Here is a 142,458-nt window from a genome sequence, read left to right as displayed (position 1 = left end):
AAAAGAGAGAATAAAGGACTACAACCAAACGACCAACCATGATGCAGCCCCATGTCTTTACATAGATGGTGCCCAGTTTCCAGAATCTAATCCCTCTTCATTTCTGTCTCACTGAATCCCTAGTTTCTTTTTAGCACAGTGACACAGATGAGGTAGCCGAGTGACTCAGTAAGTAGAGCTCTGGGCTGAAAGTCAGGAGCAGTTGAGTTCAAACATGGCCTCAGATACTAATTGTGGAAATGTGGGCAGGTCAATAAATCTCTGTCCCTCACCTATAAAGTGAGAGGAGTGAAGGGGATACAAAGTCTTCAGTTAACACTCACTGATATGACTTTGTATCTCTTATGTATTTGTTCCCCTGAATACATGTATCTCCCAGTAGAACATCCTTGTCTGTTGTAGAGGGCCAGAATTCTGGAGAAGTATACTTGAAACAAGGATACTTACAACAAGGTGTTAACTCAGTGGAATTGATGAGATGATGGTTCTCTAGTTCACATATACTTAGTACTTAGCATGGTGATGTAATGGTTCTACAGTTGGCACATGCTCAGTATGCTGTAATGATATAATCATACTGAAGTATTTAAGGGCTGAGGGGACTGGAAATGAGACATTCCATCTTGGACCATCTTCCTGGTGGCTCTCCTACCTCCTGCACTTCTCCACTAAGATCACAGCTGGTCCCAAGATCCTCCAGAGAGCTAGTCCAGACATTACAGACTGTGATCTCTAGTACCCAGAAGTGTCTTGCACACAGTAGGCAATTAATAAGTACTTGTTGAATGGAATAGAAAGGCCTCAAGCCCCAGAGGAGAAGTTCTGCCCATGTCACCAAATAGCTGTGAGGGCTTAGTATTCAGTTTCCTGCTCAGCAAAATGCAGGGAGAGCTCTGGGCTAGAAGTGAGGAAAATCTGGGTTTGAACATGGCTTCAGACACTCGCTAACTATGGGAACCTGGGCAGGTCACTAAATCTCTGTCTTCCTCACTGTTGGGAAGATCAAATGAATTCAAATTATTCTGTGATCATCTGTGCAAAGCCAAGGGGTTATTATGATCATAAAACATTTGGCACTTGTCAGCTTCTAAGAAAAGGATCTCTAGGCAAGCTGGTGGGAACAAATTCTCCCTGCCAAGTAACAGTTCAGTGAAGGCCCTTGAGGCACATAGAGTGAGCACCTCATTCTCAGTTAGTTCTTTATGTCCCAGACTGAGAACATAGAGCTCATCCAGATGAACACTTTGCCTGGATGGTCCAGAGTTACACAAATGCCCTTAGGAGTTGGGGGACAAAGGGGTAAGGAGAATTCTTATCTGCTTCTCTCTGCACTTCCCTACCTCATCCAACCTATCTGTAGCCAAAGCTAGGATCCCCTCCTTTCCTTCCAGACAACCCTGTACCATGCAGTCCCATTACTATGTGCTCCTCTTCATCATACTCCTTGCCCTCTGCTGGGAGTTCCCTGTTTTGTCCCGGATGTCATACTGGAGAGGTAGGTGACTCTGTTCTTCTCTATCCAGGTGACTTTAAGCAAGCCATTTAAACTTCTTGTGGTCTCAGTTTCCTCATCTATAAAATGGAAGCATCGAGAGGTACCCTGAAATAAAAGACTGAGAGGAGGTTTAAGGTTGAAAGTGAGAGATCAAATTCCTGTCTGCTGTTTAGCTGCTCAGAGGCAGCTGGGTAGCTCAGCAGGGAGAGCTCTGGGCTCTATCAATTCAATGATCCCTAGAACCACAAAATCTTACATCATTTCAATGATTCAGTGTATTTTGAAAGCCTTTAGAACTCTTTAAAATGCAACAAGTAGTCATGAGTTCAGAAGGCTGAAGATAAATATATCACTTTCCTCCTGGCACAGAAGTGATGGGTTTAAAGGAGGAGAAGAGGGAGAAGAAGGAAGAAGGGTAGATGGAGACAATGAGGGGGGGAGAGCTAGACAGAAGGAGAGAAAGAAGAGAGAGGAGGAAGAGAGGGAAGAAGGAAAGAGGGAGAGGAATAGAGAAGGAAGGAGGGAGGGAAGAGAAAGAGACAGAGAGAGACAGATATAGAGAAAAGAGACAGACACACACAGAGATAGAAAGAGAAGAAAAAGAGACAGAGAAATAGACATACAGAGACAAATTACAGAGAGAAAGATAGATACAGAGTGACAGAAAGGCAGAAAGAGAGAGACAGAGAGAGAGGCTAAGAGATAGAGAGAAAAGGAGAGAGACAGAGAAAAAATAGAGACAGAGAAATAGACACACAGAGACAAATGACAGAGAGAAAGAAAGATACAGAGTGACAGAAAGGCAGAGTGAGAGAGAGACAGAGAGAGAGGCTGAGAGATAGACAGAAAAGGAGAGAGACCGAGAGACAGAGACAGATATACACAGAGAGAGACAAAGAGGAGAGAAAGAGAATGAGAGAATGCTAGAGACACATACAGAGAGAGACAGAGACAGAGATTTTCATAGTGAACCCCATACCCCTCTCTGATACCTGGGCTGATACCCTGCTTCTCTCCATGGGAAGGCCCAAAGCAGCCAAGAAGTTGGGTTCATCCCCTCTTATGATTTGGGAGCAAATATAGTCTTTAGATTCCTCCTGTCCAAGATGAAACATTTGTATGAGATGCTTCCTGAAGGTGATATTTGTGCTGCAGAAAAACCTGGAAAATGTCCAAACGATAAAGTCCACTGTGTGACGTGGAAATTGCATCGCTGTGCAGAAGATAGAGAGTGCAAAGGAACACTGAAGTGTTGCCTATTTGACTGTGGATTTATATGCTTGGATCCAAAACAAGGTAATTATTGGGCATGTGGGCATATGAGGCAGGTAGGGAAGGTGCTAATCCAGGAGATTGAGAAAATGATTTAAGAGATCCTGGAAAGGCCCACCTGCCCATAAACAATCCCTTCTTTGGCTTCTTTTGTGTCTGAAGGGGGGGAGGGTGGAGAAGAGGTCTAGATAACCCAAAAGATATGGGCCCTCTCCTTGGAACAAGTAGGGAATATGCTTTCTGTCTCAAACCCACCAGAGTGGAGACTTCTCCTTCTTACTAGAGTTGTGTTACTAAATGCTTAACAAAAGGATCTGGGGAGAGGGGTGAACTATATTGCTCCCTATACACTTTCCTGTTTAATCTGAATTATTAAGACTTCCTCTACCACATTCTAGAGTCAATCAACAGAATAATAAATCAAGCCCTCATTTGTAGTTTGCTGATTTCTAAGGTGTAAAGGCTCACACTAAAAATTAATCCAGCCTTTCTCCCCTTTCCAGGAAAGCACTAGAGTATTGGACTTCAGACTTTGGGATTAGGTCCTGCATTCAACCAATCCACAAGCATGTAGTAAGCACCTATAATATGATAGAGTGAAAGTCAGATTTAGATTAGGAATCAAAAACCCCTGTCAAATTACTTATACTTTAGCCCCAATTCCTCCAAGATCATTTCTCTATCCACTGTATTACTTAGCGGTTCTACACATTTAATAACCAGCTTTCTCAAAACAATGGAGCTGACTCCAATATACTCTTGCTTCAACTATCTCAACTACCTCAACTACTATGTATTCAGAATACACAGAACGAGGATACCGATAGTAGTATCTGACACATAGTAGGTGTTTAATAAATGTTTATTGGCTAATTTTTAATGTGAGCAATTTAGATCTTGGAAACGGGCAAATCAGCAATTGCTATGAACCAAAGCTTCCTCCTATATAAAGGGACAAGGAAAGGCTTTATTTAGGGAAGTTCCTCCCCTTCCTATTACATAAGCATTTATTAAGAACTTTTATTATGTCAGAAAATGTGCTAAGTGCTAGGAAGACAAATACATATGCTATGGGAGATATCTCCACTTTGAGTTAACATGGTAACTACTGCCAAAATAAATCTACCACAATGCAGAAGTTACAAAGAAAAACATCTAGATTTCATTATGTTTAATCACAGGTTCAGGAGATTTAAAAAATTAAGTAACTGTGAACAAAGATTAGGATTTTAATGATACTCTTTATAGGCAACATTATGTCAAAGACAGAAATAAATACTTTTTATATACTCTTTTAAGCCACAGAAGCTTAAAAAACAGATTCTTAATCTATACTTCCTTCAATATCATAAAAATTGAAGCTATTTAAACAGTACTATAGTCTCATATATCCCTAAGGAAACAAACCTAGTCAAGCAGACTATAAACAAACTAATTCAGGTTACAGATTAAATTACATTTAAAGAGTTCACAATAGGTAAGTTTACATGCAATGGGAAAATTCTTCTACAAATAATTAATTCCCTTTGAAAAGGCCCAACTTCCCTTTGGATTTTTATCTGAGAAATGTCAAAAAAAATCTTCTTTTAGTTCTATCATTCCATGACTCAAGTTTTAGACAGGCGAAGTTAATATTTACAGGAAACAGTTCGGCAAATATCTATGAGAAGGATCTAATAAAATGTAATAAAAGAAAAAGAAAATGAAACATTTCTACCACATAAGCTGTCAAGGATTCAAGGATACTTCATCTCCCCAACCCTTAGTTTACTCTTCTTTAAGCTGAAGGGATTGGACTAAATGATCCTAAAATGTTGAGAACTCATCAGTATGTGATTTTCAGCCTTGTGAGGGCTACATTGACTCCAATAATCTAAGATTTCAGTGGCAGAGTCCTCTCTCGCTACATCTGGACTCTAATATCCATGACTTTAGTGGATGATTTTAGGAGCTGTTGAAGATGTTTTGTGGTTTTTGAAGAGATGGTTGTATTGATAGTGATGATAAAAATATCAAGGGATGCTGGATGCAATGCATTCTGGGTCCAGCTTTAAATCCTTGCCATCTTGGAAGAACACGGTAGGGTTCAGATTCCAAAAGAATCTTTTAGAATTCTATTTCTAACTCTTCTAACCCCATAACTGCCATCATTTGTCAATAGGAAATCATGGCTTCATGGAACTTACATAAAAACTAGGCTTATTATAAGAGAAATTAACATTTATGTGGAGATTTGCGATATTTATGACAGCACAAGAAAAGGAAGAGGAGAAAACATAAATCCCTACTTAAAGGGGCATAATACAGGAAGGGGAAAGACACAATGAAGGAGGGAAAAGCAAAAATATCCTCCCAAAGGGGAGGAGCAAGGCGATGGCAAAAGCGGTATTCTTGTCTCTTGCTAGATTATAAAGATAGGGTGGTCTCCTTATCTGCATGAATCCCAGACGCACAGTTTTTCAACCTAATGCAGATCAGCTGGTACCTGTCCTGACTCCCAAGGATACAGGGAGTCCAGTGTGGAAGAAACAATGAATTATGTCAGCTCAAGGTTGCTTCATCCTTGACACATTCACTGGTTTCCTACATACTCTGGATCTGGTGTTTCTAGGAAAAATGGCAACTCAGAAAAACAACTTCAGGAAACCCTTTAATGTTCCTTAAACAACAGTTCTTTCAATCCATCCACCCAATCTTATTTTTTAAAGTTTTATTGTTGTATTTTGTTCTTATGCATATATTTACAGATCATTCCCATTTGTAAAAACTAACATCATGTCTGAAGATTTCATATAATATTTTGCATCAATAAAAAAACACCTACATCTCTAATTTTTTTAGATCAACAAATCTATTTTCTAGTTTTTTACATTTTCTTTACTGTGAAAAAAAGAATTTTCCTGGTGGACCAGATCCCACTTGCCACTTCTGTCAAAACTGTCTTCCTCATTGGCATTTGAACACAGCCTCAGAAGTATTCATGAATTCTGCTCAGAAAATTATCCTGAGGCAGCCACTCTCTTTATTGGGCACCCTAATCTAATAATTAACCTATGTAATAATCTACCTAATGGATATCTAATAATAATTATCTACTCTTACTAGATCTACAAATTATCATTAGCTGACCTTTTTCTAAAGTTGTTTCATACTTACTTAATCCTTTTTCTCTAAAACTCACAAGTTTCTTCACAATTTTGCCTCCTCGTCTCCTCTCCACCCCCACTGCCAATACCCTCAGAGTTTCTGTCTCCCAGCCTGGATCTTCACATATTTGTTTTCTCAAAAAGCTCATCTACAGAACCAATTTTGTTTCTGAGCATCAATATCTAAATGATTTTTTAACATAAGCAAAAACCAATTCTATTTTGATCTATGTCCTTGTTGTCCCCCCTCCCCCAATCACTATTCTCACTAGAATAATGATAATAGCATTTATGTAATTTGAAGGTTTGTTTAACAAGACATTATTCCGCCACAACTCTGGGAAATAGGTACTTCCCATTTTATAGCTGAAGAAACAGAGGTTTGGAATGATTATCTCAATGTTACACTGACTGATTCCAAGACTAGTTTTTCTCCACAGATCCTCCTCACTGTCACCCCCTTTTACATTTTCACTAGAAAGTAAGCAGTTTGACAATAGAGTCAACTTTGTTTTTGCAATAGTTGGCAATTAATAAAAATCCATTGATTCATTGATTAACAGAGCTACTTTCAGATCCCGTAGGATTTTTTGTGGGCTGGAGGTACAGGTTAAGGTTCATTTTTCAAGGTTTGTCAGGTTTAGTGACTTTCCCTTGTCACATTTTCTGATGTGTTTACTCTCTCTTGGTGGTGGGGCTCCCTCACAGATATCTGCCTCCTACCTGTTAATAAGGGCAAGTGCAAGAAAAGCATCCAGCGGTTTTATTACAACCATGAAACAAATCAATGTTCAGCCTTCGCCTATTACAGTTGTGGGGGCAACGCCAACAACTTTTTTACCATGGTGGGTTGCCAGCAGAACTGTGTAAAGGTAAGGCGGAATCTGTAGCCTGAAAACTGCAGGGGGATTGCTAGAATAGTGGTGGATGTAACCAGGGACTCGAGCTATTTAAATAAGACTTTCCTCATTGGTAGAGGAGCACCTGACGGCGGAAATTACAATACAGGAGGTTCTGTCCCTAGTGGGAAGGGAGGAGGGACAGTATGCAGCAATAGGTAAAGTGGGAAAGATTTTTAAGTAGTTTTAAGAAAAGGGGCAAAGAAACTTACTAAGCAGATGGAAGTTGTTAAGGCGGCAGGTGGGCCAGAAGAGACCCTGGAGGTTCCCACTGTGGATCACACCTCCAAGTCTTACTGGCCAGGTGGCAACTAGCAACTGACCCGTCCTCTGCGAGCCTTAGTTTCCTAATTGGTGATGTCTAGATTAGATGATTTTGCCTCCTATGACTGGAACTACTGTGTGTTCTGGAAGAGCTCATGGGCCTGTTGTATCTTCTAGGACAACCATAACAAAACAAGTAACGAGACCTAGTGAGTGCTACCAGCAAATCCCGCATCCCCAAAGGCTGTGGTTCTCAGTTGGACTCCAGGCTAACCTTCTCTACTGCATCCACTGACTCTGCCTGCCCCACAGTATTGGGATTTCAGAGGGTTTCACCTACAGGCTGTGTTAACTATGCCCCAACTCCTGAAATAAAATACTCTGTTTATGATTGTGATTGACTGAGTTGTGGGTCTGCAGCAGCCTGAACCGATTATCAGTTCCCATAGTTTGATAGAGCCATGTTGGTCCACAAACCCATAACTCCCTTCTTCTGCCTCAGATTCCAAGGAAAGAGGCTGGGATCCAGCTCCATCCTCAGTATTTATTGTGCCCCACTTCACAAATTACGACTAGGTGAGCCCAGGGACTAATCCTTTGGGTGACCTTGGGCAAATGACTTTATTTACACAGAAGAACTCAAATATACAGAAAGGACATTGAAGGTCATTGAATCTGACACTTAGATCAAATAGTCATTTGATCCTCGAAGGAGGAGTTTCTCAGTTTATATATAAATGCCTTTTGCATGCTGCTTTTCACTTAGCACAATGCCTGGCCCATAGGAGGGACTTAATACATGTTTATTCATTTACTAACTAAGGACAGGAAGTTCACTACCTCCACAGAAAGTGTCAGTTTCTATGTCAATGGTAGCAATGACAAGCGACCCATGCGCCATCCCTTGCTCTCAACACATGAACAAACCCATCACTGACTGTACGCCGCTAAATGGAATTGGGGAACAAGAGAGCCACAGTCCTGCACTTGGAGGGAACAGCATCAGTGGTATTTTCAGAGAGCCTTGATATCTCCAAATCTCTTCAAGTATTAAAGAATACTGAGAGTGACTGAAATGTATTGTACATGTCCCTAAGGCAAAGGGACTGAGGTAACTAGGGTTACATTTAATATACACACATGTGTATATAACACAACTACCTCGGGCCCCACTGTCCGAAAACCAGGTAGGTTAGATTCCCTCTGCCCCCAGGCTTCTGCAGTATCCTTAAAATCATAGAGAGATGTGAAGGCTTTCTGCAAATGGCTTGAGCCCCAACCAGTGGTGTTCCTCTTATTGGAGGGCATGGTCCTCTACACTCTTGTTCCATTCAGATTTGCTTTCATTAACTTTTTAAAACTTTTTTATTTCAAGAGATAAAATCACAAATATATAAGTTTCTTTCCTCAATATGAGGGAGGCATAAACCTTCTGTACTCCTAAACCACTTCAGTTTCTGGGAAGGGGAAGGAAATTAAGTTTATCATTTATCACGATCCCAGTTCCAGTTCCAAGACCAAAAGCTTCCTCGGGCACTAGTCTCAGAGCTTGTGGCTTCCTAAGGATTCCACATCAATTTGAATGGCTGTACTACCCGATCTGCAATCCTGGCTCCAAGGTATCATGACTCAAATCCTGGGTCCTATGAGGATCATGTCCAGCACCTGAAACTGAAGACGGGCAACAAAGAACAGAAACACACTTCTCTAGGTTCATTTCTTGGAGCTGGGTAAAAGATTTATGGCACCCATTTATGAATGAATGAATATGAAGATATGATCTTCACTCTCTGGACACACACACAAAAAAAGAGATCATAGTAGAAAAAGATAAATGTTCAATTTTAATGGTTTTAAGATGGAGAGAGCCCATCAACAGAGCTATGCCCATCCCTGTGGTAAGGGTATAGCTGGCTCTATATTGGGCAAACTGGCCACATTCCAATAAGTACGATATAATATAATATCATATCTTTTGATATAAAACAATATAATCTTATAATATAATGCAATACAATAAGATATGATATGACACAACATGACATGATGTGGTATGATATGATCTAGCTCCTCAAACGTTGCCTCATTTCCCATCTGACTACTCTTTTTTGGATTTTTCTGATTTCTCTACCATGCCCCCATGGAAGGTACCTTCCTATTTTTCCATGATCATCTTTAGATTTTCCTTTGTGTGGCAAGGTCCCTGAAGGAATTTCTTTTTTGATATTTATATCCTCCATGTTTAGCACAATACTGGGCACATAGTAGTAGACATTTAATCACTGTTCATATACTTTTGTTATGTATATTGTATCTTATAACACAATATAATCTTATAATATAATGCAACATGATAAGATATGATATCTTGTATGTATATGTAAATATATATTTACATATATTCCCATATATAGAAAATGAAGGCTAGAAAACATATCTTTCTTCTCCTTTACTCTCTCTTTTATTTCTCTTTATTGTTCCAGGAGGGGTAATTTTGGAAATCTATTTTCTGGTCTTCTTCCATTTTGTCCCCATCGTACCTCTCTCAGTTTTGTTTTTTTTCCAGAGCGCTCTCATTTTATTTTTCTGAGGTCTAAATGACTCTAAATGTTTCTTGCTTTTCTGCCTAAATAGGAGTTCAAACAGCAAAAATAATCCAAGAGGATTAAGAGAAGAACAACCTGATTTTTTGCCCCATTGTAGCCAAGCTTTGCCAAGATTTTTCAGCAGTGATTATGGTGAAAGAAGAGTGAGGCTCCAGTAAACTAGGATATATATGTAGAGCATACATTTCCAAAAGTCCTGCATTTTCTATTTTCCTTTCCTTCTTAGAAAGCCAAGAGTTTTCTTGGGCTTAGGATAGAAGATATGTTTATTCAAATTCAGTTTGGGAGTTTTTCCTTCTGAGAAGCTGGGAGTTATTGCATACTCCCAGAGTATGGGAGCAACATACTCTCCAGAGCAACAAAATAGGAATGGGCCGGAGCGTCATTCCAGGAGCCCTGTGAGGTCCACAAATGGGGAGCACATGTCCATAGATTGGGATCCACAGTACTCAAAAATAATTGGGTGAACAAAGATGCCAAGCCAGGAATCATAGCTATCCTGGGAGGTACAATATTGCTATGAGGGCGCTAGATCGAAACCTCAAAAATAGATAAATGAAGTAACTCAGGCTTTGATTTAGTGTTTTGTTGATTGTTTAAGAAAGTGATGAAGAAACATGTAAAGGATTGTTTGCCATCTGGGGGAGGGGGTGGAGGGAGGGAGGGGAAAAATCAGAACAGAAGTGAATGCAAGGGATAATGCTGTAAAAAATACCCTGGCATAAATTCTATCAATAAAAAGTTATTTTTAAAAAAGTGATGAAGACAATCTAAATAATGCAAATTAAACTTAAAAGGATGTCTTGTCTCTCTCTCCCCCCACAAAGAGCCAATTATTAAATATTCATCAACATATCCCTGAGTGGTAGCTAACTCCAGTGCTTTTTGTACCCCAACTTTTGTTTTTCTTGTTCATCTTTTATTCTTTTTTTTTTTTTTTTTTTTTGCTGAGGCAATTGGGGTTAAGTGATTTGCCCAGGGTCACACAGCCAGGAAGTGTTAAGTGTCTGAGGTCGGATTTAAACTCAGATCCTCCTCACTTCAGGGCCGTTGCTCTATCCACTGCATCACCTAGCCACCCTTCATCTTTTATTCTTAAAGAGGATAGAAAGATCAGCAAGTTCATGTCTTATAAGTGAATTGGATTTAAGTGAAGCAAAGTAATCAGCCCCATTGTCTCCTCCAGAAACATTTGAGTACATTGACTGGGAGGAGGAGTGGAGGGAAAGGGGAATCATTCCAAATGGGACTGATCTCAGAACTTGTTTTGTGAAATCTTATAAGTCCTATGGCTATTTAAAGAGGGAATTGTGATCTTATGACAGCAAAAACTGAAAGAAATTGAAAAAGTTACTCAGAATGACTGAATAAATCATGATTTTTTTTTTAAGTTTAATGGAGTATTTGTACAAGAGAAAGGACAAATGTTAAGAATTCCAGGAAACTGGGGCAGCTAGTTGGCACAGTGGATAGAGCACCAGCCCTGAACTCAGAAGGACCTGAGTTCAAATGTGACCTCAGACACTTAACACTTCCTGGCTGTGTGACCCTGGGCAAGTCACTTAACCCCAATTGCCTCAGCAAAAAAAAAAAGAAAAGAAAAGAAAAGAAAAGAATTCCAGGAAACTGAATGAAGAGGGAGGGAGAAAAAAAGAATCCAATCTTCTCTAAAGAGCAAAAATAAGAAGAGTTTCCTGCTGTTGTTTTTTAAGCTGAAGCATATGGGATATGTTCTAAACCATACTTCTACACTTCCCCACAACTTAGGAGAGGACAAAGTTGGCTCAGGAGTTCTAAGCTATTCATAGGGAGTTTGAGCACCATCTGCTGGCCAGATCATACACTATATCCTCTAAACTGACTAACTGATCATGCTTCTCCATAAATATAGAAAAGGAGGGGAATGAGCAAGATGTATATTTATGTAACTCTGGCAATGCTATTACAGGCAACATGTTATATTTGTATGTTTTTAAAAGGTAACTGAGAACCTTTCAGTGATATTTAGTATAATTTGCTTGCACATTAATCAACTGACCAGCAATAGTTAAGCACTTGCTGCATACCAGCCACTGTATTAGACCCTGGGCATACAAATACGAAAAAATTAAACAAACCTTTTGTCAAGGAGCTTGCATTGAGCCGGAGGAGACAACATAGAATCAGATGCTTTATGTACAAAAAAATAATATATGCAAAATAAGTGACAGGTGGGGGGGAAGCTTTAGCAACTGAGGGAGGAGGCCAGAAAGGGCTTTGCGGAGGAGTTAGTCTTTGAGGCGAGCTCTGAAGGCAACTAAAGATTCTAAGAGATCCTGAGATCTCTGGCACCCCCTACCCAAGAGTCACACAATCTTCCCCGAGAGAACTCCTTTCCCTGTAATTTGCCAGTTCTATTTCCATACTCAATATGATTGTATGAATACATGTTTGTGCACATTCATATATGTATGGGTGTATACATGTTAATATTGTCCACACATGGATGTTTGAGTGTGGATGTGTGTGTCCATGTACATGTGAATGCATTATGCATGTATATGTGTGTGTAAATGGAAGAATGGACATATGTCTTCACACAATCACAAGTATTAGCCCTGTTTATCTTCCTTTCTTCTCTGCCAGATTGTGGTATGCATGATCCATTATCTCAGGTTCTAATTGCACTGATTTCCTAATTCAAAGGAAGCACTCTTCTAAAATGGAAGCAATTTGAGAATAAAGAATACATTTTGCTTGATTGTGTTTACATAATACAGGACAGGTTAAGCTAGAGGGTTAAAAAGGATTCATGAGATTTTTAGTGTGAACATTATACCTCAGAAATTAGCAAATGATAAAAATTGTGATTGATTTATTGCTTTTTTGATTGCCTAGATGAGAAAATGATGGAGAAAATATAAAAAATATTATTTAAAAAACAGTCCTTAATGAAGTGGAGGAAGCTTTTGGTAGAGGTAGAAGTCCAAGGCAGCAGGGTCATCCAAAAGAAAAATACAGAGTTTGAGCCAGGTATCCTGCATCTTGACCAAGACAGTCCATTTCAGCTGAATGCCTCAAAGACTACAGGGGATTTAGTTTCTTTAGTTTCTTTAAGGATACTGATGTAATGGTCATACCTTCTGGGTCTGAAAGATAAGTTGCTATTACTGACTTTAAGGTAATCTGTATTGAGGGGAAAAAAAGGAAACACTCGGTGGAATTTGTTTGAATGTTGACTATATTCCTTCTAAGGCTTCTATGAATAACTCATATTTTTATCACTTGGCTCATAAAGATTTTGCCTCTAGAGGAATCGAAACTGAAGAAATTCACTTAAATTTAGAGAAGACAATGGAGCAAAAGAATACTGCAATTGTGGTGTTCTTCTTCTTTAATATAATGGTTCTCTGGGAGCAGGTTTCTTGGGGAGGTTTTCTGGAGGCAGCCTTAGTTTTGGTTCAGAGTAATAATCATTCCAAATGCAGCCAGGTGTTAAAAGTTCAGATCTTTTATTGCTTCCTCCAAAATAACCCGGTTAGTTTTCTTGGTGGCCTATCTCTCTACTTGGTTCCAAGAGCTCCCTCTGAATGGCTCCAAATCCAAAGGTTTGTCCTTCAGCCTCCAGCCAGCACAAAGGTGGAAAATGGAATGAATCTGACTCCACCTCCGAGAATGGGCTTGTGGGCTTCCTCCCAGAGTGCTTCTGTGCTCCCCTCTCTGTCAATCTTCCGAACTAACTAACCTGAAGCTCTAAGAGTTTCTTTATATATGATCTCTCAAAGGTTGACTCCTCTGAGGGAGGGATTAAAGGAGATGTGAATTCACAAAGTTACAAAGTTAACTTTGTGAATCTCCCATACTTCTGAACTCCAATGAGTACTTAAATACATTTAGTGAGTTGCTAAGTACCATGCTAAATTAGGCAACTGACTTATCACCTTGTAAGGATTTACTCTAATGTGTGAACCAATAAGCATTGTATCTATTCCATTGAGTTAATGCTAGGATTCTAACATCTTCCTTGAGTTATCACCTTGTTTCAAGTTCTGGTTCATAACATACAATAAAGTCTTTAACTGGTGAAATCGCTCACGTATTTATTTATTTTGCTGAGGCAATTGGGGTTAAGTGACTTGCCCAGGGTCACACAGCTAGGAAGTGTTAAGTTTAGTCTGCAGCCATATTTGAACTCAGATCCTCCTGATTTCAAGGTTGGTGCTCTATCCACTGAATCAACTAACTGCCCCAATTGCTCACTTATTTGAGCAAAGTAAAGTTACTCATGTGGATGGACATAGAAAGAGAACAGGCAAAAATCAGGTCACAGAAGAAATCTAATGGCAGCTCTCAGGTTATCAATACAAAAAACATTTTCATAGCCACACGTTCAGAAGTTACTCTATTCTTTGGAATCACAATTGATGAGAAACAATTGTCTCATCTATAGGTGTTTTATGCTTTAAAAAATTCTAAATAAGATGGATGTCATTGGTGTAGGAGTTAAAGGTGTAAAACTGGGTTCAGTGTGGCAAGGACTTGGTGCAGATGTGACAACAAGAGTTCTTAGGTCATGTTGATAGTATGGGAAATGACATGGAGATTTCTAAAAATTTTCATCAAGTCCTTCAAAACAGAGATTTATGTTTAAATTAAATACCAAAGTTACTGGAGATACCAAGAAACCAGCTGAAATTGATGTAGTAAATGCAGTTGCCTTTAGTGGAAAATCTAAAGTTCTCACTTGTGATGTATTCTTAATTTATGTTGACCAATGACTCTTCACCAAAAATTTGGGACAGAAAGAATTTGAAATTGAGCTGGATCGGAAAGGTAGATTCCCAGTCAATAGCAGATTCCAAGCCAAAATTCCAAATATCTTTGCTATTGGAGATGTAATTGCTGGTCTCTTGTTAGCTCACTAAGCTGAAAATGAAGTGATCCATACACATTCTGCAGTTGTATGGGTTGGTAAATCAGAAGTGCCATTGAAGAAAGAGAACACAGTACAAAATTGGAACTTTCCTTTTGTCACTAACAGATCTAAGATTAATGCTGATACAGATGGCGTAGTAAAGATCCTTGATCAGAAAGCCAGAGATAGAATATGGGAGTACAGATGCCAGGAGTAGGTGTTGGAGAAATAATAAATGAAGCTGTCCTTGCCTTGGAGTATTGGAGCATCCTGTGAAGATATTGCAAGAGTTTCTCATGCTCATCTAACTATATCAGAAGCTTTCAGGAAAGCAAACCTAGCTTCATCTTTTGGCAAAGCAATCAACTTTTAAAATGAAATCAAATATACTTTTCTTCTGAAATACCTGAGAGATTTTAGTGGAGGGCATCTATTATGGAAATATAGCTCTAAGGCTCTTTAAGACTTAAGTAGCAATTTTGTTCATACAGCAAATATTTAATAAATAGGTCTTAGTGAAACCAAATGATCCAGCAACTGTAAATTAAAGAAATTTAATAATCATTCATTTTCTGTGCATTGAGTATTGCAGAAGTAAAACTTAAAAGATAGCACATAACTACAAATTCGATAAAAATCACATAAGCTTTTTGTAGCATTACATGAATTGCTTAACTGTTATACTTAATAGTTTTCACACCAAAGCACTTGTTTCTTCCTTAGATTCAGTCAAGTTTACATTGGTGTGGCATGTTATGTTTAAAGATAGGTGGGTCTAGTTTTTTATTCTTGAGTTTCACATTGGAAACAAGTAATTAAAATGGACAAAAAGTTCAAATGTGTATAATAAAGTAGTATAAATATAGGAAATAAATATTAATCATTTAATTTCATTAGACTATTAAATTTTTACAATGCAGAAATAAAAAATGTTTGGAAATAAATGGAATTTCCAAGTAAGTACATTCCAAGTAAGTACATTCAAGTGACCCTGCTACATCCTAATATGCTTTTGGGACTTAGGAGTAGTTAACTAATTAAAGACACAAATGTATTAGGGCAGAAGTGGATAGGAACATATGATAAGGTTACATAATAATTATGATAATAAAATTATGAAAATAAAATTTGCTCTTCACTAAAATGTATTATGACTATCTCTGGAACACAATTTTTATAAGGTAATAGACTTTCCAGTTTAGTCTTGAAAAAGAACAATTTTCTCTTTTTTATGGTTTTTTTTATTAAAGCTTTTTATTTACAAAACATATGCATGGATAATTTTTCAACATTGAACCTTGCAAAGCCTTCTGTTGCAAATTATCCCCTCCTTCCTCTCACCCCTCCCCTAGATGGCAGGTAGTCCAATACATGTTAAATATGTTAAAATATATGTTAAATTCAATATATGTATACATATTTATAGTTATCTTGCTGCACAAGAAAAATCAGCTCAAGAAGGAAAAATAATATCTGATAAAGAAAACAAAATGCAAGCAAACAACAACAGAAAGAGTGAGAATGCTATGTTGTGATCCACACTCAGTTCCCTTCATCCTCTTTCTGGGTGTAGATGACTCCCTTCAGCACTGAACAATTGGAATTTGTTTGAATCATCTCATTATTGAAGAGAGACACTTCCATCAGAATTGATCTATAGTTTTCTTGTTGCCATGTACAATGATCTCCTGGTTCTGCTCATTTCAATTAGTTCATGTAAGTCTCTCTGTATTCATCCTGCTGGTCATTTCTTACAGAATAATAATATTCCATAACATTCATATACCATACTTGTTCAGCCATTCTCAGTTTCCTGTTTCTTGCCACTACAAAAAGGGCTGCCACAAACAGTTTTGCACATAAGGGTCCCTTTCCTTCCTTTAAGATTCTCTTTGGGATACAAGCCCAGTAGAAACACTGGTGACTCAAAGGATATGCACAGCCTGATAAGAAAAAAGAACAATTTTCAAATCAAACTGTCTATGCTAATGCTATATCTTCAGTATTTTCTAAATTATGAGAAAATGGCAACCATTCAGGGGGCAGAGCCAAGATGGCAGAGATGACACACGTTTCTTTCTGAGCTCCCCTACTACACTCACATTAATTACAAAATTTAGCCTCTGAAATAGTGCTTGACTAGCAGAATCCACAAATATTGGGAGTGCAGCAAATTACTAGCCGAAGATAATCTGGAAGATAACCAGAAAAGGTCTGTTTTGATCAGGTGCAAGCATGGGAGGAGGTCAGTCACAGGCAGGGAGGCAGAGCACAGAAGCCAGCACACACTGAGCAGACATAGGGCAGGGTGCAATCTCCATGGGGCCCAGAGTCTATGGGAAGAATTCTGCCACAGTGTTGGCTACTCTACCCTGGATGCAAACCAATAGATCAGCAGAGAAGTTATAAAACATCCAACACAAATGCAAAAGATAAAGAGTATACCCCAAAGCCCCGGAGTCTCATGGGACCTAGACACACCCACCCAATACCAGGAGTGACTCAACATGATCTCAGCGCAGCTGCTGCCACTTCCTAGTCTGTAGAGGAAGCTTGGAACCTGCTTGCCCTAAAAGCAGATACCAACTTTTTTTTTTTTTTAACAAATGAATAAAAAGGCAAAGTGAGCTCTAACTATAGAGAGCTTCTATAGTGAAAGAGAAGAACAGATTTAAAACCCTGAGAAGACTCAGGGTTTGTCTCCAGATGAAGCCCCAAAGGGTGATATAAGCTGATCCCCATCACACAAGGTTTGCCTAGAAAAAATTTTAAAAGGATCTCAAAAAAGAGCTAGAGGAAAAATGGGGAAAGTAAAGGAAAGCTTTGCAAAAGGGTTTGGAAAAGGAATGTAACTCATTAAAAGAAAAATTTGATAAAGTGAAAAAAGAAAATAACTCCTGAAATGTGAAATGGAAAAGGTAATGAACTCCCAGGAAAACAAAATTTGTGAACTGGAAAAAGAAAATAATTCTTTTTAAAAAATTATGAAATGGAAAAAAATCCATAGAACAAAACAACTCATTTAAAAACTCAATTGGACAAATACAAAAAAAAAAGTTTTAAAAAAGTAAATGAAAAAAAATTAAAAATCAGAATGGAACAAATGGAAATGAATGACTTGATGAGACATGAAGAATCAATCAAGCAAAACCAAAAAAAATGAAAAAATAAAAAAACTTAAATATCTACTTGGGAAAACAACAGACCTGGAAAACAGATCTAGGAGCGATCACCTAAGGGTTACTGGACTCCCTGAAAATCATGTATCTGAAGGAAAGAAGGCAGGGGACAAACATTGTGTGAATCTTACTCTCATTAGATTTGGCTCACCTCATTGAAAAGTAGGAGGTGAAAAGCAGAAAAAGGAAGGGGCAGGCTAAATAGAAGGGAATTCAGAAATAGTAGAGGAAAGGTATAAGAAAGGAGGAGGGACTCTAAGGGGGAGGGATTCTAAAGGAGGAGAGCTACTTCAGGCAAGTGGTGCTGCTAAGGTAAATACTGGGGAAGGGGATAAGGGGGAAAGGAAAGAGAAAAGTATAATCTGGGGATAATAAGATGGCAGGAAATACAGAATTAGTAGTTTTAACCATATATGTGAATGGGGTGAACTCTCCCATAAAGTGGATGCAGATAGCAGACTGAATTAAAGGCCAGAATCCTACAATATGTTGTTTACAGGAAACACACTTAAAGCAGGGTGATACATACAGAGTAAAGATAAAGATAAAAGGCTGAAGCAGAATCCATTATGCTTCAGGTGAAGTAAAAAAAAAAAAAAGCAGGGGTAGCCATCCTGATCTCAGATCAAGCAAAAGCAAAAATTGATCTAATTAAAAGAGATAAGGAAGAAAAGTATATCTTGCTAAAGGGTACCATAGATAATAAAGCAATATCAATACTAAACATATATTCACCAAGTGGTATAGCATCTAAATTCCTAAAGGAGAAGTTAAGAAAGCTGCAAGAAGAAATAGATGGCAAAACTATAACAGTGGGAAATCTCAACCTTGCCCTCTCAAAATTAGATAAATCTAACCACAAAATAAATAAGAAAGAAGTTAAAGAGGTAAATAGAATACTAGAAAAGTTAGGATAGATCTTTGGAAAAAACTAAATAGAGACAGAAAGGAGTACACTTTCTTCTCAGCAGTTCATGGAACCTATACAAAAAAATTGCTATATTTTAGGACATAAAGGCCTCAAAATCAAATGCAGAAAGGCATAAATAGTAAATGCATTCTTTTCAAATCACAATGCAATAAAAACTACATTCAACAAAAAGCCAGGAAAAAATAGACCAAAAAGTAATGGGAAACTAAATAATCTCATCCTAAAAAATTAATGGGTGAAACAGCAAATCATAGACACAATAATTTCTCCAAGAGAATAATAGTAATGAGACAACATACCAAAATTTGTGGGATGCAGCCAAAGCAGTAATAAGGGGAAATTTTATATCTGTAGAGGCTTACTTGCATAAAATAGAGAAAGAGAAGATCAATGAATGGGCTTGCAGCTTAAAAAGCTAGAAAAAGAGCAAATTAAAACCCCCCAATCAAATACTAAACTTGAAATTCTAAAAATAAAAGGAGAGATTAATAAAATAAAATAAAATAAAACAACTATTGAATTAATAAATAAAACTAAGAATTGGTTCTATGAAAAAATCTAAAAATAAATAAATCTTTGGCAAATTTGATTAGAAAAAGGAAAGAGGAAAATCAAATTGTTAGTCTTAAAAATGAAAAGGGAGAACTTTCCACTAATGAAGAGGAAATAGGAGCAATAATTAAGGGTTACTTTGTCCAGCTTTATGCCAATAAATTCAGTGGAATAGGTTAGGTTCACAGGACAAAATAGCTAATAACTATAGCAATCTAGTGTTTGATGAACCCAAAGACCCCAGCTTTTGGGATAAGAATTCATTATCTGAGAAAACTGCTGGGAAAATTGGAAACTAGTATGGCAGAAACTAGGCATTGACTCACACTTAATACCATAAACCAAGATAAGGTCAAAATGGGTTCATGATCTAGATATAAAAAATGAGATTATAGATAAATTAGAAGAACATAGGATAGCTTACCTCTCAGACCTGTGGAGGAGGAAGGAATTTGTGACCAAAGAAGAACTAGAGATCATTACAGATTACAAAATAGAAAATTTTGATTATATTAAGTTAGAAAGTTTTTGTAACTAAACAAACTGATGCACACATGATTAGAAGGGAAGCAATAAACTGGGAAAACTTTTTTTCATTTTATTTTATTTTATAATTTTTAAAAATAACTTTTTATTGACAGAACCCATGCCAGGGTAATTTTTTACAACATTATCCCTTGCACTTACTTCTGTTCCAATTTTTCCCCTCTCTACCTCCACCCCCTCCCCAGATGGCAAGCAGTCCTATACATGTTAAATATGTCACAGTATAGATACAATATATGTGTGCAGAACCGAATTTTCTTATTGCACAGGGAGAATTAGATTCAGAAGGTATAAATAATCCGGAAAGACAAACAAAAATGCAAACAGTTTACATTCATTCCCCAGTGTTCTTTCTTTGGGTGTAGATGCTTCTGTCCATCATTGATCAATTGAAACTGAGTTAGATCTCTTTGTCGAAGAGATCCACTTCCATCAGAATACATCCTCATACAGTATCATTGTTGAAGTATATAATGATCTTCTGGTTCTGCTCATTTCACTTACTATCAGTTCATGTAAGTCTCTCCAAGCCTCTCTGTATTCCCTGCTGGTCATTTCTTACAGAACAATAATATTCCATAACATTCACATACTACAATTTACCCAACCATTCTCCAATTGATGGGCATCCATTCATTTTCCACTTTCTAGCCACTACAAACAGGGCTGTCACAAACATTTTTTCCCTTTCCCTTCTTTAGTATCTCTTTGGGGTATAAGCCCAGTAGTAGCACTGCTGGATCAAAGGGTATGCACAGTTTGATAACTTTTTAGGCATAATTCCAGATTGCTCTCCAGAATGGTTGGATTCTTTCACAACTCCGCCATCAATGCATCAGTGTTCCAGTTTTCCGGCATCCCCTCCAAAATTCATCATTATTTTTTCCTATCATCTTAGCCAATTTAATAGGTGTGTAGTGGTATCTCAGAGTTGTCTTAATTTGCATTTCTCTGATCAATAGAGATTTGGAACACTCTTTCATATGAGTGGAAATAGTTTCAATTTGATCATCTGAAAAATGTCTGTTCATATCCTTTGACTATTTATCAATTGGAGAGTGGCTTTTATAAATTAGAGTCAATTCTCTATATATTTTGGAAATGAGACCTTTATCAGAACATTTAATGTGAAGATGTTTTCCCAGTTTGTTGCTTCCCTTCTAATCTTGTTTGCATTAATTTTGTTTGTACAAAGGCTTTTTAATTTAATGTAATCAAAATTTTCTATTTTGTGATCAATAATAGTCTCTAGTTCATCTTTGGTCACAAATTTCTTCCTCCTCCACTAGTCTGAGAGATAAACTATCCTATGTTTCTCTAATTTATTTATAATCTCATTCTTTATGCCTAAGTCATGGACCCATTTTGATCTTATCTTGGTATATGGTGTTAAGTGTGGGTCCATGCCTAATTTCTGCCATATTAATTTCCAGTTATCCCAGCAGTTTTTGTCAAATAATGAATTCTTATCCCAAAAGTTAGGATCTTTCGGTTTGTCAAACATTAGATTACTATAGTTGACTATTTTGTCTTGTGAACCTAACCTATTCCAGTGATCAACTAATCTATTTCTTAGCCAATACCAAATGGTTTTGGTGACTGCTGCTTTATAATATAGTTTTAGATCAGGTACAGCTAAGCCACCTTCATTTGATTTTTTTTTATTAATTCCCTTGAGATTCTCAATCTTTTGTTCTTCCATATGAATTTTGTTGTTATTTTTTCTAGATCATTAAAATGTTTTTTGGAAGTCTGATTGGTATAGCACTAAATAAATAGATTAGTTTAGGGAGTATTGTCATCTTTATTATATTTGCTCGGCCTATCCAAGAGCACTTAATATTTTTCCAATTATTTAAGTCTGACTTGATTTGTATGGAAAGTTTTTTGTAATTTTGCTTGTATAATTCCTGACTTTCCTTTGGTAGATAGATTCCCAAATGTTTTATGCTGTTGACAGTTATTTTGAATGGAATTTCTCTTTGTATCTCTTGCTGTTGGATTTTGTTGGTGATGTATGGAAAACATTTTTACACTCAAAGGTTCGGATAAAGGCCTCATTTCCAAAACATATAGAAAATTGACTCAAATTTATGAGAAATCAAGCCATTCTTGAATTGATAAATGGTAAAAGGCTATGAACAGACAATTTTCAGATGAAGAAATTTAAACTACTTTTAGTCATATGAAAAAGTGCTCCAAATCATTATTAATCACAGAAAAGCAAATTAAGACAACTCTGAGATACCACTACACGTCTGTCAGATTGGCTAAGATGACAGGAAGAGGCAAGGACAAATATTGGAGGGAATGTGGGAAAACTGGGATACTGATGCATTTTTGGTGGAATTATGAACAAATCTAACCATTCTGGAGAGCAATTTAGAACTATGCTCAAAAAGTTATCAAACTGTGCATACCCTTTGATCCAGCAATGTTTCTACTGGCCTTCTATCCCAAAGAGATCTTAAAGAAGGGAAAGGGCCCCACATGTGCAAAATTGTTTGTGGCAGTGCTCTTTGTAGTGGCCAGAAACTGAAAAGTGAATGGATGCCCATCAATTGGAGAATGGCTGAATAAATTGTGGTAGAGGAATGTTATGGAATATTATTATTCTGTAAGAAATGACCAGCAGGATGATTTCAGAGATGCCTGGAAAGTCTTATATGAGTTGATGCTAAGTGAAATAAACAGAACCAGGAGATCATTATACACAGCAACAGCAAGATTATATGATCATCAATTCTGATGGACATGGCTCTCTTTAACAATGAGAGCATTCAAATCAGTTCCAATTGTTCAGTAAAGAAGAGAATCAGCTACATCCAGAGAGAAAACTATGGGAAATGAGTGTGGACCACAAAATAACATTTCCACTCTTTCTGTTATTGTTTGCTTGCATTTTGGTTTTCCTTCTCAGGTTTTTTCTTTCTTCCGAGACTGATTTTTCTTGTACGGCAAGAAAATTGTATAAATATGTATACATATATTGGGTTTAACATATACTTTAACATATTTAACATATATTGGACTACCTGCCATCTAGAGGAGAGAAGGGGGGGAGGAGGAGGGGAAAAGTTGGAATGGAAGGCTTTGCAAGAGTCAATGTTGAAAAATTACCCATGCATATGTTTTGTAAATAAAAAGTTATAATAATAGATTTTAAAACATAATTAATTAATTAATTAAAAAGAAAATGACAACCATTCAAAAGACCATTTTAGATACATGGGTATATGGTCTATGAATAGATCTGAGAGTACAAAATGCATTGGAGAAAACCATGACTTTAGCAAAACTCTGAACTTCTCTTTCTCTTTTCTTATTTAGTTATTTCATTCATTCATTCATATATAAATATGTATTACAGTGGAAAGTAGAGATGAGAATATGGTAATAAAATTAGTTTTAAGCATTTATTTGCTATTCACCAAAACAGTTTATTACTATCTCTGGATATCTCTGGTGTATCCAGAAAATAGATAAAATGAGAGTTTTTTTAATTCTTCGTGAATTGTTTCTAAAAATGACATAAAATAATATTTATTAATGAAAACAGAATGACCATTTTCCTCTTAATAGTTACTCTTAAAATTATGCATTGTCAAATAGTACCAATTACATATTGAATACTAAAAGAAAACTAGATCTGTACCTCATGCAATAATATAAATTACTGCTGGCTCTAGGATGGTTTAGTAGGCATTTGTAAACTTTGAGGTATATTCAATCAAAAAAAACCTAGTAACTCCAAAGGGACAGAATAGGGTGGGATGAAATCACTCTCCATATAAAAACAGATTAGAAAGACTTCAAGAAAGGTCAGTCTCACTGAATTGAAAGGGGTGTTTAGCCAAGCACAGACAGCATTTGAGAAAGCCAGTAAAAGGTCTTAATCACAGCAGTCTCTCTAGCTTGGCTCAGTAGCAAAACATACCAGTGGGACAGCCTCCAGTCTTAGCACAGAAGGCAAATTACCAGCCCTGGAAACCAAATTATTGCCTGGAGAGGGCAGGTAGGGCTACCCCCTTCTATGAGCAAGGCACCAAACACAAGGGGCCATTGTGCTCAATGTCAAGGCTCAGAGTTATACAAGAAGCTTAGGACAGTGACCCCTGAATTCCAGGAGCAGAGCTCAATCATAATAGTCATAAAATAGGAAAAAAGAAAGTAAATTAGGAAACTTGGGGTCTAAAATGGATTGAAATTATATTGGGAAATGTTTAATAAAACAAATAAAAATAAATCTATAATCTAAATATATATACAATAAAAATACAACTTTTAAAAATGCTGAAAAATTAAATTCAAAAACTACTTGGAATTGTACATCTTTTACTTTTTTTTTTTTTGGCTGAGGCAGTTGGGGTTAAGTGACTTGTCTAGGGTCACACAGCTAGGAAGTGTTAAGTGTCTGAGGTCAGATTTGAACTCAGATCCTCCTGACTTCAGGACTGATGCTCTATCTATTGTGCCATCTAGCTATCCCCTTTTTACATTTATTTTTTAAATTGTACATTTTTTAGAAAACCAATCATTAAACATATACTTATACACTCTTGAATATAGGAATTTAATATCATTTTCTTTTTTCCTTTTTCTCTCTTCCTCCTTCCTTTTTTTCTTTGTTTCTTCTGTTCTAGTTTCCTTTCTAGTGAGTAGGAAGACATGGGGAGGAAAATGAAAGTTTGATAATTGAAAATATATATTTTTAAAAGAAAGGAAAACTTTTTTTATTCTTTGGTATTTGTATCTCCAGCTCCTGGCACAAAATAAATCTTTAATAAATATCTGTTTATGGATTGATTGAAAATAGTTTTCCAGTGGAACCAATTCTCTCATTTTGATGATCAATGATTTTCACACTCACTTGTGAGCTAGCACCCTCTCTTCCAGGGTATGATAAGCTGGATTCCTCTTGACTACTGGCTCCTGCCCCAACAGTTTCTTTTCAGAGTCACCTTGGGGCATGTGCAATCATTGGTTGTCCAATGGCATGGCTCCCTTCAGATTCAAGGGATTTATTTGAACTTCAAAAAAGCATCACCTTAAATGGCTGAGTTTTTGCAGTTGGTTGAAAGTGTCATTACCTGAAACTTTTCTGCCATTAGGTCCTGGCTTTCCAGAACTTTATCAGCTCCTTTACAATAGATAGAGAAGAAAGGCTAGTCATGTAGCAAAGGTGAGCGATGACTGTGAAGTACAGGAGATATAAAGAAGGGAAGGGAATAAGCATTTATATAGCATCTACTATGTGCCAGGCACTGCAATAAGGATTTTTATAAATATGATTTCCTTGGATCCTTAAGTAGGTACTATTATTATCCTAATTTTACAGTTAAGGAAACTGAGGCAAATAAAGAATATGAAGAAAAACAAATGACCATGTCTATTCTCTTTCTTTGCTGAGGCAATTGGGGTTAAGTGACTTGCCCAGGATCACACATCTAGGAAGTGTTAAGTGTCTGAGACTAGATTTGAACTCAGGTCCTCCTGAATTCAGGGCTGGTGCTCTATTCTCTGCACCACTTAGCTGCCCCAACAATGTCTATTCTCAAGGAACTCCCACTCTAAAGGAGAAGATTCAGTTCTATATTTTAAGTTGTTCCATCCAGTTTGACCTTAGAGAGCAGAATTAGGGGCAATTCTGAAAGACAGAGTTTAGATCTAAATAAGGAAAAGCTTCCTAACAATTGTAGCTCCCCAAAATGAAATGGATTTCCTGGAAAGGTAGTGAGTTCCCCATCACTGGATGAAGGTTTTCTAGCAGGCTCTGAATGACTATGGTCAGGGCTGTTGTAGATGGGCACCAGCCAAAGCTGCTGAAAATCTCTGAGTGAATTCCCTCCTGGCTTCTGAGATATCAAAGATCTCTCTCTGATCTTCCAGCACCTGCCCCCCTCTAAACCTTGGTCAGGAAGGCTGTCTCCCACAGTGTCTGGACCAGAGGCCTCAGGGCTCTGGCTCTCATTCCTGGTGTTCCTGGCTCCCTTTTAATTTGTTCCACTTACTCCCCAGGCCAAGAACACCCAGCCCACGATCCTACCTGGTGGGTGACCATGGGGCACCAGTTGGGCAGGTAAGCAACAGTCATCCCAGAAGGTCAAGAGCTCTAAGAGGACTGATTGGCCCTTCCCTGGCCTCTCCTTCCACCCTACCTGGCTGGCTGACTGGCTACATAAGAAATCCCTCCTGCTGGGGATTACGCACTGCTGAGTGAGCATGGCTCAAAGGGTCCTTGCTGCTCTCTTACTCTTCCCTCTCATCCTCCCCTACTTGGACCTGCTACTTGTATCAGCAAAGCAGAAAAATAAAAGTAAGTACCAAAAAGATTTTTCCTAGGGAGGGGAGGGACTGGGAAAGGAAGGGACAAGGGAGAAGAAAATATGGAGGCAGTATGAAGGGGAGACAGGGGCAGAACTCTAAGTACATTCCAGCATTTCAGTTTGATTCATAGCTAAGGGAGTGATAATCTTAGAATCAGAAAGACCTGAGTTCAAGTTTACCCTCTGACTTTAGGGACTCTAAGATCCTTAGCTCTTTTGCGATGATCTTAGCTCTGGAAAATACCTCAGAGGTCATGAAAGAAAACCCTATGGCCAACAACTTACCCAGGATCACAAAAAAGAAGAGAGACAGAGACAGACAGACAGACAAGAAGGCAGAGACAAAGACAGGGGAAGAGAGAGAGATAAAAAGACAAAAAGAAACAGAGACATACAGAGAGAGACAAAGAGAGATGATAGAATGAGAGAGACAAAGACAGAGATACAGAGACAGAGATGAGAGAGAGAGAGAGACAGCCAGACAGAAAGACAGAAACAATGGGAGACAGAAATAAAGAGAAAGACAGAAACAGAAACAGAGAGAGGCAGAGAGAGAGGCAGAGACGGGGAAACAGACAGAGATGGGGAAGAGAAAAAGAGACAATGACAGAGAAAGAAAGAGGGGAGAGACAAAGACAGACAGACAGGGAGCAAGGGAAACAAACAAAAAAGAAGAGACAGAAAAGGAGAGGATGAAGAGACAGAGAGAGACAGAGACACAGAGAGAGACAGAAAAATAAAGAGAAAGACAGAGAGACAGAGAGATAGAGAAAGAGACCCACAGACAAATAGAGAGACAGAAGAGGAGGAGGAGAAGGAGGAGGAAGATAAAGAGAAGAAGGAGAAGGAAGAGGAGGAGTACGAGGAGAAAGAGGAGGAGAAGGAGGAGGAGGAGGAGGAGAAGGAAAGGATGGACAAAAACATAGAGAGACAGAAAGACAGAGACAGAGATGTGGGAGGGAGGCAGAGGCAGAGACATGGGAGGGAAACACAGAAAAAGACAGAAGAGAGACACAGAGAGACGCAGAGAAAGAGGCAAAGAGCGAGATAGAGTCAGAGAGACAGGCAAAGAGAAAGAGAGGGTGTCAGAAGAAACAGAGATAAAGAAAAAGAGACAGAAAAAAGCATACACAGAGAGAAAGATAGAAAGAAAAAGAGAGGGATAGAGACAGACAGAGAGAAAGAGAGGGGGAAGGAGAGACAGAGACAGAAAGGAAGGGAGGAAGACAGAAGGAGGGAGAGAGACAGAAAAAGAGTGAGAGATAGAGAAGGGGGAGGGAGAGATAGAAAAACAGAGACAGACAGAGAGAAAGAGACAGAAACAGAAGCAGAGAAAAACAGACATAGACAATCTAACTCCTCTCATTGAAAGATTCAGTGCTTTCAACACTATTTTTGGCAGGAACTATATCCCTTAGTTCCCTAAAAGTAAAAATTTTGTTTTTCTTTGTATTCCTATTTCATAGGACAGGACCATGTACATAGTAGGTGTTTTGTGGATGTTTATTGGCTGGCTAAATTAATGAATAATAATAATAATAATAGCTTCAATTTATATAGATTTTTATGGTTTTCAAAAAACTTTATATATGTTATATTATGTTATGTTATGTTATATTATGTTATGTTATGATACAACAACCTTTCAAAGTCAGTAGTGGAATCATTATTATCCCCATTTTATTAATGAGGACCCTGAAGTAATTTGTCCAGGGACATCCAGCTTAAAAATATAAGAACAAGAATTCAGACCCAATTCTTCCTAACTCTAGTTCCAAGACTTTTCCCACTATACCACAGTTGAGTGAATAAATGAATGTAAAAGGGAAAAGTCTTCTTCCACCAACCAACATGTATTTATTAAGTGCCTACTATGTGCTACACTGTGGTTTACTCTGGGAATATGAGTTCAAAGAATGAAGCAATCCCTTCTTGTAATTGTAATGTTCTTTGTTGTGTTTTCTGGATGGATCTAACTGGGGCTCCCAGCTTATATGCTCTATATTGAGTATAAACAATCATTATATCATTAGGAAACCATTATTTGTTGTAAGATTAAATCAATCATACTGAACTAGAGAACTATTAATCACCAAATTAAACTAGATAACTATTGTCTCATCAATTCCACTGAATTAGCATCTTGTAAGAATCCTTGTTTCAGATTCAGAGTTCTGGCCCATAACATCTCCTGCTTTCTTTTGTTTTAGAAGATAAGGTGGTTACTCTCCCTGACTTCTCAAGGAGGTGAGAACCCTCAAAAAAGAGGTGATCATGCCTTCCCTGACTCCTCAAAAAAGGGGTGAAAACACCATAAAAGAAGGTGATCATGCCCTCCCTGATGTCTCAGGAAGGGAGATAAAAACACCAAAGGGAAATGGGTAATCAAACCAGATTAGTGGGTTTCTGAAGGGTCTCACTTGAAACAGGTATACATAATATCAACATGGGAGGTATTACACATAATTACATAAATTACATAAGCACATAGTAACACAGGCTAGTAGTGAGGTAACAAATAACATGAATCAACATGAGGTATTATACATATCCATAAGTCCTAGAAATAGTCCAAAACCAACATATTATCCATTACTTCATGTGCCAGAAATCCAATAATTCCTGCCAGTTTTGAAGTTCTGCAATATTCTCATTATGTGTAAGAGAATCTAATGAATCCTGCAGATTTTGAAGTTCCGTAACAGTCTTATCAACAATTTTTCATCTCAGGGAATTGAATGATTCCTGAAGGTCTTGAAGTTTTGCAATAGTCTTATCAACAATTATTTATCTCAGGAAATCAAATGATTCCTGCTGGGTTTGAAGTTTGGTAACAGTCTCATTATCAGCCATGCTCTTTCAGTGTCAGATGTTTCTTAGGTCTTCTCCTTTGTTTCAAGGTTATTCACTGTTTTCTCTCTCTCTCTCTCCATGGACAAGGCGAATATGGCTTGTTAGCACCATCTGATTCCTTCTTCATCTGTAGAGATACAAGCAAACTCTTTCTCCCAAGCAATTAATCTATCTAGTCCCTTCTTTTTACCACTTTCTCTCCACATCACCTGGCAATTACACTGGAGCTGCTTCCACTGGACACTGCCCTTCTGTTGGGTTAAAAAGCCTGTATTCTCCCCAATTGTAATCCCTTTCTTCCATCTGGTTGCTTTTTGGCTGATTGATCATATCAGAATCCTGAACTTCTACAGACTCTCTGGGTATAACCTCGGCTACCATCATGCTCCACCTGTTTATGTTTGAGATTTTGGAGCTGGGCCTGCCTCTCATTTCTCTGGGTCAATCTATATTCTGAGGCCCAGTGGAAACCCCATTTGCATTTTGGACATAGGGTTTTAGGTCTTCTCTCACCCTGTCCTCTCACTCTATCTCTATGTCTACATTGGGCTGCCAGATGCCCTATTTTTCCACATTGAAAGAATCTCTCTGGAAGTCCATTGCCAAAAGGCAAACAAGCACTTAGCACAGCACCTGATACATAGAAGAAACCTAATAAATATTCTTTCTCTTTTGACACCCTCTTCTCACTTCTAATGTTTTCCTGAGCTGTGCCTATTTTTTCCACTGATGCTGTATGTATTTGTGCAAGAATATACTCCAGGTATATAGAGAATGAGAGAAGGAATGTTTTGTAGCTACTATTCTCATTGTATTATTTAATAAATGCCTTTGCTTTGAACTAATTATATCTAGTAGCCATTATATAATATACAATATTAAATAATATATTTATAAAATATAATATATGGTAGCTGCCTTCTGGTGTGGAATTGGGAAGATAGCCCCAGAGGAGATGCTCCATAATTATTATCTAAGGTCCATTCCAGCTTGGACATTATTGCATTCTAAGTCACATGGTATCATGAGAATGGAGATGGTAAGACTAAGCCCACTTGTTGCAACTCATGAGCTATAGTTTTAGGAGTCTAGATTCACAGAACACTATTGAACCTGGGATAATAGATGCCCCCTCTAAGAATTTAACCTGGTGCTTAATACATTTTGATTGACTGACTGGTTAACCTTTGAACCTGTGAGTGCTCAATTAGGAAAATAGATTTATATGAAATGTACCCATTTGTAGAGACCCAATGGTAAGATTTTTTCATCCAGAAGTATTTCAGAGATTCCCTGAAGAAAAAAATAGCTTCTTTTATTTTATTTTAAATCCTACTTGGACAGTTTTTTGATATGGTTCATTTTTCAAGTCAGACCAGTTTCTTTGAGATAACTTTTTATATGGTTAACACTTTAAATATTGTTATTGTATTATTCTGTACTATATTGTATTACAAAGAGAAAAGGTGAAAATAGATGTTGTCTCCATAGGATATCAATATCCAACAATTTCTTTAAATCACACTGTCGGAACACATCTATGTTCTTTTTTTTTTAAAAACTTTTGAGCACATCTAAACTAATCGCTTACTGTGACATGAATCCAGTTTGTCCGAGATCATTATGGAATTCAGATCCATTAGTCAAGATTGGCCTAAAGAGTTAGATGTTCTGGTTAATGAACTTCAAATACCAAATTCCTTTTTGAGAGCCTCATACTTTGGGAGAATCTTTCTGAATTGTCTTTCCTTTTCTGGAGCACAATAAATTTGGAGTTCCATCTGGAATGTCCCATGTGTTGCAGGAATCCCATGAGAAATTTTGGGCACCCAGAAAAATTTGGTTTCTTTGGTGAATTTCAGTCAACAGCAGGTCACTAATCCCAATTAGAAAACTTTGATTTTCTTTTAACTCATTCTTATCTTTATTATCTTTGGGTTGGGACAGGTCTTTCGAGTCTTATCTGAGGGATGATTCAAAGGAATTTTGTAGAATGATGTCTACTGAATTGTAAAACCATAAATTTGAGGAGTGAGAGCAACTTCTAGACCCATGAACTATAATAAATATGGACCCTCATGAAAGAATATTAATTTCTGGATTATTTGAGAATTCAAATGGGTTTTGCTGAGACTTTTCAGTATAAGGCACTGAAGAACACTCAAAAGAAGAATGTTTTGCTCCTCCTCCAATCATTAGAGAATTATCTAGAACTGGTAATATGAATAAATGTGCCCAAAACACCCCATACCCATTTGTTGAAGACTGTAAATGTTTAACTAGAGGTGGGGGGAGAACATAGTGAAGGAGACTGGGTTTACATGCAACCTAACCCAGTTGATGTAATCACATAAAGTAAAGGCAAGGTAACAGAAGGAACAGGTGCTATTCAAAAAGTTCAAAGACAGATCTAGGACTTTATTTCCTTTACAAAAGATGGAAATTTTCCCCTGGTGTGATAGGAAGGGCACATTTTTGTTGTCTGGTCAAAGTTTGGCCATATACCTGGTGGTCTTTCTAGTTAGGGACAGTCAAAGAAGGTTAGACAAAAAGTCATTTTGTTGAGTGTGAACCCTGGGTCTTTACCCGGAAGGGAACACATTTCTTTTTCCCCTCCTCAATCAGTCATGACATTTTCCAGTGATGTTGCTCCCTAGATAAGAAATATTGCATTCACCAGGGACACTGCCCAAAAGGGAACATCACGGGGATACCAAGAAAAGAAAAAGGACATGGGAGTCCTGCAGTCTACAAAAGTGTGTTGCTTTGATTGCGTTATTGCCTATATGTGCATCTCACTACCAATGAACTCTAAGTTTGTGCCCATTAATGCTGTGTGTGTGTTTGGGGGAAAAACATACTCCAAATTCATGTGGGGGAAGAGGGAAATGTTTTGTTGCTACTTTTGTAACTATGCTATCTTAATAAATGCCTTCATTTTGAGGTAATTATATCTACTGTTTGACTGCTAAAGGTAAGTTCACCCTTGGGGATTCATGAGCTATAGTTTTTAGAGTGTAGACCTATAGATGACTTTGAATCTGAAGGTATTAGCTGCCTTCTGGTGTTGAATTGGGAAGGTAACCCCAGAGGAGATGCTCCATAATTATGGAACTCCATAATTATGCTCCATAATGTCTAAGGTCCATTCTAGCTTGAACATTGTTGCATTCTAAGTCACTTGGTATCATGAGAATGAAGATGATAAGACTCAAAATTTGCTAGATTGACCTAAGCTGGTTCCATTAAACATTGAGCAAAATGATCCACCAGGCTGTAATTTTCTATTGACAAAAGAGCTTCCCACCGAGAAGCCCTGAGACTTTGAAGACTTTGAGGCAAAGTTTTCTATCAATGTTTTCTGCTGAGGCACACACACACACACACAAAACAGCCTAATGTTAATGGTTACCTGTGATTCTGAGTAGTGGGTACTGGAAATATTGGATGCATATTGCATTTTCTATATTCATTCATTTCTGAACACCCCATCAAGCTCCTCACTTACCTTATCTTTGAAATTCTGCTATCTGAATTTGTAACTCCTCATTTTCTCCCATATTCCCTTGGAATTTTCTGGCCTCCATATGATTTAAAACCTGCCTCCTCTTAATCAACTTTAGATACAAGTTGAATGTTTCAATAGGGTCTTTAGAAACCAAAGAAGGGAAAAAATTTAAGGAAAGAAAGCTCACTGGTCTCAGATTATCAACCACTTTTTATATGGAAACCTTCCAAGATTTCTCTTTGGTTGGGGGTAAGGAGAACAGACCATTCTAGATATCAATCAGGGTAGAACAAATGAGAGAATTTCCTTTGGATCCCAACAACAGACACAGATAACAATATTCAGAAGTTTAGATGACAACAGATAGATTCAGGACTGGTTAAGATCCAGTAGCTCTCCATCCTCTGGTCCAGGGTTCAAGATTGCTCTTTCTGCATCCATTTTATTAGCTCTTCCAAATATCTGCCACTTGCCTCGGGAGGAAGGAGAATGTCTAGCCTATATGCCCAAGTGGTACTACAACCCCAAGAGTGGAACATGTGAGCTGTTTATCTATGGAGGCTGCAGAGGCAATGAGAATAGATTTGACACCCGAAAGCATTGCCGAAAAATCTGTGCTGGACCAGGTAGGATTAAAAGGCACTGAGTGGGGGGGGGGGGAGAGAGGGAAGAAGAGGGGGGTCTTAGATACTGTTGATTCTATGGATATTGGAGGGGATCCAAAGCAAGGAGGGCAAAATGAGGGTAGTACCATCACTCTAAGACTTTTCAAAATATGGATTTTGTTAATGTCTTATTTATTGGACTCCTAAGTGAGGGAGGTTGTACTATCAGTATCTATTAATTAAAAAAAAATTTCAGTCTAGGAATCTGTGATTTATCAATGTAGGTACTCCCTTCAATTGTTCTGATTATGATCCCTTCTCATGTGATTCTAGCCTTGGTTGCTCCAAAATGCTTCAAATGGAGCCCATGCAATATCCAACTTGAAGTTGTTCTACTCCACCTCTTGATGTTATGGTTATAACAATGAAACACAAATGCTGTCCTTTCTTTATTCTATTTCTTTTGCTAGATGAGAAAATATATAATGACACAGTGACAATGTTTGAGGGCATGGCGGCTTCTTGTCATAATAGGGAGATCTCTATGGAAAATATAATTCACAAGTTGGCAACCACTGGACCACATGGAACTGGTTCAGGGCCTCAGAGATTGGAAAGTTAGTGCTTACTTGATATCTTGAATGACTTCTAGATACTCAATCTCTTCCTTCTTAGAGATTATTGAAGAGACTCACAGAGACCTATTCACCATCTGTGATGCTTATCTATTGGCTTTTAGACTCAGAGCTATAAGATTCTAAGCCCCATTGAGTTGGAGGCAATGGAGGGTCTCTCAAACCTCAGAGATCCTAATCAAACTTGACCAAAATCATAGGACTCCAAAGTGTCAGTGGTACTAATGGGTTTATGTTAATGAAGACTGAAATTGAGAATTAAGTGCTTTTCCCTATGAAGGATGTCTTCTGCTTCACACCTCCCCATCCCTTTGATTCTAAGTCAGTCCAGCCTTGGAGTCTTAAGATTCAGGTACCCAGACAAAAATACCCAACACCTTCATTTGCTACCACCCTTCTCCTCAGCCAGGTTCTTATGTTTGGAGGGATCAGTCATGGATGTTGATGCCAGAGCCACCCATTGAAATTTTGGTGGCCCCACCAAATTGCAAATTCCCCGGGGGGGGGGGGGGGGGGGACTTGAATATCCTATTCCCTTTATCCTTATAATTCAAAGTGTCTTTTTACTGAGGCAAAAATCTCTTCCCCATGATAGCTTTGCTGGTGGTCTCATTACTATCACTTCAGTCTTGCCTTCTCTGGCAATTTCACTTGTGCCTCTTCTCATCTTCTGCCAATAAGAGAAACCTGGCTTCCTATAGAAAATTTAGGATCTCTGGTCAGTCTCTCCATGGCTAGATGCTTCTTTCCCAATGCTCCCAAACATGCTGGATTTAGAGGAGGAATTGAGATATTCCTTGTTCTTCACTGCCATTTCCATACCATTTCTCTACCACCATCTCTCACTTCCATCATTTCCTTTAAGGCTCATTCCATCCATCTACATCACCACTTATCAGACCATTACCAGATCTGTGGACCCCATCTATCTAGATCCTTATTGCAGTCATCTATCAGCCCCTAGATCATTCTTTTTTCTTAAGGAGTTCATCACCTGAATTCTAATCTTTCTATCAATCTCAATCCTTAGAAGCCTTTAAAGTCAACAAATTCAATAAACACACTAATATACCTTTGAATAGTTTGGTCTCCAACTTCATCAACCTCCCATGACCCACACCTTGATTCTACCTCAGCAACCCAGAGCAATGGTCAAATCTTGGATAACAATATCACTCATAACTGTATTCTATGACTTTAGACTTTGAAATTCTTCTCCTGGATTAAAGTCTCCTATCTCTCCCTCTAATTCACTACTCTTCAATACACTCTTCAGTCTCACCATGCCCTTAAGAACCTCCACTTTTTTTATTCTCCAGATTTATCCTCTCCACTTTATCCACACTTTGCTCCATTTAATTTTGATCCTATGTTTGAACAGTTTTACCATTTCTTGCATCCTTTACTTTCTTGTCCTATATCTGCCCATACATTACTAACCCCAACTCTGGATTATTTTTACTATGAGTCTTTGCCACTACAACACATGCACTTCTGAATGCTGTTGGATAAAACTGTGAAATTTTTCTAATTCCACTACAAATTTCATGTTATCTGATCTTGACAGAGCCCTCACTATCGCATGGCAATCTTTCATTCTTACCTGGTTCACTATCTCACCCTCCCCACATCAAAACCCATAATAAACAAAAACAACAACAAAGCCAATCATATTGAAATATAATTATACAATTTTTTCCTAAAAATAAGTTTGCAAACTCCAGATTCAGAAGCCTTGTCCTAAACCTTTTTGTCGGGGTGTCTTTTTTTCTTTATTATAGTTTACCTTTTATCAAAAGTGAAATTTGTGTGCATAAATATTACCAGACTCTAATCTCTATAAAGGCAGGAACTATATCTTAAAAAAAAAAAAACAAATGAACAAAAGTTTGGGTTCCCTGTGCTCAACATAGTGACTTGTCGATAGTAGGCATTTAATGAATATTTGTTGAATTGACCTGACTCAAGCTCTTCCCTCAGATCTGTGCAAATTCCCTCTCAAAGTGGGATCCTGTGCCACCCCGCAGGAGAGATGGTTCTATGACTGGACTGTCAAAAAATGCAAGAAGTTCTTCTACTCAGGCTGTGATGGGAACCTTAACAACTTCAGAGATGAGAGACAGTGTGAGATAAACTGTATCTGGGGTAAGGTTCAAAAAGCACTGGATAGAGCTAGGGGCCTGTAGCATCACTGATTCAGAGGGCACGGGGGGACCTGTCTTCCATTCCATTCAGCCAGCATTGGTTTTAAAAGTACATACTGTGTATAGAGCCTGAATATAAGAGTTGGGAAGGGTATAAGCATTAGATGGGATAGGGTCATTCCCCCAGGAAGCTTCCTCTCTAATCGAGGGATAAAACCAAAAATAGATAGCTTTTACAGATAGATACATAAATACATAAATAGCTACATTAAGATGTATAGATAGATATATGTGTATATTATATATATATGCAATGTATATATAATATACATATATTTATATATATTGTGTTATGTATATATGTATATGTTATATATTACAATATATGTAAATATATATGTGTGTGTGTGCATATATATATATATATACACACACACTATATATATACAATGCATGTGTGAATCATCATTTACTAGCTTAAGGTTCTAGACAGCTTTCTAAGACTGTTAAGTTAGAAAGAAGAGGCTAACCTGCATTGGTAAGAAGGAATTTCCTCATCTAAGAGTTCTAGTTATTAATGATATCACAGGTCCAGTTCTTATCTCATTATATGCAATATGACATGATTATTCAAATCAATTTAACAAACATAAATTAAGTGCCCAGTCCTCGGGGCTGTACAAAATAAATAATCTATAATCCATGCCCTCCTCAAACTTCTAGTCAAATAAGTAGATAAGATGCAAGCACAAATAACTATAATATACAATATTATATTATAAGGGCATTAAATAGGAGAAACCACATGAGGTCCAAGAATGGAGTAATAGTTGTTGCTGACAGAGTGAATCAGGAAAAGCCTCCTGGAAGAAGCAGCATTTGAGTTGAACTTTTAAAGGGTAGGATTTCAGAGAGACAACTAAATTGTGCAGTAGGTAGAGGGCTGGATTTGGCATATTCTGCCTTAGACACTTTTGAGCTGTGTGACCCTAAACTAGTCACTTAATGTATGTTAACCTCAGTTTCCTCATCTGTAAAAGGGGGATAATAAAAGCACCTTGTTCTTGTTGTTGTTATTTGTCCTTCGTTCTCAAACATCAGAGAAGTGATGCTGTATCATGCAAGTGAATTGGATTGAAGTGAGGGAGGGTTGTGCAAAGTCGCCAGCTTCACTTTCCCCTCCAGAGCTATATGGGTCCAGAGGCCAGATATAGATAAAGGAAACTAGAGATGGCCTTGGATACAGTGGAAGACCTTGGCCTTTTCAATCTCAGATCTTTAACAAGTCTCAGTTTGAGAAAAGGACTAATTAGAGATTAAGCCTAGATAAGAAACAACACTTAGGATTGTTGTGAGAAATAAAAGGGTGTTTTTTTGTTTTGTTTTGTTTTAGTTTTAGTTTTAGTTTTTTGTTTTTTGTTTTTTGTTTTTGTTTTTTGTTTTTTGTTTTTTTTGTTTTTTTGCTGAGGAAACTGGGGTTAAGTGACTTGCCCAGAGTCACACAGCTAGGAAGTGTTAAGTGTCTGAGGCCAGATTTGAATACTGGACAGGTAAAAGGATGAAGGGCCAGATATAAGAAAATACATGAACAAAGGCACAGAATCAGAAAAACACAAGACATATTTAGGACAAGGAAAAAGGAGTATCATAGAATAAAGTTAGAAAGCTGTATTGTGGAAGGTCTTGAACTCTGCAAGAAGTTTGAAATTTACTCAGTAAGAAATAGGGACTCACTGAAGACTTAAGAGCAGAAGTGATTACCAGTGATGGTGCAAAAGGAAAATGATTGAGGCAGCAGAATCAAGGGTGTGGATAATCCTGGACAGTGTGAAATGACCTCCATCCTCCTCAATTCTATCCAACTCCAAGATCTCCCCCTGAATGTGGCTGTTCCTCAAAGCTATCACTGCAAGAATAACCAAGGCAGAGAGGAGAAAGGAAAGGAAGGTGGAGGACTGGACTTGAACTTAGTACTCCTCACTTGATGAACCCTTTAGAATATGATGGCTCCAGAGGGGGCCAACACACTTCAGTGCCACATAGAGTGATATAACAAGACTGAGTGGATGAGCTAAAGAGATAAAAGGCAGATGTTATAAGTCCTCTTTGAGATCTGCCAGATTCTAAGCTGTCTTTAGAGAATCTATTATAATTCACACTCCTCTTTTTTGTATTTCAGAATAATGTTGTGTCTCCAACCAGGCCAGCTCTCTCCTCTCCTTAAAAGGCCTTCACCATCTCCATTTCTCCATCTCCTCCATCTGACTCCATCTTCCTAGCCTCTGAACTTGGTTCCTACTATTGAAATAAAATGTCTTGTTTCAAAGTCTGATCACTTGGTCAATTTTCATTAAGCCACTCCTGGACCCTGAACTCACGCCAGGTACCAGGGCCAGAGCTTTATGGATGTTAGGGACTTGAACTCAGTCCTCCTCATGAGATGGACCCTCTGGAATATGATGGCTCCAGAAGGGTCCAATACACCTCAGGGCCACAAAGAGTGATAAAGCAAGATTGGGAGGGTGAGCCAGAGAGTGTAACAAAAGACTGGGAGTTCTAAGTCCTCTTTGAGATCTGCCAGATCTCTTGCCTTCCTTCTCTCTCCACTCCACCTACTGCCTTCCCGGGGCCATATTGGAAGAGTAGCACTAGAACTGGGTTATCATCTCCAGGTGGAGGCACCCTCATCTCAAAAATGAGAATGTCGGCTTGGATGATCTCTTCCGTTAGTCTGAAATTCATTCTTGGAATCCCCTATTTCCTACTCCAGCCTCCTTTAAAAGGCCATTTCCCTTTGGAAAGTTCTATGGAATATGAATCTCTATCAGGGGCAAGACCTAGAGGGTACATCAAAAGGCAATTTTAGGTGCCCGAGTCTAGAGATATAGACTTGAGATTCAGTTAGAAATGTGAGAAGAATAAGAACAAGAACAAGGACAAGAGGAGGAGAACAAGAACAAGAAGATGAAAAAGAAAGAAGCAGAAGAAGAACAAAAGAAAAATTAGAAGAAGTAGCAGAAGAACAAGAAGAAGGAGGAGAATTAGAAGAACAAGAACAAGAAGAATAACAAGAATTATCCTCGATACCAAGGGTTCACTCAGCCTCTGTTCAAATATTCCCAAGGACAAATAATTCCAAGACTTATGTCTCCATCTCTTTTGTTGGACAATGAGTCATCAACAAGCATCTATTCAGTGTTTTTCACAAACATGCTGAGTATGAAGTGAGACAGAAAACATAGGCCCTAACCCCAAAGGGCTCTCATTGTAATAGGAGAGGCAAAAACAAAAATAACTGTGCACAGACAAGATGTACCTTGTGAATTTTAGGGCCTAAATGTGAGAAATTCTCCCTTGAGGATTTATGAGAAAGCCTAGGCAGAAATCAAATAAACTGCTATGTGAAGGGTCTGGCACCTTATATTAATGAAGGAAACATGCTGGCGAGGAGATCTCAAATTCATCAAAAAACAAAACACAACCTGCCTTTTTTTTCTTTCTGAGGGACCTGGTCCCCCCTGCCCTTTTCACTGGATCCAAGTACCCTTCTTTTAGTTCCACTGACCAATGACCTCCATGGTCATCTGGGCTCTAAAGTGCCTCAGGTTCTCATTCCCTGAGTAAACATGCTTAATTTAATCTCTCTGGGTCTCAGTTCCCGCATCTATAAAATGGGGGCAATTTTATATATACCAGGAATATATATCTTACATGGAAAAAATAATATTTCCTTGTATGATTACTGTTCAGACTCTCTTATAAATCTCCTATACATTATCTATCCAGTAGACTTGTAGGCCTCAGGACTAAACTGTGAGGTAATGGGAAAAGTACTGACCTTTGAGTCTAGTGGACCTGGATTCAAATTCAGCCTCGGAACAGCTTAGACTCATATTTTCACACTTCAAGTATGTAGAATTTCTTGGTATAGAAGTATGTTTGTTCCCTACCCCACCTCCCTCCCGTTGTTAACCCTCGATACCTTGGGAATTTAATATGGCTAAAATATCCATTGTCTCACAGCCAACCCAAACATGAGCCTCTGTGAGCTGAAATAGACCTCAGAAGCCATTGAATCTGAAGCCCTCTTCTTACAGATGAAGAAACTGGAGCAAGTATGTTTTGACTAAGAAAAATAATAATAAAAATAAAATTTTTAAAAATAAAAGAAATAAAAGAAACTGGGGCATACGCAAAGCTTCTCTTATATAATATATGTTATATTGTTCTGCTGCACATGACCTTCTCCAAGTCTTCAATTAGCTTCAGCTCCCAGAGCTATAATTAGAGTGGGACAAGAAGGGATTTGCCCCAGGCGTGATCATATTTAAAGAATATGAAATAGACATTATGAGCACGATGGGGGTGAGTGGGAAGAGAGCAGCTATACTGGGGAAGAGGGAAGATCACCATCCTTTGGGGATCCTTCAACAAACTTCGTTTGTCCATCACAGTCTAGGGAGGGAGAACCCAGATGGTGCATCAGGATTCTAGCATTATAGGTATCTTGCATCCAACTCAGATCAGATAGTGGGGAGCGTTGGTATAGAGATTAGGATGGCAAATCCCAATCTTTAAATGTTTGTGCCAGGGACAAGCTAGGCACAGGGGAGGGACAGGTCCCAAAGCCCTTCTGCCAAGTCACAGGCAGAGAGGGACTCACAGTCTCACAGTAAGCACTGGCCAGGACAAAAGGACCGGGGAGCAGCAGCACCGGTGTTAAGTGTAAGACCAGAAAATTCATCTACCTTCCTTTTCTGATAGATTTATCAGCTTTAGAAACACACCCTCTCTTACTCCACCCCTGTGATTGTGTATACACAAATTCAGGAGAAGATAGGATCCAGGACCATGTATAGGCACATCAGAAAAGAAGAAAGACTTGCAGAAAGGAAAATCATATTCAAATAACTATAAAATGCACTCTCAATTCACAGTTAAAACTTATATAAATTTACTTCCAAACACTTCTTAAAGAAATCAAGAATGACAAATGACTGGAAGGAAATTCACCATTCATTGTTGGGACTTGTATTAAAATTAAGATGCCATCATATTAAAATGATTTTCAGATTCAATTATACTAATCAAATTAATACTTTGGATAGTTCAATCATTTTCTATATTGAGATACTTATTATTATGTCACTATGTGACCCTTGGCAAGTCACTTGGGCTCTTTTTGTCTCATTTTCCTCTTCTCTAAAATAAGGAGTTTGGACTTTCTATTCTCCAACTCTCTTCCTGTTCTAAATCTTTGATCCTATAATTATTTATGCTTATGGGGGGAGAGGCAGTTTCCATTAGATCAGTAAGATCATATAATATAAGAGAAAAGAAGAACCTAGGCTGGGAAATGATTGGATCTAGATGAAGGTTTCCAGAAAAAATGGATTTCTATGTGGGGCTCATCAAAAGTGGATCAATCTAGGCTCTGAAACTGAGCTATATGCTCAAACCCCCTCATCCACAGATGCTGCCATGTTCCATGAAATGGAATACAGCTCTAACCTAAATTATTCTCTCCCCTTCTCTCTCTCTCTCTCTCTCTCTCTCTCTCTCTCTCTCTCTCTCTCTCTCTCTCTCTCCTGAAACTGTTCTACCCCAAGTTACAAAGAATTCCTTAACTGATAAATCCAGTAGCCTTTTCTTAGTCCTCGTTCTCCTTGATCTCATTGCACCTTTAATACTGAGCCATCTCCTTCCTTCATTACTCTTTCTTCCATAATCTTTCATGAATCTGCTGTCTCCAGTACAATATGCTTCTCAAATCTCATTTCCTAAATCACCATCTGACTCCCAGCACCTAACCACAGGAATGTCCCGAAACTCTGGTCCTGAGATCTCACTTCCCCTCTCTCTACACTATCTCTTTTGATAATCTCATCAGCTCCAATTATTTCCTGGTAGATGACTCACAGTTCTGTATCGAATTTCATTTCAGTCCTTTATTTCCAACAGTCTAATAGTCATCTCCACAGGATGTCTCAAAGGCATCTGAAACTCTATAAAGTCCAAACTGAACTTATTATCTCTAGTCACCCCCTACCCTGCAAAACCATATTCCTGGCTCTGTAAAACCATATTCCTGGCTCTGTTCAGTCACTGTTTTACAATGTAGAAATTATCTTGGACCTCAGCTCCCATATCCAGTCCAAAGAGGGGATAAGGATTGTGCTAAATATTTTTAAGATATCATTTCATTTGATTGGTCAGTTGCATAGTATTTTGGATTCTGCCACTATATCTCACATTTTTTTCTATTCCTTTCTATTCACCAATTCATGTCCCAAGACTATTTCAATAAGCTCTCAATTGTTTATGGTGTGACTCCATTGCATAACCACTTTGAGCTTATTATGGTATAGTGTATAAGATGCTAGGCTACAACTAATTTCTAAAAAACTGCCTTCTAGTTTTCCTCATAGTTCTTATCAAATAGGGAGTTCTTCTCCCAAGAAATTTAGATTTCCAGGTTTATCAAACATCATTATTGGAAATGATTCTTGTTCCTAATGTTTTCTTATCTACTCTGTCTAAATTCATGCCAAACATCACTTCATCACTACTTTATACTATATGTTGAAATAAGAAAATAATACTTTATGTCTATGTTTGTGTCATTATTTCCCATGAGATTCTAGAACTTCTGTCTTTCAAAATGAATGATTGAACTTTCTTTCTTCTTTTTCTTTTCTTTCTTTTTCCCTACACCCCTTCTGATCTTCCTTTTATGTGTTATCTTCCCTTCTTTAAGAATATAAATTCCTTTAGGATTGAAATAGGCTTTCTGCTCATATATGTATTTCTAGCACTTAGCAGAAGGCCTGCCACATAGTAATCATTAAATAAATCCCTAGTGAATTACTGATGTTCCACCTGAGATTCCAAGATTCTATGGAGTGGAGAAAAACTAGATCCAGGTGCAGACCCAGCAAAAAATTAAGGATAAGAAGAAGAAGAAGGGATCAGGGACATGAGGGAAGTTCTTCTATATCTATATATGGGATATAACTAGACCTGGAGTCAGAAGGACCTTAATTCAAACATAGTCTCAGACATCTATTGGCTGTATGAACCCAGACAAGTCACTCAATCCCTGTCTGCCTCAGTTTCCTCAACTGTAAAATGGTGATAATAATAGCAACGACCTTATAAGGCTATTGTAAAGATTAAATTTTTAATGTTATTTTCTGACTTTCTGCTCTACTCCATCACATAAATTCTATTCCACTTTCTCCTTTATTCCACAAGAACATATTGAGCATCTTCCAGTACTGTGTCAAGTACATTGGGCTATAGATGAGTGCTCAGCCTTCCATTTGTTATGAACCAAAGACTTCATGAAGGAGGTCAGGAAATCCTATACCTAACAATTGAACATAAAGACCTTGGGAATAAGTAGGAATCTCTTCCCCTATCAACCGCTATTGATACTGGTAAAGGTAATCAAGGTGAGAAATGCTTTTTCTTTCCCTCATTTCTCCCATCCCCATTCCTCAATTATTTCTAAAAGGAAATGATTAGTCAACTGAGCCTAGAGAAGAATGAGACAGAGAATTCTATGAAGTGATCGATGCTCCATTGTTCAATCATTTTCAGTTGTGTCCAACTCTTTGTGACCCAATTCGGGATTTTCTAGGCAAAGATATTGGAGTGGCTTACTCTTTGGGGCTCACTTTACAGATAAGGAAATTCGGATGTACAGGATTAAGTTACTTTTCCAAGATCATACAACTAGTAAGTGTCTGAGGCCAGATTTGATGAGTCCAGGAAGAGAAGTCCTCCTGACTCCAGCCAGACACTCTCTCCACTGTGCCACTTAGTTGTCCCCAATACTCCATATGGAAAGACAAATTTTTCTGGGAATCTAACCTATAGGCTCAAGCAGGCCCCTCCCCATGACTGAAATTCTCCTCAGCCTCCAGTTCCCTACAGACCTACCCAGTTTTGTCGTAGTAACCTTCAGTCTGGAGCAGTAGATAAACAACATTAACAAAAAGGTAAAGGAAACTCAGAGTATCATTGCGCTTCTCAGTTGAAGAGGTTAGCCTGGAGAAGGTTCTCTCAAACCCGTGAGAAATCTGATTGCCAACTAGAAGATTTAGGATAGCTTTAGAATAAGAAAAGACAGAGAAAGGGATTTGTATCATTAACATGTAATTTTCCTTCTTGGCAAGGGCCCCTATTCCCCTACTGCTTCCTAAAGAACAAGACCTGCCTCCCCCCAACCCAGGAGTGCATGAAAGAGAACACATAGTCCCTTGGAATAGCATGGATATCAGAGAACATGGTCTATCTACCTCTTTGGGGTATTTATCTGATCTAAAATTGTGCATTTCTTGCCACATTCCAAGAGTTTGGGGCTCCTACATGGGGCTAGATCTGGGAGATAAAATCTCTTATCTCCAACCCAAGTCCTCTGAATGACTTGTTAATGGCAATAATTTCTTATCTGTCATGTTTAAAGCAATAATATTACTTTCCCACAGGTTAAATCTGTATTCCTTTTCATGGAATATGGCAGCATCTGTGGATGAGGGGGTTTGAGCATATAGCTTATAGCTCAGTTTCAGAGCCTAGATTGATCCACCTTTGATGAGCCCCACATAGAAATCCATTTTTTTTTTGGAAACCTTCATCTAGATCCAATCATTTCCCAGCCTAGGTTCTTCTTTTCTCTTATATTACATGATCTTATTGATCTAATGGAAACTGCCTCTCCCCCCATAAGCATAAATAATTATAGGATCAAAGATTTAAAACAAGAAGAGAGTTGGAGAATAGAAAGTCCAAACTTCTTATTTTAGAGTAGAGGAAAGTGAGACAAAAAGAGCCCACGTGACTTGCCAAGGGTCACATAGTGACATAATAATAAGTATCTCAATCTAGGTCTTCTTCAGCCAGTGTTTCTGATAAAGGCCTCATTTCTAAAATATATAAAGAAGTGAGGTCAAATTTACAAGATTACAAGTCATTCTCAATTGATAAATGGTCAGAGGATATCAACAGACAATTTTCAGATGAAGAAATTAAAACCATTTATAGTCATATGAAAAAATGTTCCAAATCACTATTGATTAGAGAAATGCAAATGAAAACAGCTCTGAAGTACCATCTCACATCTCTCAGATTAAGATGACAGGAAAATATAACAATAAATGTTGGATGGGGAAGTGGGAAAATTGGGACACTAATACATTATTGGTGGAGTTTTGAAATGATCCAGCCATTCTGGAGAGTAATTAGGAACTACGCCCAAAGGACTATAAAACTGTGCATACTCTTTGATCCAGCAGTGTCTCTACTGGGTCTGTATCTCAAAGAAATCACAAAAGAGAGAAAAGTACTCACTATGTGCAAAAATGTTTGTAATAGCTCTTTTTAGGGTGGCAAAGAATTGGAAATTGAGTAGATGCCCATCAATTGGAGAATGGATGAATAAGTTATGGTAAATGAAAATGATTGAATATTATTGTTCTGTTAAAAAATGATGAACAGACTGATTTATAAAGACCTGGAAAGATTTACATGAACTGATGCTGAACGTAACAAGAAGAATCATGAAAACATTACACACAGCAGCAGCAAGAATGTACAATGATCAACTATGACAGACTTGGTTCTTCTCAGTGCTTCAGTGATGCAAGACAATCCCAATAAACTTTGGATGGAAAATGCCATCCACATCCAAAGAAAGAACTACGGAGAGTGAATGTAAACCAACACATGCTATGTTTGTTTGTTTGTTTGGTTTTTGTATGTATATAATGTACATGTATAACCAAAAAATTCCAGGCAACTACATAATGCCACATAATCTATGATCAATTGCTGAGCATACAACAAGATTATGCTACAAGTTCCTAACTCAACACAGACCTTCAAACATCCAGTAACTAAGCATCTGCCAGAATCAAAACCTCCTGATTTCTACAAGGTTCCTCTCTTATCCTTTTCATCATTGTAATAACACAAAGATGAAAATAACTAATGTACTAAATGAAAAAGTCAAGACCCAAAACTTTAATATATATATATATCAAATAATATGAAATTAAAAATTTTTTGAAACTTGCATTGAAAAAAGAACTTATTAAACAATAAATTCCCTAAGTCCACTGCTCCTTCCTTTCATTTAGGAAAAATCAACTGGATTTGCCAGTTCTTACTCCTGCCCTCCAGTTAAATTTTAACATCTCACTCTTCAGTGACCACCAGTATCTAACCGACCCTGGTTAGGAAGAAAATTGAATAAAATGGAATGGAATGGTGTAGAACAGGTTGGGTTAGAGAGGAAACACAACTAGATCACATGAGATGAGGTACAATGAACTGGAATGAAATGAAATGAGATGGAAAAAAATATAATGGGAATAGATAAAATAAAAAATAAGTCTATGAGCCTAAAACATCTTGGCAGGTAAGAGCATTGGACTGGACCTAATTAAATGAAATGTAATAAGTATAAATAAAATATTATACTTAAGTTCAAAAAGATCATCTTTACAAATCCTAGGCATTTATTTATGAACAAAATCCAGCAAGAAGAGATAAAAAGAAATTTCATTTAAAAAACTACAAACAATATGAAACATTTGGAAGTTTACCTGCCAATACAGACATAGGCACTACATGAACACAATTACATTATGGTAACAAATAATTAGTAACCAAGGGAAAGTCCATCAATTTGAAAATGACTAGATAAATTGCAATATACACTAAGTAATAAGAAATGATAATGGGAAAGGTTTCAAAAAACCTGGAAAATCTATGTGAACTGATGCAAAGTAAAACAAAATGAGCACAGGAGGACAATCCACAAAGTAACAGCAATATAGTTTTTTTTTTAAATCAGTTATGAAAGACTTAGTAACTCTGACCAATACAATGTTCCACCCCACAATTCTAAGGAACTCATAATGAAACATGCTAGCAACAGATAGATAAAGGATTCACTCAAAAGTATAGATAGATGAATCTCCCCCACCTCCTTTTTTTTTCTTTTTTGGAGGGAACATGACTCATATGAAAATTTGTTTTGCATGACTGTACATATTTGTAATGGGTTTTTGTTTTTCTTGCCAAATTATTGGATAGGGGAAGGGAAGGGGGAGAATTTTGAAGTGAAAAAAAAATTAAGTCTGAGCTTTAAAGAAATAAAATAAATTTTATATTACTGATTTTATTAACTTTTTAAAACATAACTATAATTGAATATTACAACAACAAAAAAGAATAGCTAGTAGTGGGTGTATTATGGTGATTATAGTCCTTCACTCATTCACTATTGCATTACAGTGAAGATTATTCACTGAACCAAGTCTCTGGATTGATGCTCATAATCCTCAAAAATGTTTTCATTGTAATGGTGTTTTCTTTGTTGAGGTGGGTCAAAGACCACCAGTTCCACCTGATCCATATCTTCAGTCTTCTCTACATTTTTCTTTCAGGCAGTGACTTTTCCAACAAAGATAGCTTATCTGATGAAAGAAATTCATTCTCTGGGAAGTTTAAATTCAATGATCAGAATTTCTTTTTCATAAGGCCAAAGATAAATTGGCATGCCTACATTCAGCACACATTTGATTCTCCATGTTTAATAATCTGACCAGGATGAGAAGTTGTAATGCTGGAGAAACTGAGGCAAGACAGAGATTAGAGTTTTTAATATTTTAGTAGTGGAGAGTTTAGACTTGTCGGCTGGATGGGACTTCTGTCTCAAAACACCCAGCATCTAGTAATTAATTCCAAAAACTTTTATAGGGCTCCAACTATCAGGGAAGCAAAGGCAAGGGGGGAAGAAACATCTAGTAAGTCATAATTTCATAAAGGACCATAAATTCTGATGAGTTGGGAGTGAAGAAGGTGGTCAAGCAGAAGATAGGAAATCTGGATCAGGAGAGATAGAGAGTGCCATCTAGATATTTGAGATAAGCCATCTGAAGTTTTTTGACTCCTTAGAATGCCAGGATGGCCAGAGCTCCGCAACCCTAATTATCTCAGTCCCAATGATCAGGAGGGGAGGAGGGTAGACAATAGCATATTAATTCAGGGAAACTGAGGTATTACAATTCAGGGAAACTGAGGTATTTCAAAGTAGTGACTGTAGTTTTATTATGAAGAGTTGTTATTGGATTCTGAAAGGCACACCATGCTTCAACCAACTGAATATTCCTAAACACAGAAAAGTTAAATAGTATTGTCCTTCTGATCTAAAACAATGATAATATCTCCTGGCTCCAGGATTGACTCCTGATCATCTTCACCATGGAATGTTACCTTCTGACCATTTTTCATACCTTTGAGAATGTGAATTTCCAGAATCTTCTTCTCTCAATAGTTTTCCTTCCATTACTATCTTTAGGTCTGATTTGTTTTCCATGCCCTTGACATTCCATGCAAACCAATTGAATTTGTAGAACCATTCTAGGTCCTATCTGATGAATTCTTATTTGCAATTTGCACTGTATCTTTACAACTCCTTTCTTGTCATCCTGTCCTTCACATTTATCACAAATTACATTCTTTTACAAAGCCAGTTTTCTCATTATACCATTATATAAATCTTCTGGAGCTGCTAGATGGCAACAGCCCTGAAGTCAGGATGATCTGAGTTCAAATTCCACATTACTTGCTTACTAGTTGTGTGACTCTGGGTAAGTCATTTAAACACAATCACCTCTCAAAAAACACACACAAAAAAAAAAAAAAAACCTCCCAAGGTCACCAGCAAGTGACGAAAAACATTTTTCCCTCTCTGTTCCATTTTTATTCTTCTACCTCCTCCAAAAACCATATCAAAGATATCCCTAGAGAATCAAAGCCACCACCAGAACCACCTTCTTTGATACTTGTTCTCTACTTTTGCATATAAGTCTCTTCTTTTTTGCATCAGAAAACATTTTGTAAGCCTGAGAAATCTGTTTGAACTTTTTTCCTTAATTTGGTTTCTTATTTGAGTGATATTTCAAGGATAGTTTTCTTTTTTTTTAATTAAGCTTTTGATTTTCAAAACATATACATGGATAATTTTCAACATCCATCTTTGCAAAATTATGTGTTCCAAATTTTTTCTCTCCCTCCTCTCCACCCCCTCTCCTAGATGGCAAGTAATTCAATATATGTTAAATATATGCAATTCTTCTATACATATTTTCACAAATACCGTGCAACACAAGAAATATCAGATCAAAAAGGGAAAAAAGAGAAAGAAAACAAAATGCAAGCAAACAACAACAAAAAAAATGAAATCAGTATGTTGTGGTCCACCCTCAGTTCCCACAAATCCTCTCTGTGTGTGAAAATGGCTCTCTTCATCATAAGATCATTGGAACTGGTCTGAATCCTCTCATTGTTGAAGAGAACCACATCCATCAGAATTGATCACCGTATAATCTTCTTGTTGCCATATACAATGATCTCCTGGTTCTGCTCACTTTACTCAGCATCAGTTCCTATAAATTTTTCCAGGCCTCTCTGAAATCCTCCTGCTGGTCGTTTCTTATAGAACAATAATATTCCATAAATTCACATACCATAACTTATTCAACCATTCTCCAACTGATGGGCATCCACTCAGTTTCCAGTTTCTGGCCACTACAAAAAGGGCTGCCACAAAGATTTTTGCACATGTGGGTCCCTTTCCCTCCTTTAAAATCTCTGAGATAAAAGCCCAGTAGAAATGCTGCTGAATCAAAGGGTATAAAGATAGTTTTCTTTTTTTTTAATTAAGCTTTTGATTTTCAAAACATATACATGGATAATTTTCAACATCCATCTTTGCAAAATTATGTGTTCCAAATTTTTTCTCTCCCTCCTCCCCACCCCCTCTCCTAGATGGCAAGTAATTCAATATATGTTAAATATATGCAATTCTTCTATACATATTTTCACAAATATCGTGCAACACAAGAAATATCAGATCAAAAAGGGAAAAAAGAGAAAGAAAACAAAATGCAAGCAAACAACAACAAAAAAAAATGAAATCAGTATGTTGTGGTCCACCCTCAGTTCCTTTCACCTGAGGGTTCTGGCATTTGGCCACTATATTCCTTGGTGTTTTGATTTTAGGATCCCTTTCAGTGGTGATCGATGAATCCTTTCAATGTTTATTTTTTCCTCTGTTCCTATGACTTCTGGGCAGTTCTCTTTGATAATTTCCTGGAAGACAGTGTCCAGGCTCTTTTTTTCATCATGTTTTTCTGGGAGTCCAATGATTCTCAGATTGTCTCTCCTGGATCTGTTTTCCAGGTCTGTTGTCTTCCCCAGAAGGTATTTCACATTTTTCTCCATTGTTTGATTTTTTTGGATTTGCTTGACTGATTCTTCTTGTCTCCTCGAGTCATTCAATTCCACTTGTTCAATTCTGATTTTCAGTGAAGTATTCTCTTCACTCACTTTTTTAAAATCTTTCTCTAATTGTCCAATTGAGTTCTTTTGTTCTGTGGAATTTTTTTCCATTTCGCCAATTTTGTTTTTTAGAGAGCTGTTTTCTGTTTCCAGTTCACTAATCCTATTTTTCAAGGATTTTACTTCTTTATCCACTCTCTCTTTAACTTTCTCCAGGCTCTTTTGCCAAGCCTCCCTCTCCTTTTCCCAAGCCTCCCTCTCCTTTTGCCAAGCCTCACTCTGCTTTCCCCATTTTTCTTCTAGCTCCCTTGTGAGAGCCTTTTTAATCACTTCTATGAGGTTCATCTGTGCTGAGGAACAGACAATCTCCTCCTTTGGGGATTCACCTGGGGACTGTCTGTTTTTAGTCTCCTCAGGATTTAGAGTCTGCTCTCTATCTGTATAGAAGCTGTCAAGGGTTAAAGTCCTCTTCAGCTTCTTGCTCATTCTGTCTATTAATCAGAGACAAACTACCAAGAAAAACAGAAAAAACTGGAGTCTTTCTTTGGGGGGGGGCTGGGTGTGTTATCGAGCTTCCTCTACAGACTGCAGGGGGCAGCAGTGAGGCACTAGCAGGACTGTGCTGCGCCTGCGCTCTGAGATCCCAGAGCGTGCTGAGTCACTGAGGGGGGGGGAAGGGGGGGGCGGCCAGGTCCTGAGAGACTCCAGCTGTTTGGGGTTGTATTCTTCAGCCCCGGTGTTTTTAGCTTCTCTGCTGGGCTGTTGACTTGCTGCCGGAGGAAAGTATCCAAACCTGTAGCGAAGCTCTCCCCGCAAAAACGGCTACGATCACTCTCCACCCCCTCTCCAGTCTGCTCCTGTGCCCTCACTGCCGCTGCCCGCCGCCTGCGCCCGATCTAAAACCGCCCCAGCCCTCCAGTAAAGACAGACCTTTCTTGGCGGATCTCAAGGATGGCTTCTCTTGGTAACTATTTGTGGGTTTTTTTCAGTCAAGCATTGATTCAGAGGCTTGTAATGAAGTGGATAGTGAGAGAAAGCGCGGAGCTTATGCAACTGTGAGCCTCCTCTCCGCCATCTTAACCGGAAGTCCCACCCTCAGTTCCCACAAATCCTCTCTGTGTGTGAAAATGGCTCTCTTCATCATAAGATCATTGGAACTGGTCTGAATCCTCTCATTGTTGAAGAGAACCACATCCATCAGAATTGATCACCGTATAATCTTCTTGTTGCCATATACAATGATCTCCTGGTTCTGCTCACTTTACTCAGCATCAGTTCCTATTAGTTTTTCCAGGCCTCTCTGAAATCCTCCTGCTGGTCGTTTCTTATAGAACAATAATATTCCATAAATTCACATACCATAACTTATTCAACCATTCTCCAACTGATGGGCATCCACTCAGTTTCCAGTTTCTGGCCACTACAAAAAGGGCTGCCACAAAGATTTTTGCACATGTGGGTCCCTTTCCCTCCTTTAAAATCTCTGAGATAAAAGCCCAGTAGAAATGCTGCTGAATCAAAGGGTATAAAGATAGTTTTCTATATGCCTTTTTAGTTATTCCCGGAAGGCATTGGGTTTTACCCCAAAAACATCATAACAAGTCATTTCTCTCATCATATTTCTAGCAGAGGAGGGGCAGTCAAGGCATTCCAAGTGTTGAAATGCCCACATTTGGGGTAGGGTGAAAGAGAACCACCTAGGAGCCATTGGAATGTTGGGGGATAAAGTAGTAGAAAGAGAAGATTAGGGGAGAAGGGACAAGTTCTTGTGCATGGAACTTGGGTGGTAGGAGCTACTGTCCTCCACTTCTCTCTGAGATTTTTACAAAGTTTCCAGTAAATTAATTTTTTTTAAAGATCATTTTGACAAATTTAATGAAGAGGAGAGGGAGGGAATAAGTTTTTTATTAAATGTCAACTATGTGAACAATACTTTTCAGCTATTTGATACTTACAACATCCCTATTAGACAGGTGCTATCATTATCCCCATTTTATGGTTAAAGAAACTGAGGCACACAAAGATCACACAACTAATATCAACAGTCACATTTGAACTCAGGTCTCTTTCTTTTGGTTTCAATGCTCTATCACTATGGTGCTCCTTAGCTGCCTCATAAGGATCTGGAACATGTCAGAATACCTCGGACTTGGCTTTTCTGTGTGGAAAAGACCGGAGAGCCTATTTCCAGGAAAGTTATGATAACATATCCTTTGAAATCTTGGATCATGAATTTGCTTTTTTGCTAAGGTAATTGGGGCTAAGTGACTTGCCCAGGGTCACACAGCTAGGAAGTGTTGGGCTGGTGCTCTGCTCTCTGTGCCACCTAGCTGCCCCTTGAGCCTTTTATCTTAAGAAACCAACATGGAGCCCCATATAAATGGACCTTGGTCTTTTGCCTTATTTGCTCTTCTATTTTAAGTGAAGGAGATTAGTCCGCAAGCTCTAGCCTTGTGAATTTTGAGAGATCACGAAAGTGAATCTCCAGAAGTCCAAGAGTCTAAAAATCCAAAAATTTGGAATTCAATATTCCAGGAGTCCAGGAATCTAGGAATTAGAGCCTATTAGAGCATCAGTATTCTGAGGAGTAAAAAGTGATGTTGGGGGTGACCTTTGAGATTCAACCCAAAGGTAGCTGAGACAAGGATTCATTCAGTAACAATATTACATTCAGTCATGAACTTGATGTTCAATGTAGAAATCATATTAAACCTTGGACCATTCTAGAGACCAAGATGATAAAAGGAAACCTATACCCTCAAGGTGTTGTTGGGAAATGTTGGTAGTCATTTATCAGTTGTGTCCGGCTCTTCATAAATCCAACTGAGGTTTTCTTGACATAGACACCAGAATTTCTATGACAAAGAGACTTAACTGAGTTTCAATGGATAAATGATGGACAGAAACGCTACACCCAAAGAAGGAATACTGGGAAATGAATGTGAACTATTTGCATTTTTGATTTTCTTCCCGAGTTATTTTTACCTTCTGAATCCAATTCTCCCTGTGTAGCGGGAGAACTGTTTGGTTCTGCAAATATGTATTGTATCTAGGATATACTGCAACATATTTAACATATATAGGACTGCTTGCCATCTTGGGGGGGGGGGGGTGGAGGGAGGGAGGGAGGGGAAAAAACGAAACATAAGCGATTGCAAGGGATAATGTTGTATAAAAATTATCCTGGCATGGATTCTGTCAATACAAAGTTATTATTAAATAAAATAAAATTTAAAAAAAAAAAAGATATAGACACCAGAGTGGTTTGCCATTTCCTTCTCTGGCTCACTTCACAGATGAGAAAACTGAGACAAACAGGGTTAAGTGATTTGCCCAAGGTCACACAGCTAGAAGACTGATTTGAACTCAGGAATATAATTCTTCCTGACTCTAACCCCAGTGCTCTATCCATTATATCACCTACCTGCTCTTTGTTACTGTTATATCTCATATATTCCATTGTGAAAGTTAATTGATGTTAAGTTGTCATTTGGAACTGAGACACTAGTCATTTATACCTAATAGAAGGAGGATGTCACCAGTGGGGGCTTCAGTCATATACATCATCTCCATACAGAAAACTTCTTCTGCTGGCGTGCCATCTCCCACCTCCGCCTTTCATGATTCGATGCAAAAGAGATTATTGTAGTGAAAAAAACACTGGACTATGAGTCATTTCCTCCTGGCTACCTTTAACCCATTTCTATGATGGATAAGGAAGGTTACTTGGAACAGTAAGATTATGTGATGATCAACTATGATAGACTTAACTGTTCTCAGCAATACAGTGATCTGAGATAATTCCAATAGACTTGGAATCGAAAATGCCATCTGCATTCAGAGGGAGAACATTGAAGACTAAATGCGGATCTTAGCATCCTATTTTCACCTTTTTTGTCTATTTCTTTGCTTGTTTTTTCTTTCTTGTGGTTTTTTCCCTTTTTGTTCTGATTTTTCTTTCACAACTTGACAAACATGGAAATGTGTTTAAAATGATTGCACGTGTATAACTTATCAGATTAATTGCTGTCTTGGGGTTGGGGGGAGAGAAGGGAAGGAAGGAGACCAAATTGGAACTCAAAATCTTACAAAAATAAATGTTGAAAACTATCCTTACATGTAACTGGAAAAATAAAATGTTACTGATAATGTTCTGGGGCAGGGAAGTTACTGGGGACTTTTATTCTTCCTGCTGAATCAGCTTTTCCCCAAATCCCCATTTCCCAGGTCTCTAGTAGCTCACTCTCCTCTTCTCTCATTTCTCAAACTTCCCTGGTCTCAGCCTTACTTAAAATCAGGAAAGAACAAAGTCAACTAAATAAACAAATGCTATAATCAAAACTGTGGGTTGGTCACCTGGTGGAGACAAATGCCTGCGATCTCTCTCCCCAAACCTTTGCAATGTATGCTTAGTTGTACTTAGAAGAACCAGAAGTCTATTTCTTCACTATAAACCAGAAAAATAATCAACCAGAAAAACATGCCTTGGAGATCATTTAGGAATTGCATAATCAAGTATGCTGTACATGTTCACAAGAACTAAGTTCTAATTGGCCAATCCCAGCTTCTCTTATTCTTTTATCAATGAATACCGAAACTCTATCCCTAATCCAGTATGTATATGTTGCTTTCCCATAATAGAACATAAACTCCTTGAGGACAGGGCTTATTTCATTTTTTTTTTCTGGGTCTTCTGTGCTTAGCACAGGGTGTGAAATTGGATAGATGCTTAATAAATTGAATAAATTGAGTTGATAGCTGATCTCCAGACACCAGTTATAAGACAAGAGTGGAAGTCAATTCACCAAGTCTAGTGTAGTGAATCCAGGGAAGTAATTGGGCTAGAACCACTTTTTGAAAGTCAGTTTGCACAAGATGGATTATTTTTGTTAGCCCCCTGATTCTCATGTGGGGCTCACTCCTTGCAGAGATAAAAGGGAAGGAGAAGCAGCATCAGCAGATACACCTGTTTATGTCAGCACACACACACACACACACACACACACACACACACACACACACACACACAAAGGTAGTTCTGGAGTTGTTGCTCAGGTGTAGTCTCTGCCTAGACCACCAGATGGTGCTCAAAACTCAAGCTGCTTTAGGTCTTTTTTTTTTTTTTGTCTCTATGTACCTATATATGTAAATTTTTATAAAATATATTTCACATATTTATAGTTATACATACATATTATATTATGTATATTATATATAATTACACATTATGTGTAATATATAGTATATTATATATAGTATATAATTATATAATGTTATATATAATATATAACTATATCATACATATTGTGCATAATATAATTACATATAATATACTGTGTATTTATATATAAACATATATTATATATATAAAAACATTCACACATAAATGTGTGTGCATGTCTTTTTATTTTATTATTATTATATTTTTGCTGAGGCAATTGGGATTAAGTGACTTGGCCAGGGTCACACAGTTAAGATGTATTAAGTGTCTGAGGTCAGATTTGAACTCAGGTCTTCCTGACTTCGGGGATGGTGTTCTATCCACTGCACCACCTAGCTGCCCCAATATTTTCCAATTAGCAACTATTATTTATTTTCCATTTACTTCCCCTCCTCAGATAAACATTTTAAAAAATTAAAAGTGTAAAGATTTGGCACATGTCCAAATACCAAAGATAGAATTATCCACAAGAGAAACTTTGGAGACCTACTCCTGAGAGAAGGGAGAACTAGAACATGTATGAACATTCTGCATTGGCCTCCTGTGCAACAGCCTATCGACTTTTGAGAGCAGTCTCTTCCCATTGGTCATATAGCTACAATTATTCACATCTTTAAAACTCCCTGCCCAATCTTAGTCTTCCTATTTCTGGAATACTAAGGATAGTGGATTCTTTTATACACAGCAGCCAACACATATCATAATGGGAAGAAACTGGGGACCGTTTGTCCCTCCTCCCCTTAGGTCATGGGCCCTGGTTGAAGTTTGGGCCTGATAAATTTTTCTTTCCAGTTTCAGATGCAAAAAGTAGAGTTCTTCCCAGAATCAAGAGCCTTGGGGATATCAGAACCCAGAGTGCTAGGCCAGATATGATAGTCTTAACAGTAGCAAAACTCTGAGAAACAAGGGTGCAGAAAACCCCACCAGTGAGGCTCTAGGACTTGATCTTAATGGGACTAACACCATGTAGGAATTGAATTAAGCTGTGAGCATATTCCCCTCTTCAGACACTAAGGTAGTAGAAGGGGGATTATGGCCCCCAAATGCTGGGGGAAACGTCTGTATGTTTGCTCTTGCTCTACTTTTAAAGCAAATATCCCTTTTTGAAAGCTAATAAATGGAAATAAAGTATTAATCACTATACTCCTAAAATTGAGAAAAACAATCAGGGTTCCTGCTCCTAGACAGAGATGCTCTTATTCTTTCCCCTCCAGATCCATGTTCAGGAACTGTTTGGATAGATCTCCAACAAGAATTGTTTATTTTAAAATTCACTTAGACAATATCTGACACATAGTAGGAATTTAATGAATGTTAATTGATTGATTGATTTGGGACTTTCTCTGAGTTGATCCAAGAGAAAAGAAGGTGGAACAAAAGGCTTGACTCAACATAAGCTACTGGCAGCTGGAGGAAGACATAAGGAAATTTCCTTCCAATAGCTTTGGAAAATAAACATGATATTGGAAAGAATATTGAATTTGGGGCCAGAAAATCTGCATTCCAATTCCAATTCTTTGGCTAATTATTTATGTGTTTATAATTTGTCATAATAGTTATAATTTTATATCACTATCATATAATTATGTGATTCTATTTCACAAATATTATGACATAAATTAAACTTCTGCCCAAAGTACAATTTTTCAGTCATTTTTCATTCAAGTCTGACTCTTCGTGACCCCATTTTGAATTCTCTTGGCAGAGATACTGGATTGGTTTTATCATTTCCTTCTTCAGCTCATTTACAAATGAGAAAACTGAGGCAAATGAGGGAAGTGACTTACCTGGGGTCACGTGATTGGAAATGTCAGAGGCTATATTTGAACTCAGGAAGATGAGTCAGCCTGACTCCAGGCTTGGTACTCTATCCCCTGCACCATCTAATTGCCATCTTCTGCCCAAAGTAGGGAAGAAACAAAAAATCTATGATCGAAACATATTTTACGGCAATATACATTCTGATTATATGTAGATGGAATAAGACTGAAACATATCTCATGGAGCTGGGCATGAGTTTTAGCCTTTGCTTAAAAATGTTTGTTACTAGCCATGTAATCTTGGACAAGTCATTTAACCTGATTGCCTTAAAAAAAAAATGTAAATAAAAATTTTTAAAAAGACCAGTGACCAGAAATTTCTGATTGGTTCCTCAGTCCCTGTGACTTCGGATGTGTGACGAAAACATCTGACTCCAGAGCCAAGAAGAGCTGCCTTTTCAGGAGGCTATTAAAAAGAAAAAAACAGAAAAACTCTCCCATTCTCTCTTTTGAATGTGTTCATTGGGAATCTGTCAGCTCTCGCTTATGTTTCCAGTAAGGGAAAAGAAATCCTCTCCCCTCCACAGCAATGCTGACTCTATTACCTAAATGAGTGTCTGGTCCTCAGCTAACTTTCCTGTTTTCTGTTTCTAAATAAGCATTTCGAGCCTTGAAATCTAGGCACCCACTCCATGAACTTGAGAGTTCCTGAGCATGTTGCCTCACAGGTGATCCAATAGTGGCTTCTCAAAGGAGAACAGCATCGTTAACCAATTGGATTCTCCATGTCTGGCTGATCAAGAGTGTGATGACCACGCTAGTACCCAGGTCACCCCAGAATCAGCCAGAGTCAGGATAAGCAAAAGTCCTTAATCTTTATTGTTGGTCTTTAGACACAGGATTGAATGGGATGGAAGCAGAATCTCCACGACCGTCTTCTCCCTCATCTATGGCCAAATTGTGACTCTGACTCGTCTTACTCCACCGCCAGTCTCTCTTACAATCCTCTGAATACACCAATCATTGAGCCAGCACAGGATAGTGGGAAGGACCATTTTCCAAGCACATGCCCATAGAGTATTGTCCAATCAGTAATTAGCCCTAAGTGCTTGAACGGTCCTCAGTGCAACGAGTTTCAGCCCTCTATATAAGAGAACTGGACTTCATGGATAGATCCTCAGCTTGAGGATCGCCTAAGGGAGAAATGAAGTCTCTATTTAACTGCTCCCAAAAGAAAGCTTTATTATTTGGGAAGATTATGATGATGGTGAGGAGCTGTTTTAGGTGTAAGGGAGAGTCCTCCCCACGTCAGCCGAAGGAGCCACAGCTGACTCAGATAGGATTGAATGGTAGAAAGGAGACCTTAAGAAGTTTCCCCAACAAGACCTGATTAAGTTCTTTAATCGTCCTCAAAGGAATAAAGAGCCTGGTCTTGGCCATTTAATGAAAGCAATAGAAAGCTCGAAGGAGACATTTCCTGGATTTCAGAAAGAATCGATCATGCTCTTTCTGTCAATATATAAAAGAGCAAATCCTTCAGCATACTGAGGTGTTCGTGCTCGAACAGAGACATACACTTCAGAAAAACACAAACGCCAAAAGAATGTCACCCAAAATCCAAGACAGCTTCTGGGACCTGGCCTTGGAAACTGAGAGTTGATTATGTTAAGGAACGGACCTTAGAAGGTCAGCTGCCCAGAAGAAATGCTGAAAACAACTTAATCTCTTGTAAGAAAAACATTAGGCAAAAGCCACCCAAAAAATGACATTTCAAGGTTTAGTTTTAGAGATTTTCCTAACAATTCCACAGTGAAGATGCAACAAGACACAGATTTAAAAACATCAAACCCTCTTCTTTGGGGGCTAGGACACTGCCTGGATGAATTTGGATTCTGTGAGTCTTGAAGCAAGGGTTTTTCTGAGAGGATGAGTGCAAAGCTCAGGACTTTTAAGGGAGAGAGCGCTTCTTGACCGAGTTTCAGAGAGGTGGAATACAAACAGCCCCAAATGTTTAATCTCTTTGGGAAATGATGTACATGTGTTTGGGATTCATATGAGTTTGTTTTTCTTTTTCAAAGTAGTCTGCTTGTTCTGTCATCAGATGGATTCAGACCTCTATCTGGAATTCCCCATGATTTTGTAGAAATTTACTGAAGAATTGGAGAGCTCTGTGTGGTGCAAAGAGATTTTTCTCCAGACTTCTTAGAATCCCCTACTGGTAGGGATCTAGATTAATTAAATGCATAGGTGAGACCAGTGAGTAGGGCCCCCATCTGGTTCATGGATGATAAATGCTAATAATGCTAGTGTTAATGGGGGTAATGGTAGTAGTAGTAGAAGTATCAGCAGTAGCTGTAGTAGTAGTAGTAGTAATAGTTGTAGTAGCTGTAGTAGTAGTGCCGGTAGTAATAGTTGTAGTAGTAGTAGTAGTAGTAGTAGTAGTAGTAGTAGTAGTAGTAGTAGTAGTTGTAGTAGTAGTGGTAGTAGTAGTAGTAGTAATAGTAAAGTAGTAGTAGTAGTAGTAACAGTAATAATAATAGCATCAGTAGTAGTAGTAATGTTGGTGTTGATGATAGTGATGGTAGTAGTAGCAGCAGCAGCAAAATACAATAACATATGTGGAGGGGAAAAAAACATCAGGAGACAAAGAAGCAAATAAAATTTGTTGGGATCATTTTTACTCATTACCTTTTGTTGTCAAATTTGGTCCCTTTCTCTAAACATGTTCCAGTAAGTCAATGTCTTACTTGAACTGCTCAGAACTGATCAAACTATCCTAAGGGAGACCTGACCAGGACTAATCAGAGCCCTCCTAAACACTATGCCTCCAATAGGATATGTTTGTATCAGGGTTTGTTTGGGGTTTTTTTTGGTTGCTATGTCACACACATAGTTATGATATTGGCTTCCACTAGAACCCCCAGATCTTCTTTAGATAAATCGCTCTCTAGATAGACGTCTTTCATTCTGTACTTCTCTAGTTAAATATTTCTTCATTTCATATGACTTGAAAAATATGATAATCATTTCATCTATCCCCTTTAAAATGTTGGGCATCATAGAAACATGGACAAATCTCTAGGGATTTCTCATTCCATTATTATTCTATAAGAAAAGATCAGCGCGATGATTTCATAGAGGCTGGAGAGACTTACATGAACTGGGACTTAGTGAAGTGAGCAGAACTAGGAGTACATTGTACACAGCAACAGCTAGATTATACAATGATCAATTCTGATGGACATAGCTCTTCAAGGGCAAGATGATTCTACCACATATGCTCTCCAATATTGAGTCCTTTTTCCCTTGGATTTTGTATATACTTTAGGGAAAGTGTGCAATGAAAGTGGTTTTATACCAATTGTTCTTCTTACATACCTCAGTGCGTATATTCTTTTCTAAAAGCCACTTAAGTCTGACAGACCAAATTGACTTTCAAGTGATAACCTTAGAGGGTTATCACCACTGTCAAGCCAGTGACATTAGAAAATAACTCTAGATCCTTGAGGCTTGTTTTAAAATCGACTGTGAAGGCGGGAGTAGGAATAAGGCTCATCATAGATTACAAAGACTACACAAGAAAAATTTTCAGGACAATTACAGCTGCCCAAAAGTAGAATCAGCTCGTTGGTACAGTGGATAGAGTTTTGGACTTAGAGTCAGAAACATCTGAGTTTATATTTGACCTCTGACATTAAGTAGCTATATGAACCAAAATAAATCGTTTAAATTCTGTTTACCTCAGTTTCTTCATATTTAAAATGGGGATAAAAAATAACAAGTGTCTCCCAAGGCTGTTGTGAGAATCCAATGAGGATAATAAAGCACTTAGCACAGTGCTTGGAACTTAGTAAGCATTGTATAAATGTTAGCTATTATTTGTGAGTTTTCTCTTATCAGAGGTCTTCAAGGAAAAGATGGATAGTAATATGAGTATGTGGAAAGTTTTTCTTTTTTTGGGTATGGGTTATATATGACACCTGAGGTTCTTACCAACACTTGAATTCTAAATCCTCCATAGGTATAGAGTTTGATGACTTAATGCTGATGAATTAATTCACAAAATACTTGACTAGGAGATAAATCACTTTATTTCAGAAAGTCTTTTAGAGAGTGGGAACAGAAAAAGAGATTAACAGGATCAGAAATTGGGAGGAAACAATGCCCAGTAAGAACTACAGACTGAGGGAATCGTTGCCCTAGACCAAGTGGAACTCATACTGGTAGACAATTATCTCCCTCTGGAAATCCTTCACCACCCTTTCCTCTCATGCTATATCACTACCCCCCACTTCCCACCTCTGATCCTGAGCAGTTCTGGGCATTTTCTATCATTCTTACTAAGAAACCTCCATCTCCCCTTTCCATTTCCTGTGCCCAATAAGGAAGTCATCCACAGCTCTCCCATCAAAGGGTCTTCCTTGGGACTATTGGGATACTCAGTGCCATGTACACAGTAGGAATCAACAAATCCTTTCAGATGTAAGACAGCCCAAATTTGTCCTGATCTGACTCTTACTCCTGTTTCTGTGACTCTAGCCTCTTGTTTCTTTGTTTCCCATAACCTACACTCAGGCCTGAAGTATCAGAGCAATATCCCAGAGTTTTAAATCACCTTTGCCCTTTGACAGAGAAAGATCTCTGATGAAAAGAATTTACACTAATATGTGAATGATTCTGATAGTTTTGGCCTTCCTAGAGTATCTGCATTTTAAAGGGTAGTTTGAGAAGTCTAGAGAAATGGGAATATGGGAGGAATTTCAAAGTAACAAAGATATCACTGGGGAAGTATTTCAGGCTACCCCAGCCTGGGGGAGGACTGGATCCAGATGTCAAGAGAGTTCCCTCTTACTTTTCCCACTGCAGGTTTGCAGACAATCAGCTTTGCTTTTGAAGTTGTTGCTGTTGCCTTCACAGCCTCCATAGATAAACAGCCTACATGTACTGGTGGTAAAGTCATAGAACCATCTAGGGATAAGAGCTCGGCAAGAGCCTTGATCTTCAGCCTCCTTGCAGAACTCTAAAGAGAAACAGCGGAGAAGTGGAAATAATAGACAAGTCATCTCAGGGTAGACATTCATCAAAGCCCCAAGAGCTATGGGAGGGAGGTTCAGTAGAGGAGAGACCCCCTAGAAGTCACAGAGTCTGACAGAGAACAGATTAGGAGGCCGGTTGCTGGCCAAAATAGGAATGGAAGGGTGGGGCTGGTTGTTGGATCTGGTCTTTCCAAATGTGGTCTGTTTCATTTTCAGCATCCTAGATGTTGTAGCTATGGTACCTATGTGATGTTGGGGGTCTTTTGCAATGGATTAAAGCCAAAAGATCTAATAGGTACACTGGCTGGCAACCTGCAGCTTCCAGGAAGCTCCTGGGCTTTTAAGCCTACAGTGATCCAATATGAGACCCCACAGCTCCCAGGGGACCAATACAAAATGAAGCCACTTCCCAATTGAGTGTTGTGCCAAAGTTCCCTTTTTAAGGTCGTGACCCAGTTTCTCCAATTGTCCTATTTAGTTATTCTGCCTCAGTTCCCTCTTAATGTTTGATGAGATAAAGGTCTACCTCAGTTGCTCTGCCCCAAAACCTCAGGCTATAATCAATCCCTCTTAAATGGTTGATGAGATAAAGGTTTTATATCTTTAGGTTATAGACATTCCTTCTTAATGTTTGACAGGATAAAGGTTCATCCATTTTAGATGTCATTAGAATATCAGTAACCTCCCTCCATTGTGTCATCCTAGGGGCCTCCTCCACATTAGGTTATCCCTACCCAGGTATCTCCCCCATTGTGTCGTTGTTCTTGTTATCCTATAAAAGGCTTGCCCTTTGATACTTCAGGGCTGGACTCTTTGAGATGATAGTTTCATCCAACCCTGGCATCACCCATGGATCCATTGGTCCCAATATCTCTCTCTATTTAATAAACTATTGAATTGGTCTCTAATCTCTGATTTGTTCAGTTTCTTTGGCACTACATGAGGATAGAGAGCCCATTAAGCAGGAATAAAGCGAGGTAGAGTAGTAGTTTCTCAGAAAAGGGCAAAGTAAAATTTTGATAGAATTTTTTTATCTAAAATCTTGTTGATCTTTGGGTTTCTGCTTGAAACCCTCTGGTAGAGAACAGCTAAGGGCAGTTACTGTTTCCATTCTGGCTTGGTGGGGATTTGCACATTGCCAAAATCAGTGAAATTAAATTTTGTTGAATCCCTTTAGAAAAGGGGAAAGGCTCAGGCTAATGTACCCCCTTTAAAAATAGAAGTCTGATAACCAGACACAAGAATTGTACCTAAAAGGCACTGAGCATTTTTGTTCCACCAAGGAGGGATATGTGATATGGAAAATGAAGAAGCTGAAAAAGGAGAAGACTCTCTTCCTTAGCTTCTTCTCTCACTTCCTCATCTCTCTACCCACCACTCCTCTCCCTTTCCTGTCTCTATCCTCCTCCTCCTCTCTCCTTTTCCATTATGACCTATAGAAACTTCCTTTTATTCTAGATATTTTGTATGCTGAAGAAGAACTAGCTCCACCCCAAGCCACTGAATTTCTGACCATGTTCTCCAGTCCTGAGTACTCCTCTCATGTTGCTCCCAGCCCCAGGCACTGGGCAAGATGAAGAATAAATACATACCCTACCACCACTACTCAGAAACCTCTTTTCCATTTCCTTGTTGTTGTCCTCTAATAAGTTCTACATCACCCTCTCTCCATTCTGAATTCACCAGTGGTTTAAGCAATTCTACCCCAAATCTTCATTTTGACTCTCCTTGAATCATCATGCTTTGTATGTTTCTTGTCAACAACACTGTGGTAGATATTGCTTCCCAATCTATTCTGTGACTTCCCCTCTGAGAGTTACTTCATCCTGTTTACCTCTGCACTGAGAGTTGTTTTCCCTTGCTAACTTCCTCCCTTAAATGTCCATCTGCTCCTTCCAAAGAAAATCAAGATGAAGAAATAAATGGAAAGAGACCAACAGTAGTAATGTGTGACTGGGAGGGGCAATATGATCTCCTCTTCAAAGACTAAAGAATATCTAGAGATTTTTACCTTCTAGAACTCCTTCTTCCCCTAGATCCCACCCATATAATTGGGGCAAATAAAAGCCAAGACTGGGTGGGAAGGAGAATTCCCTGCCTAGACAGAGAAATCTTCCCAGCTTTTAGATCCCAGGCCTCTTCCCTTGACCAACCTCCTCCTTGGACACTAATTGCCTCTACCCACCTTGATTTGTTGCAGCAGCCTTTTGCTTTGAGCAGAGAGTTAGCAGCACCAAGATGATGAAGGGGCCCCAGAGACTCATGGTACAGCCAAGTGGGAGAGGCTAGCTTGGAGCAGGCAGTGAAACCCTCAGTCTATGAAGGGAATTAGAGTGATAATAAGGCTCTGTGAAGAATAAAAATAAAGAATGGGACTTTGCCTCACCACCAATCCCCTCAGTGATTTTCCCTTCCTGGCAGGCTCCTACCCCAATTGCTTTCTTAAAAAACAAGACTCCACCAGGAGCATATTTAGGAAAGCACAGAAAGTTCCCTAGAGCAGCAGTTCATGCATCAGAGGACATGTTCTCTCTATCTCCTAGGGCTCTTTATCTGATTTCAATTTGTGCTTTCATCGCCATAGTTCAAGAATTTGGGGCAGCCGCATAAGGCCGGATCTGGGGGAGAGAGGACCCCCTTATCTCCTCCCCAGACCTTCTGAATGAAATAAAAGAAGCAACAATGCTTACCTTGGTCACGGCGAGCTTGCTTACTTTGAGGTCAACACAATTACTCTGGAAATGATTTAGTCTATATCCTATTCCATTAATAAGGTTCAATGAAGTCATAACCGACACAGATGAGAAACTATTGCTTCAAAGTCAAGACACAAAATCCAGGGAAGGGAAGAGAAAAAAGGGAAGGAAAGGGAAAGGAAGTCAATGGAAGATGAGGGAAGGGAAGGCAAGGGGAGGTAAGGGAAGGGGAGGCAAGGGAGGGGCAAGAGAAGGGGAGGCAAAGAAAGGGAAGGGGCAGTTATATAAGTGCCTACTGTGCCAAGTGCTATCTACTGATATCATCTTATTTGATCTTTACAACATCTGTGAGTTAGATGCTATTTTGATCCCCATTTTACAGTTGAGGAAGCTGAGGAGATTAGGTCACTTAGCAAGGGTCACACAGCTAGTAAATGTCTGAGGCTGGATTTGAACTTGGATTTTCCTGACTCCAGGCCCAGAGCTGTATTCACTTCACCACCAGCTGCCTCAGAAAACACAATGCCAAAAACCCCCACAATGCACAAGACGTATGCCTCTATGTCTTGCAGGCACCAAATAAATACTTATTAAATGAATAAATGTTCCCAGTTCTCTTGCTTCTCATGGTGACCTCAAGTGAGTTCACCTCCCACATTTTATGGTTCTCTACCATGAAATAGGCCAAGAAGAGGCAAACTCTTGATTAATGGGAGGAACGCTGGATCAAGACGGATCTGGTGGTAAGTTCTTTGACCGTGGATCTCAGTGTGCCCATCTATAAAATGGAGTTAATACCTACCTAATAATACCTTATTATGAGTGTTAAAATAAGATGACATATACAGAACATGCAAATATCAGCTGTATACAGAACATGCAAATATCAGCTGTTATTATCATTTCATTCTCATCTTTTATAATGGGGTTTAGGTAGAACTGGTTTTGGTTGACAGAATAGTTGGTTATCTACTATTCTGCTTTTATACTTAATGCCTATTGCATAGATGGATCAACCAATTAGGTACTTTTTATAACTGAATAAAAGTACTTAGATACAAATTCTTCTTCTATAGTATGCTTCTACCTTCTCAGTAGAACCCAAATAACTAACAGGATATCACAGGTGGTATATCACATGTTTTTTTTTTTAATAATTTTTTATTGATAGAACGCATGCCAGGGTAATTTTTTTACAGCATTATCCCTTGCATTCATTTCTGTTCCGATTTTTCCCCTCCCTCCCTCCACCCCTTCCCCCAGATGGCAAGAGTCCTTTACATGTTGAATGGGTTGCAGTATATCCTAGATACAATATATGTGTGCAGAACCAGTTTTCTTGTTGCACAGGGAGAATTGAATTCAGAAGGTATAAATAACCTGGGAGGAAAAACATAAATGCAAGCAGTTTATATTCATTTCCAGTGTTCTTTCTCTGGGTGTAGCTGCTTCTGTCCATCTTTGATCAATTAAGGCTCTCTTTATCAAAGAGGTCCACTTCCATCAGAATACATGCTCAAACAGTATCGTTGTTGAGGTATATAATGATCTCCTGGTTCTGCTCATTTCACTCAGCATCAGTTCATGTAAGTCTCGCCAGTCCTCTCTGTATTCATCCTGCTGGTCGTTCCTTACAGAACAATAATATTCCATAACGTTCATATACCACAATTTACTCAACCATTCTCCAATTGATGGACATCCTTTCATTTTCCAGCTTCTAGCCACTACAAACAGGGCTGCCACAAACATTTGGCACATACAGGTCCCTTTCCTTTCTTTAGTATCTCTTTGGGGTATAAGCCCAGTAGAAACACTGCTGGATCAAAGGGTATGCACAGCTTATCACATGGTTTTAAACACCTCTGCTTGTTTTCCATATTTTGTGAACTTCTCATTTCATATTTCTTAAGAGATTAGGAATATTTGATATAGCCACATCTATGAAAAATATTCTTAAGTTTCTGTGGCTTTCTAGGAGAAAATGGTCAACAGTTTGATTGATGTTCCAGTGCTTATTCAGGAACAACAACCAGAAAGTTAGAGTGTTTGAGGAAATATCAATGAGAATACTGAAGTCCCCTTAAAGCACGAGGACAGAAGTTATGGTGGAAAAAAAGACAATGAAGCAATGAATGAATTCCAATGATACATTAGGACCCAAACTAAATGATAAATTTGAATTAAATTAAACCTCCAGGGAATAAAGGCTATTGAATGCTGGCAGCAAAGAGGGATTCTGAAAAATATCAGTGGGGAGCAAAGAGAATTTTCACTCCATCTCCAGGAGTGTGTCCAGGAGTATGAGAAAAGGTGTATCCAGTACTAGAAAGGATGATCAGGGATGCAGCCTCATCTAGAAGCATCCAGGTATCTGTGAGTTTCAAAAATTAGGAATACAAGAAGAGATTTAATATGAAGGGAAGTTTGTTAATTATAGAACAGGAATTCTAGAGAGCACAGTGGAGGAGCCAACATAACATTGAGCTGGATGTGGAGGGGGAAGAGAAGGGACAGTGGGTGAATGGGGGCTTAAGAGAATGATGGTTTACTTTGAAGAAATCAAGGGAGCCACATCACTAGGCTTGAGAGAGTCAGAGGTATATTATTCATAGGTGGGGAAAGGAATAGAGGTTGGTATAGTAGCAGTAGGTAGAAATAGCTCCATGGATAACAGAAGATGAGTACAATAGAATATTATCTCTTAACACTATCTCAGGGGACATCCAAGAGCCTTCTCTGTTCTACAATATCACAGACCCTTGATATTATCTCACATTCTATTTCCTTTATCCTGGACTCTGATAAAAGACCCCTTTTCTCACCAAAACTAATCCATCTTCATGAACCTTTCACTCCATCCCCTCCCATCTTCTCCATAAGATTGTTCCCAAAATCATTCACCTCCCCAAGCATCAACTGATGATTCTTCCTTATTACTGCTGCCAACCAACTTATTCCAGTTTCCCCCATCCTTAAAGACCTTCACGTATAGAACTCCCAGGAAGCTAGAGACTTTGGCAACTGGGATGTTTCCTTCCTCCTAAGATTAATCAAGGGTGCATTTAAACTTTAAATCATGAGAAAATAGAAGGTCCTGGCACAATTATTGAGGCATTATGAACTTTACACAAGAATGAGTCTCTAGAAACTAACAACATGCTTCAGACAGTTAGATCATAGAAAACAGAAACCAGGGCTGGTCACAGGACACTGCCTTTCATAATAACATATGTTTTTAAAATATATAAGCAGCATGATTCCTCTCAATAAATGGCAGCATTTTTTATCAGCAATTCCGTCTCCTTATTTTCAATCGCCACTAGACCATTTGTGCTATGTTGATCACAACACTTCACCAGTCCTACTGTCTTCTCAAACTATTGCCCTCTTTTTTTACCTCCTGGAGTCAAGAAAAGCTGAGTTCAAGTCCAGCCTTAGAAACTTGTTACCGTGACCTTGTTCAAATCATAGCCACTGCCTCTCTCAGTTTCCTTAATTATAAAATGAAGATAATAACATCTTCCTTCTAGGGTTATTATGAGGATTAAAATAGCATTTATAAAACACAACACAATAACTGGTGTATAACGGGCACTTTATTAAGTGCTCATTCTTGTTTCCTTCCATCCTGATCCCCCTCTAGCTGTTATTGCTTTCCCCATAATATTACCTTATAGCCATCTTGTATATATCTATGTGTGTCTCCCCTGCTTAGGTTGTAAGCTCTTCAAGGGCAAGTACTACTTAAATTTTGTTTTTAATTCTTCAGCACCTTGCACAGCACAGGACATACAGCAGTTCCTTACTAAAAGCTGATTAATTGATCAATTGATTGAAAGATACATTGGGGGAGTATTTTACAATGGCCAATAGAAAGAATCATATGGTGGATCCTGTAGTTTGCTGGAAAATAAGTTAAATTCACCCCCATGATAAAAGCAATTCTTAAGAGCTGGTAGATGACAAGAGAGCACAGGCAAGCCTTGCCCTACAAATGGAAGATTCTTCCAAAATAGAATCAAATGATCATAGGACTCAGAGCTACAAAGAGACCTTCAATTAATTTTACAAATAAGAAAGCCAAAATATACAAAAGGTCAAATGGTTTACCCAATGATACAAAATTAGTAAGTAGCAGAGGTAGCATTCAATCATTTGATTGCAGACAAAGCCATCTTTTCATCATATCATGCTGTCTTTCCAGCTAATTGAATCAACATTTCTACAAGAGTATTGAAGGGAACTAGAAAATAGGAAATAAGTTCCATTTGGTACTGGCCAAGAAATATAGAGTGGTGGATCAGTGGAATAGATTAGATACATACGACACAATAAGCAAGGCCTAAAGCAATCTAGTATTTGATAAGCCCTCAAACTCCAGCTTCTAGAATAAGAACTCACTATTTGACAAAAATTGCTGGGAAAACTGGAAAATAATGTCAGAAATTCAGCAAAAACCTACATCTCACTTCCTATATCAAAATAAGGTCAAAATGGATACATGATTTTGGCATAAAGGATAATACCATAAATAAATTAGAGAACAAGAAATAATTTACCTATCAGATCTTTGGAGAAGGGAGGAATTTATGACCAAAGAAGAACTAGAGAACATTATAAAAGGTAAAATGGACCACTTTGATTACATTAAATTAAAAAGGTTTTGCATATACAAAACTAACAGGAACAAGATTAAAAGGGAAGTCCAAAGCTGGGGGGAAATTCTTCACAATCAGTATTTCTGATAAAGGTCTCATTTCTAAAATATATAAAGAATTGTGTCTAATTTTAAGAATACAAGTCATTCCCCAATTGATAAATGGTCAAAAGATATGAACAGATAATTTTCAGATGATGAAATTAAAGCCATTTATAGTTATATGAAAAATTGCAGAATGACCGGGAAAGATAATGCGGAATGTTGGAGGGGATGTGGAAAAACAGGGACACTAATACACTGTTGGTGGAATTGTGAATACATCCAGCCATTCTGGAGAGCAATTTGGAACTATGTTCAAAAAGTTATCAAACTGTGCATACCCTTTGATCCAGCAGTGTTTCTACTGGGCTTATACCCCAAAGAGATACTAAAGAAGGAAAGGGACCTGTATGTGCCAAAATATTTGTGGCAGCCCTGTTTGTAGTGGGCAGAAGCTGGAAAATGAATGGATGCCCATCAATTGGAGAATGGCTGGGTAAATTGTGGTATATGAATGTTATGGAATATTATTGTTCTGTAAGGAATGACCAGCGGATGAATACAGAGAGGACTGGCAAGACTTACATGAACTGATGCTAAGTGAAACGAGCAGAACCAGGAGGTCATTATATACCTCAACAACAATACTGTCTGAGGATGTATTCTGATGGAAGTAGATTTCTTCAATGAAGAGTTCTAACTCAGTTTCAATTGATCAAGGATGGACAGAAGCAGCTACATCCAAAGAAAGAACACTGGGAAATGAGTGTAAACTGTTTGCATTTTTGTTTTTCTTCCCAGGTTATTTTAACCTTCTGAATCCAATTCTTCCTGTGCAACAAGAGAACTGTTTGGTTCTGCACACATATATTGTATCTAGGATATACTGTGACATATTTAACATGTATAGGATTGCTTGCCATCTCGGGGAGGAGGTGAAGGGAGGGAGGGGAAAAGTTGGAACAGAAGTGAGTGCAAGGGATAATGTTGTAAAAAATTATCCTGGCATAGGTTCTGTCAATAAAAAGTTATTAAAAAAAAGAAAAGAAAAGAAAAAATGCTATAAATCATTATTGATTAGAGAAATACAAATTAAAATAATTCTGAGGCACCAAGTCATATCTCTTATATTGGCTAAGATAACAGGAAAGAATAATGATAAATGTTGGAAGGGGTGTTGGAAAACTGGGACACATACATTGTTGGTGGAATTGTGAAATGATCCAATCATTCTGGAGAGCAATCTGGAACTATGCCCAAAGGGCTATAAAACTGTGCATACCCTTTGACTCAGCAGTGCCATTACTGGGTTGCTATCCCAAGGAAATCATAAAGGAAGGAAAAGGACTCACATGTACAAAAAATGCTTGTAGCAGCTCTTTTTGTGGTAACAAAGAATTGGAAATGGAGTGGATACCCATCACTTGGGGAACTGAGTGAAACAAGCAGAACCAGGAATACATTGTACACAATAACAGCAAGAATGTATCATGATCAACTATGAAAGACTCGGGTCTTCTCAGTGGTTCAGTAATCCAAAGCAATCCCAATAGATTTTGGACAGAAAATGCCATCTGCAGCCAGAAAAAGAACTAAGGAGACTGAATGTAAATCAACACGTGTTATGTTGACTTCTTTTTTCTGTTTTTTTTTTTATCTCTCCCATGGTTTTTCCCATTTGCTCTGATTTTTCTTTTCCAACATAATTCATAAAACAATGTATATTAAAAATAAATAAGATAAATTAAAAATAGGAAACAGGTTATAATTACCTTGGGAGAAAAAGGGGATAGTAGGAAAGAAAGAACAGAATGAATTCCAGAAGTAGACCTGTTGGGGGAGGGAAGATAACTAGAAGGTATGGAGTCTCTGAGGCCCTAGTATTAGATCCTGAGTCTTTCTCTCCTTGTGACATCATTATGTGATGTGAATGAGGGTACTTCTAGTTATATGTGACAGTAGAGGGTCAGCCAGTCCAAAGCCCACACACAGCATAAATCAGAACTAGGGAAAGTAGTAGTGAAAAAGTCATAATCAATAACTGGCAGACCTCAAATCCATTGGTGAATTTGGAAAGTGTCTAGTTCAAGCATGTGAAGACTTCTCCTCAGGGGAATAGCTAAAGGAGAACAATTTGTTCCAATGGCCATAAAGACAAATGAAGCAGGCACTATAAATTGCTTAAAGCTTGGCCAGACTGTGAAGACACTAAGGTCATCCACTACCTCCTGGGTCAGTGCCAATGCTTTTGTGTTTTTTTTTTAATTTTTTATTTAATAATTACTTTATATTGACACTCGTTTCTGTTCCGATTTTTTTTTCCCTCCCTCCCTCCACCCCCTCCCCTAGATGGCAAGCAGTCCTTTATATGTTGGATATGTTGCAGTATATCCTAGATACAATATATGTTTGCAGAACCGAACAGTTCTCTTGTTGCTTAGGGAGAATTGGATTCAGAAGGTATAAATAACCCGGGAAGAAAAACAAAAATGCAGATAGTTTACATTCGTTTCCCAGTGTTCTTTCTTTGGTGTAGCTGCTTTTGTCCGTCATTTATCAATTGAAACTCAGGTCTCTTTGTCAAAGAAATCCACTTCCATCAAAATATGTCCTCATACAACATCGTTGTCGAAGTGTATAATGATCTCCTGGTTCTGCTCATTTCACTTAGCATCAGTTCATGCAAGTCTCGCCAGTCCTCTCTGTATTCATCCTGCTGGTCATTTCTTACAGAACAATAATATTCCATAACATTCATATACCACAATTTACCCAGCCATTCTCCAATTGATGGAGTGCCAATGCTTTTGTCCTGCCACTGGACTTTGATGACTCTGGAAGAGAGAATGTGGCTGATGACTTTGTGAAACTATGCCTTATTTAAATCTAATTGATGCATAAGTCAAGGATCACCCATGATCTTATTGGTTCTCTTCAAAAAAGAATATCAAACAACAACAATCTAGTCTTGGGGAAATTAGACAAGAAAGAGCTAGAGAGAGAGAGAAAGAGAAAGCTACACCAGAAATGAAAGATCTATAAGAAATGGATCCCAAAGGAGAAAGATACTCATTGATAACTCTACACACAACTCTACCATAGGGACCAACTATTGGTAGCCTTGGAGCAGAGCTACATTCTTGTTATTTAACCTTACAATAGGTAAGAAGAATCCAGATGTGGAGAACAAGTAGTATAATCCTCCAGCTCAAGCAATAGTAGCTCAGAAGTGAGAAACCATGTGGCTATACTCATTTAAATCCCAGTTTGAGGGAAGTGCCAAAGGCTTCCGAAATCAGGTTCTGGCAGATTGTTTAAGAGCCGGAGGAAGAGCAATGGACTGAGATGTAATATAGAAGAAAAACTTCTGAGGACTCTGCTCTCTATCACTAATGTGAGTGATTAGATGATCCATGTCCAGTGAGAAAGAGAGTTGCTTCTTTAGCATCCCCAAATTCATTTCCATTCTAATGAGAATTGAAACCTTCCAGAAAGGAGGGATAGTTCCAGAGGTACAATCTGGTGTAGAAAGTAGGACTCATAAGAATGGGGGAGGAGGGAATGAAAGAGAAGTAAGAAAAAATACTGACAAAGCACATGTCCCAGGGTCCTTCTGGCAACCAGGCTGTAAGACAGACATCCAGGAGAATTTTATCTAACTGCCATCTAGAACAACTGAAACTCTTCTGGAGTAACTGGAGTGATGGTTACCACAGTTCCAACCATATAGTAAGAGGCAAATATCAACATAGACTTAGGGAAAAAAACTCAAATATGATTCCCTCCCAAAACTGTGATTGACTGTACCTTCCAGACTCAGAAGTCTGGGAAAACAGGCTGCAGTGACAGTGAGAAAGAATAGGGAGGAAATCAAGGTTGGGATTCCATGTCTCATTAAGAGTGTCAGGTATATGGGAGTTACTAACATTGCTATTATCACCCTCAGCTCTGGAGAGGGGGAAACAGTTCCAGATTCTAGTGGACTGGGTTAATTTCTAGGGAGAAAGATAATCCAAAGAAAGGGAATCAGATTTTTTTTGAATTCTCTGACAAAGTTTGCCCTAGCCTCATCCCAGAGCTCCAAGGAAAATCTTTGCAATACACTTATGTATAATTCATGTCTAGAGTTTCCTCCCAAAAGGTGTAGCAGAATGCCTTCTCCAAAGTCTCTCAGTATACCAAATGGCAAATAATACCAAAATAGCTATTTATTTCTTCTACCAAAAAGAAATGCTTAAAACACAAAAGATTCATTCACAAAGTACTGATAAATACTATTGGCAGCTATTTAAAATAAGCCATCAGTAATCCACCATTCTGGTCAAAATTCCTAGGAAGGGCTGTGGAACTGCTGAACAAATAATTCATTTTCACATATGACTTGAGTTGTCTGCACCGCTTATAAGTATGAATCTTCTAAGTAAAGGCATAATTGGTGCTCTCTTTTTACCTTTTAACGACTTGTATCTTCCTGATGGTAGTGATCTTCCCTCTGACAAATTGTGGTGGAGATCATCTCCCATGGATCAACTAATACCGTCAGTCTTAGAAAGCTTTATCTCAACTACGTGGTGCCCCTATCTATAATTTTAAGCAGTACACAGATGCTCACCGGAATACCAGTCACTTCGTAGGTGAGGAGCTGATTTGAAATATCCATATTTCATATTCATTAAGCTCAAAAAGCTTCCATTTCTTCTTTTTCTCTTTCTAATGTAACAAGCAAGATAAGTTTTATTCCCACATGGAGCAACAAATGAAGAATGGAGGATTTGGGCTGGCTACATTTATTATTGGTCACCTAATCTCAACCTGACATTTTTATTTCTACTCTTCTGAGCTCTGTAGCATTTTAGAGGATGTGAAGTAGGGATTTATTTCCCATTCATATACTAGCACTTTTTCTTGTTCAAAATAATTAAGCAATAAACTACAGAAACCTCTTTCCCCAATAGTTCATTGTAAGCTCTCTCTTAACTACTATCACTCAGGTATCTCTCCTCCTTCACCCCTGTCTCACCTGATGAGATGGCCTTACTCCTTACCAAGGCTAAATCCTCTACCTGTCCAAGTGATCCCATTCCATCTGTCTTCTCCAATAAATTGTCCCCTCTATCATCCTCACTCTTTTGCTTTTTTTCCCCTAGTCTTGTCCACTCCACTGACTGCTGCTCTATCACCCTCAAATATGCTGCTGTCTCCCCCATCCTGGAAAAACCCTCACCTGATCCTTCCGTCCCTGCTAACCATTGTCCTATATCTCTTCTATCCTTTATAATTAAACTTCCCTTCAGACATCTGGAATTGGATGTATAGTAGATATCTTTAAGTCAACATGTCTAAAAAAAGAGCTCATTATTTTTCCCTTCACATCTACCTTTCCTATTACATTGAGGGCAACAGCAAACTCCTGGTCACTCAGGCTCACACCCTAGAAGCCATTGCCAAGGTGTCGCTCCATTTCTCCTCTGACACTTACCTCTATTGTAAGCCCTCATCACCTCATGACTGAATTATTACAGTAGCTGCTATGTTCTACCTCTCTCAAGTCTCTCTCCACTTCATTCATCCTTCTTGCAGCCAAAGTGATCCTCCTAAAGCCCCGCTCTGGGATGAAAATGATATGAACTGGGAAAACCAAAAATAGTCACTTAAGTTTCCCCCAGATGAGATCTGGAACTTTCTTGGTTAAGTTACCTTCAAGCTTATATATATATTTTTTCATACCTAAACTTTCTCTGATTTCTGTTTTTCTATTGACTTGGATGAATGAAGTTTTGAGGGGGTTAAGGAGTTTGGGTTTATTTTTGTTTTTGTTTTTTGCTGAGGCAATTGGGAATAAGTGACTTGCCCAGGGTCACACAGCTAGGAAGTGTTAAATGTCTGAGGCTAAATTTGAACTCAGGTCCTCCCAATTTTAAGCCTGATGCTCTATCCACTGTGCCACCTAGCTGCCCCCAGATTGTTTGTTTGTTTGTTTTCTATTTGCTATATGTGTTCAATGTAAAACTGGCATTTAGTGGTAAGGGTTTCAAGCTTTGGACATAAAGCTTGAGATCCTCCTTTCCCATTACTGACTCGTGACTAGGAGTTGAAACTTAAAATTACTTCCCCTGAGTTAACAATATTTAAGAGAACAGATAGATATAATTCTATCCTAGTAGCCCCATCTTCTTATGTCCTTTCCTTTTTAAAAAAAAAATGTCCTTCTTTCCTTTTTCCTTTCTTCTTTCCTTTCTCCTCTTCTCCCCTTTCTTCCCCCCCCCTTTTTCCCTGCCCTTCCTTCCCCTTTCCTCTACTGCCCTTTCTTTATTTTCAAAACATATGCACGGATAATTTTCAACAATGACCCTTGCAAAATCTTGTGTTCCAAATTTTTTCATGGTAGGAGATCTGGACACACACAAGACAGGTACAAAGGAGAAATCTATGAGAGGAAATTATCTGGAATTAATAGTGATTTATTCAAAAATCTATTTGTAAATGCAAACTGCTTCTCAATCAGTAGGAGTCTAATAAATATTTGTTGAATAAAATGAATTTATGTTCCCAATTCTGCTTCTTCCTGTGGTCCCAGCTGGGTTTTCCCTAAAGTTATAATAGTTTTGAAAGAGTCAATAACTTTATCTCTCTCCTCCCTCAGGTTGAGTTGTATCTGTCCCCTTTTTAATATTACCTCATATGGGTTTTTCCCTGAATAGCAACAGAATGAAATGGAGCTGAATAAAATGGAAGATAAGGAGATGGGATAGGATGGGGAAGGGATGGGGTGGAATGAAATGGGTGGCACCTTTGTGACTGGGTCTAATCTATCAGCAATGATTATTATTTTTTGTCAATCTCAAGCCAGCCACCACTTATTGGTCATCTCCTGGCCATACCTGGATGTTTACCTTTCTCGCTCTTCTCTCCTCCCTCTCTCTTTCTGACTCTAGCTCAGAGAATGGCAGTCAAATCATGGTGATTCTTTCTGAAAAGAGTAAGTCAATCATTTGTCCAAGGGCTTCAGTTCTTCTTTTTGGCAAACAATCATTCCACTCTGGGTTATCTTTCCCTACAAGAATGCTTGCATTCTTTTATTTGTTCAAAAGCAGTCTTCCTCACTTCTGTTTGTTTCCTCAGTAAATAATACAATACCTAGCATACAGTAAGTGCTTAATGAATACTTTTTTTTTTCACTCATTCTGAAGATAATGGAGCTGAGAACATATTGTCCTTGCTGGTTTATTCATTCAATGGATATTTATTGAACTGGTATGTTTAAGGCCCTGGGTGGGAGTCCCACATCTTTGTGGGAGTCAAGGTTGGGATACTAGGTTAGTTTAAGCTCCAAGAGAGGTATAGAGAGAGCACGACCTCTGATGAGTGGACAGCCTGTTCCAAAGAACTCACTGTCTGCCCATGTGCTTCCTGGGAGTTCTGACCCTGAGGCATCATCAGGGAGATAGAACATTGTAGGGTTGGCTAATAGTCAACCTGTTGACCCTGTGACCTGCCTTTGTTCTTCTGAGGTCCTCCCCTACTCCCAGTCTTCCCTTTATGGGCCTCAGGAGAGCCTCCTGACTCCCGCTCCAGGTTATACTTTTCCATAGAATGACACCATGAGATCCTGGGCACTTCTCACCCTCCTAATGCTGCTCTTCACCCTCTGCCCAGAGTTGAAGGCTACAACAGGTGGGTGTAGGAAATATGTACCTGAGGAGACTAGACATAGGGAGGGATCTGAATGATTCTAAATACTGGACTCCCAGAAGGGTTTGCCTTTCAGATGGGATTCTATCACCCCATCAAACTCTTCCTTCCCACCCTCTCCTAGGATTGAATAAATCAGATAGCCCCATCCCAAGAGACTGGATCTTAAAATCTTTGCACAGAGGAAACAAAATAAGTGAGGAATATGAGAAAAGAAGAGGTTCTCACCTTCATCAATATCACCAAAAATAGCCTTTTCCCCACCCAAGCCCCTAAGAACAAGATGGAGTCAAGAGGGTTGGAGTGAGAGCTAATATTTTTGTCTAACTAGTCCAACTCGTCCTTGCAATTAAAAAAGGGGGGCTATACCAAATTCTGATTGGGAAAGCCAAGAAAAAGTCACAATGAGTCATTTTTCTAGCCCAGGAAAGCTAAATTAGTGCTATCTCCAAGCTGCCTTCCTATTGGCTTTGATTTAGTCTCTTGGAAAAAGTCCCAGTGGTCTTTTGGCCTCTGTTTAATGCTGAAATCTCAGCATTAAAGATCAGAGCCTACTAAAGGGAAAGTTAGGGCTTAGAGAAGACAATGGCCCCAGGACAAAGAAGATACATAGATCCTGGATAGTTTCCTTTTAGCATCTTGATGCTTCCTCTCACAAAAATCCATTTCCTCCTTGACCTCTGCCATTCCCCACTCTCCTGGGAGCTATGGGATTTCCTTATTGGACTGTTTTCATCAAAGCTTGGGCTTCTGGAGCAAGGCTATACCTAAGTCATCTTAAATAATAACCAATCACAGTCAGTTGTCCCATTAGTTCAAACATATACTAAGGAACCACTGTATCATGTTTATAGTCTGAACAATTACTATTTTGGAGACCCTGCAAATAGCATTTCCTATTTCTGAACAGATCAAAAAAAAAAAAAAAAAAGATCTAACTTGCCTGATGAATTTTGATCCCATAAAAAAAGATTCAGCTAACCTGGACTCAAAATCCAGATGGTAGCTCCTGTGTGTACTTGGAAGACATGTTACTTTTCTTTGTACCTCTGTTTCCTCCTATGTACAATAATTATGGGTTGGACACAATGATCTCCAAAGGCCTTTCAGCTCTGACTTTCCACTACTCTATAAAAAACAGAGATTTTTCCCTCCCCTACATCCTCCTTTCCATACTTCATCCCCTCAGCTCCACTCTCCAAAAAAAATTAAGGAGTCTTACTTATCAAAAGATGCAAAAAAAGATGTTAATATCTAAAAATGGTGTACTTGGAGTCAAAAAATGCATCACTTTAAAATCCCACTTCTGAGATTACTGAGCTGCTTATTTATCCTGAGACTTGATTTCCTTTTTTTTAAAGAATACAATATTCACAGATATAGTAATTCCTAGTCACCCTGAGTGCTATTTCAAGGGTCTACTGAGATTATATATGTAATGTGCTTTGCAAAGTTTTAAGTGTTACCCTAATTATATCCCAATAATAAAATAAGTTATTATTATTAATAGAATGATGCTATCAGCTACAATTTTTGCTGTTACTTGTCAAACTCAAATAGTAGAAAGGATCCCTGTAGGCCATATATTGACTTTAAAAAATCACAAATTAACATTATCTATACCATGTTATATTTTTATTTCTAATTTTTTATTTTCCTATATAATATATATAAATGTGCTTGTGTTTTATATTATATATATTGTGTTATATTTGTATATATAATATAAAATATGATTATATTTATATAATATATATTACTATGTTGCATATTAGTTGTATATTATATGTATATCTGTATATTGTATTATACTTACATATTAATAATTATATATTCGATTATAGATTCACATAATATATATTATTTACATTCTATTTATAATAAATTTTATATATTATATCATATTTGTATATCATATATTTTATGTTTATAGATTGTGTTATATTTGTGTATTGTTTTTATATTATGTTATTTATATAATTTGTATTATAAATATTTTTATTTACTTTACCCTGGTTTTTGAATGCTCTCAGTAATGCAGGTCTCATTCAGCCATGAGTTTAATGTAAAGGATGCTGTGTCCAAGTAATCTCTCCCAATCTTTGTCATGATCCCTGGAAAGTCCTTTGAAGGGTCACCCTGGGATAGCAGGGTGCCAGAGAAAGGATGCTGGATAAGAAGTCAAAGAATAGTATTTAAGCCCCAGCTCTATATCTATGTTATCTTGATATATAAGTCACTTAACCTCCCTGAACCTCAGTTATCCTAATCTGTAAAAACCAATGATTTGGACTGCTTGACTTCTAAGATTCTTTCCAATCTGATATCCCATTTCCTCTTTTTTGACATTCTATGTTCCACCTCCCCATCTTATTGTAACATCCGTATCTATAAAATCTCCATTTCCCATAGTTCCCTACCAAAAATGCAACCTCCTACAAGAGGGCTCTTATCAGCTCCTACCTTAGTAGGGATGAGCACCCAGCTATCAGGGATCGATGTCTTGTGGGAATTGTAGACCAATCTCACGACTAGGCATTCCCTAGGGCAGAGAAGAGTTGCTGTCGTCAAGGACCTGGGGTAACCAGGTTGGAAAGAACCCCTGCAATGGAACACTGAGGCACTGTGGATTGGGTATCACAGGACCTGAGTTCCAATCCTGCTTGGCCCTAAAATCTCTTGTCTTGTCTAAGCCTCTATTTCTTTATCTATACAATGAATGGGTTAATCTAGATGGTCTGTTATGGCTCTAAGGTATATGAAATGTCATCTCCAGATGCTTCATCTGCCATCTCCATGATCCCCTTCCCTCCCCTGCTCTCCCTTCAGGTCTATGTAAGATGCAGGAAGACCAAGGCTTCTGTCGGGGCTACTTCCTGCGCTGGTTCTTTAACAAGGACACCAAAAAGTGTGAAACCTTCATCTATGGTGGCTGTGGGGGCAACAGAAACAACTTCTACTCCAAAATTCAGTGTATAGGAAAATGTATCTTCTGGGGTAAGGTTTCATTGGGGCTCAGGGTGGCTACAGTCAACATTGCCCCCAGCCCATGCACATGTAGATCCACTGCGGAGCTGAGGCTTGAAGGTGAAAATCAGGGTGCTATGTGAGAAGCTTGGGCATTCACTGGGAGAGCAACAGTTTATAGGTAGCCAGAAGGTCACATGAAGTCACTGAGCTCAAGGGACAAGGGAATAGGAGGTGGGAGCTGGGCAGGGACAACAGAAAAGGAAAGGGGGAAAGACACTTTAGCAATGTTGACAATTTTTTTCCCTTGGCTGGTATTGGGAGGGGTAGAGCATGCTGTTTTACAATACAATCTATGTTCAGAACTAAGAGGATTTCCTATCCCCCCAGCTCAAAGCTCTCATCCGTATGCATGATCTCACCTTGGGCTCCATGACCATCATTCTTCTCCAAGTGATGAGAAAGTAAGTGCAGAGTTGTGAATGGGTCAATAATACCCAGAGACTATGAGAATGAAGGTTTTTTGGCAGGGGCAAAGGCCATAGTGGCCAAGATGCCCGAGTCAGAATTCTTGGGTCTGTCCACGTGACATAAGCCCACGTAGCCTGCTCCCTGGCTAGAGAGACCCCCAGAGGAAGGCCCTGGAAGGGAACAGAACTCAATTCCTCAAATCTTTTTGTCTGATTCACTCCTGAGGGTGGAGGGAAGAGGGTTGAGACAAATGGTCACCTGGGAAAGGTAAAGGAGAGGAAAAGTGAGCAAGTCTGATGATGTGACAAGTCTGGAAGTTTTTGTTTTCCAGGATAAAGGAAAGAAACCAACTGCTGTCAAGCCTGGCCTCCCCTAACCTCCAGTGGATTCACCCTTCAGTCCTCCAAGCCAGACCCTGGGTCTCCTTGATTTTACTCTAATGTTCACTCCAGGAATCATTTCCTCTCTTCTCCTCCGCCCCCCCCCCCCCATCTGCACTCTCCCTATCTCTCTCCATAAACTCTCAGTCCCATGTTCTCCAACAAGGTTGCTATTAACTCTCCCTGAAGGTGCCTGAAATAAAGTATTTACCTCTCCTCATAGAACTGTCCAGCCTGACTACCAATAGTTTTGCTCTGTGTTGTTCAGCTTGTGCTAGTCAACGTCCCTTGAGTAAATAGCTAGCTAGCTCCAGCACAGTGTTCCAGGTCTCCTATCTTCTCAGGTCCACCCCTGACCATATTGCAGTCCAAAATGCAGCCCCTAAACTCACATTGAGAGCAAAGAGACTGTTCACATCCATGCCTTCAGTAGAGTCAGCCCCGATGCCATCAAATTCAGGCCTTTCTTCTGGTGCTTCAGGGAGAAGAAAAAAGAGCAGGTCCCTGCAGACAACGGGAGTCTGAGGCAGTTAGGAGCCACAGAAGGGAAAGTGGGCTTCCATTTTAACCTGACATGTTATTAGTAGGTAGTCAGATGACCTCTGGAATTCTGCGCCCTGAAGGATACATTTTAGGAACAATTTTGGTCCATTGGAACACATGCAAAGGAGAGGAATTAAGATGTGAGAAGAGGGCATTGGGCAGACACACCTTCATATATCTCCAGGCCTTCCCCGGGAAAAAAAAATACCATTATTTTGTCCAGCTCCAAAAGGAATCACAGAATATGAGTGCTAGAAGGGATCTCCGAAGTCGAGTTTTAACACATACCCAAAAAACGCCCACTATGCCATCCCCAACCATCCAGCCTTTTGCTCGAAGAGCTTCCCACCTCTCCAGACAATGCATTCTCCTTTAGGCCAGCTCTGATTATTAGGAGGTTTTTTCTGATATTGGACCCCACATACTAGTCCTGTGTTCTTTCCTCAAGAGCCAAAAGAACAAGTCCAATCCTTCTTCCATTAGATTGTAAGCTCCTTGTGGGCAGTGACTTTTTGCCTCTTTTTGTATCCCCACTGCTTTGCACAGTGCCTGACACATAGTAGGTCTGGTTTACTATTTATTGCCTGACTCACTGACTCCATGTGATAGTCTTTAAAATATCTAAAGACAACTAGCATATCTCCCAAAATTTTCTTCACAGTAATTGTCCCTACTTTCTTCTACCCATCCTCATGGCACATGACCTCAAGGCCTTCACCATTCAGGTTGCCCTCCTCTGTTCATTTCCAGTTTATCAATGTGCTTCTTAAATTCTTCATGCCTAGATGTACTCCAGATGGTAGGAGTTAACCAACTGATCAGAGCAAAGGATAATGGGACCTTTTTATTCCCAAAAGCTCTGCCCCAATCTCACCATCACTTGGGTTGTTGACCATCATACCATACTGCAATTGACCTCATAAACTCCTAAAGAGTGGGGGAAACTACCTTTCTTTTTTAATAACTGCTTCACTAGTGATTAAGCACAGTTCCTGGCAGACAATAGGGGCTTAAGAAATGCTGACTGGACAGCTATCTATTGAAACCAGATTTGGTCCCTTTAGGAACACTTTATGATCCTTCATAAGTGGGATTATAAGGAAGCATTCTTCAAATGCTTCTCCTTCTCCTCCAAAAGAGAAATCAGTCTTCACTTGGAGCTCAATTGCTGTAGAAATATAAACACACATTCAATGCAAATCATTTCACATTTTCTCCTCACTGGTTAAGAATATTCAGTCCTGGGGCAGCTAGGTAACACAGTGAATAGAGCCCCAGTCCTAAAGTCAGGAGGACCTGAGTTCAAATCTGCCCTGATACTTAATACTTCCTAGCTGTGTGACCCTGGGCAAGTCACTTAACCCCAATTGCCTCAGCAAAAATAAATAAATAAAGAATATTCAGTCCTGTTTTTTTTTTAATTACTTATAGGTGTTTGCACCACAACCCTAGGGTCCTAGGTAAAAATTTTGCAAATAATAATTAAACAGTGCTACTCAATTTCCTTTCCTGCTTCTCAACAATTCCAAGGCCATACTATATCTTGCACCAACATGTTTTGTCAATTTGTCCCACCCTCAGAAGTCATCTCAGATTTCAGATTGGCCACCTGGATTTTATAATTTTACAAAGCAGGAGTTTTTGTGTATGAAAACCTAGGTAGATAGTATAGCTCTGGCTTATTCAGGAGAATAGAGGGTGAATAGAGGGTGAAGGGGACAGAAAAGCTCCCAGTGGTCTGCTCATGGCTTTCCTGAATCTACCCAGGCAGATCTCAGAGGTTACTAAGTTATCCTGTGTCCTTACCTTATTTCTACTCTTATGGGCCATGCATTTCTGCCACAGCCAAGCAGATCTCACCATACATGGTGATAAGAGACCTAATCATCATTGTCCACAAGCCACATCATAAAGACAATTTGTCTTCCTGCCCATGAGCTCCTCAGATCTTCACAGCTGGGACCATTTATCCTTATCTGGAGATTTGACCTTATCTGAAAATTTGAGTAGCAGCTACTAACTCACACCTGTTGCCCATCTACTTGTGATTCCACCAACAGTTTGCTATCAGATCTCCCTGACAAGGGTTTCAAGTCACCAGACAAATCTGACATTTATTTACTAAGTGTTGTGACCTCTATCCACTGTATCATTTAACTGCCTCATTCTTTAATATGGTAGGGAGGTGACCCTAGACTCTCAAAGACTATGTCAGGGAACTTCAAGTTTTGGCAGGTCCAAACAAATTGGAAATATTCTCTGATTTGGTTCATTTGCCATAATCTGTTCTCACACTGGCAGCTCTAATTTTTCAAAAAAGGATCATAACGTGTTTACACTCAAGCTATGGCTAGCCCTGTTGTGAGGGAATATATCCTGTCTCCTTACTCAGTATAGTTCTCAAGCCCCTACTAGTGCACTTCTATTTACCCAAATCTAGCTTCTCACATAGATGACACATTAGATTTTTAACATACCAATTTACCTAACAATAAGGTAAAAACAGTAGCAATAACAACAATAATTTATATTAGACAAACACAGAAATAATAAATATATCATTGTCCACTCATAAACCTAAATCACATTATCTCACAAGTTTTCTCCATATTTGTAGGAGAGTGGACATAAACCTTAAGATACCTAGCAGGGAAACACATGAATGAGGAAATCCCATGTATTTGGGATAACTTACAACCCTTTGTTATAAATTTCAGTGTTATGTTTTTCTGGGCAATTTATGTGACAGAGATAGCTCAGGGATCAATTAGTTGTGTATATATCTTATCATTATCACATTTTGCTACAAGTGCTACAAGGTTTTCTGTCAGTGACTTTACTTATGAAATAGATGAAAAGCTACAAGTGCTACAAGGTTTTCTGTCAGTGACTTTACTAATGGAGTATATGAAAAGCTACAAGTGCTACAAGGTTTTTTGTCAGTAACTTTACTAATGAAGTAGATGGAAAGCTACAAGATTTTTTGTCAGTGACTACTAATGGAATATATGAAAAGCTACAAGTGCTACAAGGTTTTCTGTCAGTGACTTTACTAAAGGAGTAGATGAAAAGCTACAAGTGCTACAAAGTTTGTCAGTGACTTTACTAATGAAGTAGATGGAAAGCTACAAGATTTTTTGTCAGTGACTACTAATGGAATATATGAAAAGCTATAAGTGCTACAAGGTTTTCTGTCAGTGACTTTACTAATGAAGTAGATGAAAAGCTACAAGATTTTTTGTCAGTGACTTTACTAATGGAGTATATGAAAAGTTACAAGTGCTACAAGGTTTCCTGTCAGTGACTTTACTATGAAAAGCTGCAAGTGCTACAAGGTTTTCTGTCAGTGACTTTACTTATGGAGTAGATGAAAAGCTACAAGTGCTACAAGGTTTTCTGTCAGTGACTTTACTTATGGAGTATATGAAAAGCTACAAGTGCTACAAAGTTTTTTGTCAGTGACTTTACTAATGAAGTAGATGGAAAGCTACAAGATTTTTTGTCAGTGACTACTAATGGAATATATGAAAAGCTACAAGTGCTTCAAGGTTTTCTGTCAGTGACTTTACTATGAAAAGCTGCAAGTGCTACAAGGTTTTCTGTCAGTGACTTTACTTATGGAGTAGATGAAAAGCTACAAGTGCTACAAGGTTTTCTGTCAGTGACTTTACTATGAAAAGCTGCAAGTGCTACAAGGTTTTCTGTCAGTGACTTTACTATGAAAAGCTGCAAGTGCTACAAGGTTTTCTGTCAGTGACTTTACTTATGGAGTAGATGAAAAGCTACAAGTGCTACAAGGTTTTCTGTTAGTGACTTTACTATGAAAAGCTACAAGTGCTACAAGGTTTTCTGTTAGTGACTTTACTATGAAAAGCTACAAGTGCTACAAGGTTTTCTGTCAGTGACTTTTCTAAAGAAGTAGATGGAAAGCTACAAGATTTTTTGTCAGTGACTTTACTAATGGAGTAGATGGAATGTTAGCAGAGAGGTTCAACTTGTCTCAAAACAGTGGATCTAGAGCTGAAAAGCCACTATCTCAGCTTGTGGTAAAGAGGGAGAAGAAAGAGGAAGAAGAGTGATGGAGAAAGGTGATAAGAATTAGATCTGTGCAGATGATAATAGAGCCAGAAGAGAGTTCAAGGAGGTTGGCCAGTGATTGGTCTTATTTACAAACTTGTAGAATTTGTAGTCCTGTACTTGTGAGTATTTACATTAGTGGATATAAATAATATTAGTTGTCTCTATATAAACTTCATATAAAGAAGCACATATCTCTAGATTGGTTACGATAGCCAAGAGCTAAGAAGTGGTGGAGTAAAATTGCCCCCTGGTGGGGGGTGAGAAAGGTGCAGCTATTGATCCCTTCCCTTGCAAGTAGGACTTGAAGGGAGACATCCCTCATTTTACATGAGGGAATTAAGAGAGAATTTTAACCAATAGTGATAAGTGACTGAACCAGGAAACTAAGGGTCCAGACTTGCAGTCACAGTTGACTCAGGTTTGAAAGGGAACATCATTTGGTATAACTTCCTCAATTTCATAAGAAACTGAGGTGTATGTAAGTTAAAGAGCTTCCTAAAGCCTAAATGAGTGAGCTCGCAAGTGTTAAACTGCCTTCTTCAGGGCAAACTCTTTTACCTCTTGTATCTTCAGCACTTAAAACAGCATCTGGCACATAGCAGATACTTAATAAATGTTTATTGACTGACAAAATGGTAGTCAGAACTGCAATTTGCCTGAACTCTTGCAGTAGCTTCTCCACCTGCTCATCTCTCCCCCACCCACTTGAGGTCGGCCCCAAGCCTTCCTCCTCACAGCTAGCTAGCTAACTGATAGTCCTAAAAATATCATTTCTAATTTCTTCATCCTCTTGCAGAAGGAAGTCCAATATGGCTCCCTTTCGCCTCTGGGACAAAACATAAATTTTTCTGTTTGTCATGTAGAATGTCACATACAGAACAGGTGGGGCAGGCTGGGACAAGCTGGGACTTGGAGTTCATGGAAGAGAATAAACAGTTGGTGAGCAGACCAGAGGAGGCAGGTCTAGCTAAGCTGGCCCCCTCTCTGTTCCCCCATATAATATGCCCTTCTCTCTCTTCCTTTCCTTTTCTGGGGCTCTCTCCTGCCTGGAATGTACTATCTCATTACTGCTGCTTCAACAGACTTTACTTCCATGGTTCTTTCAAGGCTTCTTGAACAACACTCATTAAGCATTTACTATTTACATCAGGAATGCAAAGACAGAAATGAAACGGTCCCTTCCCTCAAAGACTGTAGGGAAACATGTACATAGAAAAAGGTGAAATAATTGGCTGGGGGGGGGGGGGAGGGAGGGAGTGAGCGAGGCACTAACAAGAAGATCAGCCGAATCTCCGTGTGGGGAGTGGCATTTGAGCTGAATTGGGAAGAAAGTCAGGGTCCTAAAAGACAAAGTGGGAACAATTAAGATTAAACTTTAAAATGTTGGGCATGCAGTTCCCACCTCACCCCCACTCCCTGATCACCTCTGGGTCTCCCACCTCGCCCCCACTCCCAGATCATCTCTGGGTTTCAGCTCAGAGGAAATAGTGCAGATTCGAATAATGGTTTTCACAGGATTCATTTTTCCCACTAATGGGATCTCACTGTGACTTAGGCAAAAGTGAAACAATCCTGGCTGTCAAGGAGCTTGCAAACTACCCTGTGTTTGGTTATGAGCGAAATGGATTCGGAGCCTGAGCCAGTGACTGGCTTCAACTACCTCATTTCTCAGATGAGGAAACTGAGGCACAGAGGCTATCCCAAAAGGTGGTTTTAGAGGGAGGGCACTAGCAGCTTGGGGGATAACAGGTGCAGCAGGAGCTGAGCCTTGAAGAAACTAAGGAATTGACAGAGGCACTTTGGAAATAACCTTAAAGCGAAGTAACAAGATTATTTGTTGCCTTCTATACCCTCCCCCACTCTGCCTTGAGTCCCACAATCCTCTCGGGACCGAGAAAGAGCCCCTGGGGGTGTGGGCTGAGATTAGGCTGAGATGCAATGGGAGCACGAGTTGGGGAATGAGGGGAAGCAGCCCCCCTCTAGGCTTCCGTAAGGAGCAACTTCGCTTCTCCTGTCCAAGCCTTTGCTCCGGGTGGTCTCCGGTTCCGCGCCCATCAGCCCCGCGGTGACGGGGCGGAGTCTAAACCAGTGGTACCGACATGGGGGTGGGGCCCAGGGCGTGGCCTCGAGACCCTCTCAGGCGCCTGCGTTCGCGATGGGGCGGAGCCTCCCAGGGCTTGATTTGCATAAGGACAGCTGGCCGGTCTTTTCCGGAACCGGCTTCTTGCCCTGCTCTCCCGACTGTCGCGCGGCCGCAAGTTGTTCTTCCTTCTGCCCCGCCCCCGGCATGGCCCTGGTGCCCCCCAAGAAAAGGCGGGGCGCAAGCCGGGGGGAGGAGGCCGGGGGCGCTGCAGCCCCCGCCCCAGCCCCGCTCCGCTTCCCAGGGCTCACTATCTACCTGGCGGAGCGGCACATGGGCCGGAGCCGCCGAGCTTTCCTCACGGGGCTGGCCCGGGCCAAGGGTTTCCGCGTGGACCAGGTTTACAGGTGCTGGACTGGGGGCCCGGGGTGGGGAGGGATGCAGAAGGAGAAGACAAGGAGGGGCGCTGTAAGGATGCCCTGCTGTGCTCCCTCTGCCCTGCTGTGCTCCCTCTGCCCTGCTGTGCTCCCTCTGCCCTGCCTCCCGCCTCCCCCTTGCCCTGCCTCCTCTCTCTCTGCCCTGCCTCCTGCCTCCCCCTTGCCTTATCTCCTAACTTTGTGCCCTCCCTCCTGTCCCTCTGCCCTGCCTCCTATCTCTCTGCCCTGCCTCCCGCCTCCCCCTTGCCCTGCCTCCTGTCCCTCTGCCCTCCCTCCTGCCTCCCCCCATGCCCTGCCTCCTGTCCCTCTGCCCAGCCTCTTTTGCTCTCCACCCTGCCTGAATCACTAACTCAAGTACCTCTGATTGACCCCATCCCTTGAGTGTGGAAAAATACCCCCAGAAGTCTTTGATCTGCTCTGCTTGGCTGCCCCTGGGCTGGGCTTCCTGCTGAGGGACTTATTTTGAGTGAGGTTTTCCTGTAGATTAAATAACCCAGAAAAAAACTCATGAAGGAGGATGTGAGGAGAAGGGGGCCCAAACTGAGGCCAGGGTATCAAGGCAAGGCATCTCCCTCGGGTTCAGTGAGTTACAGGTGGGTCCTGTTTAAGCAGCCTCTGAACCACCAGAGAGAGAGGGTTGTGGGAACTAGAAAGGGGGCAGCTATTGAAAGTTCTATTTCTGGGGAGAGGAGGAGGATCCTGGCCTGGGAAGGTGTTGCCTTCTGACTGTCTTGTCTGTCTTGTTCTATGTGAATCTAGCCCAGAAGTGACCCACGTGGTGATGGAGGGGAGCTCAGCAACAGAAGCATCTGGCTGGCTGGATCGCATGTTGGGGGCCTCTGAGAGCCTTCCAAGGCCCCTGCTGTTGGATATCAGCTGGTTCACTGAGAGCATGGGTCAGGGGAAACCTGTGCCAGTGGAAGGCCGACACTGCCTTGGGGTGAGCTAGGCCCTGGGGGACTGTGGGAGATGCTGTGGGGGAAGCCCCTCAGAGAAGGAACATGTGGGACTCGGAGCTTTGCCTTGGGCTGGCTCTGTCTCCAGAGTGCTCAGTGTTAATAGAATCCCAAGGAACTGGCCTCAGTCTTAGAATTTAAGAATGACTACAGCTCAAAGACACAAGACAGTCGCTGCCCTCAAGGAGCTCCCATTCTAATGGAAGGAATAACTATAACTATTTTACAACTATGTAAAAATAAGACACATTCAGGATAAATAGGAAGTAATCAACAGAGGGAAGGCACTAGAATTAAGATTCAATTATCAAGCCTAGAGAGGTCCAACATCTTCCCTGAAACCAATCGTAGTAGTTATCTACAATTCTGTAATTTGTCCAGTCCGTCAAGAGTATATTAAATGTCTGCTAGGTACTGGGCACTGTGCTGGACAGACGCAAAAAGACCAAAAATAAACAATCTTTGTAACAGATATGCCTGATCAAGCCAAGCATTCCCACATTTGACTATGTCCAAAATGACAGTCTCATTCTGCACCTGAGACTCTCATCCCAGGGGGAGGGGGGGTGATCAGAGCTCATCATGGATCCTCTGGAATCACTACTAGAAATCAGTGAAGAGAGTTCATGTTGTTTGACATTATTTGTCTTTAACATGTTATCCCATAAATTGTTCTCCTGGTTCTGCTCACTTCTCCATGTGTCAGTTCACAGAAGTCTCCCCAGCTTTCCTTGAAACTCTCTCCATTAATATTGTTCTAACACCATCACGTTCGTGTGCCCTAATTTGTCCAGTGTTCATTCCCCGATGGATGGATGCCTCCCTCAGTTTCCCGTTCTTTGCCACTGTAAAAGGGGCTGCTGTGAATGATTTTGTACACGAGGCCTTTTCTTTAATGCCTTTGGGAAGCAGATCTGGCCTTGGTGTGGCTGGCTCAAAGGAATAGGTACAAAAGAGTAACTTTGGGGACACGGTTCTCACGGCATCTGGGGGCAGATACATCTTGGTGCCCCAGGATCCAAAGATGACATTTTTGATTTTGTTTTCAGGATTCTCCTAGATGACAAACTTTGAGCAGGAGGTGGTGGTTCTTAGCTCAGTCCCCCTTCCCTGTCTCTTCACAGGTCCCATTACCCACAAGGAGCCAGGCAGATCCGGGCTGTCTGCCAGCCTACGCTTGTCAGCGACACTCGCCCCTCAACCACCACAATCTGTGCTTTACGGTAAAGACTCGGGCCAGAGACCAGGCTCATAGTAACAATATATCCCTTCAATCTGTCCTTGGTGCTGCTGCCAGACCAAACTCCCTCATGTGAACCAAGTAAATAGAGCAGCAAGACGATTGGTCCTAGAATTAGAAAGTTGTGAATTCAAATCCTGCTTCAGACACTTATTAGCTATGTGATCCCATTAGGCAAAGGAAAGAGAAGGAAATATGCATTTATATATCACCTACTATATACTAGGCTCAGCAATCTGCTAGTTTTTTTAAAAAATGACTTGTCCAGGGTCACACAATTTGTCATTTAGCTTCTCTGTTCTTCAGTTTCCACATGGATATAATGAGGGAGGTAGACTTGACTTCCAAGATCTCTTCCATCTATGATAATTTCCCCTAATTCTCTACAATCTGGTATCTCCCTACCTTTCTGCTGCTGGGTTCAGCCTGCTGCTTCAGTAGGTAACAGCACCTACCTTTCTGTTCCAACAGCTTTAATCTCTCATTATTCCCTTCACTGCCCCAGCAAAATTCTGAAAGACAACCTTGACTATCCTACTTCCATGCCTTTGTCCATGCTGTTTCCACTGTCTAAAGTGCCATCCCTACACCCCCATTTTTGCTTGTTTGGTAATATAACCTTTAGAGCCCAACTCAAATACTGTCTTCTATGAAAATTTCCTGATTTCTCTACCCTCCTGAACCCTTCCCCCTGTGACTTCACTTAGCACTTTCTAATATAACTTTGTGATTGTGCAAACAAATTTTCTGATCTGTTGTCACTTGTTCCTCCTAGACTCAACCTCAGGAAGGCAGGGGTTTATTCTATTTAGGTTTTATCATTCCCCTAGTGTTTTACACACTGTTGGCATTAAGCCATATTTGTGGAGTTTGAGTTTACCCCACGCCTCTTTGGTGGTTGGCTACTTGGAGGAATAATCAATAGTCAATAAATGTTAAGTACCTACTGTGTGCCCAGCACTCTGTTAAACACTGAGGATACAAAGGAAGGCAAAAGGCAATCCCTGTCCTCAAAGAGATCAAAATTAGGAGGTTTTATGAAGAGGGAGTTTCTCTGGGGTGTGGAAGTGTAGGTAGAGTTGGTGAAATGAGCACCTTTAAACATCGGCATCCTGGAGCAAAGAGCAGTCATCCGATCTTTAGTTGCAGCTCTTAAGGGGAGGCAACATGGCAGTGTTCAACAGATTTGGGTTCAAACTATCTGTTCATTGGGCAAGCCACTTCCCTTGTCTTCTCTGAGTTTCCCCTTTGTAAAACTGGGTGGCTGTGTACAATGGCAGTAATATTTCTTGCCTTCTTGATGGGTGAAGGAAAGATGGGAAGAGGGTAAAAATTTGGGACTGAAAATTAAATAGAAAATAAAATTGGATGTGTGGGGAGGTACTAAATGACCATAGAGGTCTCTCTAAATTTAGGACCCCATGATTTCCAACAGCCACGTAGTAAAACTCCAAATTCTAAAAAGAATTCTTATTATAGATAAAAATGGTCAGTCTCCTAGCCTTTGATAAATGTCCAGTCTGGAATCAGGAAGACCCGAGTTCAAATGTGGTCTCAGACACTTTCTAGCTGTGTGACTCTGGACAAGTCACTTAATCCTGTCTGCCTCAGTTTTCTCATTTGTAAAATGAGCCAGAGAAGGAAACGGCAAACTACTCCAATATAGTAGCCAAGAAAATCCCAAATGGAGTCATGGAAAATCATGCAACTGAAATGACTGAATTTAAAAAAAAAAAAAAAAAGATCAGAAATGTACTAGCTCCCCAAGCAACCTGTCCATATGTTGGCTAGCCCCTGTTATTTGGATGTGAGGTCAGAGCTGGCCCTCTTTGACGTAGGCGTTCTCCTTCCAGGAGGCCCTGGACACGCTAGCAGAAGCTGCAGGCTTTGAGGGCAGCGAGGGCCGTTTCCTGTCCTTCCGCCGGGCTGCCTCGGTGCTCAGGGCCCTGCCCGGCCCCATCACCAGCATGAGCCAGCTGCGAGGGCTTCCCCATTTTGGAGACCATTCTTCCAGGATTGTCCAGGTAACCTTTGCTCCTTCCCCCCCACCTTTGGGCTACAATAACCCTTCTTACCCGCCTTCCCTTTTTCATTTCCCAGATCCTTGCCCAGCAGCTTTGGACTGTGGGACCCCAAGGCTGTGGAAGTAGAAATAAGAGATGTGGGCTCCAGGGAAGCATCAGCCAAGATGGCACCTGAGCCCAGGCCCATGTTTTAAAGATGGAGAGAGGAGGAAAGGAGCTCCCATTTGCTGGGTTCCCTTAGTTTGCATTTCGAGCACTCTCAGGACCCTGAGAAGTAGAAGGCTATTACAGAGTCCTAGCTCTGGTGTCAGGAAGGCCAGATCTCTAATCCTGCCTCACACACTTAATAGTTGTATAACCCAGGCAAGTGACTTCTAGTCTGCCTCGGTTTCCTTATCTGTAAAATGAAGGGACTAGACTCACTTTCCTCTCAAGCCCTTTTTAGATCTAGAATCCCATGATTTTTCATGCAACTTTTCTGTCCCCAAGCTCAGCCTCTCACTGACTGGCCCCTTTTCATTTTAACAGGAACTGTTGGAATATGGAGTTTCTAGTGAAGTTGAAAGAGTAAAACAATCAGAGAGATATCAGACCATGAAGGTGAGTGGAGGGAGGGGAGAGAACTCATGTCTTTGTTCCCTTTACCATCTTCTGAAGGTGGGACAACCAATAAACATTTATTAACCACCTACTGCATACCAGTCAGGTACTGCGCTAAGCTCTGGGGAATACAGAGACGGACAAAAGTTAAGTTTGTCTATATAAATGACACCTAGAATTCAATATAAGATTGCAGTCTTGTTGGGACCGTGGCAGAATATAGGGAAACCCTCACCTTCCCCTTTCTGTCACTAAGCCTCTCTTAGATGAGGGAAATATTCCTTTCTTGGCTGTTAATTCTGATTGAGCCAGCACTTCTTTAGAATGTAATCTCCTTGGCACTTAACAAATACCTGTGGAAATTAGATTGTTGGCCATTAAAACCCCAGAATTTTTTTAAACAAACTACTTCCTTTCCACCACCCCTTGCAGTTTGTAATTGGGAGCAGATTCTTTTTAACCAGCTAGATGGCGGTGGATAGAGTACTGGACTTAAGGCAAGAAAATCCAAGTTCAAATCCAGCCTCAGATACTTCTAGCTATGAAACAACACTGCGGAAAGCCATTTAAACTCTTTGGGTCTCAGTTTCCTCAACCGTATAGTGAGAAAAATAATGCACCTATCTCTCAGAGTTGTTTTGAAGATTAAATGAGATAATATTTGTAAAATATTGTATAAGTGCTGGCTGTTGTTATTAACTCAAATATAGGATTTTACTTTTATTTTAACTAAATTTCTTATTAAATATAGCCCATCATTCAAGTCTGTCAGGATATTTCTGGCATCCAACAGGTTAATTATGCTCTCTACTTTTGTTTCATCTGCAAATCTGATACGCTTTTATCCACATTTTTATGTAAATAAGAATCTCTAAAAAACACAGGCAAGGACAGAACTCGGGTATTCTCTTCTACATACTCCCTGTGTAGACAGAGTAAGCTCTGAATAGGTGCCATCAACTTGTTTCTTAAGCAGATGACTCAACCTTTTTCCTTCTCCAGCAATTCCCTGGGACAGATCTGCTAAGTTACCAGTAAGGAAGGGAGCTCCCTTCATGGATTCTCCTTGTCTGTTCGTGTGTGTGTGTGTGTGTGTGTGTGTGTGTGTGTGTGTGTGTGTGAAGCAATTAGAGTTAAGTGACTTGCTCAGGATCACATAGTGTCAAATGTCTAAGCAATTTGAATTCAGGTCCTCCTGCCTCCAGGGCTCTATCCACTGTGCCATCCAGCTCTCCCTCATCTGTTCTTATTACATGTTTGTGGGTGTCATGCATACCCCCCCACACAAATATCCCACAGTGTCCCAAAAGTCTTACTGCACTTTAAAACATTAAAATCCTAAAAATTCAAGGTGTCCCAAAAATCTTAGTGAACTTTTTACACTTTGATAGCTATTAATAATAATTATTAAAGCTTTCATAAGCTTAAATAATAGTATTTAGTAATATAGTAATTTAATAATAGTAGTAATCATTTGTTAAAGCTTTCCTAAGCATAAATAATAGTATTTAATAATATAATTTAATAATAGCAGTAATCATTTATTCAAGTTTTCAAAAGCTCAAATAATAGTATTTAGTAATATAATAATGATAGCAGTAATCATTTATTAAAGTTTTCAAAAGCTTAAATAATATTTAGTAATATAATAATTTCATAAAAGCAGTAATCATTTATTAAAGTTTTCAAAAGCTCAAATAATAGTATTTAGTAATATAATTTAATAATAACAGTAATCATTTATTAAACTTTTCAAAAGCTTAAATAATATTTAGTAATATAATAATTTCATAAAAGCAGTAATCATTTATTAAAGTTTTCAAAAGCTCAAATAATAATATTTAATAATATAATAATTTAATAAAAGCAGTAATCATTTATTAAAGTTTTCAAAAGCTCAAATAATAGCATTTAGTAATATAATAATTTAATAAAAGCAGTAATCATTTATTAAAGTTTTCAAAAGCTCAAATAATAGTATTTAGTAATATAATAATTTAATAAAAGCAGTAATCATTTATTAAAGTTTTCAAAAGCTTAAATAATATTTAGTAATATAATAATTTAATAAAAGCAGTAATCATTTATTAAAGTTTTCAAAAGCTCAAATAATAGCATTTAGTAATATAATAATTTAATAAAAGCAGTAATCATTTATTAAAGTTTTCAAAAGCTTAAATAATATTTAGTAATATAATAATTTAATAAAAGCAGTAATCATTTAATAGCTAGTAAAGTTTACAAGTTCATTAAGATGTGGGGATACCCTGTGTATGTATCTGCATGTATATACATATATACATGTACACATAAACATGTATGTTTGTGTAAAGTGTATGTGTACATGCATGAATGTGTATATTAATATGTGTGTGTAGCTACACAAACATACATACCTAATATGACTGTAACAAGTCTTTTCTAAGATCTGCTTTGTCCCATGTGAATTCCTTCCACCAGCTCTTTACCCAGATCTTCGGAGTTGGGGTAAAGACTGCCGACAAGTGGTATCGTGATGGGCTCCGGAGCCTGGCCGATCTCCAAGGACAGACCAGAAAACTGAGCCGGCAGCAGGAAGCAGGTGAGGATCAGGGGGCTATAAATGTTGCCAAGAGTCTTGAAGACCATCTAATCCTCCCCCCGCCTCATTTTACAGAGGTAGGAACTGGAGTCCAGACAAGTTAAACATGTCAGGGACTCGCAGCTGGGTAATGATAGTTGGGATTCAAGCTCCATTGCCTAGAGGCAGCTGGGTAGTACAATGAGCCTGGAGTTCATTTTCAGTCAAAGCCACTTAGTGACTCTGGGCTTTGGGGGTTAACCTTTGCCTCAGTTTCCTCTTCTGTAAAATGGGGATACCGACAGCCCCTATCTCCCAAGGTGTGAGGATTAAATGAAATAGCAGTTGTAAAGTACTGAATACAGTTCGTGGCACGTCTTAGGGAGATGGGGAACTGCAGTTTCTCTCAGACGGACAGATCCTGGGGACTTCACCTGAAGGGTGAAATGTCTCCAGATTTTAACTGATAAGGTCATTCAATCAATTATTACAAGCCTGGGCTAAGCCCTGGAGCTATATAGATATTTACATAGATAGATATAGATATGTATATGTATATTTTAATAATTGCCTTTTATTTTCAAAATATATGCAAAGTTAGTCTTCAACATTCACCCCTGCAAAAGTCTTTTCTCCAAATTTTCGTTCTCCCTTTCTCCCATTTCCTTCCCTAGACAGCAAGCACTCCCATATATGTTAAACATGCAAGCACCGGAGATATTAAACTGAAAGCTAAGCTGCCCCCGCCTTCAGGGTGGCAGCCCAAACTGTGCTGGATCCGGGGGTGAGAAAGGTGCAAGCCCAGGTGGCCTGAAGGATCCTGGCACCTTGGACAGGAATCAGGCTTTCTTCATCTGAAAAATGGGGAGGATACTCCCACATCTACCTCCCATAGGTACTGTGAGAATTAAGGGAGATGTTTGCGGGGCAAACCTTAAAGTACTATACAATTTGCTATTATCATGTCGTCATCATTGTTCAGTCCTGTCTGACTCTTCATGATTCCAATTGGGATTTTCTTGGCAAAGATACTGGAGGGGTCGGCCATTTCTTTCTGCAGCCCATTTTACAGATGAGGAAACTGAGACCTGTGCCACACAGATAGTAAGAGTCTGAGAGACGGGATTAGGATGCGGACCTTCCGGACGCCTGCCCACTGTGTCCAGGAAGCTTTGCTCCTTTCCCAGAAGGATCCTTGTACAGCAGGATGAGGGCAGAATCTGGGCTCTGGAGAAGGCACCTCTGGCTGTTGGGGGTGCCCCAGCTATGGCAATGATGGTGTGCCTTCTGTCTGGACCCTGGACCCAGGACCCACTCAGCCATGTGCCCTGTGACTTCTCCACCCTCCCTTCAGCTCCATCTTTTCCTGTTCTTCCTGTGAGGAGGACAGTTCTTTCCCTTTGCCATGGCTTGAGTGCCCGCTGCCGTCTCTCTCTGAGCTCCTGGGAGTGGAGAGTGGACAATGTATGGCAGGTACTTATTCCAAAGGCCTTCCCTTGTGGCTGAGCAAGGAGTGGGAGGCAGGGAGACCACCTTGTGGCCCCTCACCCTGCCCAGTTCAGTGGGTCCTGGCAGCTGGTTTCATGGCTGGTCACCAGGAAATGAGAAAAACAAATGGTGCTGAAAGGCAGCATTAATGATCATATAATATAACCTCCCCCCTTTCCCTCCATTGAAAGCCCATGACCCTTTAACCCATTTTATAGATAGGAAAATGGAGGTAGTTAATAATAATAATTCAATGTTAATAATTTGCCCAGAGCCACAAAGTGAGTCTGGGCTCAAAGCATAATCCTTGAGTAAAAACTGGAGGTCTAAGATCCCTGTGGAGGGGTTTCTCTAGCCTCTGAGACCTTTGCTAGGGTTGGAGAAAGGGCTGAGAATCCAATCCCAGGGTCCTTTCTGAGCCAGGCTCGGGCGTCCGCAGGGATCCGCCATTTTGAGGACCTGAACACCCCAGTCTGGCGCCACGAGGCAGAAGCCATCCAGCGGGTTGTGGAGAAGGCCGTACGGCAAGTGCTTCCTGGTGCTACCGTGACCCTGACCGGTGGCTTCCGAAGGTAAGAGGGGTCCCACTCCAAGCACCCTGCTCGGGCCTCTCAGGGGGTCCCAGACTTTCCCCAAGAACAGGAGCCCCGGCGTAAGCACCTCGGTGCCGGCTCCGCCTTGGCCAAAACTGGGGGAGCTGCTTCCTTCCGAAAGATGAGGAAGCTGGAACGGTGGGGTCCAGTGCTGGGAGGGTTTGGGAATTGGAAGGATGGGGGATGTGGAGGAAGAAGGGGAGGATCTCTCTGCCCTGCTCGTTAGGGGAAAGCTGCAAGGACATGATGTGGACTTCCTCATCACTCACCCCGTGGAGGGGCAGGAAGAAGGACTGCTCCCCAAGGTGATGGACCTCCTGGAGGGCCAGGTGAGGGGGCGGGGCACCTGATGACCAATGCTTTCTTTCTCCCTTCCGGTTCTCTTCCTATCCCATCCCCAGTGCAAGGAGAAGGCTCTCTCGGCCAAGCCACAGACTTCCAGATTAAGGAGGAAGGGCCCCTGAGAGCCCCATTCACACCCCCTCCCTTTGACCAGCTCGGGATTTCCTAGACTTTTCCTACAGAAAGTGAGCCTGGGGAAACCACGGCAAATAATTGGGAGATTGGCTCCTCCCTGTTCCCCATAACACAATCTCTCTCACCTGCCGAAGGGTCTCTCCTGGGGCCTGGCGCTGTGGAGTAGAGAGATGGAGATGGTTAACAAAGAGCAAAGGGTCAAAAACCATGGATTCAAACTCTCTGCCACAGACCGACTGATAACAGCAAGTGACTTGACCTCTTAGAATTTCCCCATCTGTGAAATGGGACTATTATCAGTCACTCAACGGGAACTGGTCAAGTACTCGCTATGTGCAGACACCAGCTTAGACCCTCTTGGGGTTTGTGGAGCAGGAAATAGAGTTATTACCAGTGCTCTCCCCGACTTGAGGGCTGCAGACACACATGGCGGCCCGCCGAGTGCCGAGGGACCCCGTAACCAGCCCTGCGGGCTCCCTCCTTCCCAGACCCGAGGGACCGTTGTCTGTGCCGTGTCCGTGGCTGGGTTATGCAGCACACAGAGCCCCGGGTGTCTCTCCTGTGGGACCTCGACTTCTCCCCGGCAGGAGGGGGCTAGCCTGGAGCTTCCTTCCATTCCTAGGGCCCTGACTCCCTTGCTCTCTCCTCCCAGGGCTTTGTTCTGTACCGACACACCCAAAGCAACCATTACCAAGACCTCAAGGACCCTGCCCAGAGCACTTCCCTCTTCGATGCCTACGAGAGGTGCTTCTCCATTCTCCGGTTCCCAAACCCGGCTGCAGCCTTCCGCCCGGAGGCTGGAGAGGAGCCCTGCAGGGACGGGAAGGCCGTGCGAGTGGACCTTGTGGTGGCCCCTGCCAGCCAGTTTGCCTTCGCCCTGCTTGGCTGGACTGGCTCCCAGGTAACAGTGAGGTGGCGTCCTGGAGTGGGGGGTATTGGCAAGGAGACACTAAAGGACGGCCTCAGTTTCCTCATCTGTAAAATGAGAAGTCTGGACAGCTGGCAGTCCCTCCTATTGTAATCTAGGATTCTGGGGCTGATGGTTATGACTCCCTGCCCCAATACTGACCAGTCACTAGTAGCCAGCTTTAATAATCCTCAGAATTCTTAGCCTCTGTAGACTGACATTGTTCTCATTTGTTTTCTCTTTCTCTGTCTCTTTGTCTCTCTGTCTCTCTCTTCCTGTCTCTTTTTCTCTTTCTCTTCCTCCCTTCTCTCTCTCTCTCTCTTTTTTCTGTCTCTGTGTCCCTCTTTTTCTTTCTCTTCCTCTTTTTTCTCTTCCTTTGTTTCTTTTCTTCTTTTTCTCTTTTTCTTTCTTTTCCTCCTCTCTTTTTTCTATCTCTTTCTCTTCCTTTCTGTGTCTTTTTCTTTCTTTCTCTTTTCTGTCTCTGTCTCTCTTTTTCTCTTTCTCTTCTTCCTTTCTCTCTCCCTCTCTCTTTCTCTCTTCTCCATTGCCCCCAGGAACCAAGACACAATCCTCTGGCATTAAAGATCCCTTCCATGTAACTGGGCCTTCTATAGCCTTTCCAGTTTCCTTATAGCAGCTCCCCACTACAAAATCAGAGGCAGCTCAGTGACTTGGCCTGGCATCAATATGACCTGAGTTCAGTTTCAGCCTCTAAAACTCATTAGCCATATGATCTTGGGCGGATCACTTAACCGCTGCCTCAGTTTCCCCTGTAGGTATAACATAGCACTTACCCTTCCACAGTTGTTTTGAGCTCAAATAATGTTTGTAAAATGCTTAGCTCAGTGGGGGGTATTGGCTCATAGGACATGATCTGTTGCTTAGTCACTTTAGTTGTGTCTGATCTCTGTGATCCTATTTGGGGTTTTCTTGGCAGAGTGACTTGCCATTTCCTTCTCCAGCTCATTTTACCGATGAGGAAACTGAGGCAGCAAACAGGGTTAAGTGACTTGCTAGGAAGTATCTGAGACTGGATTTAAATCATGCGTATTCCCTTAATTTTATTCTGTGATCCGGTGACTTCTGGTTGTTTCTCCAATAAGAAACTCCATCTCTTAGCCTGGCTCTCCCCCATACTGGGGCAGTCTCCCTCCTCTGCACTACCCACTGAGCTCCCCGGCTTCCCATAAGTCCCAACTGACATCCCATCTGTTGCTGGAACCCTTTTCCACTCCCCGTTTATGCTGGTGCCTTCTCTGTTGATGTCTACTTTCCCTGGCGTAGCTTGTTTAGACATTATTGGCACGTTGTCTCTCCCTTAGATTATAACCATCTTGAGGGCAGGAACCTTCCTGTGTTTTCCTCAGTGCTCAGCACCTGGTGGCCCACGAGGTGCTTAATAAATGTTTGTCAACTGACCGGCATCTCGCCCTGTCCCACAGCATTTTGAGAGGGAGCTTCGAAGGTTCAGCCGAGCAGAGAAGCAGCTGCTGCTGAATAGCCACGGGCTCTATGTCCCAGGAAAGGTAGGAGCTGACTGGGACTGATGGGAAGGCCCAAAACAACCCTTCTCTGCTTGTTCTCGCCCTCCCATCCCCCAGCCGATCACGGAATGACAGACACAAACCCCCGTCCCTGGATTTTGGGGCTTAGCTCTGAGAAGCCAGTTCTCCCCCCACCCCTTTACTTTTGTGGAGTCCATGCTCTCGCCGACCTAGAGAAACAAGAACTGTCAATGAGCCGGGTCTTGGTCATCCAGGACAGGATCTCAGCTGGGATGGGGGGAGGTGGTGGTTAGGAAGGACCTGGGATACTGGGAGCACGCAGACAAGGGTGGCTGGAATGGTGAAGGACACGTGGTCTGCCATGGGAGAAATCAACTGGAGGAAATGTGGATATTTAGCCTGGAGAACTTTGGGGGACTCTGAAAAGCAGCAACAAAATAGTCGTTAAATATTGTCTATATCTCTCTATCCTATCATCTACCCACCTTTCTCCCTATTAATCAGTCTCTACCCTCCCTCTATCCTAGTTACCTTCTCCCTATTTATCCATCTGTGTCTATCATCTGTCTGACCATCCATCTCCCTCCCTCTTCCTTAGCTATCTACCTCTCTCCCTATTTATCATCTGCCTCTATCAGCCAGCCAGCCAGCCATCTCCCTCCCTCTATCCTAGTTACCCACCGCTCTCCCTATTTATCCATCTGTCTCTATCATCTGTCTATCCCTCTCCCTCCCTCTACCCTATTTATCTCTCCCTATTTATCATCTGCCTCTATCATCTATCCAGCCATCCAGCCATTTCCCTCCCTCTATGCTGGCTGTCCACCTCTTTCTCTATCTGTATCACTAACCATTCCTCTCCCTTTTTTCTAGCTCTCCATCTATCTCCCTTTATCCATCTCTCTCTCCCTTCCTCTAACTATTCATCTGTCTCCTTCGCTCTATCCTCCGTCTCCCCCTATCTAGCCTCCCTATCTCTGTGCTATCATTTATTAACCCATTTCTGTCTCTCGGTTTTCTAGTAGTTGGAAAACCTTCCCATACAAGAAGAATTAGCAGTGTTGGCCCATGATTCAGACTCGGCAGGCAGGGGTAGAAGTCACAAAGGGACCAGCTGAGCCCCGATGCGCTAAGTGTGGGGCTCTCCAGCAGGGCGGCTGGGCTCCCCCTTCTCCCCTCCCACAGAGACCGAGACCCCTTAGGGAGGCTTCCTTTTGAAGGATGGCTTGGATAGCAACCTCTGGGCTTCCTCCCGCCTCTAAATTCGTTCACTCAAGGCCATCTCCTTCATCCCTGGGGACTTGGTTGGCTACCGTGCCCATTTTTGCCCTATTTCAGAAGGAGTCGTTCCCAGCGGCTTCAGAGGAGGACATTTTCAGGCACTTGGGCCTGGAGTACATCCCACCAGAACAGAGGAACGCCTGACTGCTCGGTTTCTAGTCCCACACGGGCCTCCATTTGTGGACAGCCAGAGAAGCATAAGGGTTTGGGGGGCAGGAGAGGCTCCCCCGTCACAGCTTGGTCTGGCGATCATTCCCCTGCGCCCCTCTGCAGGGGACCCTGAGAAGCCCGCCTGGAAGAAGCCTGGGCTTCCTGATCCTCCCATGCTGATTCTTGGGAAGGAGAAGGTACTTTCAAACCAGTCCAGAGCATCCAAGAATCCTCGGGTCTTTCAGAAGCACTCGTGCTGTGGCGCAGAATGAGTTCGCTGCCCCACGTTCTCACCAGCGGGGGCTTTGGGGACAATGCAACGCAGTCAGTAGGACCTGGAAGGTCTGGACCAAGGTGCCCTTCAGAAATTTGGGGCCATAACCCTTTGTCTTTTTTCAGTCCCAGGGGCTGGGCATTGGTGCTTCTATGTACATGAAAAACAATTCTAATTAAAGTGGTGTCTATTTTTGCAAGGAGCTTCCTTTGCTTAATTCTGGTGTGAGCGTCTCCACTTCTCCAGGGACCTCAGGATTTCAGGAAAATCCCTTGGGTGGTTGAAGGGATGATGGATGGGAATGGGGAGAGGCCCCCCACTCCAAGCAGTCCAGGGGCGAGGGGAAGTAGGTCTGCAGTAGGATGGTGTGAGGGTCAGAGGGGAGTCACCAAGAGGAAATGGACAGATCGTAGCACCTTAGTGGATAAGGGCAATGGGGTGGGGGGGAGAGGGACTTAGGAGGGTGGTCTTAGTCCCGAGAGTAATAAAATAGGTGGCGGGGAGGGGCGAGGTTAGGGGGAAAGAGAATGACTTCTGTCTTGGATATTCTGAGCTGAAGATGTTCTGTTGGCATGCAGGTTGGGACGTTGGCAAAGCGGCTGGAGGCGAGAGACGGGGACAGGATAACTAAATCTGAGAATCATCATTACTGAGATGGTCGTTAAGGTATCGCCGAGGGATTCAGGGAGCCGGTGGGCAGGAGTCGTGGTATAGAAGTGGTCCAGAGCTGGCATATGAGGGACAGAGGCTGCTGGGGCACTGGCACTGGCACTGGGGGGGGGGGGGGGGGGCGGCGACGCTGGAACGAGAAGGGGATGGAAGAGTCAAAATTCAGCTTCCCAGTGCTAACGCCTTCATATGGGATGATGAAACTTTTAGGCAAGGAAGGTGCCTGAGACCTCGGGGCGCTTAGCTGCAAACAGCTTTCTGCAAACAGAAGGGGCTTCTCCCTTCCACTAGCCCTCAACCCTGCCGCCCCCCCCCCCAATTAGGACAAGGCATTTTGTGTTGCTGTGGTAACAGGACTGTCATGTTTACCCTCCAGAACCCCCTCCCCAACCCAGCTGCCCCGGGGGGAGAGGAACCTCCTTCCAGACCGCCCCACAAGGCCCACACCACTTGCCATCAAGGGATATTTCAGTCCAGAGCGAGGGGCCCGAGACATCGAGATCAGACCCCCCTGCGCTCCCCGATGCTTGAGGGCCCTGAGGGGAGGAGCCAGAATGGCCCTTGGGACCACTCATTCCCTCAGACGGGCCCCACACCGTCGCCCCCACACAGTGGTCACGCCGGCCCGCTGCCCCGACCCGGAGGCCCCCGAGCCTGGCTCAGAGGAGGGAGTCCCTGACCAGAGGCCGGGACTTATTTGGGAGGGCTCCGTCCCTGGAGAAGCCTCTCGAGTTATTTTGAGGCTGGCTCCGCTCCCGGGCTCGGGCTCCTCCTTCCGCGCAGGGCCACCTGCCGCTGTCCATCCCCCTCTGACGGCTCCAGAATGCCAGCTGGCCGGCGGCCGGGGGGAGGGGTGGAGCCCGGACATCATAAAGCCAGGAACCCTCGGCCGCCGGGCTGGGCTGCGCCGCCTTGCTGAGAGCTCTCTCCCACCCGCGCCCCCGCGCCCTGCCCGCCGCCGCCATGCCCACCCACAAGCTGGTGATCGTCCGCCACGGCGAGAGCGCCTGGAACCAGGAGAACCGCTTCTGCGGCTGGTTCGACGCCGACCTGAGCGAGAAGGGCGTGGAGGAGGCCAAGCGGGGGGCCCAGGCCATCAAGGAGGCCGGCCTGGAGTTCGACATCTGCTACACGTCCGTGCTGAAGCGCGCCATCCGCACCCTCTGGATCATCCTGGACGGCGTGGACCAGATGTGGGTGCCCGTGGTGCGGACCTGGCGCCTCAACGAGCGCCACTACGGGGGCCTCACCGGGCTCAACAAGGCCGAGACGGCTGCCAAGCACGGCGAGGAGCAGGTCAAGATCTGGAGGCGCTCCTTCGACGTCCCGCCGCCCCCCATGGACGAGCAGCACCCCTACTACGCCGCCATCAGCAAGGTGAGGGGCGAGGCGCCGGGCGGGGCGGGGGAGGCGGGGGGCGCGGGGGGCCCTGCTCGGGGGTCTCACCTTTGGCTCTGTGCCCGGGACAGGAGCGGCGCTACGCCAGCCTGAAGCCCGGGGAGATGCCCACCTGCGAGAGCCTCAAGGACACCATTGCCCGGGCTCTGCCCTTCTGGAACGAGCAGATCGTTCCCCAGATCAAGGCGGGGAAGAGGGTGCTCATCGCTGCCCACGGCAACAGCTTGCGCGGTATCGTCAAGCACCTGGAAGGTGAGTGCTCGGGGGTCCGTCCCAGCAGGGGGAGGGAGGCTGGTATCTGCCCTGCCTGCCCTCCCACCCAGCCCTGCAGGCCCTTATCCGGGCTCAGGCCCCCTCCCGAAGGGGAGCCCGCCAGGGAGCCAGGGGGCCAGGGCCGTGGGGAGAGTCAGGGCCGTGGGGGGGGCCGGGCCCACCCCGGCGCTCAGCTCTCAGCAGCCCACGTAGCCCCCTGTCCCTCAGGACGCTTGGCATGGGAGGGAAGGCTCAGCACCAGGCAGGCTGATCCCGGGAGCCAGGACTCCGGCTGCCCGGAGCCTCAGTGTCCCTGACTGTGAAATGGGCTTTGGAATCCAAGGTCTGAACCCTAGCCCCCCCAAAGGAGCGCGCTGTGAAGGAAAGACCCCGGCCTCGGATGTGGGGTTCTAGCCCTAAGTTCTACCCACTCAAACTCGCGCGTCTGCCTCTGTACCCCTGAGCTTCCTTCTGTATAAAATCTGGCATTTAGGTGAGGGGCGCAGTAGACAGGGTGCCAGGGTTGCAGGCAGAAAGACAGAGGGCAAATCCAGCCCCAGACACTCACTAGCCACTTAATGCTGCCTCAGTTTCTTCATCAGTAAAATGGGGATTCTCCCAGAGTTGCGGTGAGCATCAGAAGAGATACTTGTCAAGTGCTTTGCAAAAATTAAAGCTCTATACAAATGCTAACCCTTATTACTGGCAGTTTGAAAGGTACAAAGCAGACTGTACAGTGCTTCATAAATACTATTTTTCACTGATCTTGCAAGTTTCTCCCAGCGTAAATCTGTGCTGACCCCATGAGGCTATCTTCCCTTCTCTCAACGCCCCAGAAGTATCTCGTGAGAGACGACAGTCACCACGGTCCCCCAGCCCTCCCTTCGGTGGCCGTCGCCCACGTTGAGTTCACCCTTAACCTGAGGGGAATGGGGAAGGAAAGAATGGACGTGTCCATATATGAGTAAGAAAGAACAGGACTAGAAAACCACCATGAGGAAATGACCTGGATAAGCGGGTGAGAATAAGGAATAAAAAGGACAGCTTGTCTCAAGCCTCATCTTAAGGGCTCCAAAGAGACCAGGACCTCTAGCCCATAGTTCCAGCAGGGCCACTGAGAGCCCAGCCCAGTGGGTGGGTGGTCACTGAAGCAAGCGAGCAGCCAGGGGCAGACATCTGGTGCCCTAGACCGCCTGTGCCCACCTTGCCCTCGAGCCCCCAAATGTAGGGAAACTGGCCTTCTGAAGTCTCGTCCCCTTGAGGGACAGTCAGTTGTGGTCTGGCTGCCAGGGGGGGTGGTCAGGGCAGGCTCTAGGGAGGAAGGTTTATTTTCTCAAGAAATCCCACTTTTCATCCCAGCCTCAGTCTGCCAAGATCTGGAAATGAAGAGATAGCCCTTTTACCCATTTCCTTCCTAGGGACCCCACCAAACAGTTCAGTACCTGGTCCCCGGGAGAGCTTTGAGAGGAAAAAAAAGGGGATTGAGTGTAGGGAAGGGGAAAGAGCCGAGTGTGACTTTGTGGGCAGGCTCAGGGCTAAACCCAAGCTGGTCCCCCAGACTTCCAAACCTTCTCCTTTAGCCCCCATGTCCCTCACAATGGCCGAGGGCACAAACTTGGCTCTGCTCTACCTCTTCGGCTCTTAAGGATCAAAGTATAGGCCAGATGCAATTCTGCTTTCAGCTGAGTACCTCAAAGGCCAGCTGTCACTTACCCCATGACCTTTGGGAAGGAACAAAACCAGGCACGAACCTTTGGTGGCATTTATTTCCCTAGTCCTGCCCAGTGGCAAATAAGAGATCCTGGGGTGGACTCCGGGGAGATTCCCATTCACAGCCCCAAAGGGTCTTATATGATCCACGCCAGCCTCCTCTCCCAGCCAGACGCAACGGGCCAAGGCCGTACTAGATCTTGTCTGTCCAGCCCAGGAAGGGACCGCACTGGGAGGAAGGAGGCACTTCTCCCTCAGAGGTGGCCCAGGAGGGGAGTCTTCCGTGTCCTAGTTGTAGCCCTGCTGCTCTGGGTTTATGACTCTTGAGACTGGGGGGTTTGGGAGCCCAAATATTTTGTGATCCTTAGCAGTAACATGGCCCGATTTTTCTCATTTTATGGATAAAAAAACCACCCCGGGTAGGCAAGAGTTGGCCACTTCAGGATCTGGGGTTTATGATAGGGGCGGGAGAGGAGGTGGATTGTGCAAAAACTACCCTTTGAGGATCCTCCAAAAAAGCAGCTGCCTCAGCCCCCAGCCCAGGCTGATGCAAAGATGGAGGTGGGTTGGTTCAGGTGACCTCATAAGGTCCAATACTTAATCTTTGATCCTATGACTTTTTTTTTTTTTTTTTTTTTAATGCTTAATCAGATCTTATCTAAATAGGCTTTCTCTGATTTCTGTCTGCCTCAGTACTAAAGGGTAGTTTTCGCTCTCTGAAAAGGGAATCCTTACTTCTGGGATCCATCCTTAAATATCTCAAGACAATCTGGAGAGGCAATGTGGTCGAATGAGACTGGAGCTAGATTTGGAATCAAAGCACCCCCTTCCCATTCCAGTTTGCCCACTTCCCTGGCGATTTCAAGGTGGAATCTCATTTGTTGCTCCATTAGACAAATCAAAGCTTATTCAAAAATAAGATTAACTGAGCCTCCCCAAGTTGTGAGAAGTTCCATTAATAGGGTGAGGGGTTTCAAGTTCCAAACCAAAGAATTCCTATTGGCGTGTTAGGGAGAAATGCAGATGTTGGCTTAAATGTGCCATCCTTCCCATTTTCTAAGACCAGGCTCTTTTTCAGTGGATTTCTCATAGCTTGCTGCCCTGTAAGCTTTCCTGAAGGCTAGGATTTTAAATCCTGCAAATAAAGTGGAGGAAATATGTGAGAAAGCAGCTGGTAAGCTGTCTAAAAGGCTGATAGGGCAAAACCAAAGCATCTCGGGTTACCCGGCGGCCAGCTTGCTTGCAGCTCTTAGTCTTGGCCAGCCACATCATTCAAGCTCTCTTCCTTTGACTAGAGTTACAGACTACAACTAATCTGTATGCAGTTCATTCATTTTCCAAGCCAAAACTACCTTTTTTTTTTTTTTCCTTTTTAGGGGTGTCTGTCTGCTACAGTAATTCTTGAATTTTTCCTAGACTAGTCCCAATGATTTAGATTCCAGTTTCTTAAACTGTGGCTCATGACTCCATAGAGGGGAATCCATATTTATTATTAGTAAGTGGCTTGATTCATATATATAAACATATATATATATATATATATATATATATACATATATATATATATATAAACACACATATATGTATTTATATATATGTATACATAAATTTCTCAGGCAAAAAGGGAGGAGTGGAAAAAAATTTAAGACCTGATTTAGATAATTAACTGGTAACTCCAGTTCTCTGAGGCTTCACTTCTATTAATGCAAAGTACTCCCCACTTGGCAAATCTGATTTATACATGTAATAACAGCAATAAATCCATCTCCTGAAAACGTAAATTTCAATTCACAATTGCACTTTAGAGGGGGGTTTCTAAATGCCAGGTTTGCTATTGTAAAAGTCCTCATTCCAGGCCTCCCCTTGGAAAGTGCCCAGGGTATGATCACTTTGGGGGGAGGGGGAGGGATAAATCAGTTTTCTCACCTATTTTCAGCCTGAGATTGAAATTCAATTTCCTAACAAGATCAGTCTAATGTCCAGCAAATCCCTTCATGTTAGATATGCAATGTGATGTGAAGAGAAGCAGCAGAATACGGAAATGTTTACTCTCCAGGTGTTATTTTCACTAATTTTTGACTAATTCCAAGTCCAGGTGTAAGCAAATAATATTCATAATACCTGTGATACCCTCTGCTCCGGTCCCACAAAGGCTTCTTGCCTCACATCTCCAAACTCCTAAGTCTCTAGGGATGCAGTGAGGCAAGAACCGAAAAGGTAATTCTGATAAAACACTGAAGAGAAAAGCTATTTTTAAAAAAATCATCACTATAGGAAAAGACTCAGGCAGGCACTGTGGTGACAGGTGAGCAAAGGGAGAAACAATATTATTTCCATTAGAGATTCATTGTTTTGTTCCTACACTGAGTTATTTGTACCCTGAAAAACTTTCTCATTTTCCTTTCTCCAGCAAGGTTTCTCTTTCCACACCTCAGGATGAGCCTTTCCCATTGCTTCTATGACCATCAGAATGGAATAAATAAGGCAGCATGTTGAGGTCTTTTCCCAATTGTGTTCCAATCCAAGTGTCTCAGAGACCAAAGTTGGGTCCCAGCAAAGCAGTGTAATAATAACTCAGAACTTAACCAGTTGATTTACATACAGTAAGCTTTTCAGAAGGTAAGAAAGGTATATATTGTTTCTGCCTAAGTTTGCTGAAAATGCACTGCGATCACCTTATGTTGTGGATCTTGTTTGGACCCAACATCTTTCCCAGCACACACCCAAACTGCCCTGCGCTGTGTGTGTAGAAAGAAAGTGACCTTTCACATCCGGTGTTGGTCAACTATTAAGAGGACCAGTGAGCTGCCATTCTGAGTAATGAGTTCTTGGTTTTGTTCAGAAAGTTGAGTGGGGAATAATCATCTGCGATTAGCAAGATGAACAGGTGCCCTTCCAGTGAAGAAAAAAACATCCCAAGTTAATGAAATGTGTTTAACTCTTCATGGTTAAATAGTGTGAATTCTGCTTTTTTGCACTTTTTCCTTCTCTGCTCTGGGAATATGATGAGGCAGATAGCAAAGAAACTGCTACAGAACAAAAATTCCTGAAGGTTTCGATGACGAGATACACAGAGTGTGAAGAAATGAGCACAACAGTTCAGGTCGAGAGTTGTAAAGAGGTCCCAGGCACTGGTAAGGAACCTGGGGACATTTCCAATAGATAGAGTTGTTGGACCCACACCGAAGCGCACAGGCTCACAGAGGGAGCACGTAGCTTTTCAGCGAGTTAGGGATGAGGCTGGAACAAGAACTCTGTGCTCTTTCTGTGTCTCGTTGCTTCATAAGCAGTAGCCAAGCTGCAAGTTATAATCTTCAGAGATCAGAAGCTGGCTCCAGGGCCAGGGGCTCAAGGCTCACACAGGGAACTCGGTTCTCCCCAAACCTCAGGCTCTCTTCCCCAACAAGCAAGGAAACACGATAAACGCTAAGGAGGCTAGGGACAATTCCAGGGATTTTGTATCCCACTGAGGCTTCAGTCTTTAAGGCCATTCCTGTGCCAGCCCCATCCCATCTCCATTTTTCCTTCATGGGAAGTGTTTTGAGATCCTTGCTTGCGCGAGCAGGCCCATTCCCAAAGGACTGGGCATCCTAGGACCCAGGTTGGAGCACAGCTCCATCACTACCCGTGGGATCTGGGAGAAATCCTGGGTCTGTTCTCATTTACAAAAGAATGTGGTGCAACCAGGGGCCATCCCAAGTCCGTCCCTAGTCTACAGCCCGGTCATTTGTGTAAAAGCCACGTGGGGATGGCTGGAGGTGGAGTGTCCTACGAGTGAGTTCTGGGTGAAGAGACACAGCGTGCTGGAGGCCCCAGAGCTGCTCGTGTCTCGCGTCCCCAACTCTGTTTCTACCAGCTGAACACGCTGGGGGAGCCCGCTGCTGGGCGCGGGTGCTAAAGGTCACGTTGCTATTCCGGGTAGACGTGGCAGCATGAGCTCAGAGGGCTCAAGTTTCTACAAGCAGCTCCTTGCCCTTCCCTGGTGGGAAAAGTCCCTCTCGGCCCAAAGCCTCACCTTGCCCAAGGGCCCCATAACCGGGGCCCACTTCACCTGGCTTCAGAGCGCCACCACTGACAGACGGGTCCACGGTCCTCAGTTTCCCTCTAGCTGTGGAGGGGAGGGGGGAGCTCCTGGGCCTTAGGGCTGGGCCAGGGAAGGCAGGAGAGGGAGGGACCAGCCCGTCCCCACACCCAGCACACGGAGCACTTAGTGCTAGTCTCTCCGGCTTGACCTTTCTTCGCTGACTTTTTAGGGTTTTGCCGTTGAGTGGGGATCGGCTCGAGGGCCAGCTGGCCCAGGCCATAAAGGTCACTGGAATGCCAAGGAGGTTGTTAGCGTCATTGCACTCATGGGGACCCGGCCACTGCTCCTGCCCTGACCCAAAGCTCCACTTCTGGGCAACTCCCAGAGGGCAGAAGTCGGGACAAAGCCGTGGGCTCACTGCTAATTCCTCTGCTATTCACAGGCATGTCAAATGAGGCCATTATGGAACTCAATTTGCCCACTGGGATCCCCATCGTGTATGAACTGGATGACCAGCTGAAGCCTATCAAGCCCATGCAGTTCCTCGGGGACGAGGAAACAGTCCAGAAGGCCATGGAGGCCGTAGCCGCCCAGGGCAAGGCCAAGTAATGGCCCAGAAGTAAACCGCACAATAAAGTCACCTCTGCCAATCTCCATCCACTCTGCCTGATGAGTCTGAGCAGGGTCTGACCGTGGGCCAAAGCTAGGTGCAGAAACACTTACAGAACAGTCCTGGCCCCGTCTGGGAGGTCGAGGCTCCCAGTAGCTACTCAGCAGAAAGCTCGCTAGGACTGGGTGCTGCTGTCGTGGCTCTTTCTCCTCCCTCCCCCCCTCCCCGCTTCTCAGTAACATGTGCTGGGGTCTGTAGCCGTTTCCTGTGACTGGCCAGAGGTCCTCCCTGGGCCTCTCCCATTGCTCCCTTCCCTTAGCAAAGAGCCCTGAGGTGTTGGGGGAAGGGTTGTAGGGATAGGGAGGGAGGAAGCAAGCAGGCAGAGCTGGGGAGAAGGGCTGTGATGAACCATGGAATACTAGGAGAAAAGGTCCTTGTTATCAAAGACACAGAGAGACAACATCACATTGAAGGGTGTGTCGTGTTTGTAGAAATTTTCACACATTTGATTCATGTACTCCACGGGTATAGGCTGTTAACCTTGACCCCCCACACTGGGGCCAAGAGAACAGAAGAACAGAATGGAGATAGTGGCAGATTTAAAAAAACCAAAACCCAAGAACCAAGTCCCAAACTGCCTTCAAGCCACAGTAACCCAGGCCGATTGGGTCATATGTGAAAATAAAATCACTGCCTAAGTTCATTCTACCCAAAGGTCTTTAGTAACAAGCGTTGCAGCCATCACCCCTTAAAAGCAAGAGGAAACCAAAGACAGGGCCAGACTCCACTCCCCCGCTTTGAGGAGGTGCTGGGGAAGCCTGGAGGCCTCAGAGGCTGTGAAGGGGAACAGGGCTTGGTCTAATCACCACCAACAGGGACAGAAGTTTAGGGGATCCTGGCAGAGCAGACGGGCCCAGGCCTCCCTCTGAGGATGTGAAATCACCAGGTTATTGCTGTAATTGGGGAGACCAAACCACAGGCCAGCAGAAGGGACCCCAAAAAGCCTGGAAAGGCACTGAACGGGGTCACCTCGCCACTTCAGCAAAAAGAAAAAAAAATCTTGTGGAGTTGAGGTGGGGGGTTTACAGGTCCCCATCTCCCTAGCCCCAGGGTCTCTTGTGAGTTGGTGCCAGCCCAGCACCCAATCTCCAGGGCAGGCGGCAAGCTGCGTCGGAGTGGGGGGATGGCCTGCGGAGTCCAGAACGGCAGCCACAGGCGGCCCTCACTCGATGAGCTCCACGTAGTTGGCAGGGAACATGCCGAAGTGGCCGTCTGGGCCATAGCCACGCCACCAGCCCTCGTCGATCACCTCGATTCCCGTGATGAGGTTCTCAGGGTCAAAGGAGATCTCTGTGTCGTCGGCTGGGAGAGCAGACAAAAGCACTCGTGAGCGCCAGGCTCGGGAACCCTGAGGAGCGAGGAGCTTCAGCTCTTCCCACTCAGCTCCTCCTCTGCACTTGTGGCTAAGCCCCAACCCCTGAGAGATGGCAGAGCGAGGGGACTCCAAGGGTCAACCCCCTGAGCAGTCCAGGCTGGGCCGTTTCCCAGGCCGCACCCAGGTTCTGAGGGCCCAGCCTTCAGGGAAGGTGCTGGGAACCGAGCTGGGGAGGGCCCCAGGGTAGAGGTGGCAGCAGACTGTCCTCCGAGCACCAGGAAAGCACCACTCAGAGGCTCATGGTTAGCCTAGGGACTGCAGGAGCCCCCAAAAGATGGAAGATCATCTCAAGAGCTGAGAAGCTGTGCTCGTGGGAGGACACCCACAAGGGGGAGGTCAAAGACCTTGAAAGTAGGGGCAAAAAGCAAAGGAAAGAACCCCGTCCCTGTGCTACACCAGCCCCGGGATCCTGCTTCAGGGGAGTTGAGGACAAGGGCTCTGGAGTTCTGCCTTTGTGGGCCTCCGTTCTCTCATCTGCATAGCTGGGCTACCACCTGTCCCCTGAACGGGCAGCATCCATGAGCACACGCGCTCCCCCACCCACCCTGAGCTCTCTCTCTTGGGGACTGCAGGCCTCCCCACCCACTCCCCAGCATGTGTGTGGGTCTTACCGGCCTGGTAGTCGTACAGGGCCCTGGCACAGAGTCCTTTCTGGCCCAGCTCTGGTCCCGGCTTGTAGTGATCAGTATACTCATAAGTAACCTCCTCCTCTTCCTGTCCAGGGAAGGAGCAAAGAGCAGGATGGTTTCTCTCCCAACAGCATATTCCCTGGCCCCTCTCACCTGTCTCCTAATCCTGTCCCAAGACTGCTAAGAGGAGGGGGAGCAGATTCAGGTTAACAGGACAAGACCCTGGGCTGGGGAGCTGCTGTCACCTCCCCTCCATCCTCTATGCCCCTCCCCCAAAATGCCAGGTCCAGATCGCTACCGCTGCCCTCCCTGTCTTGCTTAGCTCCTTGGTGCCCGACCAGCAGAGCCCAGATGCCAGCCCTGAGGGCCTGTGTGGCCCAAGGGCTCCAACTGAACAGAACTTTTGACAGTGATTCCTGAGGAAAAATGCTGAAGCATCCACCTGTGGGGGCTCCTCATAGAGATTGTCTTGCTCCGGGGGCTTCTCATACAAGTTTTCTTCTTCCACCTGCTCTGGAGAAGGAGGGGCAGCAGCAGGGCTCGGCTGTACTTGCAAATCTGAGAACAAAGCACATCACAAGTGAGATTTCACCCGGGCACTCCTCCTCCTTGTACTCCCTTCCAAGGCCTGGAGGCTCCTTCAGAAGACAGAGATGCTTCCCATGGCCCCCCCTCCACAGAAGGCAGAGACTTACTTGTTGCAGGCCCTGGGGAAACCGGGGTGACTTCTCTGCTAACAGAAACTTCTGGCTGGGTGTGCTGCCTCTGCAGGAAGGGGCTCCGAATCTTGCCTGGAAAATCAGTGACACATCAGGCCCACTGCATGTTAGAAGGAAGATCAAATAGCCTGCGGCCTCATCTAACCATTTTCTTTCTGGGAAGCAGTGTGGTACAAAGGACAGGGACTGGACATGGGACAAAGGAAGGCCTGTGTTCATGTTTTCCCTTCAGAACTTTACTGAGTGACCCTAGACAAATTAAGAGCTCCGGCTGTCAGTTCTAAACGAGATGGGTATTATTTGTGATGATTGTGAGTGAGGTACAAGCACCTCCCATGGCTTGAGTTCTCCAAGTTGATCGCCATTGGTAGAAACAAGGTTCACACCTGTAACATATCCTCTAAAGCACTAGCCACGCACAGCCACAAAATTAAGGTCCCTGCTGATGCAGATCAGACAGGACAAAGGGGCCCTCGCCAATGCTGGGCAGTCAGTTGTCCTTCAGTGACCCCTGGCCCTCTCCACACTCTCCATCTTCTCTGGACCATCATCACCCTTTCTCTTCCTTCACTAGAACTACACAAGACATTCTTCCTCCTCACTAAAGCTTCATTTCTCTCCCTACTCTTAAGTCTTCCCAGCCTCTTCCTCTCTACTGTCTCTAATCCCTCTGTCCATCTTTCCCTCCTTCCCCTGCTAAGAGGGAGGAGGACTGCCCCTTCTGACTGACCTCCCGACCACAAACTCCACCACTCGGGCTCTCTGGGCTGCTGGAGCTCACTGCTCCCTTAGCCCAGCTCAGACGCTTATCCCTTGGCTTCTTGAAAGCTCCTTCCCCTCCTCCCAAGCTCTTCATGTGGGCTCAGGCCTTGGGTCTCCCTTCTCTGGCTTGTCCCCCCAGTCTGGCCCCAAGCCTGTCCTCTTGTGAGGGCAGAAGAACACCACTCAGTGAGGTCATTACTTGTGCTTATGACACCTGAATGAGCAACTCCCACAGAGAAAGCCTTAAGGGTTATCTTTGGCATGGAGGGGAGAGGGTAGAGGGAGAGGGGGCTAGCACTTCATTTTGGGTCTGTTCTCTCCTTCATTACCATGGCTACCACCTTTCAACAAGCCTCCAAGAAGACACCTGGAAACTGCCTTAGCCTCCTTGGGAGCGTTACCCATTCTGTTTGAGTGTCCCATGTCCGAGATCAGACCATGGCATTTCCACATCCCAGTGCCCTTCGCCTTTGCTTCCCTCCAGTCACCTCCCTGAACTGGCCAAGTTTCTGCCTCCTGGGGTGAAGTGTACCCAGCTTGGGGCCCTGTTCCCTTTGCCTGCTGAATTCTCATCTGCCCTTTAAAATTCGAATCAAATGAAAGCCTCCTCCATTAATATCCCCGCAATGCCCAGGGAGCTGTGGACTTCCCTCTCAGGCCTCCTCCTTGGTCCTCTCTAGGGCCCTCACGCAATGTGTGCCCTCTCTAGGGCCCTCACGCAATGTGTGTCCTCTCACCAGATCATTAATTCCAGGGGCAGGGACCACATCTCCCTCAACCAGGGTACTCAGCAGGTACTCAATAAATGTTTGCTGAATGAATAGCTGTATCAATCGGCACAGAGACTGAATTCAAAAAAAGCTCAGTTCCCTTGGATCCCATTTTCAGATGAGATCTCACTCCTTCTCCAGCTGTTTCCTAAGAGCCCCCCAAAAACCAGCAGATGTGGTTTGGGGGGGGGGGGGAAGGAGTGAGAGATGGACAGCATAGTCCTAGAGAATTATCTCATGTAAAAGGGAGACCTGAGACTACACAAGAGGGAGCACTGATTCTGAAGTTCTTTGGGTCCAAAGGCTTGGGGACTCCAGCTCCAAAGCACACTGCCATTAACCTCCCCTCTGGAAAGGCATGAAGGGCTTTAGGGCTTGGGCAAGGAGCAGAGAGGAAGACGGGCTCCCCAGGATAAACAGAAGGCTCTCTCTGAAGCTGCTGTTGGCACAGAAAAGCAAGATCTCAGAAGGGACCTAAAAATGTTATCTGATCTAGTTCCTAATTCATTAATGTCATTAGTTCCTTCTGCAATATCTCCTTAAAAAATTAGTCACTAAGCCTCTGTTAGAACCCCTTCAGTGATGGGGATCTTACTGAAGTGAGAAGCCCCAATATCAGTCAAGCCTAAAGACTGTCTGCTGAGCTGGCCCCCTTCTCCCCTCGGGCCAGGAAGGAGGCACTAAACCCCCCTACAGCTGCCTCAAGGCTACTGGTGGCAAGGCGGGTCCGGCCAGAGACAACACTCAGAACATGAGTGGGCAAGGGTTAATACGACAACTAAAAAGACGCAGAAGATGCCAGTGGGTGAGCCTGCTCTTACCTTGAGTCTGGAGGAGGACGCCCCACGTGAGCTCCCCCCAGCTCCTCCCTGAGCCACCAGGACCTTTCTACAGCCCACTGACCACACTCACTCACACCCAAACCGCCCCTCGGCCCCCTCTCACCTGGCTGAGGGCCCATGATGGAGGTCGTGGACATTGCTCTCTCCTTCTGCTTAAAAATATCCCGTGGGTTTGTTGGTCGATAAGATGCTGCCTCCTGGGGGAGAGGGAACTTATGTGCAAACACCAATGGGGCGCCCATCGGCGCAGCCCTAATTCCCCCAGTGCATTCCCACGATGCCTCCGGGGAGGGGCGGGCCAAGTATCATTACAGCCAGTTAAGGGTGAAAAAGTGCACACAGGGAGTGCGGAGGCTTCCATCAGACAAAGCCAGGAAAGCACCCGTGGGGCCTCAGCCTTGAAGCCTGCCTGACGCCAAGGGGCCTCTCCAGGAATCAGTGCCAGCGCCAAGGGCTCAGTCCCCAGCCCCTTGGCCCACAGAGTGAAGCTGAGGGGTCCCCGGAGTCCTGGGAGAACGAGCTCAGGCCCCTTTGGCCTCTGCCCTGAGCGAGGAAGTTCGGCCATGACCGAAGAAGCGCTAACATTTACCTTGTCTTGGCTGGGCACTGCTCCCTCAGAGGCTCCAGGCAGACCAATCCCCCCGACCATTCCCAGCTCTGTTCTCCTATTCCAGGTGAGGACCTCCCCACTATGGAGGGTACCCGGGGTCCCCAGAAAAGGTGAGTGCCTACAGGGCAGGGACTCCTCCTCTCCCCAGGGCCGGGCGCGGGGCCGACCGGACTGGATTAAGGGATTAAGAACGGGCTGTACTACAGGTGAGAAGCTAGGCAGGAGCACGAGAGGGCCCAGCCGGGAGCCCACCGCTCGGTGTCCTGCCTCCGAAGGGCATCTGTCAGTCCTCGACTCCCACGGCCAGAGACCCTCACCCATTTCTAGCTCAAGGGGGCACGAAGGGTCCAACGTCAAGGGCGGGCTCATCCTCACCTGCTGCTCCTTTGAAATCTTTTCCTGGTCCTGCTCATACTTCCTGTCAGGTGAATTGAGGGAAAGGAAGAAGCCCCATTAGAGTCAGACCTGACTTTGCGCTAAGCCTGAGCCTCCCTCCCCACCATGGAATGGCTAATGAGCAGGAAGGGGGCAGCACGGCGCCCCCGTGGGGCGTGGGGGGCGTGGCCGCAGCAGAATGCTGCCACTGTGACAGGACGTGGGAGGAAAGAGCCTCCTCCCCCTGAGAGGGGGCAAGGAGGGAGAACCAGGAGTCCGAGGAAAGTCTCCGGCCTCCATCCAGCCACGATTCTGGCAGAGGCAGGCTCAGGGTGCAGGTGTGATGCGGTTTCTGGCGAGCGAGCGCACCTTGTTGTGTGTCTGCCTCTGCCACTTTTCTACTTTTCCCAGGGAAGAAGGGGAGAGGGGCTGCGGCAGCTCAGAGAGGCCTGCGGCTCACCTCTGCGCCTCGATCTCGTGGGCGTGCTCCTGGTAGCGCCGCTCTCGGTCGGCTGCCTCCTGCAGCTCCCGCTCCCGGCGCTCCTGCTCCAGCCGCTGGTGCTCCTCCTCGGCCCGGCGCTTCTCCTCCAGCCGCCGATTCTCCTCGTCTTTCTGAGGAGACAACGAGGCTGCTCCCCAGGTGTCCTCATCGGCTCAAGGACAAGGGGGTCTTCGGGCCAGGGCACCCCCACCCCAGTCCTCGCCCAGAAAGGGCCGCCCTCCCCGCCACGCACCCCCTCCTCGGCCTGGGCCCATCGACTGATCGCCCCACTGTCCCTCAGCACAGAAGCGCGGCCCGAACGCTCACCTCTGCTTTGGCCCAGAAGCTGTCCTTCCCGACCCTTTTGATCTCAGACACAGCATTGGTTTTTTGGTACACGGAGCCCTGTGGAGAGAGTTTCTGCTTATGGCCTGGCCCTGAAGGTGCCCTCGGCTTCCAGGCCCTCCGGGCATCGCCTCCAGCAACAGACAATCCTCCCAGCCGCAAACTTCTCTGTAAGTACCAAGCACTGCCAGAGAGGCTCCGCCCCAAGCTCCTGCCGGGAACCAGGCCCAGGGCAAGAGATGTGGGACCCGCAGGACTCCACTGCGCTCACCAAGGTGACCCCGGCCTGCCCTGTGACCCCAGTGGGGGCCTGCCCCGAACCACCCCAGGGGCTGACTCAGCTCTGCCCAAGGAGCACCAGGGTGCGTGTCCGCGAGAGGCTATTCCACAGCTATCTGCCCGAGACGCCAGCGGAGGGTGCCCATGTAAAAAAGCCACAGCTGTACGCAGGAGACATTAGAGCCAGGTGCATCTGGAGGCCCCAGGGCTTCTTCAGGGCACCCTTATCTCCACTCAAAGCAACTACTACAGAAGGTTCAGCTGCCCAACACCCAAAGAGCAATTACTGCCAGCGGGCATTAGGCTCGAGAGCGACTGTAAATAGCAAAAGTCCCTGCTTTTGAGTTTGGAGACCACACCAATCCCCAGAGTAAAGACAGCAAGAACAAGTAGCCTGGTTCAGGAGACAGAGCAAGGAGCCCCTCTCATCCTAACTCGACTTCCTTTGTAGAATGTCCCATTGACAAGGTCCTTATTTCATCATTTGGAGGTAATTGTCCCATGCTGGTTACGAGAGCCGGTTCCTGACACCCAGAAGCAAGAACTCACCACTGGAGCCTGGGGGCCTGAGTCTTGGAAGCGGCTACTCTCTTTGTGGAAGTTATAATTTGCCCCCGAAGCTTTGGCAACCTTCTGCATGATGGATTCCGGCTCCACGTCCTCTTCCGCCCGAGCATTGATGGTCACGTGAGCCCCCTGCAGGCAGATGCACAACTTGGAGGAAGGACTGCCCAGCCACCAAGTGGACAGTGGGCACTTATTGACCCACACCACACAATGCACAGAGCCGACAAGCAAGGGCTGCTCTGCTCCTCTCCAAAGGAGAATCTGATTTCACACCACAAAGCACAGAATGGGGGAGGAAGAAGAGGGTCCACAAGTGTCCAAGCCAGTCAACCAGGTTAACTCAGCCTCCTTTCTGACCCTGCCTCCACAACCTCACAGGCTAAGTCTGGCATGTAATTGCTCTTTTCTCTTTCAGAAGCCTTATCTTATCTCTGGCTCTGGGTGCCTCTCCCCAACACAAATGGCCATCTTCCTGGTCTCTCACTCAGCTGACAGCCAACACTCCCCACATTACCTTGCCTCTAGAACAGTGCAATAAAGGAATTGGGATGATTGCAGGAAACAATGCTCCCAGAAGGGGTGACAGAGTAAAGGGCTGGTACAACATGCTCGAAGGCCTTCTAATCTAAGGAAATTAACCTTACCCTGGACAATTAAAATATTTGCAAAAAGTAAACAATTTATTTTTGCCTTCCTGGGGCAAAAAAAAGTCTTTTTGTCAACTTTCTCTTTCCTACACATTTAGAAGGAAGACTGTTTTCTCCCTCTCACAGCGGCAGTACCAAGGGTCAGAGAGTGAAGCGGCACAATTTACCCTCAAGCTCCATTGCAGAAAATGTTTCTCACCAACTTTGCCCATGGATTCCCTAAAAGACTGACCAAGGCCTGGCAAGTGCTAATGGCAGAATGTGGCCACCAAGTGCCTGAAGAGAACACCAGGGGTGGGGACACTAAGAGAGAAGGACCTGGGACTTCAGTGATCCAGAGAACTACTAGTGAGGAACACTCCCTCTGCCCTAGCCCAGCCAGCTACCTTTCATCTGACATGCTGCCCAAGGCCCCAAGAGCAGGATGGTCCAGGATTGCTCCCAGAGCACAGGCCAGAGACAGGACTTGATCCCAGATCTTTGTGGCTTCAAGGCAGGGGCCTGCCCACTGCTACTCTCATCTGCCAATTCTGGGCACCTAGTATTCTCCCCCCCTCCCCTTCCTTCCTGTTTCAGCAAACATCCCACCTTTTCTGACCCCTCTGAAGCACAGGGTCTCCCCTCTCATTCTTGTTGGCTTTTCTGGGGCTTGTTTTCCTCATTGTCTTCCCCATTAGAGTGGGAGCTGCTTGAGGGCAGGGGCTGTCTTCTGCCTCGTTCTGTGCACCGGTCGCAAAGAAAGTACTTAAGACACCAAAAGGAGGAGGCTGACCTCCAAAGAGCTAATAATCAGCAGGAAAAAAAAGGTGAGCCAGATAAACGGAAGCTCCCAGATTTCAGGGAAGAGGCAGAGTCAGAGGAGCCAGAAGAGAGGAAAGACGCGGGGCTCCCAGAGAGCAGCATCATGTCTGGGGAGCAGTGAGCCACCCAAGCAGCACTCCTGGAGCACGGCACCCTGCTGTGGGCCTAAGCTAACAGTGCAGTGGGAAAGCTGGGAGCCCCCAACTAGAAAAAGCAACTGTCCGGGTTGGGTTCCTTGAGAACTCCTGGCCTCACATATTTAGCACACACTTATAAAAGGCAAGTGAAAATAAACATGTGCTGCGGATGCTCCGCTTACCTTACTACATATGGCAAGATTAAAAAATGGGCCCATGGCGTCGCCACCAGAGGCAATTCCTGAGGACACCCGCTCTCTCCCCACCCATCCCTGCCTTAGTTGGAGGAAGCAACCCCCGAGCACCCAGAGCCCAGGGCCCAAAGTGAGCTCATGGTAGAGGCCAGAATGGACTGGGTCCCAAAGCCAGCCCCCCATACACCAGACCTCTGCATTAAGTACAACGAGAGTCAACAAACTCACAAGCATTTTTATCTGCAATCTAACATCCAAAGTGTCTCAGCATAGCTGGTGTGCTGCAGAAGGCCCTGTGAGAGTCACAGATGGGCACACAGGAGGGCAAGGTTAGTCTCTGGCTAATGGGGAGCCACCAAAGAAGGGAGGGCTCAGAGGTAAGCCTTCAGAAGGTTTCTCTGGCAGCAGAGACAGAATGGATTAGGAGAAGACGTCCCCTCAAAAGAGAACAATTTAGGCCTGGCCCAAGATGGGGTCAGCGAAAACACAAATAACCTTTCTCCCGGCACCAGAACTCTAGGATCTGTGCCACCGATCCAGTCGCAGGCATTTTCCCTGGTTGCCTCCGGGCTAAAGCTGCATTCCTGAAGCTTCCTTGGTGTTGGTGCCTGCCCTGCTTGTGGATCTTACTGGTACAGGGCTGTCGGCCTGCCGTGTCCCCATCAGGATGTGGGCTACTTGAGAGCGGGGACAGAGCTCGGCTCAATGCCTGACTCACAGTGGGTACTAAGGCTTGGCTTTACAGTGAAGTTTAAGAAACATTTCAGAGTTAGAGCTGAAAGAACACCACCAACCAGTGTCGCCAAGAATAAAGGAAAAGCTCGCATCCAGTGAACCCCAGGAGGCTGGGAAAGGGGCAAGAGTCGTGTGGTCAGTTCTGGCAGGCAGAAAGAGATGGCCTTCAGAGCAGCCTCCTAAGCGCCACCTTTACCTTTAGGAAGCTGGCCATGGTGCTGACGTGGTTGGCGCAGGCCCCCTTCCGCACATCATTCACGCCTTCACCCGTCTGCAACATAAGGAATGACTGTTTCATCTTTGGGCCTGACCTTTGACTTGCTCCCAGAGTAAGCCCACCCAGGGTGGAGTACCAAAGCAGAAGCAAAAAGGGCAAATCTCAAACGAGTTACCCCTCTCTCAACTCTTCCCTGTGAAAGCACTTGTCAATCAATGGCGAGAGGCCTGGAGCATAGAGGAAAAGGGCCAAGTCCTGTCCTAGCTGGGGAGCGCAGGGAAGGGGCTGGACTCGATGGACACTCCCCCAACTCCTTTAAAAGAAGCCAAGAGTTCTAAGGGATCCAGAGGCATCTCACCAAATTCACTCCAACACATCTGGCACGTGGACACCCAGTGTCTGGCGCCACATCTCCAGGAACTGAGGAGGTTCATACCCTGATCAGACAGGTGCAATCAGGGAGTTCTCCCCAACAACAGAACGACCCAGGCTTTGCTGAAGGCTGCCATCTTAGGTCATCCAAACCAATTCCCTGCCCGACTCTGCAGTGGATTAAGGTAGAGGCCCTGGCAACGTGCAGCTTTCAGCACAGAATCCTGGGGACAGAGTCTTCTTCTATTACCCCTACACTAGCTTTCAGCTGAGTGCAACAAGTCTCACTGATGCACTAACATTCACAGTGGGCCTAGGATCCAAATGTCCCTTCTGCCTCACATACAAGCGATAAAATTCAGGCAGAGAGGGAAAAGAATGATTTGCCACAAGCTAATGCAGCAAATCAGTGACATGTGGGTTAAAACTAAAAATTTTCAATACTTAGGGATTATATAAAAGGCACAGTATCTTTTGAGAATCTGCTATTTTCTTTTTTTATAATGTGCCAATCCCAGAAGCCAAACAGGAATTAATTCTACAAGGAAACTGGAAATTAAAGCTCTACATACCCAGTTGACAAGGACAAATTTGGGTAGGCCAGAGTTTGGGTCCTTTACCCGGCAGAAAGCGTACATCACCTTCCCACTGTTTAGCTCCTCCACCATCTCTTCCAGGCCACCTTCTGTGGTACAAAGTAGCAAGGAAGGAAATTAAGAAAACATTGGGGGAAATCCTAGGGAAGCTGAGCAGAACTTATGACAACAAACAATAATAAAAACAGGCTCTGAGTTTCTTTAATTTCTTTTTTATTTTTTGTTATTCTGAATGTAACAAATACCAACATGAACATTTTCATAAGCAAAGAACAGAAAAAGAAAACTCTGTAAACATGTGTGTAACGTACTGCTACATATGCTTTGTTTCATCCAAATAAATGACAAATTCAAGTGAGTGGTTTCAAAGTTGTCCTGATTCAGAAACTAGGCATTGACCCACACCGTACACCATATACCAAGATAAGGTGAAAATGGGTTCATGATCTAGACATAAAGAATGACATTATAAACAAATTAGAAGAACATAGGATAGTTTACCTCTTAGACCTGTGGAGGAGAAAGGAATTTGTGACCAAAGAAGAAATGAAGATCATTATCGATCACAAAATAGATAATTTTGATTTTATTATGTTAAAAAGCTTTTGTACAAATAAAACTAATGCAGACAAGATTAGAAGGGAAGCAATAAATTGGAAAAACATTTTTACATTTAAAGGTTCTGATAAAGGCCTCATTTCTAAAATAGAGAACTGACTCAAATTTATAAGAAACCAAGGCATTCTCCAATTGATAAATGGTCAAGAGACAATTTTCAGATGAAGAAATTGAAACTATTTCTAGTCATATGAAAAGGTGCTCCAAATCATTATTAATCAGAGAAATGCAAGTTAATACAACTCTGAGATACCACTACACACCTCTCAGATTGGTTAAGATGACAGGAAAAGATAGTGACGAATGTTGGAGACGATATGGGAAAATTGGGACACTGATACATTGTTGGTGGAACTGTGAAGGGATCCAGCCATTCTGGAGAGCAGTTTGGAACTATGCTCAAAAAGTTATCAAATTATACATACCCTCTAATCCAGCAGTGTTTCTACTGGGCTTATATCTATCCCAAAGAGATCTTAAAGGAGGGAAAGGGACTCACATGTGTAAAAATGTTTGTAGCAGCCCATTTTTGTAGTGGCAAGAAATTGGAAACTGAGTGGATGTCTGTCAGTTGGAGAATGGCTGAATAAATTCTGATATATGAATGTTATGGAATATTATTTTTCTGTAAGAAACGACCGGCAGGATGATTTCAGGGAGGCCTGGAGAGACTTACATGAACTGATACTAAGTGAAATGAGCAGAACTGGAGATCATTGTACACAGCAACAACAAGACTGTATGATGATCATTTCTGACAGATGTGGCTCTCTTCAACAATGAGATGATTCAAACCAGTTCCAATTGTTCCGTGATGAAAAGAGCCATCTATACCCAGAGAAAAGACTGTGGGAACTGAGTTTGGTTCACAACATAGCATTTTCACTCTTTTTGTTGTTGTTTGCTTGCATTTTATTTTGTTTCCCTTTTTTTTTGGGGGGGGGGGGTTGATTTGATTTTTTCTTGTGTGGCATGATAATTGTATAAATATGTATACATATATTGGATTTAACATATATTTCTACCATATTTAACATATATTGACTACTTGCCATCTAGGGGAGTGCATGGGGGAAAAGGGGGGAAATTAGAACACAGAGTTTTGCAAGGGCTAATGTTGAAGAGTTGTCCACTATTTTGAAAAATAAAAAGCTTTAATTAAAAACAAAACAAAACAAAACTTGTCCTGATTGTGTTCTCTAATCTTGTCTTCTGGGCATTTAAAAAAATGCTCCAATGACCTTTTTTTGCTTCTTCTTCTTTGCTATCTTTAAATTCCCCTTCCAATTCAAAAAGTTAGCAAAACAAATTCAAATCTGGCTATGGACCAAAAAAAAAAAAAAAAAAAAAATCTGTTTCATTCAGACCTCCAGCCCACATCACTTCCAGTTGGTCACTGCACTGACCAGTTTTAAGGTAGCTTTCTTTAAAATGTAATTGTAAATAACTTCCTAAGTTGTTATTATATAAATTGTCCTTCTGACTATGTCCAAAGATCTATAAAACTGTAAAAAAAAAAAAAAAAAAAAAAAAACTCTTTTACCCAACAATACCACTATTAAGTTTATATTCCAAAGAGATCAAAGAAAAAGGATCTAGTTGTACAAAAACATTTGTGGCAGCTGTTTTTATGATGGCAAAGAACTGGAATTGAAGGGATGCCCTTTGACTGGGATATGGCTAAACAAGTTGTGGTAAATAAGTATGAAGGAATACTATTATACTATGAAAAATGAAGAGCAGGATGGTTTCAGAAAAACTTAGAAAGATTTACACGAAATGGTGCAAAGTGAAATGAACAGAACCAGGAGAATAAATGTTTAATGTAATAGGAATATTGTTAGTGATGGACAATCAACTGTTTAAAGACTTAGCTATTATGATTAAGACGATGATTGAGGATAATTCACTCATAATGAAATGTGCTATTCCCTTCCAGAGAGAGAACTGATAATCCATAAATGCAGACTGCAGCATAATTTGTTTCACTTTATTTTTTGCAACAGCTTAATGTGGAAGTGTGTTTTGCATGATTTCATATGCATAATAGGTACTGTATTTCTTGCCTTCTCAATAGGTCTGAGAAGAGAGAAAGAGAAAATTGAAGCTGAAAATAAAAGTAAAACATTTATCTTTTAAAAACTGTCCTCCTGATTCTGCTCACTTCACTCTGCATTAGCTCATACAAGTCTTCTTGGGTTTCATTAAAATTGTCCCTTTCATCATTTCTTATGGTACAATTCTCCACTACACTCACATACCATAACATATTTAGCCATTCTCCAACTGCTGGACACTCCCTTTGTTCCCAGGACTGTGTTACAACAAAAAGAATCAAACTATTTTTACCATGAATCCTTTCCTTTTTCCTTTGATTTTTCTTTTAAGAAAAAAAAAAAATAGTAACATTGATTTATTATTATAGTTTTCATCAGCCACTGAAAGGAATAGGAATAAACCAAAATGACTTAGCTTCATGGCAGTCTGGATCCAATGAAAAGTAATGAGATTGCTAATGAGGTTGCCAAGTATATCCTGCCTTAAAATTCACTCCTGTCCTTACTATTGCTCAAAACCTTAAAAGACCACTCCCTTGACCTCAAGGAGTCATCATCCCAGCTTGGCTATCTCCTGAAGACCCCTGGATATTTTCAGGGTGGCAATTATAACCCTTTACAAGATCCAGTTGTCTAAAATATGTTTCCAAATTTCTCCCTTTGGGTGCCACTGAAGACTTTCTGAAGAAGCTGTGGGCCAAAATTGAGATCTCGGGTTTTAAATCCTAGGTTACAGGGCTGTAGATCTGAGAGAGCCCTCAGCTTCTCTGAGAGAAAACATTATAGTAGAGGGCATTTTATAAGATGATGTTAAAGGTTCTCCAAGAATGCCAGGTTCTTATAGTAGCTATTTACAGAGAAGTGGTTAGATATTCTTTTTGTTTTCCCATTTTTAGTACTAAGTGTATGAAACAAAAAGTAGTTTGCTGGGCTATTCCTTCTCTCAAGTTAAAACCTCTATGGAGTTTTTAGAGTATCTAGCGGCTAATCAACCCAACTAGAACACACACAACTAACGTGGGTCAGACTTTAGGGTAGGCAAAGAAAAAGAGGGAAGGAAGGGCAGTGGATAGAGCACCAGCCCTTAAGTCAGGAGGACCTGAGTACAGATCTGGTCTCAGACAGTTAACATTTCTAGCTATGTGACCCTGAGCAAGTCACTTAACCCCAATTGCCTCAGCAAAAAAAAAGAAAGAAAGAAAGAAAAAGGGCTAAAGAAGATCACCACAATTCAGGAAGAACTATGGATTGGAATTAAACAGCTAACACTCTTTTAAATACAATGGAAAAGAATTATGTGTTTCAAAAAGCAATGAGAAATCTCATCATGAAAAAAAAAAAACAGATGCAATCAGGCTCCAATATAAGCATGGCTGGTCCTTCCACTCATCCAACAAGTCTTAAAACAATGTTTCAAAATACTTGGGCAGGGAGGGGAGAGGGGGCAGAATACAGCAGAGGCTTTGTGATCTTTTGCTCCAAGAAAAGATGGAGGCAGAGGGTTATGGGATGCTGCTCGCATCAGAATTTTTCAATGGAATGGTTAGCTTGGTTAAGCAATTTTTCCTTTTTTTTATTCTTTGTTATAAGGGATGACTCAAGCAGGTGAAGGACATATTGAGAACTGTAGCTATTATAAAACTAAGATAATGATAAACAGAGAATCACATGACAATCAGAAAAGGGGGCCTTAACCTTTCTTGCCACAGCAATGGACAACTCACCCTCTATCTCCCTAGGGGACTAAGGAAATTTAAGTGTTAACCCTTGGTGTGGGATTGAAAAGATTAGATCCAAGCAGAAAGAACACCAGGATTTAGTTAAAATGTCTTCACACCAACATCCTAAAGCTCAGTTCTGTCTAAGTAATGTTGGGGAAATCAATCTTGGGCCTCAGTTTTCTCATCTGCAAAAAATAAATTAAACCCCTCCAAGGTCCTTAAGGTCCTTCCCAGCTCTAGCTCCTATGATCTAGGGGAGATTAAATCCCCACTCTCAAACTCTGCTTCCTTGCCCTTAAGAGAGGACTGGCAGTGTAGGCCACATCCCTAGGAGAAACAACAACACAAAGAAAAATAGGACAAAAAAATCTGTATTCATGAATTTTCCATTCTTGTTAAAAGAGGCTGGAGAAGGGGAGGGAGAAGAATTCTGTTGAAGAAAAAAAAAAAAAGCAAACCTTGCCATTTTCAGCTTGAGTGCTTTCGTTCTATGTCATCACTGAAAGCAGTTCCAGGCTGGCCTACACTGCCCTTGATATGCCCAAAGTTGTCACCAATGCCCTTGTGTATATGTATGTGCATGGCACATGAAACATACAGCAAGACAGTACATGATTAAGTGGTCGGTTGAACAGTATGGACACTAGGTGTGATCCAGAAGAATTAGAAGGAGGGATGTTTCAAATTCTCCAAGATCCCCTCACCCCCATAAAGGATATTTGGAGGATTTTATTTAGTTGTTTTTCCAAACTGTAAAATGTTATCTTGCTGGAGCGGGTGCTCTTTTCCTTCCCCAGAAAAGTAGGCTTTGACGGAGACTTCCAAGAGGCCAAGAGGCCTCTTTGTCAGACTAAGAATCGTTACAGCACCAGATGCTTTAGGCAGCAAGGTAACACGGTTAAAGTAAACACAGGATGACATTTTCTGGCATGTCATTGCTCAGACTCACACACTCAGGTGGCCCCAGGCTAACACATTTGGGAAGCACAAGTAATCATGATGTGAATGGAGAGATATCCCTGACTTTTCCAAGGTTTTCTTAGCCAACTTTTCCTGGCAATGCAATCACCAAGATAACTCAAGAAATGTTTATTAAGTAACTGCTATGTGCTAAACATTGGTCCTTGGCAGACTCCCCTGTGCTCGCTCTAAGCAGTCAATGAAGGAAGGCCTAGATGGCCTCAATCACCACTTCCATGCCCACTTTGATGAACAACATCTTCTTGTCCTTCTGGGTCCCCATACAAACCCAGATACTCTAAGTGAATACACAGAAGACGTGATGAGACTGTACAGTCATTCCACTGAAATGCTGAGGATTCTCTTTCACTCTTGTGTATGTCTACCACTATATGTATCATGGTCTTCTTTTAAACAGTGTGAGAAAGAACAAGGCCACGGAAAGAACTCGTACCCTAATTTCCTGTTGCTACAAGCAATAAAAACCCTTATACCACCTCAAATGAATGTGTTAGGGCCAGGTGGTTAACAGGAAAGCTGAGATATCAACTTCCCTGCATTTGGTCAGGTAAGGAACAAAATCCAAGTTAGAAACAGGAGGTGGAGGCAGAATGATTTTAAGGAACCCTGACCTATGTTGGAGATAGGTGACTCAACAAGGCCCCTCCCAGCAAACACCAAAGAGAAAAAGTTTAGCAAACAGCTGGAAGAACAAAGTAAAAAAGGGAAAAGAAGAGCAAAGAAAAAGCAAAGTGCTCTGTCTGCCCTGAATTTTGCCAATAATCTGACATTTCACCATTTTACTCTCGAGGAAGAATTTCCAGAATGGAGCATCCATAAATGTAGAGCAGCATCTCTCTCTCAGCCTGTAAAGGGCCATCCTTTCCCCCTTGTCCTCATGTTCACAACAAAAAGTCACTTTTCACTCACTTTCCCATGACATATAGGCTCACCTCCAGTGCCGGCCACACGGATATCATTGCTGTTGCCTTCATAAGTAAACAAGGCCCTGAAAGAAAGCACAAGTAGACTATTCAGTCAAGTATCACAGTACACCCCTCACCCTGCAGTGCTACAGAAATCCACAATAACTAGAAGTCTTATAAATGATAGCTCAATCTGTGTAAACATTTTACAAAATTCTGTCCTTCAAGGGCAGAGGTACAAAGTACCATTATCCCCATGTCAAAAAATATTATAACTAAAGCTGAGAGATGGGCTACACAGATGGAAATGGCAGAAAAGAGCTGATCCCAGGGTTCAGGTGGTCAAACTCAGTGCTCTTTCCATTGTACCCATCTACTTCTCCAATACCAGGATACTATGGTTCTTTAAAAAAAAAAAAACTCAATAAAGATGCTATGACTTTTCTTTTTTTATTATAGCTTTTTATTTACAAGTTATATGCATGGGTAATTTTACAGCATTGATAATTGCCAAACCTTTTGTTCCAATTTTTCCTTTTCCGGCACCAGCCCCCCCCTCCCCACCATGGCAGGTTGACCAATACATGTTAAATATGTTAAAGTATAAATTAAATACAAAATAAATATACATGTCCAAACAGTTATTTTGTTGTACAAAAAGAATCGGACTCTGAAATAGCGAACAATTAGGTTCTATGACTTTTCAATAGAAGTCACTACAATTCTGCAGACAACTCCCTCAGTTACTCAAAAGAATCCACAATCAAGGATATAGAAAAGTCAGAGGAGAAGGATCATTACTATTTATTAAGGAGACCAGAATCATGGACAAAGGCTAAAGACATGAAGCTAAAAGACAAAGGGAGAGCCACTCTCATATGTCTACCCCAAAGCAACGTGAGCAAAACTGGGAATATCAATGGGGAGAAAGGGCCACAAACCTAACAACTACTCTCTGTCTGCCTACCTAGACCTGGGGAGCTATCTAGGTTGGGAGGAGACTACTCCAAGTTCTGATGTGCTCTTTTGCTCTTTCAGACTTCTTCCCTGGCCACTGCCATCTCAGATCATTCTTATTAGTCTTGGACAAGTTACTGTCTCCAGAACTGTTTTAACTCCCTCCCATAAAAATAGAGTCTTATTCTTTTCATTTTCCTCTTCAACAAGATCGATATTTACTTCTAGGGAATGTACCAACAATGCCTACAACACATAGGCTTATAAATAAAGGCAAAGCTTCTTGGGAAAAGTCACAATTATGAATTGTGAGATATTCACTCCATTGAGAGTAAGCTAACAAAATAGGATAATCCCCCCCACTTTCAGTACAAAAAAAACAAGTTGAGTGAAAATTTCCACATCAAATATGACAGTCACATTAACTAGCCAGCTTTAAACCAGCCCAGACAGGCAGGTCTGTGCACTACTGTAACATTCAACTGGGGGTTTTTAATCATTGGCGTCACAAACCTTATGGAAAAGGCAAATACACTAAACCCCTTTTTTCCAAACAATCTTTTAAATGCACAAAATAGAGTATACAGGATTCCAAAGGAAATCTATTACATGAAATAGTCATCGAAATATGTTTAAAAATTAATTCACAAATAAACTTCTTCATGAAATCTAAACATGGATCTTATAGCTGTCAGTAGGCCTAAGATTAAGGATTTCTAGATTAGAAAAAGATCTTCTCATACAATAAACAAGAGGTAAAATTCCATTTAGAACTCATAGTTTATCACTTAGGAATAAAACTGACTTGGAATTCCAACAATGACAGAATAGTCTCTTAGTCTCTGAAGGAGTATGTACATCTAATACTGAATAAAGAAAAACGAAGCTGAAGATAAAATCCTGCTGTTTCTAAAAGACTCTGAATAGCCTGACACACTGGCTTCGCTCAGGGCCATGTGGGGATGACCAAGCAGAGACAAAGGAGAAATGAAAAGGATGAAGGAGGGAAAGGAGACCCTGACAGGATGCACTGGATCAAGTTAATGAGCAAACAGCCAAGGAGGAATGAAACAATGCAAAGGACTTTCAGAAACATAGGTGGGGAATAAAGAAGAATGACCCAAATGAATTCGGGAAGAGGCTGTCCTTATTTCAAATAGTTCCACCCAATTTATCACGGACAACATCACTGACTCAGGGCTTTGGTTACAGTTGGTCTGGTCGAATGTTTCCATTCTTCCCAGAAGGCTAAAAGACTGCTCCTGTCTGTGAAAACAAAAGGTCTGACTATGCAGCACTTATTCCAGCAAGGCTGGGCCCTCGAGGCCAACTGAAAGGCTTCAGCTCAGTGCATATTCTATCAGCCCCCTTTCTGAGAGGAAGCTAAGTAACTCACTACACCCTCCACCCCCACCTCTTCAAAGCTACCTCCCATTAATCCTCTAAGACCTCTACTTCAACTAAATTACTTCTGGTTCCAAGTCACAAACTATTTCTACATAAGAATATAATATGTGTGCCTCCTGATCTTCTGCTTGGGGAGAGGACATACAAACTTAATACACATACAAACTTAATACAAATGAATACAGATCAGTTCTGGCAAAGGAATGGTCCGGACAATCAGTGGCCACGCCACAGTGAACTGAAGGTATCTGGGAAAGTCCGGAGGACAGACAATTGTCTGGGTTCTACGGCAGGAATAGGATTTAAATGGAAAGGGAAAGCCTGTGAGCTGGAAATCAGGAGGGAACAAAAATACAATGGGAGGAAAATAGAGGGAGGAGGGGGCAAGACAGTCAAGGCCTCGTCCAGGGGCACTGAATAGTAAGAAGTGGTAAGAGAGGAAGAAGCAGGGTCCACCCAGCTCCTGCCAAGGGAACTGAAGAGACAATGGGAGGGGGGAGGGGCTTGAAGGCCAAGCTCTGGAAGCTATGGAAGATTCTGAGACAAGAGGATGGCCCAGTAAAATCGGCACTTTAACAAGATGGGTCTGGTAACAGCCTGCAGGAGTGTTGTAGGGAAGGCACAGGAGGCTTATCAGAATAACCTGGGCAGGCAGCATGTAGATCTGCTACATCTCTTTACTTCACCGCTGATCCTCTTCCCAAGCCTGGGAAAGAGGCACTGTGAGCAGAGTTCCTATTTTTCAAATGAGGAAATAAACTCAAAGGTTTTGTAATTTTCCCATGTTCACACAGTTAGTGTCAGAGGTATGATTCAAACCCAGGTATCACCTGATTCTGTCTAGAGCTCTGCCGTTACAATACCCAGCCTTTCCTACTTGAGTGGTAGCAGTGAAATAGCGCAAAGGAATCATCATTGAGTCTTTACGATTGGCTCCAAAAAAAAAAGCAAGAGAGAAGTCAAAGATGCCTCCAAAACTTCAACGTGGGTTAATAGTGTCATAACTGCAGCAGAATTAGGGAAGTTGAAAGCAGGAACTAAGAGCTAAGTTGAGAAGTCCTATTTTAGGCAAATTTTATTGGCAAACCACCTCAAGATGCAAACAGGTTTTTCAGGTGAAACTGCCCAAAAGGCCACTGGAAACAAGGTATCAGGCATATGGGATTTTGTCCCATATGTCAAAGACACAAATCATCTGAAAAAGGTTGGGAGGGGCACGGAACAGCCAAAGCAGACCCTGATGCTTCCACAGAGAGGCTTGCACTTCAGAGTACATCTGATACACCAGAGACTGGAGAGGAAGAGAACCAGGAGCCTGAGCAGGGAGATGATGAGCAGACTTCTACTTCCTGCTAAGCCCCCTCATCTCCAGTCTCAGGGAAGAAGACTGAAAGACGCCTCATCTCCTGCTGGAGCCACTTCTCTGTACTAACCCAACACCCACTGCCTACTGTCCACCTAGTCTCCCAACCTTCCCTCTGACTTCCCATATCCTGCTGCTGTTTCTTGGGGAAGAAGAGGAGCAACTGCCTCTTTCTTCCCTAATCTCCAGGCTTCAGAAGGAAGAGCGGTAGCAAAGCATGAATGATGTCCTGCCTTCCATCTCAGACTCCAGCCTCCTCCAGGAAGTGGGCCACCCTCCACTCAATATTCTCACACAAGTCACAACTTTGCTCTTCTGCCCATCTTGGCCCCTTATGAACTGATTCAACTCCACCCTGTCTTTGTCTCTTGAACCCCTGGCCTGTGTAGCCAAGCCCCAAGCTTGGATAACTCCTATCACCCACTGCCTTTGCTCCTACAAAGTCGCTGCTGAACAAAGCTAGGGAAAATCACTTCAGAACCTGCCGAGACCCACTACAAATCTGTCATCCCCTGGGCCCTCACTACTGCCTGGCAATCCTACTAACCTCGCCATCCCACTCTTTGAAGCATTATTCCAAACCTCTCCGGCTTTCCTCCCCAAATCTGTCTCATATCATGCAGCACAACCAGGGCCACTTGCCGTGAGCTTGCTCTCCCCTCCTTGCCCAGGTCCTGGGTGCCCTCTGCCCTCTCTTCTCCCAGGAGATGATCTTACTCCTTATCAAGGCTAACCTCTTGTACCTGTCCAAGTGAGCCCATTCCACCTCCCACAGACTGCCCCTCTGTCGTTCTCACTCTCTCTTTCCAACTTCTCCCTCTCTGTTGGCCTCTTCCCTCCAGCTGACAAACTTGCCCACATCTCCCCTCAATTCTTACCTCCTCCCTTATTCCCCATTTTCTCTGCAAGAAGCCTCCACTTTCCTCTCACTCCTTAACCCCTTAGAATCCAGATTTTGATGGCCTTTTCTCAGTCCTCCTCCTCCCCGACCTCTGACACACCTCCCCGATAGTCTCTTTTTTTCTAGGGTTTTTTTCTGGTTTTCCTCCTACCTCTCTTACCTCTCTTTCTGAGTCTCCTTTGCTGGATCCTTCTCCTGATCACATCCCTCTAACCACAGGAGTTCCTCATGGTTCTGTCCTGGGCTCTCTTCTCTTTCTTCACTTGGGGATCTCACTAGTTCTCATGGATATAATCAATCTCTCTGTGCTATGATTCTCAAATCCAACTATCCTGCCCCACTCTCTCTGTGGACCTCCAATCTTACAAGCACAATGGCCTTTCAGACATCTTGACTGGATGTCCAATAGATATCTTAGACTCAACATGTTCAACACAACTCATTATCCTTCCACCTAACCGCTCCCCATCAACACCACCTTCCTAATTACTGTAAAAAGAAATGTCAATCATCCTCCCAGCCCCCTCAACTCACAACCCAAGAATCATCCTGGACTATCTCTAAACCCTGATATATCCAAGTTATTGCCGAGGCTTCTCAATTTCACCTTTGTATTATTTCTACAAGAGGACCCCTCCTCAGAGAGCCATCTGCCTCCAGGAAGAGGAGAATGGGATTGAATATAAATCATAACAGTATTTTTGTTGTTTGCTTTTTTCCCCTCACTTTTTTTTTTGCCCTTCACATATTTTTTTAAATTAAAAGTTTTTATTTTTCAAAACATGTATAATCCTGCAACATTAGCCCTTGCAAAACCTTGTGTTCCAGTTTTTCCCCTTCTCCCACCCCCCTCCCTTAGATGACAAGTAGTCCAATATATGTTAAACATGGTAGAAATGTTAAATACAATATATGCATACATATTTATCCAATTATCTTGCTGTACATGAAAAATCAAATCAAGCCAGAAAAGAAAAGAGAAGAAAATGCAAGTAAACAATAACAAAAAGAGTGAGAATGCCATGTTGTGAACTATACTCAGTTCCCACAGTCCTGTTTTTCCCCTCATTTTTCTCCTGTTTTGATCTGATTTTTCTTGTGCAGAATGATAACTGTGGAAATATATTTAGAAGTGCACATATTTAACATATATTGCATTACCTGCTGTCTAGGGGAAAGGATGGGGGGAGAAGGGAGGGAGAAAACTTTGGAATCAAGGTTTTGCAAGGGTGAATGTTGAAAACGATCTTTGAAATAAAAAGCTACTATTAAAAAAATTAAGATAAAGGGAAAAAGTAGGCATGGTGATGCTCATCTGTAAATCCTGTTATTAAGGGCAGGAAAAAGAAGACCCCTTCTCTCCTCTGATTCTGCCACCCCCCAGGTGCAGAACCCCCCTCATCTCATGTCTGGACTACTGTATTAGCTGCTGGAGGGGTCTACTTACAGTTTCCCCCTCATCCTCCAATCTCCACCATCATCATACTCCAATCCATCCTCCATTTAGCCACAGAAGGGATTTTCCTAAAGCACAGGTCTGATAATATCATTCTTCTATCCAGTAAACAAAGGAATTCCCTGGTGCCCCCAGCATCAAAGTCTTTCATAACCAAGATCCCTCCTACCTCCCCTCTGCTATATACCCCAGTGATCCCAGGATACTGGCCTTCTGGCTGTCTGTCCCCCCCATCTCCCACCTTCCACAACTCATTTTGGTGCTTTCCAAGCTTTTTTCTTTCTTTCTTTCTTTCTTTTTGGGGGGCTTATTTGACTTCTTGAGGATAGGGGCTCTTTTGCTTCTCCATGTACCCAGTGCTCAGCACAGACCGCAGCACATAGTAGGCACTTAATGAACAATGACTGACATTAGTGGGTGTTGGAATAAGTTCCATAATGCAACAGCTTTCATGACAGAATGTGCAAGCAACAGATGCAGTGTCCCTCCTACATCAGTGTGTGTGTGTGTGTGTGTAAGGTAGGGGGGAAGGGGGAAGTCTGCGCAAGGACATGAAGAGATATAATATTATACACGAAACAGCTAGCATGAGGGGAAGTGATGTTAATAAATCTAGAAAGGTAGGAGGGGGCTTTAAATGCCATTTTACATTTTTCCCCCCAGTGGCCACAGAGTTAACTGAAGCCTACTGAAGGAGGAGGGAGAAAGGAAGAGGGGATAAGAGGGGAGGAAGGGAGAGAATGAAGGAGAAAGAGGGGAAGGAAGAGAGAGGGAGAAGAGGGGAGGGTAGAGGAGAAAGAGGGAGAGACTGAAGGCTAGAAGACTACCTACTGTCTAACACTAAGTAAAAGGTAAAGAGCATGACTGTGGGTAGAGAGAAAGGAAGAGAGTGTGGTGAAGGTTAATTTTATAAGCCTTGTTAAATGACTAGATATGGGGGTGGGGAGGAATGACTTCAATGTTTCAAAGCTGGGCGACTGGAAAGGTGGTACTCTCAATAGAAACTGGGAAGCTAGGAAAAGGATTAAAAAAAAGGAGTTCTTTTTTGGACACACAGTTTCAGGTGTCTAAGAGACACAGAGTTAAGTGGCCATCATGCCCAAGAGCCAGGACTGGAGCTCAAGAAAAAGATGAGGGCCAGATATGCAGATTCAGAAGTCATCTGCAGAGAGAGGATATGAGAACTGACACTATCATTTCTGTATCACTAGCAGAGAAGTGACAAGGAACTGAAGACAAAGAAAGATCACTAAAGTGAGTTGCAAAATTTCCTTCCTTAATTGTTACCGCTCAGTTGTGTGTGACTCTTTGTGAACCCATTTTGGGGTTTTCTTAGCAAAGATACTCCAGCCTTCCCTGAGACCTTTTCTGAAGATCTGAAAATAACATCTTCCTCACTTCTGGTCTATATCTATCTACTTCACCACCTGGTTGTCACTTACTTGCTATGTGAGAAATCACTTCACCCTGCTTGCCTTAGTTTCTTCATCTATAAAATGAACTAGAGAAGGAAATGGCAAAAGCAGTACAGTATCTTTGCCCCCAAAAAAACCCAAATGGGGTCAGACATGACTGAAATTCAACAACAGAATTTTTAAGTTTGATCTATGTGTCTCCAAGTAAAATTTTGCAGTTTCCCACTGTCCACCTCCTACCCCCCTCTTCAATACATGATTTCAAAATGGGTCTTTTCCAGATACTTAAGGCAAGATAGAAATGGAGAGGGAGTTGGAGGAGTAGAGTGCCCAGGTTCACTTTCTGCTTTTTAACTATCACAGCCAATAACTTTATTAATTTTCTGGGACCTATATCTTCTTAGGCTCCAACCTAAGTAACCTGGACTTAGGAAGTTAAGTGTGGAAAAAGTTCTTCTTTTCCTTATAGTAACTCAGTTCAAAATGTATTCTCTGAGCTAAACAACCCAGCACTATGTAGCCTGACCTGCACTAAAGAAATTCAGAATTAATAAGAAAACATTAACCACAAGATTTAGATGAGCAGGAGATAAGGACTAAAGAAATTAGTGTCATAGCAACAAAACTACAAGCTTAGAGGCTCTGGGCAAAACAAGATGAACCTTTAAACAACTCAGTCTGAACATTTACCTGTACTGCAATTTGTGAAATTATTTTCCAAATAAAGAGACTCTTTACATTCCTTCCAAGTCCTCCTACTTCCATTTTGGTCCCACATGATAGGCACTGGACTAAGTCCAGAGATTACAAAAAACATAAAAAAAACCAAAACACCTAGCCCAAATATGCAGATTGTATGGCAGTATTAAACTTAGGAAGACCCAAGTTCAAATCCTATCTCACACTTACTGGCTGTGTGACTATGCAAATTCACTTAAGTTCTTTCCTCATTTATAAAATGGGAAGAATTTTACAGCACCTACATCACAGCTTTGCTTTGAAGATCAAATGAAAAAATATTTGTAAATCTCTGCAACCTTACAGAGACTGCAAACAAATTCTTACAAACAAACTACATTTCTCATTTTTCATCTGGTTGCATTACCCAAGCCCCAATCACCTCACCATCCTAAAAAGATACTGCACCTCATCACAACCATCTGCATATCAGAATGGAGGGTGGGGCCACCAACTCCAACCTCCATTTCAGGAGAGAGCAGCTCAAACATCACATTTCTCAGTTGGCTGCATTATTTTGAGACTGCCCTGATTCCACCCCCACACCCCAATATTCCTTTTGTGTTGCCTTACCCCATTAAATTGTGAGCTCCCTAAAAGAGCAGGAACCAATTTTTTAAAAGTATCCCCAGTGAGTAGCACAGTGCCTGACACATAGTAGGTACCTAAAAACATTTAACGACACCGATACTGGAGCCAAAATGACAATGTCAGAACTGGGAAGGCAATCTCATTTCACAGAAAGGAAACTGGGAGGCTAAATGACTTAAGAACTAGCAGCAGGTGGGATTTGACACCAGGGCATCTGACTGAGCCCAGTGTCCTTTCCACTAGCCAAGGTCATTTTCTTATTGGTGACTCAGTTACCAAGACCCTATTACTAGCCCTCCCACCAAAGTGGTCCTCCTTAAAGTCCTCTGCAGAATTTATAGCTTCTTACCAATGATAGGAAATACAATGGAAACAAACCATCTAGGCAAAAAAGGGGAGGGAGCAGAAAGTTGCAGGTGACTAGATAGCTACAAATGCCCACAAAGAGCAAGATGCCAGCACTGAGCATTTAAGAAACATCTCTGCCCGTCCCCAAAGTCACAAGGATGACCTAAGTGCAAGAAAATGTCAGCCTTTGTGGGAGAAGGGCCCGGCTTCTCAGACTCCAAAATCCCCTAAGTCACTATCACATAAGCAACATACAGGATACACTGTCTCACTGTAGTTCTGAGGAAATCATCATTGGCAACATTATTTCTCTGATCTGGGTCTAGAACAGAAAAAAACCTGTGTTGCCTTTTCTTGGTAAAACAGTCAGGGAAGGGGTCAGCCCCTTTCTTGTTCACCCTCCCAGGGAAGCCAGCACTGGGTTTCCCATCTAGTTCTACAGAACGAAGGCGGCTTTCTGGACAGAATGCAGCCTTTCCAGCCCTCCCACCGTTCTAGAAGAGGCAGAGACATGGGCTTCCGCGTCAAGAGGGGCCACTGGGCCTGGGAGAGAGAGAGCTCGTGGAAAGACCTTAAATTCAAGAGGGTCCCAGGGAGGTGACGAGAGATCGTTACAGACAGAATGAGAAGACCTCAGTTTCCCCACAAAACTCTCAGTCTTTCGTTTGGTTCCCAAACGCCAAGGAGCAGTGAGGGCAGGGGCCTGAGATCGCTCAGCTGGAGGGGAGGGTCGCAGGCCGTCTTCCTGCCTCTACAAGCCGCAGCCCCCTCCCCATGGGGACAACCGGATGGTCAGCAGCATCATGGCCTTGGACTGCTGGTCCCCCACCCCCACCCCCACCCCCAGGGGTAAGCAGGGGAAGGTAAAGAGGGAAGTGCCTGAAGCTCAGAAGCAGGAGCCCCCTCCCACCCACCCCCACCCGAGGACACCCACTGCACCAGCAGCAGCCGGCGGAGGGAACGGGAGGGGGAGGGGGGAAAGAGAGAAGAGAAGGGTGACACGCTGCCCGAGCCTGGGGGAGACACTCACAAACAGCAGCAGCAAAGGGCCCTTCCCCAAAACAACGACCTCGGCTTCTCCCAGCACCCCGGGAAGGGGGCCCCACCCCGCAGCCTGCCTTCATGCCCCACCTCTCAAATTCCAGGCTCCTGCCCCAACCCTTCCTCGGGGGAGATTCTCTCCCACCTCTTCCTCCACGACCCCCACCCCCACGCTCTCCAGCCTTTATTTGCACCCCTTCCCCTCCCCCCGTAAGCCCCTTCCTCTTCTCGCTTCCTCCTCAGGTCCTCCTTCCCCTCTCCCGGAGCCCCCTCTCTTCTCCTCGCTCTCCTCTCCCTCCCCCCATCCCTGACTTCTTCCTCCCCTCTCCTTCCGAAAGCCCCTTCCCCTCCCCAAATCCTCACCAATCCGTGGGGGACTTCTCGGTGACCACTTGCCGGTAGGCTTCCTGCAGCGCCGGCCCGTTCCGACTGAGGTTCACGGCCATGTCGCCTTCACCTTCACGCCCGGCCCCTTCCCCACCAACTCTTCCTCGGTTCGGGGATCCTCTCTCTCGGCTGCTGCCACCGCAGCTACTTCCGGGACGGGTCCCGCCCCCTGGAAGCCGGAAGCAACCTTAGCGCCGGCGCGCGGGAAGGAGGGAGGGAGGAGGGAAGGGGCGGGGCGAGTCAAGGGGCGGGGCCGGGGGCGAGCGCCCATGCTCGGAGAGGAGGGAGGGGGGGAGGCCGAGAGAGGGAGGTAAGCCCGAGGCAGGGCGGGGTCTGGGGCTGGGGAGGGAGGCGGCGCACGTGCTCCGGAGGCCCACGTGCCCGAAGCGCCCCCGGGTGCGCCTGGCTGTTTTTCCCGCCCCATGGAGGCTCCACGCTCGGGATCCGCAGCCTAAGTCCCTGAGAGTCACAGTGGAAGCCGTCTCGGCCTCCTCACCGCCCCCTCCCCATGTCCTAGCCGATACCCAGACCTGTGGGTTTGAGCTGCCCCATCTCTGCCAGACCCTAATCACCTCACCCCTGTCCCTTGGCTATGACCGGCGGTGTCTGTCTGCCAATCCGCCCCCCTCCCCGCCCCCAGCCCCCCTGCAATAAACTCCAGTGGATCTTGGGCTTTTTAAGCCTTCCGTGACCTGGCCTTTCCTCTTCCCCTTGATCCACCAAGTTGATGATGCTCTCTTCTTCCTGTGCCTTTTCACCAGCTGCCTCCCTGCTTCCTCATTTCCAGCTCCTGGCCTCCCTAGTTTCAATTCCCAACGAAAATACCCCCTTCCCCACGAAGCCTTTCCCCGATTCCCTCAGAGCTAGCACGTGGCTTCCCTTGGAATTACCTGCAATTGGGCTGGTTCAATATTAGAAAATCTACTAGCATAATAGACTACTATATCAATAATCAATACCAATATCAATATTGATAACCAACAATATCAGTAACAAAAACCATAGGATTGTTACAAAAGATGCAGAAAAAGTATTTGATGAAATCCAACATCCATTCCTATTAAAAACACTAGAGTGTATAGGAATAAATGGACTTTTCCTTAAAATAATCAGTAGCATCTATTTAAAACCATCAGCAAGCATCATATGTAATGGGGATAAACTGGAACCATTCCCAATAAAATCAGGGATGAAACAAGGTTGCCCACTATCACCATTACTATTCAATATTGTATTAGAAATGCTAGCTTTGGCAATAAGAGATGAGAAAGAGATTAAAGGAATTTGTGTAGATAATGAGGAAACCAAATTATCACTCTTTGCAGATGATATGATGGTATACTTAGAGAATCAACTAAAAACTATTAGAAATAATCTACAACTTTAACAGAATTGCAGGATACAAAATAAATCCACACCAATCAACATTTTTATATATCACTAACAAAATCCAATAGCAAAAGATACAAAGAGAAATTCCATTTAAAATAACTGTCCATAGTATAAAATATTTGGGAATCTATCTGCCAAGGGTAAGTCAGGAACTATATGAGCAAAACTACAAAACATTTTACAGACAAATAAAGTTAGATCTAAACAATTGGAAAAATATTCCAATCTTTGAATTCAAAGATTTATTTAGTGCTACACAAATCAAACTCCCAGGAAACTATTTTACTAATCTAGAAAAAAATAACAAAATTCATCTGGAAGAACAAAGGGTCAAGAATTTTAAGGGAATTAATAAAAAGAAATCAAATGAAGGTGGCCTAGCTGTACCAGATTTAAAACTATATTATAAAGCAGTGGTCATCAAAACCATTTGGCACTGGCTAAGAAATAGAGTAGTTGATCAATGGAATAGGTTAGGTTCACAGGACAAAGTAGTCAATGAATATAGTAATCTAGTGTTTGACAAACCCAAAGACCCCAGCTTTTGGGATAAGAATTCACTATTTGACAAAAACTGCTGGAAAAATTGGAAACTAGTATGGCAGAAACTAGGCACTCACCCACACCTAACACCATATACCAAGATAAGATCAAAATGGGTTCTAGACATAAAGGATAATATTATAAGCAAATTAGAAGAACATAGGATAGTTTACCTCTTAGATCTGTGGAGAAGAAAGGAATTTGTGATCAAAGAAGAACTAGAAATCATTACTGATCACAAAATAGATAATTTTGATTATATTAAGTTAAAAATGTTTTGTACAAACAAAACTAATACAGACAAGATTAGAAGGGAAGCAATAAATTGAGAAAACATTTTTTACATTCAAAGGTTCTGATAAAGGTCTCATTTCTAAAATATATAAAGAACTGACTCAAATTTATAAGAATTCAAGCCATTCTCTAATTGATAAATGGTCAAGGGACAATTTTCGGATGAAGAAACTGAAACTATTTCTAGTCATATGAAAAGATGCTCCAAATCACTATTAATCAGAGAAATGCAAGTTAAGACAACTCTGAGATACCACCACACACCTCTCAGATTGGACAAGATAACAGGAGAAGATAGTGAGGAATGTTGGATGGGGATATGGGAAAACTGGGACCCTGATACATTGTTGGTGGAATTGTGAACACATCCAGCCATTCTGGAGAGCAGTTTGGAATTATGCTCAAAAAGTTAAAAAACTGTGCATACCCTTTGACCCAGCAGTGGTTCTACTGGGCTTAATCCCAAAGATATAAAGACATATGGAGGGAAAGGCATCCACATGTGTAGAAATGTTTCTGGCAGCCCTCTTTGTAGTGACAAACTGGAAACTGAGTGGATACCTTTCAACTGGAGAATGGCTGAATAGATTATGGTTTTTTGGATGTTATGGAATATTATTGTTTTATAGGAAATGATCAGTAGGAAGATTTTAGAGAGGGCTGGAGAGATTTACATGAACTGATTTTACGTGAAATGAGCAGAACCAGGAGATCATACACAGCAACAACAAGATTATACAATGATCAATTCTGATGGATATGGCTCTCTTCAACAAGGAGATGATTCAAATCCAGTTCCAATTCTTCAGTGATGAAGAAAGCCACACCTAGAGAAAG

At 42.2% G+C, this 142,458-nt stretch overlaps 6 protein-coding genes, 1 long non-coding RNA gene and 2 pseudogenes across 12 annotated transcripts; 6 read left to right on the top strand and 3 right to left on the bottom strand.

Annotated features, from left to right (window-relative positions):
- The first annotated feature begins 1,268 nt into the window (after positions 1-1,268).
- LOC127552353 (WAP four-disulfide core domain protein 8-like) lies at positions 1,269-7,473 on the top strand. Its single transcript, XM_051982911.1, has 4 exons — positions 1,269-1,495; positions 2,651-2,791; positions 6,622-6,785; positions 7,254-7,473. Exons 1-4 carry the CDS (start codon positions 1,405-1,407, stop codon positions 7,284-7,286), a joined length of 429 nt encoding a protein of 142 aa, XP_051838871.1. The 5' UTR covers positions 1,269-1,404; the 3' UTR covers positions 7,287-7,473.
- Positions 7,474-9,208: 1,735 nt separating this feature from the next.
- On the top strand, positions 9,209-14,949 carry LOC127546395 (dihydrolipoyl dehydrogenase, mitochondrial-like; annotated as a pseudogene).
- Positions 14,950-25,868: 10,919 nt separating this feature from the next.
- On the top strand, positions 25,869-38,187 carry LOC127547618 (BPTI/Kunitz domain-containing protein-like). 2 transcript variants are annotated; one of them, XM_051974537.1, is made up of 4 exons: positions 25,869-26,100; positions 32,921-33,097; positions 35,692-35,835; positions 38,035-38,187. In XM_051974537.1, coding segments are annotated over exons 1-4 (417 nt in total). In that variant the 5' UTR covers positions 25,869-26,006; the 3' UTR covers positions 38,037-38,187. The 2 variants fall into 2 exon arrangements, with proteins under 2 accessions (XP_051830497.1, XP_051830496.1); XM_051974536.1 differs by having other exon boundaries at positions 25,878-26,100; positions 35,692-35,856.
- Positions 38,188-47,169: 8,982 nt separating this feature from the next.
- Positions 47,170-51,828, bottom strand: LOC127546394 (dnaJ homolog subfamily A member 1-like; annotated as a pseudogene).
- A 9,436-nt stretch (positions 51,829-61,264) lies between these two features.
- LOC127552352 (uncharacterized) lies at positions 61,265-64,711 on the bottom strand. The gene is made up of 2 exons (XR_007951338.1): positions 64,413-64,711; positions 61,265-62,211 (listed from the first exon to the last, which is right to left on the bottom strand). It is a non-coding gene; the product is annotated as an uncharacterized LOC127552352 (long non-coding RNA).
- A 12,431-nt stretch (positions 64,712-77,142) lies between these two features.
- LOC127552351 (kunitz-like toxin PcKuz2) lies at positions 77,143-81,365 on the top strand. 2 transcript variants are annotated; one of them, XM_051982909.1, is made up of 4 exons: positions 77,143-77,299; positions 80,147-80,314; positions 80,675-80,748; positions 81,073-81,365. In XM_051982909.1, the coding sequence occupies exons 1-3, from the start codon at positions 77,227-77,229 to the stop codon at positions 80,698-80,700; spliced, it is 267 nt and encodes an 88-aa protein (XP_051838869.1). In that variant the 5' UTR covers positions 77,143-77,226; the 3' UTR covers positions 80,701-80,748; positions 81,073-81,365. The 2 variants fall into 2 exon arrangements, with proteins under 2 accessions (XP_051838869.1, XP_051838868.1); XM_051982908.1 differs by having other exon boundaries at positions 77,146-77,299; positions 81,087-81,365.
- A 5,878-nt stretch (positions 81,366-87,243) lies between these two features.
- Positions 87,244-103,451, top strand: POLM (DNA polymerase mu). 2 transcript variants are annotated; one of them, XR_007950224.1, is made up of 12 exons: positions 87,244-88,245; positions 89,035-89,215; positions 90,356-90,454; positions 92,325-92,495; positions 93,024-93,095; positions 95,556-95,676; positions 97,583-97,715; positions 97,963-98,065; positions 98,866-99,114; positions 100,563-100,646; positions 101,964-102,253; positions 102,909-103,451. XR_007950224.1 is itself a non-coding variant. In XM_051974531.1 (11 exons), the coding sequence occupies exons 1-11, from the start codon at positions 87,914-87,916 to the stop codon at positions 102,048-102,050; spliced, it is 1,632 nt and encodes a 543-aa protein (XP_051830491.1). In that variant the 5' UTR covers positions 87,244-87,913; the 3' UTR covers positions 102,051-102,532. The 2 variants fall into 2 exon arrangements, 1 of the variants encoding a protein (XP_051830491.1); XM_051974531.1 differs by lacking the exon at positions 102,909-103,451 and having other exon boundaries at positions 101,964-102,532.
- Positions 103,452-103,538: 87 nt separating this feature from the next.
- On the top strand, positions 103,539-111,039 carry PGAM2 (phosphoglycerate mutase 2). Of its 3 annotated transcripts, XM_051974534.1 has the most exons (4): positions 103,885-104,376; positions 104,469-104,649; positions 109,374-109,493; positions 110,826-111,039. In XM_051974534.1, the coding sequence occupies exons 1-4, from the start codon at positions 103,963-103,965 to the stop codon at positions 110,990-110,992; spliced, it is 882 nt and encodes a 293-aa protein (XP_051830494.1). In that variant the 5' UTR covers positions 103,885-103,962; the 3' UTR covers positions 110,993-111,039. The 3 variants fall into 3 exon arrangements, with proteins under 3 accessions (XP_051830493.1, XP_051830494.1, XP_051830495.1); XM_051974533.1 differs by lacking the exon at positions 110,826-111,039 and having other exon boundaries at positions 103,539-104,376; positions 109,374-109,472; XM_051974535.1 differs by lacking the exon at positions 109,374-109,493 and having other exon boundaries at positions 103,887-104,376.
- A 416-nt stretch (positions 111,040-111,455) lies between these two features.
- DBNL (drebrin like) lies at positions 111,456-139,542 on the bottom strand. The gene is made up of 13 exons (XM_051974532.1): positions 139,369-139,542; positions 128,816-128,871; positions 122,483-122,595; positions 121,518-121,592; positions 118,790-118,936; positions 117,944-118,021; positions 117,596-117,747; positions 117,136-117,178; positions 116,254-116,347; positions 113,753-113,848; positions 113,500-113,615; positions 113,040-113,142; positions 111,456-112,355 (listed from the first exon to the last, which is right to left on the bottom strand). Exons 1-13 carry the CDS (start codon positions 139,449-139,451, stop codon positions 112,216-112,218), a joined length of 1,296 nt encoding a protein of 431 aa, XP_051830492.1. The 5' UTR covers positions 139,452-139,542; the 3' UTR covers positions 111,456-112,215.
- Between the last annotated feature and the right edge of the window lie 2,916 nt (positions 139,543-142,458).

Source organism: Antechinus flavipes, chromosome 2 (genome assembly GCF_016432865.1).
Source record: "Antechinus flavipes isolate AdamAnt ecotype Samford, QLD, Australia chromosome 2, AdamAnt_v2, whole genome shotgun sequence".
Taxonomy (NCBI): domain Eukaryota; kingdom Metazoa; phylum Chordata; class Mammalia; order Dasyuromorphia; family Dasyuridae; genus Antechinus; species Antechinus flavipes.
This window is presented reverse-complemented; position numbering and strand designations above follow the sequence as displayed.

Excerpts from the sequence above, each read along its gene's own strand:
- POLM (XM_051974531.1), top strand. The coding sequence starts at position 87,914 with ATGGGGCGGAGCCTCCCAGGGCTTGATTTGCATAAGGACAGCTGGCCG. Across the intron at positions 88,246-89,034 it reads CGCGTGGACCAGGTTTACAG|CCCAGAAGTGACCCACGTGG; the intron begins GTGCTGGACTGG and ends ATGTGAATCTAG. Across the intron at positions 100,647-101,963 it reads GGCTCTATGTCCCAGGAAAG|AAGGAGTCGTTCCCAGCGGC; the intron begins GTAGGAGCTGAC and ends GCCCTATTTCAG.
- LOC127552351 (XM_051982909.1), top strand. The coding sequence starts at position 77,227 with ATGAGATCCTGGGCACTTCTCACCCTCCTAATGCTGCTCTTCACCCTC. Across the intron at positions 77,300-80,146 it reads AGAGTTGAAGGCTACAACAG|GTCTATGTAAGATGCAGGAA; the intron begins GTGGGTGTAGGA and ends CTCTCCCTTCAG. Across the intron at positions 80,315-80,674 it reads AGGAAAATGTATCTTCTGGG|CTCAAAGCTCTCATCCGTAT; the intron begins GTAAGGTTTCAT and ends CTATCCCCCCAG.
- LOC127547618 (XM_051974536.1), top strand. The coding sequence starts at position 26,007 with ATGGCTCAAAGGGTCCTTGCTGCTCTCTTACTCTTCCCTCTCATCCTC. Across the intron at positions 26,101-32,920 it reads AGCAAAGCAGAAAAATAAAA|CTCTTCCAAATATCTGCCAC; the intron begins GTAAGTACCAAA and ends CCATTTTATTAG. Across the intron at positions 33,098-35,691 it reads AAAAATCTGTGCTGGACCAG|ATCTGTGCAAATTCCCTCTC; the intron begins GTAGGATTAAAA and ends CTCTTCCCTCAG.
- LOC127552353 (XM_051982911.1), top strand. The coding sequence starts at position 1,405 with ATGCAGTCCCATTACTATGTGCTCCTCTTCATCATACTCCTTGCCCTC. Across the intron at positions 2,792-6,621 it reads ATGCTTGGATCCAAAACAAG|ATATCTGCCTCCTACCTGTT; the intron begins GTAATTATTGGG and ends GCTCCCTCACAG. Across the intron at positions 6,786-7,253 it reads GCCAGCAGAACTGTGTAAAG|GACAACCATAACAAAACAAG; the intron begins GTAAGGCGGAAT and ends TGTATCTTCTAG.
- PGAM2 (XM_051974533.1), top strand. The coding sequence starts at position 103,554 with ATGGCCCTTGGGACCACTCATTCCCTCAGACGGGCCCCACACCGTCGC. Across the intron at positions 104,377-104,468 it reads ACTACGCCGCCATCAGCAAG|GAGCGGCGCTACGCCAGCCT; the intron begins GTGAGGGGCGAG and ends TGCCCGGGACAG.
- DBNL (XM_051974532.1), bottom strand. The coding sequence starts at position 139,451 with ATGGCCGTGAACCTCAGTCGGAACGGGCCGGCGCTGCAGGAAGCCTAC. Across the intron at positions 118,937-121,517 it reads CCATGGCCAGCTTCCTAAAG|GGGGCTCACGTGACCATCAA; the intron begins GTAAAGGTGGCG and ends ATCTGCCTGCAG. Across the intron at positions 113,849-116,253 it reads CATCATGGGCCCTCAGCCAG|GCAAGATTCGGAGCCCCTTC; the intron begins GTGAGAGGGGGC and ends CTGATTTTCCAG.